At 43.7% G+C, this 110,000-nt stretch overlaps 2 protein-coding genes across 6 annotated transcripts in view; both read left to right on the forward strand.

Moving 5' to 3' along the window:
* FBXL6 (F-box and leucine rich repeat protein 6) overlaps positions 1–11,499 on the forward strand; it is a 122,837-nt gene extending 111,338 nt beyond the window's left edge. For 4 of the 5 annotated variants that reach the window (XM_068126337.2, XM_068126336.2, XM_078785978.1 and 1 more), the window contains 2 exons: positions 4,788–5,028; positions 11,220–11,499. In XM_068126337.2, coding sequence (XP_067982438.2) covers positions 4,788–5,028; positions 11,220–11,352 — 374 coding nt within the window. In that variant the 3' untranslated portion in view covers positions 11,353–11,499. The remainder of the gene's footprint in view (positions 1–4,787; positions 5,029–11,219) is intronic. The other variant, XM_078785977.1, reaches the window with a different exon arrangement.
* Positions 11,500–17,626: 6,127 nt separating this feature from the next.
* LOC137433887 (leucine-rich repeat-containing protein 14B-like) lies at positions 17,627–86,853 on the forward strand. The gene is made up of 5 exons (XM_068126339.2): positions 17,627–18,448; positions 60,535–60,687; positions 61,079–61,347; positions 78,378–78,667; positions 83,872–86,853. Exons 1-5 carry the CDS (start codon positions 17,990–17,992, stop codon positions 84,252–84,254), a joined length of 1,554 nt encoding a protein of 517 aa, XP_067982440.2. The 5' UTR covers positions 17,627–17,989; the 3' UTR covers positions 84,255–86,853.
* The last annotated feature ends 23,147 nt before the right edge of the window (positions 86,854–110,000 follow it).

Here is a 110,000-nt window from a genome sequence, read left to right on the forward strand (position 1 = left end):
CGGTAGAAGACAGAAAAACCACCAACCTGCCTGCGGTGAGTGAGTGAAAGGCCCTCGGTGTTGACTACATCGCAGGAGATTCCAATGATTCTGAAAGCTTTGGCCTCAACAGCGTGAAGCCGAGCAAGGTGTGAGGCAGGAGCACCAGCCCAGAGGGGGGAACAGTATTCCATTGAGCTGCGGATGAAAGCCTTGTATGTGGTGAGGAGCTCAGGTGTGCCAAGGAAGGACTTCGCACGACGGAGGATGCCCAGTCGGCGACTGGCTTTGGAGGCCAGCTTGGAAATGTGGTTTTCCCAAGAAAGATCATGGCAGATAGTGAGACCCAAAAGCTTGAGCGACAGAACTTCTTGGAGAGGATTGTTGAGAAAGTAGATGGGAGGGTTGTCCAGTCGGTCCTTTCGGAGAGACATTGTAAGAGTGTGAGATTTGTCAGGATTGAAAGACATGTTCCACTTGTTTGACCAGTCTGTGATTTTGTCCAGGTCTGCAGAGAGTGAGGAGGCTGCAGACTGCCGATCTGAGGGATGAGGAATGGAGCGACAGAGAGTAGAGTCGTCAGCAAAGAGATAGAGAGGATTTTCAAGAGAGTCAGAGAGATCATTGATGAAGACCAGAAAAAGCACAGGGCCCAGAACACTACCTTGGGGAACTCCAGCCTGAACAGGAAGAGGAGATGAGAGAAACCCATTCAGGGCCACATGTTGACTACGACCAGAGAGGAAGTCCGCCAGCCATGCGTGGAGATTTCCATGGATACCAAAGGAGGAGAGTTTGGTGAGCAGAGCAGGGTGCCAGACCGTATTGAAGGCACGTGAAATGTCAAGGGAGACAGCTCTAATTTCCTGTTTGGTGTTGAGGACCTCCATCCATTGTTGAGAAAGCAGAAGCAGCATGTCCAGAGTAGAGTGACCAGGTCTGAAACCAAATTGATGATCAGAGATCAAGCCATTGGAGAAGAGGAAAGATTTAATATCTGAAGCAATGATGGATTCCATGACTTTGCTGATAATTGGGAGAAGGCTGATTGGTCTGTAGTTGCTGGGATCTGTTTTTGCACCTTTTTTGTGCAAAGCGGTGATGTTGGCTGATTTCCAAGCAGATGGCAGATGACCTTGAGCAAAAGAGAAGGTGAAGAGAACGGAAAGAGGGAGTGAAAGAGTAGAAGAACATGATTTTAGGACCCGTGGGCTGATGCCGTCATGACCAGTTGCAGAATCAGAGTCGAGGGTTGACAGAAACTTTTCCAACTTGTCAGGAGGAAAGGACACAGAGTCCAGGAGCAGCTGGGTACGGTGGGTACAGAGAGGGATGGGTTTGGGACACAAGATTTAGAGGCAAACACAGAGTTGAGGCATTCAGCTTTTTCACGTGCGGAGTCAGCCGTTAAGCCGTTTGAGGTGAGGGAGGGGATGGAGGGGGAACAAACACCAGAAACAGATTTGACCAGACGCCACCAGGATTTGGAAGAGGGAGACAGATAAGAGAGTTCGGTCTTGAGAATGGTGAGATATTGTTTCCTGGCTCTCCTGAGGGTGGACACACACTTGTTTCGGGCTTTGTGAAAGGAAATGAGATTTCCTTCCGTTGGATTTGCTTTCCAGGAGACGAAAGCAAGTTGTTTCAGGGCAACAGCCTCACCACAAGATTCCGTGTACCATGGACGGGAGGAAGGGTATGACAACTGAAGACGAGATGGGATAAATCTGTGCATGAGAGAGAGCAATTTACTTTGAAAGAATTCCCAGGATGAGTTGATGTCAGAGGCGGTAGAGATGGGAGACCAGTCCAGATGACTGATGGCTGCTTGAAGACCGTGCCAGTTGGCCTGAGTGAAATGCCAGACTCGTCGATGCTGAGGAGGCTCTCTGAGAATGGTCAGAGAGATGTCCACTTTGACAAGCACATGATCAGATGAGCCGATTGGAGCAGAAGAAGAGCAGCAGACATTTTCAGGGAAGTTTGTCATAACCAAATCCAGAAGAGAAGATGCTCCGTTGACTGAGATCCGGGTCGGGAAATTGACAGATTGTGTCAGTCCCAGTGAGTCGCAGAAGTCCTTTGCTGAAGAGCCATGGCTGGTGAGAGAGGTACCCACACCCAGCCAACTGGCATGGTGACAATTGAAATCACCACATATGAGGAAGAGAGAGTTGGGATGGGTAGATAGAAGTTGGTCCATATTATCAGACAGTGAGATGTAGATGGAGTCATCGCTGTTTGGTGGACGGTACAACACACATATGAACAAAAGGTGGGAGCGAAGGGGAAGCCGTAGCCAAAGGTATTCCTGGGGGTGAGGTGGAGAGAGGGCAGTGGAGGGCGAGTGAGGAAGAGAGTTTTTTATAAAGATAGCAACCCCACCTCCAGGACGAGGCTCAGGTCTATCATACCGGAGGAGGGAGTAACCTGGGAGAGATACCAAGGCATCAGAGACATCATGAAGGAGGAAAGTTTCTGTTAAGCTGATCACATCTGGTTTGTCAGAAGCAACCTGTATGGAGAGGTCAGTCAAGTTTGAGTGAAGGCCCCGGATGTTTGAGGTCCATACCGTTAATGAAGAGGAAGGGGGAGCATCGGGTCCAGAACAGGGGGGGGAGGGGTAGGGTAAGATGTGGAAGAGGAGGAAGAGGTAGGGAGAGCTGTTGAAGGTGTGTCAGAGATTTCAGAGATTTCAGAATAGCTTGGAGAAAGGGAAGAATGGGGCGGACAAAAGGTTTGATGGAGATTGGGTGAGGCACAGTGAGGTGTTATTTGAGGAGGGGGAAGAGCGAGGCAGAAGGTTTGGGGAGATGAAGGTGAAAGTTGGAAGGGGGAAGAAGCAGGGAGGATGCTTTGAGGAGGAGGGGTGAGAGGGGAGTCTAGGAGGGGAGGAGCGAGGGAGAGTCTCGGAGGGGAGGGGTGTGGGGGGAGTTTAGGAGGGAGGGGAGGGAAGGGGCAAGGGGGGAGATTTGAAAGGGATGGGTGATGGGGAGGATTTGGAGGGGAGGGGTGAGATTGGATTTTGAAAAGTGTACGATTCATGGGAAACGAACATTTTTTGCAAAATGAGTTTGAGACCTTCGAGTCAAAAATACGTTTGAGGACACTGGAGGAGGGATGGAGTTCTGGATAGTTTAGGGAATGTAGAAAGGAGGAACTGTAAGAGATGGTATTATATATATTTTTTGGAATGAATAGATTTGGTGAGCAAGACGAAAGCATCCTTTTGTAGGAAAAGAAGAAAAGGGTGTTATAATATATGAGAGAAAATAGTTGTTCAGGGGAGAGATTATACATTTCTAACCGCGTGATCGTGAACGAAGAACGAACGAACAAAAAGAACAACAAATAAACGAATAAGACCTGGGAAGGAAATATTTTTTTGGGGTTTTTTTTTTTTTTTTGTGAGTACAGATATTAAACAAGGAGGTACGGGGTGAACGACTGGGACGAAACAGAGAACGAAAATAATTTCAGCGCATTCGACGAATCGCTGAGAGAAAAACAAAACCACAAGGTCGGAGACGGTACGGTAGCCTAAGCCTACGAGTACTAGGCCTCAGAATACTCGATACGCATTCACCGACGATTGTGTATACATGTACGAAAAATTAGCACCGAAAATTTTCCAAAAGATACGCTATAGGTACACACACCGAAAGATAGATACAGTCTCGACAAAAACACGATTGTGAAAGATCACTTCGCTTCGAGAGCGTGAGCGCATGGAGCAGCTTCGAAAAGACGTGACCTCGCCGTGATCTCGCGAGATCTCAAGGATATGGTTATGTCGCTATGTATGTATGTTTATATGTGACGAAAACGTCTTCTTCTTCTTCAAATAACATTACCACCCTTTGAATTAACCCTCTTAATTACGTAAAGACTGCTGAGACCCCTCAGACCTTTGATGACCCTTTAATTCCCCCAAGACCCTTAAGACCCCAAAGGCCCCAAAGACCCAAAACACCCCGAAGACCCAAAACACCCCGAAGACCCAAAACACCCGAAGACCCAAAACACCCCGAAGACCCAAAACACCCCGAAGACCCAAAACACCCCGAAGACCAAAAAGACCCCGAAGACCAAAAAGACCCCGAGACCCAAAAGACCCCGAAGACCAAAAATACCCCGAAGACCCAAAAGACACCGAAGACCCTTAAAGACCAAGAAGAACCAAAAGAACCTTAAGAACCAAAAGCCCCTGAAGACCCAAAAGACACCAAAGACCCTTAAGACCCAAAAGCCTCTGAAGACCCTGAAGACCCAAAACACCTCAAAGACTCAAAATACCCTTAAAGGCCCAGAGGATCCAAAAGACCCAAATGGCCCTGAAGACCCAAAACACCATGAAACCCAAAAGACACCGAAATGGTCAAAGATGCCTACCTCTCTGAAACAACGTTAATTAGGTCGTTAATTAGGTCTTACGTGTGGTGAGGCGCGCTCAGCGCGCCGAGTCACGCTAGTTTAATTAATGTTTTGTGCTGACAAAAATGCCAAAAGAACCAAACTCCAGAACTTAACTTAACGTTATTTACCTTAGTCACGTTTTTCAAGAATGCAATGATGAAGTTGAGTAAGAACCAAGTATATAATGCGGATTTGATATTTTCCTTGGTGGACCGCAAGATGCCGATGCCAGGTGAACGCTTCAAGTTAAAACTACACAAATTGGCTGTCCAAGATTACCATTTTTTTGCTGCTCGGATCATAATTGATTGTTTGAGTGTGAAATGTTTCTATGTTACTTTTCACTTTAATTGTTGATCATTACATGGAATTTGGTGCATTTGTTTTGGCAGAGTTGGTGGAGTTGTACTTGGGAGTTTGTGGGCCATTCAAACTGCCATTTAGAACTAGAATTTGCTGGGCAAGAGATTCTATTTCTGTGCTACAGCGGTGGGGTGGCAGTCTACTTTCCCTTGATCTCACAGGCCAAGCTGTGACTGACACTGAGGTGGTGGAAATTATCCATCGAGGAAGAGGAAGCAATCTCCGGCACTTAGCATTGGGTGGCACACAGATTACAGAGCACATCCTAGGGTATGGCTTTGTCACACATTTTCATTGCTTTCAGATGTTTTGATTTTGTTTCACTTGCATGAAAGATTGCAGTGAATATACAGGTTGTGGTATTAATATCTGACACATCTACTTCTGTAATAAAACAAGAGTGAGCAAAGTAAATCGTGTTTTTAGTTCACTAAAGTGAAGTGCATGGATAGGCGATTGAGCAACGTCATGGCGGTATACACAACCCAGCTCTGTCTAAAAAATCACATCTTTTAAATGCTGTCCATTACAATTGATGTAACTATTGATATAACATGTATCAACTCCTATGTCTTGATGAAGACTTCCATGTTTAACATCAACTCCTATGTCTTGGTGAAGACTCCCATGTTTAACATCAACTCCTACGTCTTGGTGAAGACTCCTACATGTAACATCATCAACTCCTATGTCTTGGTGAAGACTAGACACATGACATTGGCCTAACCAAATACCGAAACCCCTGTCAGATTCCACCAAAACCCTCGGAGAAGATGTGGCTTGAACTCGATTACCTGCTCGATTCCTGCATCAAACCAGTGCATTGTTCATTGCTGCTTTCAATGTGTCCTTATCAATAGCAGTGATGGCTTCAATTGTCTTTTGTGTCTTCACTGTACGATGTCTCAAATTATTAGATGGATGAACACGACCATCTTCATAAAAAATTTCCGACGGTGAAGAGAATGGTGTTAGGAGACGTGGCATTTCTGCTTGGAAATTCCCTCCTGAAAGCTCGCTGAGTCGATCATATGTTCAGGGCATTTTACCTATAACGCACAAAAATAAACAATGAATTTTACAGATACCTGTATTTCTTTAATATTTACATGTTTAAAATGTGTCACATATAAATGATACACCCTGTACAAAGGGAATTTTACTGGCCATAATATTGCATGTGTGGAATATTACATGTCAACTGTATTACATGTGATATTGCAGAGGAAAGCACGATTCATTTATTGACCACTTAATACCTGATTTGCCCGAGTGTGGCACTAGTAGTTGTACTATATATAAAGAGGGCTGCTCCAGCATAAGAGTGGACCGTTACAGAGCAACGAGGAGACATTTGGGTTTTGGGATTTGGGTTTCTTCGACTGCATAACATGGTATGAACTGTGCATCAATGTTCTGAATGTTTTTGGAAAGGATGAATGAGTGTGCATGATCAACAACGGCCTGGGCACGATCCGTGTCTGCTGCCTTCAATGACCCGCACGTCTTGTCTGTGCTATTAAAAGTGTCCATACCATTTGTACACATTTCTCCATCACATACAGTTCGTACCATATATTGCACATTTCCTAAAAATGTCTGACGTCTTCACGAAGCAGAAACCAAAGGCTCATTTCACAGAAAGTGGTCCTGACTCGTGAAAATGTAAAACTTGGATATAACTGACGCATGCTTTTTTGTAAGGTGTAAGTTTGTATTTCTGTAAACCATACTGAACTTTGTGCTTCAGCTTCAGGATGTGAAAATACCAGGGTCAAGCTGAGCATGTGTTTTCATGCAGAAAGTATATTAAATTGGTATCTATTTCTATAAAACCGAAAAACACGGTCCTTCCGTGAAGCCGGCCGTGAAGTCATCCTAGAAGCCATGTGATTATATGTCTGTTAATTATGTACTGTTTGAACGTCAGTTGCATCCTGTCTATTAATTATTTACGTCTATTAATTACGACTGTTTGAACGTCAGTTGCATCCTGTATATTAATTGCGTACATCTTAATTACATACTGTGAAAAATACCTTTCGACCCTTTAGTCTGCTGAGACCCCTTAGACCTTTGGAGGTCCTTTAAGTCCCCCAATACCCTTAAGACCAGAAACACCCTGAAGACACAAAAGACCCTTAACGACCTAAAATACACTGAAGACCCACAACACTCTGAAGTACCTTAAAGACCCTGACAACCCAAAAGACAAAGACCCATAAGACTCATGAAGACCCAAAAGACCTAAAAGACTGTGAAAACCCCGAAGACCCAAAATACCCTAACAATCCAAAACATGCCAAAAGACTCAAAATGTCCTTAAAGCCCGGACACTTCCAAAAGACTTGAAAGACTTAAAAGATTCAAAAGACCCCTAACATCCTGAAGACTCTTAAGACCCCAAAGACTTGTAAGACCCTTTAGACCCATTAGATCAGCTTACACCCTTGACCATTAGAGCTTTAGACCACTTGGACCTTTTTTGATGACAAATAAATTACAAATAAATAATATCACCAATATATTACAAATAAATTTGTACAAAAGAAATGTTTGTATTATGATTGGTGTAAATCATGACAACACAGAAACTCAACCTTAGTCAGGTCGTTATCCTCAGTTAAAACAAGCCCGTGCCTGTGCAGTGACGTGTGGTGAGGCGAACGTAGTGAGCCAATCCATGCTAGTACAAATATAAGGCAAATTAAAAAAGAGATTTTCTTTCATTACATTTAATTTTTCTTGCGCTCAGACCACAACACAAGGTATGTTTCCTCTTTTTCGTGAAGCAAATATACCTGAAATTTAGCATGCAAGAAATAATTTTCATGCGACTAAAGAGTAATTGTATCAGCATAACTTACGTGACATTAAAATGCAATAGTTTTCTTCTTAAAATACCCACAATATCAATCTTGTTAAGTTACATTTATAAAGCTAGCTTTTAGTGTTCAATAACAACAGACAAAAATAACTCAATTTCTTCTTCATATCTCGAGAATGGCAACTTGAAATCTGTAACTTGCATGACGTCACGTAAGTTACGATATATGTGTTAACTGTTACGGAGGTCATCATAACTGCAGGAAAAGCATAGAATGTATGTATATTGTCTTTTATGGACACTCGGACCTTTACTTGGTATCAGATCTGGACAATATCAAGAAAGGTGAATTGCAATCTCCCTGACTGACACAAAGGGCTTCTGGAGGACGTATCTTGCGCATGATACTGCCAGATTTATAGAAAATTCTGTCAGGTATGACGGGCCATTTCCAGGTTGTGGGTGTTGCTGGTAACACGATATTGACTTCTGCATCCTTTCTGCTCATACTGACGTCTTCGTCTGGGTAGCATTTGTCGTTGTACTGCACCACCCAGTCACCTACATGTACTTCATTGTGATTTTCTAGTGTTCCAGCGTTGGTCCTAGTTGCATTATATGTGACAATATTTGGGGGATCATGAATACCCAAAGCTGTTGCCCACATTTTCACAAGCCCTGCCTCTGCTTTGGCTACATTAATTTTCTTTACACACAGCACATCTTTTGTTTCTGACCAGGCATCCTTTTCTTGTATAGCTGCTAATATCTCCTCTTCTTTAAGCAGACAACTTTCGACCTGAAGCAAGAGATGTGATACAGCCTGGGCAAACTCTTCAGCAGATTGAACAACCGCAGCATTAGTCCCTTTACTCTTAACCTTTTTGCTTATTCAAGGCTTGGCTGCACCCCCAATCCCATCAACAACTCCTTTGCCATGTGAGGTGACGATGTATTTCCAGGTGACAGATACTCCTAGTTTGCTTGCGAGAAATCCAACAAATTTGCCTGGGATGAACTTGTTTTTGAATACACTTGAAGGACCATCAGAATTGATCACTAACTCTTCTTCATCAGATGAAAAGTTTTTGTTTTTTTTCTTCAAGTTTATTCACAAAAGCAAAAACACTGTTTTTACCCTTGTCATTGGTTTCGTTTATGATGAGGTATGACTTGCACTGTCCATCAGTGCCATAGATAGCTGCTGTTAAGAGATTGACACTCTCCCTGGACCACAGTGCTGATTGGATTTCATCCTGATATTCACAGCTATACGCCATTGCAAAATCCACTCGGAGTACGTAGAATTTACAGTCACTCTTGTCATTTTGAAAGGAGTTTGACATGATCCTCTTGACTCAGACAGGTTCACGATAGTCTTCAAAGTCATTCAAGATGTTTTCCTTTAGTTCACCCTTTATCCTATTCCCTCCAATACACTTCTTCTGCTCAATGACATCATCAAAGTTCAACTTTTTCCTTTCTGGCATTCTTGTCACTTCCCTTTCCAGCTTGTTGACTGCAGATCATCTGAGTTGCGCAGCGTGGTTCGCCAAAATACATTTACAGATAACCCTATGGCCTGGACTTTGAGACGCGAGTTCTCGTGATTCTGGCACACTTGCACTGGTCCAATGACTGATCTTTAAGTAGTCGCACATTTACTGGATGAAGGGAGGTGAACTTTGTATATCCAACATTTATGTGTGGATTTTCCATCTTGAAGAGAGGATACAGCTCTCTAGGGTACATTGTAAGATAGTACTTTCCTCTTTTCTCCTTTTGCTCATCATTCCACACTGTCATTTCATCTTTCATCCCTGGAGCTGTGTATACTACATCTAGTCCGAATTAAAAGTCTGTTACCTTAAGTAGAACATGTTCAGGTAGCCCTGTCTGCCTGTCAAAGCTGCTGTGTTTGGCATGCATTTTATCAGCAAGTTCCAGGCCATTTTTGCAAGCGGTCTGACAGCTTCCCCATACGTTTGGGGGCTCGTGAATCCTTTCTTAGCAGCATGTCAGATTATCGATTTAAAAATAAAAAAGAACAATTTATGTCCAACTCTCTTAATAATATTAATCAAAAATAATAAATGTAATTGATGAAAAGCAACGATATGATATTGGTCATACAATAAACTTAAGTCCTTTGGGTACCTGTTTCATGTAAACTTTGTTTAATTTTCTTAAACACTTAACAGAGTTTTTGAAGTTTTGAAATTCTGTAATTCACAGAGTAATCTACGTGACACAGAAATAACCAGCCATAATTTCAAAATGAATATATGGACGGTGTTGAATTATCATACCAAATTAAAGGGAACAAGTTCATGTTTGTATAACATGAAGCCAAAAACACTGTGCAATCTCGTCCTTTGGAGTAGGGAGTGACATTTACCCTATAAAATGTCCCTGAATTGTAACTTACGTGACATGAAATGGGCCCAAATGATTCGTCGGTGCTTTGTAACGGTGCACTATTATGCTGGGGCCGCCATATTTATAGCAGGATTTCTATTGCCACAGTCAGGCAAATCAGTCACTAAGTGGTCCTGAGATATCGCAAGTAATACATTTGTATTACACACAAGCACTATTGGTGACAATAAAATTCACTTTATTTATTAACTTTCGCTCATATAAAAGGCTTGGTCATGTGTTGAGGAAGGATGAAAGTGACTGGTTGAGAAGAGTGATGGAAATGAATGTAGAAGGAAGTAGAGGACGGGGAAGACCGAGAAAGACTTGGCTAAAGATGGTGGAAGAAGAAATGCGGGCAAGGGGGTTAACAAGGAGAGATGTAGAAAATATGGCGAAATGGAGAAGATTGTCATGGGGACCGCAAGGCTAACCCCCGCTCTTGCAGGGAAAATGGCCTTAAAATGCATGTTGTTGTGTGTTGTTGTTGCTCATAGAAAAGGCTTGTTTAAAATGTGGACCCTTTAAGTTTGGGTTATTATTTTTGGTGAAGTTGTCAGGAAGATTGGAAGCAAATATTCAGAATTGTTGGGGTTTTTGAAATCATTTCCATCCCACCATGTGAAATGTGAATTGTAAGTGAATAAATGTAGGAATACCTGCAGAATTCTACTGAGTCGACATACGTTATAAAGCCGCTGCTATGCATCAAGATAACTGACAACCAACTCATTGATGAGGCACATGAAGTGCTTGGATGGATATTAGTTGATTGTGAAATGTTTCTTTTCACCTTAATTGTTGACCATTACATGAAATTGTTTTACGAATGCAATGTTTAGCTCATCATATTTGCTTGGAAATTTAAATAATGCAATTGATGCGATGTTACAAATTCGTCCCTTATTCAGTGTACTAAATTGCAAAAAGGCTTCTTTTCAAGTGAATGATTCATTAGTTCCTTCATTGCAAATTATGTCGTGCGATACTTTCAATTACTTTTGGTATGAATCGGAAGAGTGAAAACTAAATTTGGGCAAATGATTTTCAATGAATTTTGCAGGTAACTAGATGTGGCATTTTTTAAATTACAGATGAAATGAAGGTTATTATCATAATGCACCTGTTATTAAACATGAAACTTTCTCACAAATGGAAATGGTCACTGATTTTGATACTTGTTAATTTCCCTTTTTAACCTTTCTTTTCTCTGCAGCTCCATCCTTAAAAGCTGCTCCCAGCTCCACTATCTGAACCTCACTGGCTGCCGTTGCCTACCTCGGGACATGAAGCGAGTGTATGACGGTCCAGAACCATTACAAGATCTTTTGACCCGCCTCGGGAAGTAACATTTGAAAGCTGATTCCGTCAGTTCAAGCTAAAATTTTAGCAAAATATCAATTTCTGTATTTTTCAGATTTAGCCCCAAAGTTTCATAATCGTGAATGTTCAATGCAAGTTTGTTTTTTTTTGTAACAATATACTGCTACAGTTCTGAAAAACCTGAGTAATTTCTTTATTCAATGTTCCGGATAACCCTCCCTTATGTCCAGTGGGTTGCAAAGGGATTATACATTCGGAGGGATTAGCGAGAAGTTTCCCCATCTTCTTTAAATTATATCTCTTTTACTCTTTGTCTTGGCGGGAGAACCACGAGGACAATAAGTGCAAATGTGCAGAGTAGAACAAAGCACATTGTTCATAATTTGCATATGCATGCCAGAACCTCATTCAAATATGTGTGCCATAATCCCACTGTCACCACCTCAAACACGCTACCTCAACCTTTCCCACCACCGGAGAACAAACCACCTTCACGATACAATACCAAAAGACGACCGCCATGCCATGATGAGGACGCCATGGCGCTCATGCTCACTGCACAACGACCAACAAGTCTTGCTACCTGCTAGCACAAACGTTCACTAAACCTCCCATGGTTTCCAATCATCAGTGACGAAATTCTGGTCGGTTGTCTACCACGCTATTCAGGCCTATTCTCCACTACTATTGATAGCTGTGATGGAGGTGCTGGCTCAGAATGTAAAGGAGGGTTTACCGTGGGAGTTGTTGTATGCAGATGATCTGGTGTTGATTGCAGAAAGTATGGATGGACTGAAGGAGAAGATGAACAAGTGGAAGGAATGTATGGAGACAAAAGGTCTGAAGGTGAATATCGGAAAAACGAAGGTGATGGCAAGTGGTAAAGCATGTGTTGAGGTGGAAAGAACTGGGAAGTGGCCGTGTGCTGTTTGCAGGGAGGGTGTCAGAGTGAATTCCATTCAATGTACAATGTGCGCCGAGTGGGTTCATCCAAAATGTAGTGGTTTGAGAGGGTCATTAACCAGTGTGGCAGCTACATTCAAGTGTAGGGTGTGCACAGAGGGAGCTGCAGATGGAGGAAATGTTGAGTTGTATCTTGCAGATGGTGTGAAGCTGGAAGGTGTGAAAACATTTTGTTACCTTGGAGACATGCTGAATGGAGAAGGTGGATCAGACTCGGCAACGGATGCTCGAGTGAGATGTGCATGGAAGAAGTTTCGGGAACTGAGTGGCGTGCTGACGAGGAGGGGAGTGTCATTGAAGCTGAAGGGAAAGGTGTATGCTGCATGTGTGAGAAGTGTTATGATTTATGGGAGTGAGACATGGGTAATGAGCATAGAGCAGCAATGAAGGCTGGAAAGGGTGGAAATGCGAATGGTTCGGTGGATGTGTGGAGTATCGTTGAGAGAGAGGAAGACAAATGATGAATTGCGAAAGATGATGGGAATAGAGCCTGTGATTGATGCTGTGAAGAGAAACAGGTTGAGATGGTTTGGTCACGTGTTGAGGAAGGATGAAAGTGACTGGTTGAAAAGAGTGATGGGAATGAATGTAGAAGGAAGTAGAGGACGGGGTAGACTGAGAAAGACTTGGCTAAAGATGGTCGAAGAAGAAATGCAGGCAAGGGGGTTAACAAGGGGAGATGCAGAAAATAGGGCAAAAATGGAGAACATTGTCATGGGGACCGCAAGGCTAACCCCCGCTCTTGCAGGGAAAATGGCCTTCAAATGCCTGTTGTTTGTTGTTGTCTACCAGGCTATCCGGATCACGATCGGGTGTTCGTGCCACAAACACGGAGCAATAAAAGTCTGCCCAATGTTAGCCAGTGCGTATTCAACAGTACCACTCAACTGTTCATGATTAAGTAACCGAGTATGCATCGAGGGCACGATTCCCGGTCAGGTTGGCCACATCACCCTCAGTAAACGGTGTTAGAAGGAGGAGGACCCTGAGACTGGATGGATAGCTGTCGCTTCGATGCATTTGTGGTTGACTAGCAACCTGCCGGACCGCAGAGTTATCTGTGACCAGTGGCCTCAGGACTGGTAGTTGGGGGAAGCCTGAGAAGTCCTCTCATGTTAAACCCTGATACCATAGCAATAACTTCAAAGTTTGCAGAACAGTGGCGCATTGTGGTGCGTGTGGCAACAAAAAAAACTTTGAACTAAAAATGTGCAGACATTTGTAGATGGGTAGCTTGCATGTTTGTTACACACAAAAAAAAAAAAAAAACACCTTTAGAGGCCATTTTTCCCCGCAAAGCAGGGGTTGGCCTTTTTCGGGAACCGTGGTTGTTGTTGTTTTTCGGTCCCCTATTTGAAGCAATGTTTTACGGCCGGATGCCCTTCCTGACGCCAACCCTTTTTGCCGCCTTTAACGACAAACAGGGAATTACCAGTGAACTGGTACTCAATTAGCCGACCTCGGAGGGATGACAGGCTGAGTCAACCCCCCTGGCGTTAATTCAGCGATCGACCGGGATTCGAACCCAGGATCTTAGGATCCTAAGCCGGCACCCTAGCCGCTAGCCCAACACCAGGGATTCTTGTTACACACACATGCACACAATTCCTCCGATGAACCGAAGGAGGGTGGAGGAAGGGCAGTGGAAGGGGACAAGTCTAATGAAGCCGGGAGGCCGAGAAAGGGGGTGGGCAAGGGCCGGGGGAAGGGAGAAGTCTTCGACAAATAAAACTGTGTGTTGGAAATACAAGAAGATAAAACAAATTATGTGACACAGACACCTTATACTCGGTCTGTGCGTTGGCGCCGAGCTGTTGGAATGTTTGCTGCAAAGAATGAAGCCTGCACCTCCTCTAGTGAGAAGAAAGACCAACTCACAATGGGGCAGGGACCTGTGCCAAGCTAATAGGCTGTGGAGGTGCTACCTGTCTCAAAAATAAAGCTCAACAAGAGGAAACTATAAAACGAATGTTGCAGCACAGAGAATAAGGATGCCATTTACTTCTGTAAAGTCTATTTAAGGCATGAACAGTGGGGGATGGCCAATAGGGGAGCTAGCTAGATTTATGGACCAAATGAAGTAGACCAGATTGAACACAAAAGCAGAGCCCACCCCATCCATCAAATTTGAATGAGTTGTGTCAACAGCACATAAATTCCTAAATAAAAAGAAAAGAAAAAAGATCAACATGAAGGCCAGAACACAAGCAGAAAAATATATGAGGAGGATGTGCTGTTGACACAACTCATAAATGTGCTGTTGACACAACTCATACAGAGGGGTGGTGAAAAAGGCCACAATGGATGGCAGCAATGGATCGCAGGGAGGGGCTGCGTGACAAAGCAAGGGTTTGGAATGCAGAGCACCAATGGGGACACAGCGGCGAAGGTGAGGTGAGACAGAGAGGGAGGAGACAGAACCACCAGAATGGGGAGAGGGAACAGACCCGACTTTCAGTCTGGCACCCCACTCTGCTCACCAAACTCTCCTATGGTATCCATGGAAACCTCCACACATGGCTTGCCGACTTCCTCTCTGGTCGTAGACAACGTCTGGCCCTGAATGGAATTCTCTCATCTCCCCTTCCTGTTCAGGCTGGAGTTCCTCAAGGCAGTGTTCTGGGCCCTGTGCTTTTTCTGGTCTACATTAATGATCTCTCTGACTCTCTGCAAAATCCTCTATATTTTTGCTGATGACTTCACCCTCTACCGTTTTGAAATACAAACTGCAACATATCAACTTTTTGGAAGAGTTGATCAAGAAGTTCTCCAACTCATTTGTTGTGCAGAGACACACCCCTTTTCTCACGTTTACAAGTCTTTTGGCTTCTTTAAAAGTTTTTTTTAGTCATTTCATTCTACTATTTTTATCTGGCAGGCATGAAATGTGTCCAGGCTTATTAGTCCCCTACCGGTGTACACCGGAGGGGACTATAGGTTTGCACTCCGTCCCTCCGTCTGTCAGTCTGTCCGTCCGTCACGCAAAGAACAGTTTTCCGGACTTTGTTTTCTCTAAACTCTTAATGCTAATGATTTCAAACTTGGTACATGGTTTCCTCATGATAAGTTACAGATCAAGTTCGAACTTCATGACGTTTCGATCATTTTTGACAAAGTTATGGCACTTTGAACTTTGGTAATTTCCCCAACAGTTTTCCGGATGACAGACTGCCAGTAGGGGACATGTATTGCGGCGCAACACTCAGAATGCTTGTTGTATTCAAGGATTTATGCGCATGCGCACCGAGCAATCTGGGGTGGATTGTGTCATTTTGAAAATGCTGTATTGCCAAAATATTTGGTATAATCAAACGAAATGGTATAGATTCTCGACTCAACTATAACTGTCAGATTGGTGCTTCATGGGCAGTCCTAAATTGGTGCTTCCCTCGGAGGACACGTTAAACTGGGCAACCCATCTGCTAGTATTAGTTGGTGGATATTAAAGATCTGTGTCTTTGGTGGAGAGTAAGCGAGTTATCACCGACCCCCTGAAAAAAAATTACAAATCCCAACACAAATTCGCTCAAGTCGGACATCAGATCTTGCCAGTCGGTTTGTAAAAGACCAGCCAAAAACTGTCTCTGGCCGACCCCACAAGAAGGTGGGAATACTTTAGAACATTAAAGGATGTTGGCGGCATTAAAAAAGCCCTGGTGTTGCCCTGGTGCATGTTGCCTTTATTAAAGCCCTGGTGTTGGGCTAGCGGCTAGGGTGCCGGCTTAGGATCCTAGGATCCTGGGTTCGAATCCCGGTCAATCGCTGAATTAACGCCAGGGGGGTTGACTCAGCCTGTCATCCTTCCGAGGTCGGCAAATTGAGTACCAGTTCACTGGTAATTCCCTGCTTGTCGTTAAAGGCGGCAAAAAGGGTTGGCGTCAGGAAGGGCATCCGGCCGTAAAACATTGCTTCAAAAAGGGGACCGAAAAACAACAACAACCACAGTTCCCGAAAAAGGCCAACCCCTGCTTGCGGGGAAAAATGGCCTCTAAAGGTGGTTTTTTAAAAAAATTTTATTAAAGGAGTCGTGTGCCACAGCAATAAGCACAGTACTCTGATTTGAGTAACAACAAGCTCACTCTTTTAAATAGTTTTTTTTAATGTTATCAGCATGATATTGGTGGGAGAGCATCGAGGGCCAAAAAGTTTAACTGGTGAATACTTTTTTTGGGAGGGAGGGAGGGGGGGTGGAGGTAGGATGGACAATACGTCTTACTAGTGATGACTTTTATGGGGGGACGAGGGTGAAAGGAGGGTAAAAAAAGTCTCACCAGTGAAGACTTTTGGGGGTGGAGGGAGGAAGAAGGGTCAAAAGTCTTACTGGTGAAGATTTTTGGGGGTGGAGGGAGGAAAAAGGGTCGAAAAGTCTTGCTGGTGAAGACTTTTGAAGGGAGGAGCTAGAGGGTCAACACGTCTTTCTGGTGAAGCCTTTTGAGGGTGGAGGGAGGTGCCAGAGGGTCAACACGTCTTATTGGTGAAGACTTTTGGGGGATGAAAGGTGTCAGAGGGTCAACACGTCTTACTGATGAAGACTTTTGAGGGTGAAGGGAGGAGCCAGAGGGTCAATACGTCTTACTGATGAAGACTTTTGAGGTTGGAGGGAGGTGCCAGAGGGTCCAACCATCTTACTGGTGAAGACTTTTGAGGGTGGAGGGAGGAGCCAGAGGGTCAACACGTCTTACTGATGAAGACTTTTGAGGGTGGAAGGAGGAAGCACAAAAAGTCTTGCTGTGAAGACTTTTTTTTCAAGGGGGGGGGGGGGGGGTTAGGGTGAGGAGGGGAGGGAGTAGGGAGAAAAGTGTTTTTGGTGAGTACTTTTTTTGGGGAGAGGGTGAAGGAGGGAAGTCTATCTCTAACAAAATGTTGCGGTTTAATATGACATAGGTATATACAGCACACACGTGGGTGGGTTACCTGAGTGAATAAGCAGAAGTGAAGCAACATGGCTAACGTTTATTGATTGTATATATTTAATACCTTTTATTGTATAGCAGGTGAGTTGCCACAATTACTTTCTGGAACTTCTATGTTTACAAATGCCTCGTACTGTTTTGTTGAGCATGAAGTGATGGCAACATCGTCCATACAAGTCCTTACTTTTCATGGTTCGCGGTTCACAAAATGTATTCAGTCATTTTTTAATCCAAAGTGGTTATGTCGATACTTTTTTCCGATGTCAAAATACCTTCATCACACCTGCAAAGGAAAGTATTGTTTACTTAGTATGACAGAATGATTGATAAGGGAGAATTCAAATTCATGAAAAACATTCCAGGAAATACCAGCCAACTCTGTGTCCTTGTGTTGTTTTATCAGTAACGAAAGGGGGACGTGAACAACATGGAAGCTCGAAATGGTCGCACATCCCTCTGGCATTCCTCCACCTCCATTCCAAAAATAGCCAAATGCTTGAGCTCGCCCACCAAAGGCTCATGACTTGTTTCGTCAAGCATACAGTGAAGTTACGACCTGCATTCAATGCTAAAATATCTTCTGTATAACCGGACACAAGAGTAGAGAAGGTAGTTATTCTCGATCACGTGATATTTGTTTCAAACCTCAGTGGGTTATTTTTGGTTGGTTCTGCCTTCATCAATCTTGTCTGCTTGAACCTGAAGCAAGTTTTCATGGTAGGTTTTCATATGGCCGATTGACTTTGTGACCTTTTTCTGAAGTATTTGGTTATAAGGGAAAAACAACATGGAGTCATTGGAGTTTTGGAGTGCCCATGCGCTGGTGCACTGGCCCAGAGCAACCGCAGCGCTTCAAGTTGTTCTTCCTGATGTTTATCCACTCTTGTTTAAAATGTCTTTCTTGGAGGAAAAGGTGGACTGGCTGTATGAAGTAACACGCACCTGGCCATTGCCTGTACTGAGTTTGACCAACCTGCTGGCAGGATCTAGCCCGTGTGCGTCCTGCTTGTACGCCTTCTTTGCTGGTCTTAGAGACCATGTTGGCCGCTCCGGCACCAGCACCGACGACGGTGCTAAGAGCACCACATCAGCACTCTGGGGTTCTTGTCCCCTCCACACTGTTGATCTCATGGGCGTACAAGATGGTCAAAAAGCAACATGTCTGTGTGGCAAGACCCTTGGCCGCTGGGGTCGCACACAGGCTTTGGCACAAGCGTGCGTCGAAGCGACAATGATCCAGCAAAGGGTAAGATTTGATTGTATAGCAATGCAATGTATGTGTTTATTATGTGAGTGTTGCAGGAATATGATGAATTCATTTTTGGCATATTTTATTGTCAATAACTAACCATGCATTGGCATATAAAGCTTGTACCTTTTGGCTCCATTGTCCATAGGTCGCCCAATTTAATAGCTCTTTCCAATTCCATTTCCTTTAGCTTACACCTATGTCATTGACACTAGAACCAACCCTTCACTTTTTGACAAGGTCTCAATGAAATGCAAATAGACTTTTAAATTCAAGAAACTTCAATTAAACAGCAAAGATAGGGCGACATTGAGTGTTACTAATAGTATAACCGAACAGATGGTCTTGGTGTGTGACGGAATGATTCCACGTCATCAGATCAGCTGTTACTCATAAGGCAGCGCCAACAACAACATAGTATCGGTTTCAATATATGAAGTCTGTGTACATGATATTGAGAATATGAGTATGTATATACAGTCACGTGAAAAAGTAAGTACACCCCCGTGTAAAGTTTTGACTTTTTCAACATATTTCAACATACAGCTATTTGATCTTCATTTCAACAATATTGATAGATAAAGGTGATATAATATAACAAATATCATGAAACATTTACATTTTGTAGTCCATTGTATAATTTAAATAAACATAAATGCAAATTTCGCATGTGGAAAAAGTAAGTACACCCTTGGCTCTAATAGGTGGTATTGCCCCCTTTGGCAGAAACAACCTCAAGTCGGCGTTTCTTATAACTGTCTACCAGTCTCTGAGACCTTGCCTCATTGAGACCTTGCCTGGCATTGGCTTAGCGATTAGGGTGCCGGCTTGGGATCCTGGGTTCGAATCCCGGTCGATCGCTGAATTAACGCCAGGGGGGTTGACTCAGCCTGTCATCCTTCCGAGGTCGGCAAATTGAGTACCAGCTTGCTGGGATGAATGATCACGGTGTGTACCCCGATTCAGAATAGGCACTGTATCCCTGCGCATCGTAGGAGCATGACCAAGGGTTGGCGTCAGGAAGGGCATCCAGCCATAAAAACATTGCCTCAAACAGGGAACCATGATTGTCATGTGGCCCGCAAGGCCCCGCTCTAGCGGGGAAAAATTAAAACGATCATTCATATCATTCATTCATTCAGTCTCTGACATTGATTGTGAGAAATTTTTGCCCACTCCTCCATGCAGAATTCTTTCAGCTGTGCGATGTTTGAGGGGTTTCTTGCATGCACAGCTCGTTTCAAACCCCCCCACAACATCTTGATGGGAATTAGATCCGGGCTTTGACTTGGCCATTCCAGAACCCTCCATTTCTTTCTTTTCAGCCATTCCTTGGTGGATTTACTGGTATGTTTAGTGTCATTGTCATGTTGCAAAGTCCACCCTCGGTTGAGCTTCAACTCTCCGACAGATGGCCTCACATTAACTTCAAGCACCCTCTGGTACAATGAAGAATTCATAGTGGATTCTATGATGGTGAGCTGCCCAGGCCCTGATGCAGCAAAGCTTCCCCAAACCATAATATTTCCACCACCATGCTTTACAGTTGGTATCAGGTTCTTGTGGGCAAATGCTGTCTTTGGTTTTCACCAAACATGTCTTCTGGTTCTGTGGCCAAATAGCTCGACCTTTAACTCATCTGTCCAGAGCACATTGTTCCAGAAGTGCTGGTCTTTGCCTCGGTGTTCATTGGCAAACTTTAGTCTTGCCCTGAGATGTTCTTTCTGGACAGCAAAGGTTTCCTCCTGGCACACCTCCCATGTAGATCAAATTTGTGCAGCCTCTTTCTAATGGTAGACTTGTGCACTTTGACATCAACAGTGGCAAGAGCTACCTGTAGGTCCCGTGATGACATTCTGGGGTTCTTAGAGACTTCTTTCAGCGTCTTGCGGTCTGCTCTCGGGCTGAACTTGCTGTGGCGGCCTGGCCTGAACAAGTTGGCAGTTGTTTGGAATCTTCTCCACTTGTAGATGATCGTCCGGACAGTCGAATGATTGGTTTCAAATTGTTTGGAGATCTTTTTAAATCCCTTCCCAGACTCGGAGGCATCTATAACCTTCTTTCTGAAGGCCTCAGAGAGCTCTTTTGATCTAGGCATGGTGGCGCGACACACTTCAACAACAAAGAGCAAACCAAACTAAATGTCTAAGGTTTAAATAAGACAGGTTCCTCCAAGATCCTCTCTAACGATGTTCTAATCATTTGCACCTGAGCTGGTGCACCTGATTCTAATTTTAGGTATTTGAAGTAGTGATAAATGTCGGGGTGTACATACTTTTTCCACATGCGAAATTTGCATTTATGTTTATTTAAATTATACAATGGACTACAAAATGTAAATGTTTCATGATATTTGTTATATTATATCACCTTTATCTATCAATATTGTTGAAATGAAGATCAAATAGCTGTATGTTGAAATATGTTGAAAAAGTCAAAACTTTACATGGGGTGTACTTACTCTTTCACGTGACTGTATATATATATATTGTTACGGACACGACTTAGATGTTGCTTGACCGAGCGGAATGACCGCCGTGTTCGCACAAGTTACCCGATTACACTCGAACGTTGGCCGAATCGCGCTATGCTAAATCAATGAAGGAAAGGACACAACGGCTGGGTTTAAATGACACGACACCAGGGGTACAGTTCTCAAGACCTCCGGAGGAGGATATATTATGGGTTATGCAGAACGTTTAGATTACACGGCACAAGAGGTACAGCACAGTAAGGTGGGCACTTAGACACGGTCTTATCTTAGCCCCGACAGACCACAGACAAACGGGACAAGACTGACTCACACAGGGATTGATGGCAAGGAAGGGCAGGTAGTCGATGGCTCAAGGTGCACCTTGGCTCAGGGGCAGAATCGACTCGGTCCGGTCCAGAGATGCGGGAGGTATCTCTCAGCGCTAGGAGGTGGCGTCCTTTCTTCTTCGTAGCTGAGGCGCATCTGACGTCACCTCCGTCTTCCTGCGCATGTCCAGCGGGGAGTGACACGCCCTCGGCTCGTTAGCTCCGCCCCAGATGGAATCGGTCCGCCGCCTCCATTGGGTGCGGGGGGGTTACCGGGCTCCGCCCTTGACGAGGAGCTGACAGCGAGCCCCTGAGTGGTAACCCCGTCGGAGCACATGGTCAATGGCGGCTAACCAAGCCGGAGTGAGGACGCGCACTCCCCGCGCCGCTGTTGTTGTTGTTGGTGTTGTTGTTTCATGAGGAAGAGATGCGGGGAGGTATTGGGAGGTCCTAAACTTACTACTGGTGCCATACAATCACATTCTGGTGCAACGAAGAGTCAGAATTAATGGAAACGAGTCCTTAACTGACATAGACTAAGAATAACTAGCAAGATGTCCTATAGTTGTCTACGTGAGATGCGGTGAACCTGGGCACGACATTTAATGAGGGAAAAAGGGGAAGGTCGGGGCTACAGAGTGTTGTTTACAGACAATGGGACTAGGGAATGGGGGATTGGGGATAGTTGGGGAGTATTGGGGAAATAGGGGAATATTTACAAGCGGATATGGATGGAGGCCAAATCCCATATCCGCAACATTGCACCCGTCTCTACCTCGGGGCGGCCCGACCCGATAAATTTTACCTACGTTAGTGTGGCACTCAGATGTAGTTCCCTCTACTATTAACTCAACCCTGAGTGCGACAGTTTTACAGATATTCACAAATGAGTAAATATGTCCCCCTGCGACGTTGCACCCTTCTCCTCACAGAAACACACCCACAGGATAACCGAATCGCGGAAAGAATTCTCAAACTAAACATACAGCCGGTAGGGAGCATTATTTACACAAGACTACACTGATATTTACACTACGATCCAGGACCTGTTTTTGGAGGAACACATGCAGATGTTATGCATAGAGAGAGCACGCATGCCAGCATCGATACACCAACCCACGAGTGCTCTGTGGCCTTACGGCCTTTAATAATGTGCAGAGCACCCCGTTCAAGCACCAAAAGCACCACCCTTATTCATGCAGTCAGCACCATCCGGTGCACCAATAAAGTGTTCAATAATCACCGGTGGTGTCGCAGCCGGCCGATGTTCTGCCGCTGGTCTTGCCTTCCTGTGGTGTACTTGGCCTTCTGGCTTCTTTAAAAATAAAGAAAGGCGCCAACCGCGTCCATTTCTAAATTGTGGCCGTCAGGGGCCAACTATTAGTGGTTCACCTGTATGGCATAGGTGCCACGTTGACCCATAGGTCCATCAACGGGTGGTGCTTGCCCGCAAAAGAACTGCGGTCCATGGTGGGCGGCCACAAACATTGCGGTCCATATGGTGTATCGATCCAGGCAGCAAGCAGCGAAAGTACAGGCCCACAACTGCGGAGCCAGCACCTCTCTCTCCTCTCTCTCTGCCCCAAAGCCAGATCCTCGGAGGTGGGAGACAAAAGAAGAAGACAAGTGAGTAAGGTGGTAAGGGCGCAAAAGTGCATGCAATATAAGGTAATGCACACTGGGGGCACATGGGAACCAGGTGAGACAGGTACGTTCCTACCGTACACCCCCCCCCCCCCCACCAGGTAACCTACATTGCCCCTCCCTTACCCCTTACTGTATCCACAAAACACAACACTACCCATAAACATCTACTTTACAAATCAACAACGTCCCTACTGTCTTCCCCGTTCCTCCCATAAACCAAATTCATCTTCTCTCCCTCCTAACCAATCAAATTTGCTATTTCCAACTCTCATCAAAATTTGCCATCACCAATTCATCATCAGTCCCTCCTAAGGAGGGAGAGATGGAATCACCCCAATGTCTCATCCACGTCGTGATGCGTCTCACAAATCCAAACAGCAATTCTTACTTCCTGCAACACAAAACAAAGAAAACACAGGTGTGGAGTCATCATCATTACCTCAGGTAAGTGGCTGCGTATGGTGCGACAGGTTCATCAATCCTAACTATTTCCTAAATGACTTTAACAACTTTACATTACCCGGGGTCTTTCCCTGCCAATCCATTGGCCAACTTGCACTATGGGTTCTAAAAACCAATTCCCATTGCCCAAACTGTGGTGCCTCTCAATTTGGGGTCTCACTCCCCCGATTCATCTCTCGGTGCCCTCGCACAATTTCTGGGCTGCGACGTGTAGCTCTCCTAGCCGGTCTACCCACCTGCACACCTCCACCACTGCAGTTGCCTCCGAGCTTACCTGCTCCTCACCCTAACCTAACTACCTGGGGAAGGCCCTCTGGCGCTCTCCCCACTCGGTGCCCTCTCTGGCACTGGGCTACCCGGGTCCGTCCTCCGGATCCTCGGGCCCCACTGACACTAACGGCTCCCAGAGCCCACCTGCGGCCCCACCTGGCCGACATCCTCACAGTGGTGGAGTGCCCAACTAACTACACACACTAACAGGCTACACGCCCAGCCATTTCCACAACACTAATGCACCCATCCACAATACCATTCTGCAACCGCACCACAAATGCCAATATCCAACCACAATTTACCTATACCCTCTACCTAACACTTACACTACCCGCCCCGGGTACTCGTGAAAGGGGTCCACTCTTCCCCCATCCACACCTTCGCACCATGCACACCACTCCGTACCACTTACTCCAACTCTCTCCACACCACTCATTCGCTGCTCCATATATTCCACACACCTGTACTTGCACACCTGTGCTCTCACACCTGGTGCCACCTGCACCCTTCTCTCCCCAAGCGCATTCGCGCTGATCCACAACACTCACTACTCATACACTGCCCCACACACCTGTCCAGCTCTCACACAGCATCATCTCATCTAACTACTCCCCTCTGAAACTTGCGCTTCCCAGTCGTCCCTTTAAACTATTGCGCTCCCTCGTCATTATAATCCACACTAATCTACCTGCGTCCCCACTACAGGTATCATTGTCACTAACTAACCTTAACGTCACCTAATGTCATCTTCTAGGGCCCTATCAATATCCTAACCCACCCGGGCTAGTTTTCACTGCCATACACCCCATAATCTATAGCGCATTTGCCCCCTCCTTTGTGAGGGATGACAGAGTTGCCATCCCACCACATCGGGCATCTCCCACTACCAATTTTGCACATCAAATTTCAACAAATCAAAAAATTTGCCAATCACTACCCATCATCTGCCAATCTTTACTGCCAATCCTTTGCCAATCATCAAATTTTGTTTTTTTCTAATTTTGGGTCCAAAACACTAACCTCATCACACAGTCTACTCACTAATGCCTCTCGGTGCGCCAATTCCTGTCCAAAGCCCGGCTTCGTAAAGCCGAGCAATGAATGCGGGTTGTTCCGTGCCAGCGGCTGGATGCGTCCGGCATTCGGTGCAGGGACGGGGGCTTACCCGGGCCGAGATTCCACGCACCACCTCGGCGTGGAGCCATCCAATGTCCCGATCTCGACCTGCCGGCACGTCTCAATAGAAAGTGGTCGCCATGACGACCCTTCCTATCGGGCTGCCCGCTCCGCCTAGTGGAGCCCGGACGCGGCCGTTCCACGCGAGGCCCAGCGTGGATCGCGCACGGCGGTCCTTTCGAACCCGCCGTGGCTCGGATCCCCGCTGGTTCTCGCGGCACGCGAAGCCCAGCACGCACCGAGGGCCCGCTTCAGCTAAAAGTCGACCTAACCTCTAACCCGGTTATCGTCGATGCCTCACCTGGATGCTTACAAGCATACGCTACCCCTTTCGTGCTCATACATCCAGCCGTTTCCATGCTCCTCGTCGTACCTTCTCTTCCACACCCAGGTACACTCATTCCACTCACAGCCTTGGTCACACACCTGACCACCGAACACTTTGGCACACATTTGTCGCTCGCACACCTCACCAACACACCTCTTCGCACCCCCTCCTCGGTCACCTCCTCTGTGACAATCACAGGTGTGCTCTCACTCGCACACCCAACCACGTGCCTCACTACCAATTCCAGCGTGCATTCCCACTCACGCTCTACCATTCCAGGTGTGCATCCTTCCATTCCAGGTGTACATCCTCGCTTACCTGTCACAACCAACTCACGCTCCTTGTCACTCTCACTACTCTCACCTCCATTCTTGACAGCGCACTCTTTCCTCATGCACCTGTCCGTTACACACCTTTCTCGCGCATCCTCTCGCGCACACTCTCCCGTCACACCCTCTGTAACACTCACCACAGGCGTGCATTCTTCCTTGCCTTTGACAGCGCACTCTTTCCCCATGCACCTGTCCGTCACACACCTTTCTCGCGCGCTCTCTTGCGCACACTCTCCCGTCACACCCTCTGTAACACTTACCACACCGCGCTTCCATGTGCTCCCTCGTACACGCGCTACGACCGACTCACTCTCGCCAGCACCTTCACTCCTTGGCACGCACTTTTTCCTCACACAGCCCAGAGTCGGACTTTCTCGCACACCTCCTTTTTCGCACACCAGACCTGTCGCACACTTCACCAACGGCCTCTCACGAACACCCGGGTCTATCTCGACCCCCAAGCTCATTAAATCACCTGGCGCATCATACGCACGACCATATTGGTCACCACTTACACCGGGTCCTCTTTCTCTTCGCTTCTCCTCCATCACCTGCGAATCCCTCATCCGGTTAATGAGCACATCATCACGATCCGAACACAGACTTTGGACCAATTCTTTTATCTCCTCTTTTATCTCTTTCTTATCCCCTCTCCGTCGCTTCTTAATTTCGCTCACCCCTTCTTCCACTTCTTCTAATTTCTGCTTCACCTCTTTTATTTCCCGGTACGTCTCCTCAAGCTCGTCCTCCAAGGCTAGCTTGACCGTTTCCATGTGCGTCCTCACCTGCCGGTCCTTCGTCTCCATTACCTCGGTCACCTCGTCCAACCTCGTTGTCAGTCCCTCACGTACCATCTGACATTCCCTCTTCGTCGCTACCAAGTCATTTTTTAGGTCATTTTGTGTCGCTTTTAACCCTCCTATTACCGCTGTGTTCTTCTTTACCTGGTCCGTTAGTTCTTTTTGTCCCTCCGTCAGCTGTTCCACCTCCTGCGTCAGGTCCTCTATGCCCCCTTGTAACTTTACAGTCCCCTTTCTCACCTCCTTCTCCATGTGCTCCTTACAGTGCCTCACCTCCTCGCGCACTCCTCGGACCTCCTCACTCACTCCTCTTCTGATCTCTTCTCCCATCACTTGCATCTCCTGCCCAGATGCCACCCTCATCTGCTCCATTTCCTCCCTGTGAGCATCCAGTTTAGTTTCTACCCCCATTCTGACCCCCTCTATCTGCTGCCCCATTTGTTTAACTTCCCTTTCCGCTTGGTCCCTCATGTCCCTCAATTTGCCTTCCATCCTGTTTTCTAACCCCTCTAACCCATTTTTCACTCCCTCTATCTGATTCTCCTGGGCAGCCATTCTATTTTCCACCCCCATTAACCCATGTTTCACCCCTTCTATCCCATTGTCTAACCCCTCTAATTTCTTGTCTAATCCCTCACCGGTACCCCTCGCTTTGTCCCTCATTACCCCCATTTGGCCTTCCAATCGCTCACCCTGAGCATCCATCCGGTTCCCCATTACCCCCATTTCGTCCCTCATTGCCCCCATACTGTTTTTCATTTCTTCATTATTCTTGTCCATAAGGGCCTTCATTTGCATAAGAAAAAGGTTCAAATCCACCGGTGGCGCTACTACGGTCACGGGCGCGGTCGCCGTGGCTATGTGCGAGGCGCCATTTTGCGCGCCCGCAACCTCGTGCGCGACGACGCCATTTTGCGACCCTGCTACCCTCACTGCTTTGCTCTCCTCATGTCCCTCAATTTGGTCCTGGATCGACCCTGCCTCACTCTCCTCTACCGGAACCCAGCCGTCTTGGTCTGCCATAGCGCGACTTTCAAAATTCGGGTTTTTATTTTTTTTTGTAAAACACAATTAAATTTCGCCGTTATAATTTCGAGCGCGTGAAACGCGCTCCGGGACCGATCCCACTCCTGACACCAATTGTTACGGACACGACTTAGATGTTGCTTGACCGAGCGGAATGGCCGCCGTGTTCGCACAAGTTACCCGATTACACTCGAACGTTGGCCGAATCGCGCTATGCTAAATCAATGAAGGAAAGGACACAACGGCTGGGTTTAAATGACACGACACCAGGGGTACAGTTCTCAAGACCTCCGGAGGAGGATATATTATGGGTTATGCAGAACGTTTAGATTACACGGCACAAGAGGTACAGCACAGTAAGGTGGGCACTTAGACACGGTCTTATCTTAGCCCCGACAGACCACAGACAAACGGGACAAGACTGACTCACACAGGGATTGATGGCAAGGAAGGGCAGGTAGTCGATGGCTCAAGGTGCACCTTGGCTCAGGGGCAGAATCGACTCGGTCCGGTCCTGAGATGCGGGAGGTATCTCTCAGCGCTAGGAGGTGGCGTCCTTTCTTCTTCGTAGCTGAGGCGCATCTGACGTCACCTCCGTCTTCCTGCGCATGTCCAGCGGGGAGTGACACGCCCTCGGCTCGTTAGCTCCGCCCCAGATGGAATCGGTCCGCCGCCTCCATTGGGTGCGGGGGGGTTACCGGGCTCCGCCCTTGACGAGGAGCTGACAGCGAGCCCCTGAGTGGTAACCCCATCGGAGCACATGGTCAATGGCGGCTAACCAAGCCGGAGTGAGGACGCGCACTCCCCGCGCCGCTGTTGTTGTTGTTGGTGTTGTTGTTTCATGAGGAAGAGATGCGGGGAGGTATTGGGAGGTCCTAAACTTACTACTGGTGCCATACAATCACATTCTGGTGCAACGAAGAGTCAGAATTAATGGAAACGAGTCCTTAACTGACATAGACTAAGAATAACTAGCAAGATGTCCTATAGTTGTCTACGTGAGATGCGGTGAACCTGGGCACGACATTTAATGGGGGAAAAAGGGGAAGGTCGGGGCTACAGAGTGTTGTTTACAGACAATGGGAATGGGGGATTGGGGATAGTTGGGGAGTATTGGGGAAATAGGGGAATATTTACAAGCGGATATGGATGGAGGCCAAATCCCATATCCGCAACAATATATATATATATATATATATATATATATATATATATACAACCCGTGGGGCGTATATATGTATATATATATATACGTATATATATGTATATATATATATATGTATATATGTATATATATATATATGTATATATATATATGTATATATATATATATGTATATGTATATATGTATATATATATATATGTATATGTATATATATATATATATATGTATATATATATATATGTATATATATATATATGTATATATATATATATGTATATATATATGTATATATATATATATATATATGTATATATATATATATATATGTATATATATATGTATATATATATATATATATATATGTATATATATATATATATGTATATATATATATGTATATATATATATATATATGTATATATATATATATATATATGTATATATATATATATGTATATATATATATGTGTATATATATATATACAGTATATGTATGTATGTATATATATACATATATATATATATATATACATATATATATATATATATATATATATATATATATATATTGCGGATCTCAACGTCGGCCCTTTTTCCCCTTACCAAGGGGGTATTAGTCCCCTTGTCTGCAACTGACCGACGTGAGTCCTGAAGCTGCCCAGCTCCCTCCAGAGAGGCAGGTGAGCAACCTCATTCGAGACCGCGGACAAGATGTTAATTTGCCGAGCGGATTAGCAGCCGCGGCTCGAACCATTAACAAGAACTAGACCCGATTCTTAGTCGTTGGCCAAATCGTGCCACAGGTATTCAATGTGGAAAAGACAAGGACGAACGGACGAGGAAGAAGAAGAAGAAGAAGACAAAAGTAGGAAATAACAGGATTTATTACTACTAATTATGTACAAGTCAAAAGAAACCAAGGAGGAGGAAAGAAACGAAAATAAAGACAGAAGGAGCAGAAGACACAGTGCAATTATTAACTTATACAAACTTACTTATACCCTGGGACAAGACGAAGGACAGACGACAATCAGACTTACACGGGGAATGAAGCAGGAATGAATGGCAGGAGGTGGATGGCTGGACGGATGCAAAGGTGGGACCACAGGGCGGGAAGGATGTGGGTCCGGTTGGTGCGATCGCGCGGCTCGAGGTGAGCAGCCGCCAACCCTCCTCAATCGTATCCGCAGGGCGGCGTTGCTTCGTAGCCACGGCCGAAACCGCTGTCAAAGCTCAAAGCTGCGGTGGTCAAAACTGCGGTGGTTTCAAAGCTGAGGTGGTCTCAAAGCTGCGGTGGTCTCAAAGCTGCGGTGGTCTCAAAGCTGCGGTGGTCTCAAAGCTGCGGTGGTCTCAAAGCTCATGTGTGTTTCATCTGCCGCATCTCACTGAAAAGGCTTGCGTGGGCGCTTTTATAACGCGCTTTCAGATCAATGCACGCCACGCCCATGATGGTCTCTCATCAGCCCTGGTTGGCTGGTGGGGGCTCGCTGGCTCCACCTTTTGATGACGATGGGCGGGCAACGCCCTTGATATAGCTCCTCCCCCTTCTTCTCCGAGGCTTGACCACGCCGTAATGGCGGCAAATGCAGTTGGCAATAAATGCAGTTCGAAAGGGAGGCTTTGGGGGAATTTGAAAAAAAAGGGGATCTATCTTATTCGATTCGATGCAATGCAGAGTCAACTAATGGGAAACAGAGCCTTATACTAACATCGAATAAGAAATAACTATTTAGAAGGGTATATGATTTTCTACGTGCATGTATATGGACTAGCTACGGTGCACTCATTTCAATTAACAGCCAATTAAAAGGGGAAATGTACACAGGAATTTTAATACTAAATTTACAAAGTGAAGGTTCTAAAAACCGTAACACAGCACACTCATTCCTCACGGTACGCCTCGGGCCGACAAAACTTTAACTTAGTGTGACACGTAGGTGTAGTTCCCTCTACAATTAACCTGACCCTGAGTGCGCCAGTTTTAAAACACAAATAAGTATGTCCCTCTGCTGCATTGCACCCTACCTAACAGATTCACGCCCACAGGTAACCGAATTACGGAATGGTTTTCAAACTAAACATGAACGGTGGGGAGCATTATTTACAAGTGACGCTAATTGTATTTACACTGCAACCCAGGCCCTGCGATTTCCTTTGGGGGAAACAAAAAGAAAATCCTGTGGGAGGGGAGGAGACAGCATGCATTGCATCGATGCACCAGCACCAATAAAGAGCACCAAAGCACCATAAAGCACCAGAGTGCACAGTCACCATAGTTCCATTAAAAAAAAAAAACTGATGGTTTTGCTCTTTGGCTCCCTCTGCTGGCCGTTGTTCTTCCTGATGTCAACTTCATCTTCTTACTGGCGGCCTATTTGGTGGATATAAAAAACACAGAACATGTCCATTTTTATTTATGGCCCACAGGGGCCGACTATGGGTGGTTCACCTGTGGGCTTGGTGCCACCTCACCGGGTCCGCAAGCAAGATCTTGGGCCATCGTGGCCGGTCCCAGCAGAGGGGCCATGCCCCAACCCGTGGGGTCCCTGAGTGGTGCTCAGCCACAGACATGTGGTCCATAAGTGGTGCGTGGATGCAGGCAGCTGGTTGCGAGGATTCGGGCACACCAACGCGGCCCCTGGCACGCTCCCCTCAGTGCCCAGAGAGCACGATCCATGGGTCGGGGAAGGAAGACAGAGAAGACAGGTGAGTGAGGGGTAAGGTCACAAGGGTACACATCAACGAAGGCAATGCAGAGTGAGGTGCGTCTGGAGACTGAGCGGAGAAAAGCTTGTCCTTACCGTACGTCACCCCCCCCCCCCCCCCCCTGTTACCTACTCTACCCTTGCCCTTACCCCATATTTACAAAAATTTACAATTCGTCTCTACCGTCACGTCTTCCCTATATTTCCCCTATACCAAATTCATCACAATCCCATTGTCTAAATTTGCCATCACCAATTCATCATCAATCCTCACAAGGAGGGAGAGATGGAACATCAGCACAATGTCACACCCACGTCATGATGCGTCTCACATTCCAAACATTTGCACAAAAATAATAAAAACAAGTACACATACATTCAAAGTACACCGCCCCATGCCAAATAATTAAATATGCTGCAGCGCGGCATTGCCGGGGCGCCTGCGGCGCCCGGCAATACCGCAGTGCAGCTCATTGAGGCTGCATTGGGAGGGATAGGTGTACACTAATTGATTGATTAATTGTATAATTAAAATCAATAAAAGATTATCACAAAATATTTTCATAATCAATTGGCTAATCGCATAACTAAACCACTAGTGCTTCATCCGAAGATGTATCTTTTAGAAATGTAATTAAATAAGTCATTTATAAAAAATTAAATAATTAATTGATTACTCAATAAATAATTAATCGATTAATCAATAAATAATTAATAGATGAAATGATTAATCAATAAATCAAAAATATCCTTGATAGCCACATCGCTTGGTCACTCATGTCCAAATATTAGCTTCCCAGCTCAAAAGGTGCCTGAGATATTGGCCAAATGAGAAAGAAAATAAATAAATGATTAATAATGAAAATAAATAAATAATAATCATTAAAAAATTAAATTATTAATCAATTTGGTCAGAGAACACATAAACTACCACTATTTCATCAGAATCTGTAACTTTAAATTTAAATTTTTTTTTGGCATTAATCAAATAATTACATAATTAATCGATTAATTTATTAATTAATAAATCAAAAATATCCTTTGCAGCCAAATCACCTGGTCATTGGCATGTCCAAATGTCAGCTTCCTAACTCAAAAGGTGCCTGAGTTAATGGTCAGAAGAGAAAGGAAATTTGATTAATTAAATAAGTACTGAATTAATCGCTAATAATTAAATAACTCCTCAATTTATTGATTAATCAAAAAACAAAAAATACCGTTTTTGACAAAAGACTTGCTCACTATTGTGCCGAAATTTCAGCTTCCTAGCTCAAAGGATGGCTGAGATATCGTCCGGACAACCAAGGAAACAAGAAAACAAACAAACAAGTACACATACATTCAAAGTACACCGCCCCATGCCAAATAATTAAATATGCTGCAGCGCGGCATTGCCGGGGCGCCTCCGGCGCCCGGCAATACCGCAGTGCAGCTCATTGAGGCTGCATTGGGAGGGAGAGGTGTACACTAATTGATTGATTAATTGTATAATTAAAATCAATAAAAGATTATCACAAAATATTTTCATAATCAATTGGCTAATCGCATAACTAAACCAGTAGTGCTTCATCCGAAGATGTATCTTTTAGAAATTTAATTAAATAAGTCATTTATAAAAAATTAAATAATTAATTGATTACTCAATAAATAATTAATCGATTAATCAATAAATACTTAATAGATGAAATGATTAATCAATAAATCAAAAATATCCTTGATAGCCACATCACTTGGTCACTCATGTCCAAATATTAGCTTCCCAGCTCAAAAGGTGCCTGAGATATTGGCCAAATGAGAAAGAAAATAAATAAATGATTAATAATGAAAATAAATAAATAATAATCATAAAAAAATTAAATTATTAATCAATTTGGTCAGAGAACACATAAACTACCACTATTTCATCAGAATCTGTAACTTAAAAAAAAAAACTTTTTTTGTCATTAATCGAATAATTAAATAATTAATCGATTAATTGATTAATTAATAAATCAAAAATATCCTTTGCAGCCAAATCACCTGGTCATTGGCATGTCCAAATATCAGCTTCCTAACTCAAAAGGTGCCTGAGTTAATAATGGTCAGAAGATAAATGAAATTTAATTAATTAAATAAGTACTTAATTAAACGCTAATAATTAAATAACTCCTCAATTAATTGATTATTCAAAAAACAAAAAATACCGTATTTGACAAAGGACTTGCTCACTACTGTGCCGAAATTTCAGCTTCCTAGCTCAAAGGATGGCTGAGATATCGCCCGGACAACCAAGAAAGAAAACAAACAAGTACACATACATTCAAAGTACACCGCCCCATGCCAAATAATTAAATATGCTGCAGCGCGGCATTGCCGGGGCGCCTCCGGCGCCCGGCAATACCGCAGTGCAGCTCATTGAGGCTGCATTGGGAGGGAGAGGTGTACACTAATTGATTGATTAATTGTATAATTAAAATCAATAAAAGATTATCACAAAATATTTTCATAATCAATTGGCTAATCGCATAACTAAACCACTGGTGCTTCATCCGAAGATGTATCTTTTAGAAATTTAATTAAATAAGTCATTTATAAAAAATTCATTGATTACTCAATAAATAATTAATCGATTAATCAATAAATAATTAATAGATGAAATGATTAATCAATAAATCAAAAATATCCTTGATAGCCACATCACTTGGTCACTCATGTCCAAATATTAGCTTCCCAGCTCAAAAGGTGCCTGAGATATTGGCCAAATGAGAAAGAAAATAAATAAATGATTAATAATGAATATAAATAAATAATAATCATAAAAAAATTAAATTATTAATCAATTTGGTCAGAGAACACATAAACTACCACTATTTCATCAGAATCTGTAACTTTAAAAAAAAAAAATTTTTTTGTCATTAATCGAATAATTAAATAATTAATCGATTAATTGATTAATTAATAAATCAAAAATATCATTTGCAGCCAAATCACCTGGTCATTGGCATGTCCAAATATCAGCTTCCTAACTCAAAAGGTGCCTGAGTTAATGGTCAGAAGAGAAAGGAAATTTAATTAATTAAATAAGAACTTAATTAATCGCTAATAATTAAATAACTCCTTAATTTATTGATTAATCAAAAAAAAAAAATACCGTTTTTGACAAAGGACTTTCTCACTATTGTGCCAAAATTTCAGCTTCCTAGCTCAAAGGATGGCTGAGATATCGCCCGGACAACCAAGAAAGAAAACAAACAAACAAACAAACAAGAAAACAAACAAGTACACATACATTCAAAGTACACCGCCCCATGCCAAATAATTAAATATGCTGCAGCGCGGCATTGCCGGGGCGCCTCCGGCGCCCGGCAATACCGCAGTGCAGCTCATTGAGGCTGCATTGGGAGGGAGAGGTGTACACTAATTGATTGATTAATTGTATAATTAAAATCAATAAAAGATTATCACAAAATATTTTCATAATCAATTGGCTAATCGCATAACTAAACCAGTAGTGCTTCATCCGAAGATGTATCTTTTAGAAATTTAATTAAATAAGTCATTTATAAAAAATTAAATAATTAATTGATTACTCAATAAATAATTAATCGATTAATCAATAAATACTTAATAGATGAAATGATTAATCAATAAATCAAAAATATCCTTGATAGCCACATCACTTGGTCACTCATGTCCAAATATTAGCTTCCCAGCTCAAAAGGTGCCTGAGATATTGGCCAAATGAGAAAGAAAATAAATAAATGATTAATAATGAAAATAAATAAATAATAATCATAAAAAAATTAAATTATTAATCAATTTGGTCAGAGAACACATAAACTACCACTATTTCATCAGAATCTGTAACTTAAAAAAAAAAAATTTTTTTGTCATTAATCGAATAATTAAATAATTAATCGATTAATTGATTAATTAATAAATCAAAAAATATCCTTTGCAGCCAAATCACCTGGTCATTGGCATGTCCAAATATCAGCTTCCTAACTCAAAAGGTGCCTGAGTTAATAATGGTCAGAAGATAAATGAAATTTAATTAATTAAATAAGTACTTAATTAAACGCTAATAATTAAATAACTCCTCAATTAATTGATTATTCAAAAAACAAAAAATACCGTATTTGACAAAGGACTTGCTCACTACTGTGCCGAAATTTCAGCTTCCTAGCTCAAAGGATGGCTGAGATATCGTCCGGACAACCAAGAAAGAAAACAAACAAACAAGAAAACAAGAAAACAAACAAGAAACCAGAGTGAAAACTGAGTACTCTCTTTCAGCGTGCGTCACTGCCGAGCCCCCTTTGGTGCCCGGCAATGACGATTTGCAATGCCTGGAGATGGCATAGGAAAGGAGCGGTGTACAACAAGAAACCAGAGTGAAAACTGAGTACTCTCTTTCAGCGCGCGTCACTGCCGAGCCCCCTTTGGTGCCCGGCAATGACGATTTGCAATGCCTGGAGATGGCATAGGAAAGGAGCGGTGTACAACAAGTACACATACATTCAAAGTACACCGCCCCATGCCAAATAATTAAATATGCTGCAGCGCGGCATTGCCGGGGCGCCTCCGGCGCCCGGCAATACCGCAGTGCAGCTCATTGAGGCTGCATTGGGAGGGAGAGGTGTACACTAATTGATTGATTAATTGTATAATTAAAATCAATAAAAGATTATCACAAAATATTTTCATAATCAATTGGCTAATCGCATAACTAAACCAGTAGTGCTTCATCCGAAGATGTATCTTTTAGAAATTTAATTAAATAAGTCATTTATAAAAAATTAAATAATTAATTGATTACTCAATAAATAATTAATCGATTAATCAATAAATACTTAATAGATGAAATGATTAATCAATAAATCAAAAATATCCTTGATAGCCACATCACTTGGTCACTCATGTCCAAATATTAGCTTCCCAGCTCAAAAGGTGCCTGAGATATTGGCCAAATGAGAAAGAAAATAAATAAATGATTAATAATGAAAATAAATAAATAATAATCATAAAAAAATTAAATTATTAATCAATTTGGTCAGAGAACACATAAACTACCACTATTTCATCAGAATCTGTAACTTTAAAAAAAAAAAATTTTTGGTCATTAATCGAATAATTAAATAATTAATCGATTAATTGATTAATTAATAAATCAAAAATATCCTTTACAGCCAAATCACCTGGTCATTGGCATGTCCAAATATCAGCTTCCTAACTCAAAAGGTGCCTGAGTTAATAATGGTCAGAAGAGAAATGAAATTTAATTAATTAAATAAGTACTTAATTAAACGCTAATAATTAAATAACTCCTCAATTAATTGATTATTCAAAAAACAAAAAATACCGTATTTGACAAAGGACTTGCTCACTACTGTGCCGAAATTTCAGCTTCCTAGCTCAAAGGATGGCTGAGATATCGTCCGGACAACCAAGAAAGAAAACAAACAAGACAAGTACACATACATTCAAAGTACACCGCCCCATGCCAAATAATTAAATATGCTGCAGCGCGGCATTGCCGGGGCGCCTCCGGCGCCCGGCAATACCGCAGTGCAGCTCATTGAGGCTGCATTGGGAGGGAGAGGTGTACACTAATTGATTGATTAATTGTATAATTAAAATCAATAAAAGATTATCACAAAATATTTTCATAATCAATTGGCTAATCGCATAACTAAACCAGTAGTGCTTCATCCGAAGATGTATCTTTTAGAAATTTAATTAAATAAGTCATTTATAAAAAATTAAATAATTAATTGATTACTCAATAAATAATTAATCGATTAATCAATAAATACTTAATAGATGAAATGATTAATCAATAAATCAAAAATATCCTTGATAGCCACATCACTTGGTCACTCATGTCCAAATATTAGCTTCCCAGCTCAAAAGGTGCCTGAGATATTGGCCAAATGAGAAAGAAAATAAATAAATGATTAATAATGAAAATAAATAAATAATAATCATAAAAAAATTAAATTATTAATCAATTTGGTCAGAGAACACATAAACTACCACTATTTCATCAGAATCTGTAACTTAAAAAAAAAAAAATTTTTTGTCATTAATCGAATAATTAAATAATTAATCGATTAATTGATTAATTAATAAATCAAAAAATATCCTTTGCAGCCAAATCACCTGGTCATTGGCATGTCCAAATATCAGCTTCCTAACTCAAAAGGTGCCTGAGTTAATAATGGTCAGAAGATAAATGAAATTTAATTAATTAAATAAGTACTTAATTAAACGCTAATAATTAAATAACTCCTCAATTAATTGATTATTCAAAAAACAAAAAATACCGTATTTGACAAAGGACTTGCTCACTACTGTGCCGAAATTTCAGCTTCCTAGCTCAAAGGATGGCTGAGATATCGTCCGGACAACCAAGAAAACAAACAAACAAGAAAACAAGAAAACAAACAAGAAACCAGAGTGAAAACTGAGTACTCTCTTTCAGCGTGCGTCACTGCCGAGCCCCCTTTGGTGCCCGGCAATGACGATTTGCAATGCCTGGAGATGGCATAGGAAAGGAGCGGTGTACAACAAACAAGAAAACAAGTACACATACATTCAAAGTACACCGCCCCATGCCAAATAATTAAATATGCTGCAGCGCGGCATTGCCGGGGCGCCTCCGGCGCCCGGCAATACCGCAGTGCAGCTCATTGAGGCTGCATTGGGAGGGAGAGGTGTACACTAATTGATTGATTAATTGTATAATTAAAATCAATAAAAGACAAGTACACATACATTCAAAGTACACCGCCCCATGCCAAATAATTAAATATGCTGCAGCGCGGCATTGCCGGGGCGCCTCCGGCGCCCGGCAATACCGCAGTGCAGCTCATTGAGGCTGCATTGGGAGGGAGAGGTGTACACTAATTGATTGATTAATTGTATAATTAAAATCAATAAAAGATTATCACAAAATATTTTCATAATCAATTGGCTAATCGCATAACTAAACCAGTAGTGCTTCATCCGAAGATGTATCTTTTAGAAATTTAATTAAATAAGTCATTTATAAAAAATTAAATAATTAATTGATTACTCAATAAATAATTAATCGATTAATCAATAAATACTTAATAGATGAAATGATTAATCAATAAATCAAAAATATCCTTGATAGCCACATCACTTGGTCACTCATGTCCAAATATTAGCTTCCCAGCTCAAAAGGTGCCTGAGATATTGGCCAAATGAGAAAGAAAATAAATAAATGATTAATAATGAAAATAAATAAATAATAATCATAAAAAAATTAAATTATTAATCAATTTGGTCAGAGAACACATAAACTACCACTATTTCATCAGAATCTGTAACTTAAAAAAAAAAATTTTTTTTGTCATTAATCGAATAATTAAATAATTAATCGATTAATTGATTAATTAATAAATCAAAAATATCCTTTGCAGCCAAATCACCTGGTCATTGGCATGTCCAAATATCAGCTTCCTAACTCAAAAGGTGCCTGAGTTAATAATGGTCAGAAGATAAATGAAATTTAATTAATTAAATAAGTACTTAATTAAACGCTAATAATTAAATAACTCCTCAATTAATTGATTATTCAAAAAACAAAAAATACCGTATTTGACAAAGGACTTGCTCACGACTGTGCCGAAATTTCAGCTTCCTAGCTCAAAGGATGGCTGAGATATCGTCCGGACAACCAAGAAAACAAACAAGAAACCAGAGTGAAAACTGAGTACTCTCTTTCAGCGTGCGTCACTGCCGAGCCCCCTTCGGTGCCCGGCAATGACGATTTGCAATGCCTGGAGGTGGCATAGGAAAGGAGCGGTGTACAATTATCACAAAATATTTTCATAATCAATTGGCTAATCGCATAACTAAACCAGTAGTGCTTCATCCGAAGATGTATCTTTTAGAAATTTAATTAAATAAGTCATTTATAAAAAATTAAATAATTAATTGATTACTCAATAAATAATTAATCGATTAATCAATAAATACTTAATAGATGAAATGATTAATCAATAAATCAAAAATATCCTTGATAGCCACATCACTTGGTCACTCATGTCCAAATATTAGCTTCCCAGCTCAAAAGGTGCCTGAGATATTGGCCAAATGAGAAAGAAAATAAATAAATGATTAATAATGAAAATAAATAAATAATAATCATAAAAAAATTAAATTATTAATCAATTTGGTCAGAGAACACATAAACTACCACTATTTCATCAGAATCTGTAACTTAAAAAAAAAAAATTTTTTTGTCATTAATCGAATAATTAAATAATTAATCGATTAATTGATTAATTAATAAATCAAAAATATCCTTTGCAGCCAAATCACCTGGTCATTGGCATGTCCAAATATCAGCTTCCTAACTGAAAAGGTGCCTGAGTTAATAATGGTCAGAAGAGAAATGAAATTTAATTAATTAAATAAGTACTTAATTAAACGCTAATAATTAAATAACTCCTCAATTAATTGATTATTCAAAAAACAAAAAATACCGTATTTGACAAAGGACTTGCTCACTACTGTGCCGAAATTTCAGCTTCCTAGCTCAAAGGATGGCTGAGATATCGCCCGGACAACCAAGAAAACAAACAACCAGAGTGAAAACTGAGTACTCTCTTTCAGCGTGCGTCACTGCAGAGCCCCCTTTGGTGCCCGGCAATGACGATTTGCAATGCCTGGAGATGGCATAGGAAAGGAGCAGTGTACAACAAGTACACATACATTCAAAGTACACCGCCCCATGCCAAATAATTAAATATGCTGCAGCGCGGCATTGCCGGGGCGCCTCCGGCGCCCGGCAATACCGCAGTGCAGCTCATTGAGGCTGCATTGGGAGGGAGAGGTGTACACTAATTGATTGATTAATTGTATAATTAAAATCAATAAAAGATTATCACAAAATATTTTCATAATCAATTGGCTAATCGCATAACTAAACCACTAGTGCTTCATCTGAACATGTATCTTTTAGAAATTTAATTAAATAAGTCATTTATAAAAAATTAAATAATTAATTGATTACTCAATAAATAATTAATCGATTAATCAATAAATACTTAATAGATGAAATGATTAATCAATAAATCAAAAATATCCTTGATAGCCACATCACTTGGTCACTCATGTCCAAATATTAGCTTCCCAGCTCAAAAGGTGCCTGAGATATTGGCCAAATGAGAAAGAAAATAAATAAATGATTAATAATGAAAATAAATAAATAATAATCATAAAAAAATTAAATTATTAATCAATTTGGTCAGAGAACACATAAACTACCACTATTTCATCAGAATCTGTAACTTAAAAAAAAAAATTTTTTTTGTCATTAATCGAATAATTAAATAATTAATCGATTAATTGATTAATTAATAAATCAAAAATATCCTTTGCAGCCAAATCACCTGGTCATTGGCATGTCCAAATATCAGCTTCCTAACTGAAAAGGTGCCTGAGTTAATAATGGTCAGAAGAGAAATGAAATTTAATTAATTAAATAAGTACTTAATTAAACGCTAATAATTAAATAACTCCTCAATTAATTGATTATTCAAAAAACAAAAAATACCGTATTTGACAAAGGACTTGCTCACTACTGTGCCGAAATTTCAGCTTCCTAGCTCAAAGGATGGCTGAGATATCGCCCGGACAACCAAGAAAACAAACAACCAGAGTGAAAACTGAGTACTCTCTTTCAGCGTGCGTCACTGCAGAGCCCCCTTTGGTGCCCGGCAATGACGATTTGCAATGCCTGGAGATGGCATAGGAAAGGAGCGGTGTACAACAAGAAAACAAACAAGAAACCAGAGTGAAAACTGAGTACTCTCTTTCAGCGTGCGTCACTGCCGAGCCCCCTTCGGTGCCCGGCAATGACGATTTGCAATGCCTGGAGGTGGCATAGGAAAGGAGCGGTGTACAACAAACAACCAGAGTGAAAACTGAGTACTCTCTTTCAGCGTGCGTCACTGCCGAGCCCCCTTTGGTGCCCGGCAATGACGATTTGCAATGCCTGGAGATGGCATAGGAAAGGAGCGGTGTACAACAAGAAACCAGAGTGAAAACTGAGTACTCTCTTTCAGCGTGCGTCACTGCCGAGCCCCCTTCGGTGCCCGGCAATGACGATTTGCAATGCCTGGAGGTGGCATAGGAAAGGAGCGGTGTACAACAAACAACCAGAGTGAAAACTGAGTACTCTCTTTCAGCGTGCGTCACTGCCGAGCCCCCTTTGGTGCCCGGCAATGACGATTTGCAATGCCTGGAGATGGCATAGGAAAGGAGCGGTGTACAACAAGAAACCAGAGTGAAAACTGAGTACTCTCTTTCAGCGTGCGTCACTGCCGAGCCCCCTTCGGTGCCCAGCAATGACGATTTGCAATGCCTGGAGGTGGCATAGGAAAGGAGCGGTGTACAACATGGCATGGTGTGGAGTTGCGTCACCTCAGGTGAGTGGATGTAGATGGTGCGAGGAGATTCTTAATCCTAACTATCCTCTAAATGACTTTAACACACTTTACACTACCCGAGGTCTTTCCCTGCCAATCCATTGGCCATCTTACTCTCTGTGGTTTTAAGAACCAAATTCCCATTGACCAAACTGTGGTGCTTCCTCAATTTGGGGTCTCACTCCCCCGATTCAACTCCCTGTGCCTTTGCACAATTTCAGGACTGGGTCGTGTGGCTCTCACAGCAGGTCTACCCACCTGCACACCTCCACCACTGCAGTTGCCTCCGAGCTTACCTGTTCCTTACCCTAACCTATCTAACTGGGGAAGGCCCTCTGGCGCTCTCCCCACTCGGTGCCCTCTCTGGCACTGGGCTACCCGGGTCCGTCCTCTGGATCCTCGGGCCCCATCCACAACGCTACCGGCTCCCAGAGCCCACCTGCGGCCTCACCTGGCCGACATCCTAACAGTGGCGGAGTGCCCATTTAACTACACATACTAACAGGCCACACGCCCAGCCATTTCCACGACACTAATGCACCCATCCAAACACCATTCTTCCACACGCACCACAGATGCCGATATACAACCACAATTTACCTACTCCCTCTACCTAACTCTTAAACTACCCTCCCCGGGTATTCGTGATAGGGGTCCACTTTTCCCCCATTCACACCTTCGCACCATCCACTCCACTCCACAGTTTCCACCATACTCACTCCATACCACCCATTCCATACTCCATATATTCCATACTCCATGTATTCCACATAACCATTCTCCATACACCTGTATTTGCACACCTGTGCCATCACACCTGGTGCTTCCTGCACCCTCCTTCCTCCAGGACCATTCGGTCAACACAACACACAAACACCATTACTCACTCATACACTGCTCCATACACCTGTTCACTTGCACACCTGTGCAATCACACCTGGTGCCACCTGCACCCTCCTTCCTCCCAGGTTTCTTCAATCATTCCATACAATGCACAACCACAATTGTTCCTCATGCACTGCTCCATACACTTCCATGCTCAATACAACTCACAATCACCTCACTCACTTTTCACAATACACTTCCGATTCTCAAACACACGGCATCATCTGATCTACCTGGTTTCCTTCTAACTTGGTGCTCCCCGTCTTCCCTTTAAACTAAGCACATACCACGTCGTTATCATCCATTCTAACCTCTCTATGTCCCCGACTACCTGTCCAATGTCGCTACTTACCTCTACCGTTACCTATGGTCATCTCTAGGTCCCTATACATTATCCTAACCCTCCCTCGGCGAGCTTACACTGCCATAAACCCCATAGCTAGCGCTCATGTGCCCCCTTGTGTGTGAGGGATGGCAGCCACCACATCGGGCATCTCCCATTATCAATTTTGCCATCAAATTCCAACCAATCAAAATTTGCCAATCACTGCCAATCCTTCTACCAATCATTTGCCAATCATCAAATTTTGCCAATCACTTTTGCCAATCCTATTCACTATTCCAAAATTTCGAATCCAAAACACTATCATCATCACAGTCCACTATATCTGAGCCTCGGTGCGTCGTTACCTCATTAAAACTCGGCTTCGCAAAGCCGAGCAATGAATGCGGGTGGTTTGTTGCCGGCGGTTGGGTCCGTCCGGCATTCGGTGCAGGGAAGGAGGCTTACTCGGGCCGAGATTCAACGCACCATCTCGGCACGGAACCGTCCGATGTCCCAATCTCAGCCGGCCAGAGCGCTGCAACCACAAGGTGTCGCCGTGTCGACCCTTCCTCCCTGTCCTCGAAACGGGCCGCCCGCTTCGCTTAGCGGAGCACGGACGCGACTGTTCAGAGCGAAGCCCGGCGTGGATCGCGCACGGCAGTTCTTTCGAAACCGCCGTGGTTACGATCCCCGCTGGTTCCCGCTGCACACAAAGCCCGGCACGAACCGGGGGCTCGCTTCGGCTAAAAGTCGACCTAACCGCTGCTCCGTTTAACATCGATGCTTCACTTGCATGCTCACACCACGCGTTCCGTTCCTTATTCACACATCCAGGTGTCTCCATACACTCCGTCATTGCACCTTCTCCGACACAACACCCAGGTACACTCATTCCGCTCACCGACTTCGCTACACACCTGATCACCGCACACCTTGGCACACACTCGTTGTTCGAACACCTCACCAACACACCTCTTCGCGACCACTCCTCGGTCACATCCTCTGTGACAACCACGGGTGTGCTCTCCTCCGCACACCCAATCACGTGCTTCACTACCAACTCAAGTGTGCAGTCCCACACGTGCTCGACCATTCCAGGTGTGCATCCTTCCATTCCAGGTGTGCATCCTCTCTCATCTGCTACAACCAACTCGTGCTCCGTGTCGCTTTCGTCACTCTCACCACCACACTCGGTCGCGCATTCACCCTTACTCTCGACAGCGCACTCTGTTATCATGCACCCGTCTGTTACACACCTTTCTCGTGCATCCTCTTGTGCACACTCTCCCGTTACATCCTCTGTAACACTCCCCATCACGCGCTTCAAGGTGCCCCCCCGCACCCGCGCCACGACCAACTCACTCTCGACAGCACACTCACTCCTCGGCGCGCACTTTTTCCTCACACACCCTATAGTCGGACATCCTCGCACTCCTCCTCTTTCCATACACTCTGGACCAGTCATACACCTCACCATTGGTCCCTCACGAACACCCGGGTCTAAACCAACACCCAAGCTGACTGAATCTCCCCTCACACCATATACATTTCCGAGTATATCGCCACTCACCTCGGCACCTCATCTTCGCTCCTCCTCCACCACCTGCAAACTCTTTATTTGGTTAGTAAGCACATAATCACGATTTGAGCACAGACCTTGCACCAATTCCATCACCTCCTCCTTTATCTCCCTCTTAGTTTCCCTCTGTCTCTTCTTAATTTCACTAACCCCCTCTTCCACATCCTCTAATTTTTGCTTCACCTCTTTTATTTCCCGGTTCGCTCCCTCAATTTCTTCCTCTAAGGCCACCTTGGTCGTCTCTATGTGCGTCCTTACTTCCCGTTCTTTTGTCTCCATTGCCTCTGTTACCTCGTCCAACCTCTTTGTCAACCCCTCATGTACCATCTGACATTCCCTCTTTGTCGCTATGAGTTCCTTTTTTATCTCCTTCTGTGTCGCCTTCAACCCCCCGATTACCGCGGTGTTCTTCCCCACTTGCTCCCCTAACTCCTTTTGTCCCACTGTCAGCTGCTCTACTCCCCTCGTCAGATATTCTATGCCCCCCTGTAACCTAGCCGTACTATTTCTCACCTCTTTCTCCATACGCTCCTCACCTCGCTTTACCTCCTCGCGTACCCCCGCGACTTCCTCGCCCACACCTTGTCTGATCTCCTCACCCACACCTCGTCTGATCTCCTCACCCATTTCTCCCATATCTTTGGTAGATGCTGCCCTCATCTGTTCCAAATCATTCCTCTGGGCATCCAATTTAGTTTCCAACCCGATTTTCACCTCCTCTATCTGATCTCCCATCTGTTTAACTTCCCGGGCGGATTGCTCCCCTATTTCCTTCAATTTGCCTTCCATGGTGTTTTCTAACACCCCTAACCCATTCTTCACCCCTTCCATCTGGTTCTCCTGAGCAGGCATTCTGTTTTCCAACCCCGTTAACCCCTCCTTAATTTCCCCGATTTGGTTACCCACGTCCTCCAGTTGGCCCCCCAATTTACCTTCTAGCCCTTCCAACCTGTTGTCTAACCCCTCAAATTTATTGACTAAACCCTCAAATTTATTGTCTAAACCCTCAAATTTGGCTTCTAGCCCCCCGATTTGATTTCCCATATTACTTAACCCGTCTCTCAATTGCTCACTGGTACCCCTCGCTTCGTCCCTCATTGCTCCCATTTGGCCTCCCAATTTCTCATGATCAGCCCTCAATCCCACAAGTTGGTTTCCCAATTGCTCACAATCAGCCCTCAATCCCACAAGTTGGTTTCCCAATTGCTCACTATCAGCCCTCAATCCCACAAGTTGGTTTCCCAATTGCTCACTATTCCTTTCCATCATTTGTTCCATTTCTCTGCTGGATTTTTCAGCCATTTTTGCCATATACCCATCATCTGCGCCATGAAGAGGTCCAATTTCACCAGTGCCGCGGGCTCGGCTGCTGCAGCACCGCCATTTTGTGCCTCTGCAACCACGTGCGCGAGGGCGCCATCTTGTGCACCTGATACCCCTGCAACCACATCCTCATTGCTCTCCTCTTCCACTATTCCCACTTCTTCCCTGGGGTCCTGGGTCGATTCTACCCCCCTTCTAACTCGCCCACCGGCATCCGATCGCCTTGATCATCCATGGCACGATTTTTAATTTGGAATACAAAATAAAATTTTGACCACTCATAATTTGAGTGCGCTAAGCGCACTTCAGGTCCGAATCTCGCTCCTGACACCAATTGTTGCGGATCTCAACGTCAGCCCTTTTTCCCCTTACCAAGGGGGGATTAGTCCCCTTGTCTGCAACTGACCGACGTGAATCCTGAAGCTGCCCAGCTTCCTCCAGAGAGGCAGGTGAGCAACCTCGTTCGAGACCGCGGACAAGATGTTAATTTGCCGAGCGGATTAGCAGCCGCGGCTCGAACCATTAACAAGAACTAGACCCGATTCTTAGTCATTGGCCAAATCGTGCCACAGGTATTCAATGTGGAAAAGACAAGGACGAACGGACGAGGAAGAAGAAGAAGAAGACAAAAGTAGGAAATAACAGGATTTATTACTACTAATTATGTACAAGTCAAAAGAAACCAAGGAGGAGGAAAGAAACGAAAATAAAGACAGAAGGAGCAGAAGACACAGTGCAATTATTAACTTATACAAACTTACTTATACCCTGGGACAAGACGAAGGACAGACGACAATCGGACTTACACGGGGAATGAAGCAGGAATGAATGGCAGGAGGTGGATGGCTGGACGGATGCGAAGGTGGGACCACAGGGCGGGAAGGATGCGGGTCCGGTTGGTGCGATCGCGCAGCTCGAGGTGAGCAGCCGCCGACCCTCCTCAATCGTATCCGCACGGCGGCGTTGCTTCGTAGCCGCGGCCGAAACCGCTGTCAAAGCGCAAAGCTGCGGTGGTCAAAACTGCGGTGGTCTCAAAGCTGCGGTGCTCTCAAAGCTGCGGTGGTCTCAAAGCCGCGGTGGTCTCAAAGCTGCGGTGGTCTCAAAGCTCATGTGTGTTTCATCTGCCGCATCTCACTGAAAAGGCTTGCGCGGGTGCTTTTATAACGCGCTTTCAGATCAATGCGTGCCACGCCCATGATGGTCTCTCATCAGCCCTGGTTGGCTGGTGGGGGCTCGCTGGCTCCACCTCTTGATGACGATGGGCGGGCAACGCCCTTGATATAGCTCCTCCCCCTTCTTCTCCGAGGCTTGACCACGCCGTAATGGCAGCAAATGCAGTTGGCAATAAACGGTTGGAAAGGGAGGCTTTGGGGGAATTTGAAAAAAAAGGGGATCTATCTTATTTGATTCGATGCAATGCAGAGTCAACTAATGGGAAACAGAGCCTTATACTAACATAGAATAAGAAATAACTATTTAGAAGGGTATATGATTTTCTACGTGTATGTATATGGACTAGCTACGGTGCACTCATTTCAATTAACAGCCAATTAAAAGGGGAAATGTACACAGGAATTTTAATACTAAATTTACAAAGTGACGGTTCTAAAAACCATAACAATATATATATATATATATATTGTGTGTATATATATATATACGTATATATACACTCAACCCTCGGCTATCGTGCCTAATTGGTGCCGCCATCGGTGCGCGTTAGCCGAAATCGTGATAGCCGAACTGAAGAACGTATGGTAATAATTCTAATTGGTGCCAGGACCCCCAAGTTGACCACATATTTAACCTATTTTTGCCACTTTTTTACCAAGTGTTTCTACCATATAAAGAAACATTAACATATGAAGAAACATTAAAACAAGAATCACAATATGTAAATAAAAATAAAATGGTTTTAAAAAAGTACTTTTTTACCATTTTATTTACCTTTTTGGGGACGATGAGGGGCTTAGATGGTTGGGTACGTTCCGAGGCTTGGGTGGAGTCTTATTGACCACCCCTACGTGCCTTTAACTCGTCCAGGATTGCGTCAGCTGTAGCACCAGAGAAGCGCTCAACGTCAGAGGGCTCGTCAAAGACAGAGGGCTGTGCCTCGTTGCGACGCCGTAAGCAGGGTCGGCGTCATGGGGGGGGGGGGGGGGCATTCGCGGGCCATGCCCACCCGAATGTGTTATTGTGCCCCCCCACCCCCCACACCCACCCGCAGGCCAGGTCTTTGGCGCCAAACTTGCACGTTGGCTATTGTGTGTGTGTGTGTGTGTGTGTGTGTGTGTGTGTGTGTGTGTGTGTGTGTGTGTGTGTGTGTGTGTGACTTTGCAGCATGTTTTTAAATTGTAACTGGGTTGGTGTGTTGGTTGTTGATGGCAAACTCTTATTATCAAGCATTTACATCAAAGATTGAGGTCTCGAACGGCAGTTTGTGCCCCCCACCCCCGCGGTTACCCTAATGTCCCCCGATTAGACTTGTCCTGACGCCGAGTCTGGCCATAAGAATTCGGTGATCTGGCGTTGGCGGAGGGAGTTGACATGGGCATGATACTGCTCCTCGTAACCTGCCAGTGCCGTATTAATAAAGGAGCACCTTGCTTCACTGTTGATTGTTAAATCTTATCTACGTTTCTACGATAATCACGGTTTTGGTAAATCCCTCGCACTGTTGACTCATTTATCCCAAATTTCTTTCCAACACTTCGCTTTGTTTCACCATTGTCTATCAACTGCACAATTTCGAATTTCTGAGCGTAAGTTAAGTTCTTCCTCTTCTTTATTTCCCTTTCCCCATGCTCGGTGATGACGTAGCACCCTTTCCACCATTTCTGGTGCGCTATAGCGTGTATTTGGGGCGCGATAGGCATGTGTTGTGCAGTTTTTGAGGTAGCCGCGCTAGCAGAGAAACGCGATAGCTGAGTTGTGTATAAAGGTCAAAGGGCGTCCCTTAGTTAGGTCATATACAATCACGTTAGCCAATCATAGATTTCCTCCTTGTTGGTAGTTATTTCCTTATTCTGTGTATTAGGTTAAGGCTTTGTCTTCCATTAATTAATACTCCATTGCACCGAATTCAAATAGAGTAGATTCCCTTTCATTCCCATTCCTAAAGCCTTTATTACCAATTGCATTTGCCTCCATTGAGCACGCGGTCGGCTCGGAGAAGAAAGGCGTGTCTCCACCTCGTCATAGAGGGGAGGAGTGAGCCGGCCCTTGCCGACCAACCCAGAACGAGGGGTTTGGCTTTGAGAGGGCGTGGGGAGAACCATCGAGTAGGTTCACGAAGGTTGAAGGGCGTGGCCTATATAACCCGCACCACGACGCCCCCACCGAGAGACGCGAAAGAGATGAGTCCAGATGAGAAAGAGACGTGGAAGAAGATGAGTCCAGATGAGCTACGGAGAGAGTCCTGAGAGCAAGAGTTGATAGAGAGTCCTGAGAGCAAGAGTTGAGAGAGAGTCCTGAGAGAGAGTCCTGAGAGCAAGAGTTGAGAGAGAGTCCTGAGAGCAAGCAGGAGCAGTACCACGCACCTTTGACTCCACCAGGCAGCTTTGACTCCACCAGGCAGCGTTGGCTCCACCAGGCAGCTTTGACTCCACCAGGCAGCATTGGCTCCACCAGGCAGCTCCGACCCGTTACCCCGCGGGAACCAGGATCGGTGGCATCGGTGGCCGTCGAGGTCCAGCCCGACGTCCCGTGCGGGGTCAAGCTCCAGCCAGCTCCATGCCTTCCTCTCTCTCCAGCCATCCACCTCCTGCCATTCCTGTCATCATCCCCCGTGTAAGTGTACTTGTAGTCTGTCTTTTGTCTCGTCATGGGGTATAAGTTAAGCCTGTTTAGTTAAGCTAGAGTTTCACTATGTCCTTCTGGTCCGTCCCTCTTTCTGCATTATTTTATTATTCTTCCTCCTCCTTGGTTGCTTTCAATTGTGTAGATAGTAAATAAATCATATTTGTATTTCTTACCCTTTGCCTTTCTTTCCTCTACATCCGTCGTTGTTGTCATTTCCCTCATTGGACACCTGTGGCACGATTTTGGCCAACGTTTCAGGATCGGGTTAGTCTTGGTAACAGTTCGTGCTGCGGTTGCTAAACACCGCTCGGCAATCAAGTAACATCTGTCCGCGGTACGAACGGGGCTGTGCACCAGCCTTTCCGGAGGTCGCAGTGCAGCTTCAGGGACCGCGTCGGTCAATCACAAACGAGGGGACTAATCCCCCCTCAAAGGGGAACCATAGGCCGACGTTGGGTTCCGCAACAATATATATATATATATATATATATATATATATATATATATATATATATATATATATATATGTATATATATATGTATATATATATATATATATATATATATATATATATATATTGTTGCGAATATGGAATTTGGCCTCCATATCCGCTTGTAAATATTCCCCTATTTTCTCCAATACTCCCCAACTTTCCCCAATCCCCCATTCCCTAGTCCCATTGCATGTAAATAACAATCCGTAGAGCCGACCTTCCCCTTATTCCCCCATTAAATGTCGTGCCCAGGTCCACCGCACCACACGTAGACAACTTTCGGACATTTTCCTAGTTATTCTTATTCTATGTCAGTTAAGGCCTCGTCTCCATTAATTATGACTCTTCGTTGCACCAGAATGTGATTATATGGCATCAGTAGTGAGTTTAGGACCTTTCCCATACCTCCTCCCATCTTCTTCCCCAAACAACAACAATAACAACAACTACAACAACAATTACAACTACAACTACGACTACAACAACAGAGGGGCGGGGAGTGTGCGTCCTCACACCGGCTCGGTTACCCGCCATGACCATACGCTCCACGGCGTTACCCCGAAGGGGCTGGCTGTCAGCTCCTCGTCAGGGGCGGAGCCAGTAACCCCCCCACGCACCCAATGAGAAGCAACGTGCCGATTCCATCTGGGGCGGAGCTAACGAGCCGAGGGCGTGTCACTCCCCGCCGGATATACGCGGCCCCGCGCCGGATGTGACGGGAGATGCGCACCCAGCTTGGAGAGAGAAGTCGCCACCCCTCGAGCGCTGCAATACCTCCACCGCATCTCTTAAACTGGACCGTACGTGATCCTGCCCTGAGCCCAGGCGCACCTGGAGCGATCGCTACCCGCTTTCCTTGTCATCAAACCCCGTGTGAGTGAGCCTTGTCCCGTTTATCTGTCGTCCGTTGGGGTTAATATAAGTGTGTTTAAGTGCCCACCTTCCTATGTTTCCTTCTTGTCCCTGTAATCTAAACCTTCCGCATTATTGTAATAACAACCTTTGAGAACCGTATCCCTGGTGTCGTGTCGTATTAATTCCAGCCGTGTGTCTTCTTTTTCCTTCATTGGTCTAGCATAGCGCGATTAGTCAACGTTCGGGCACAATCGGGTAACTTGTGCAGACGTGGTCATACCATAAAACCGCTCGGTAAATAACATCCAAGCCACGTCTGTAACAATATGTATAAAGTTGTATTTTCTGTCTGTCTGCCCATCAATAGAATCGAACCTACCGGTAGTAACCCCCTTATATTGCATTCCGTTGGAATCCTCTTGGCAAATGGAGATGCCAGAACACATTTTCAAACCTCCAGAGTGCCCAGTCTGTGCATGTGCAAGTGTTTACGCCTGTTTTATATGTACAGTTCCTTCAGAAAGTATTCACACCCCTTGGCATTTTTCACATTTGTTGTGTTACAGCCCGAATTTAAAATGGATTAAGCTGAGATTTGTTTGACACTGATCTGCACAAAATACCTCATAATGTCAAAGTGGAATTTTCTTTTTATAAATTTTTGCAAATTAATTAAAAATGAAAATCTGAAATGTTTTGAGTCACTCGGTATTCAAACCCTTTGCTATGGTGCTCCAAATTGAGCTCAGGTGGATCCAATTTCTTTGATCATCGTTAAGATGTCTCTACAACTTGATTGGATTTCACCTGTGATCAATTCAATTGATTGGACATTATTTAGAAAGAAACACAACTTTCTATATAACGTTCCCACAGTTGACAATGCATGTCAGAGCAGAAACTCTACCATGAAGTCCGGGGAACTGTCTGAAGAAGAACGAGATAGAATTGTAAGGAGGTATAGATCTGGGGAAGGGTATAAAACAATTTCTAGAGTGTCGAAAGTTCCCAAGAGCACAGTGAGCTCCATCATTTGGAAATGGAAAGAATATGGAACTACCCAGACTCTTCCTAGAGCTGGCTGTCCGACCAAACTGAGCAACCGGGCAAGAAGGATCTTGGTCAGGGAGGTGAAGAAGATTATTCCAGGTGTTTGTGCATACCAGTTGATATTTTTCCCTTTATACATTTATTTTGTCTTTTTTTTTGCAGACGTTGATGCTGTATTTTTTGCTGGTTCGGTTTCATGTGTGACATCTGCTCGCACGTTTTTTGTAAATTATTTGCGAGGTGGGTGTTATGGGGTACCTTTTCTAGTGTACTGCCTTCGTGTTTGCATACAAATTGGATTCGGTAGTCTGTCAAACTTTTCACCTACTCAGCCAAGCCTACTGTTGTCACTCTGTGCACTTGGTTGAGCCCCATCAGGCATCTACCTCATTCTCATCTGCATTGGTTTTTGTAAAACATTTTGTGGATGGTGAGGAGTTTCCTTGTTTTGATACAAAGTTTGTTGATTTCTGATTGTGGCCTGTTTATCATTCCGCAGCTGCAATGCAATACTGATTTTGCAAGTTGGTTTATGCTTTGATTTTGTTCCTTGGAGAAAGGTATGTTTTCAGGATCAGCCTGTTCGGCGCAGGTATTCTTTAATTGTTTTGCGCATTTGTTTGTGACAAATTTGGTGGCCCTCTTCTACTCCCAGGTATTTGTATGATGCTTCATGGCTGAGATCCTGTATTTTTATATCGAGATCGATTTTTATGTTGCCCGTTTTTATTGGTCGACCTTGCACAAATGTGCTCTTCACATACTTATCTAGGCCAAATTCCATTTGGATGTTGTCAAAGAACTGTTTCACTAATTTGAACTGTTCTGCCAATATTTCATCGCTCGGTGCGAAGAACTTCAAATCATCCACGTGCGGTAGATGTGTCACCTTTCTTCTTTATTTTGATCTTTTCTTGGATGTTAGGGTGTATGCGTGCCCTTGCTTATTTATTGGATCCAAGGTAAGGCAAAACAAGAGTGGGTGGGAGGAGAAGGCTGTCACAATGGAATATCGCGCGTCGTATCTTCACTCCTGCTAATTCGGCCTAACCTTCCAAGTGCAGCAGTAACCAATTTAAACCCAATGAAACCACAACGTAATGTTAAATCACATTAGTTTTGAAGTAGGAATGGTGCAATATTACACCAGACGTCTTCCAATACTTGATATAAAGCAAATATTAGGTGAATTGACGTTTTATTTCCCAACTACCCCATTACCCATGTCTTGAACGTTAAATGATTGCAACTGATTTCAAAATAATTTCTTTTTCATATAAATTTTCAGGTATACAATCGCGGCCAATAATATTGGCACCCTTGCATTTTTTTTCAAATAACTCACAATTTTCTCTAAAAATATGTTGAAATTGACAAAAGTATTTGGTCTCCAAAATTCCTTCTTTCACTGTTAATATTACAGAACCTTTGTTTTTGATTCAGAACTTAATATATCCTTTTAAATCAGAAAATAAAAAGAAATGGCATTGACAAAATTATTGACACCCGAGACTTAATATTTGGTAGCACAGCCTTTGGACAAATTAACTGCAGGAAAGCGCTTCCTATAGCCATGAATGAGCTTCCTCCACCTCTCTCCTGGCAGTTTGACCCACTCTTCTTGTGCAAACTGCTCCAGTTCTCCCAGATTTGAAGGATGGCTTCTCCCAATTGCTGTTTTCAGATCTCCCCACAGGTGTTCAATTAGATTTAGATCTGGACTCATTGCTGGCCACTTCAGATCAGTCCACAATTTTGTCTTGAACCATTCCTGGGTGCTTTTTGAAGTGTGTTTGGGGTCATTGTCCTGCTGGAAGACCCATGACCTTCGACGGAGACCCAGCTTTCTGACACTGGGTTGAACATTGCGCTCAAAAATGTCTTGGTAATCTTCTGATTTCATGATGCCATGCACACATTCAAGGCACCCAGTGCCAGAGGCAGCACAGCAACCCCAAAACATCACTGAAACTCCCCCATGTTTGACTATGTGGAAGGTGTTCTTTTCTTTGAAAGCTTCATTTTGTTTTCTGTAAACATAGAGATGATGTGCTTTATCAAAAAGCTCTAATTTGGTCTCATCTGTTTACAGGACATTCTCCCAGAAGGATTTTGGCTTGTTCAGGTGTGTTTTGGAAAACTCCATTCCGGCTTTCTTCTGTCCCTCTCTCAGTAGTGGGGTCCTCCTGGGTCTTCTACCATAGAACCCCCTTTCATTGAGTTGGTGACAGATGGTGTGAGTTGAAACTGTTGTACCTTGTGTCTGAAAGTCAGCTTGAATCTGTTTGGCAGTTGATCGAGGTGCTTTCTCCACCATTCAAACAATCCTTCGCTGCAATCTTCAATCAAGTTTTCTCTTCCGGCCACGTCCACGGAGGTTGGCTACAGTGCCATGGGCCTTAAACTTCCTGATAACATTGCGCACGGTGGACATGGGAACATCAAGGTCTCTGAAGATGGACTTGTAGCCTTGAGATTGTCCATGCTTGGCTACAATCTTGTGTCTGACCTCCTCAGACAATTTTCTGGTTTTCTCCATGCTCATTGACACACACAGTGACACAAAACAGCAGAGCGACTCCTTTTCTCTATTCAAACTGGTTGAATGAGTGATTTTTATATTGCAGGCACCTGCAACTCACCACAGGTGAGTTCAATTCCAAAGTAAAGGAGAATCACCTGCTTGAAATCTATTTCTTTCTAACAACTTCTAAAAGGTGCCAATAATATTGTCCGGGCCATTTTTGGATTTTTGTGTGGAATAAGCTAAGATTTAGTCATTTTTTTCAGCTTTTTTTGTTTGTTTTTTTTCCACTGCAAACCAAAGAAATACATATGTGGATACCAAAATATTTTTTTATTTCAACAATTTTCTGGAAAAAAATGGTGCATTATTTGAAAAAAGTGCAAGGTTGCCAATATTTTTGGCCACGACTGTATATGTCATTACATTTTGACGAATGCATTCATCTTTGCTGTAAATAAATAAGGTTTCAGAAGTTATATCTCTGTATTGTCTGATGCACGATTATTTCTCTGAAAATATAGGTGGTAATCCCACTAAATTGACTTTTTGGGCCGCTTGCCTCATAACACTGAATTCACTGTGAAACCTCACACATAACCAACACTTTACAGTTTTTCTCCATTGTGAATGAAACAGGTAAAAAACACCAAAAATAAAAATTTAAAAACCGAAACAATAGTCTCCTTTGCACCATCAGTGTTTTTATGATTTGCACCATCAGTGTTTTTATGTTTTGCACCATCGGTGTTTTTATGTTTTGCACCATCGGTGTTTTTGTTTTGCACCATCAGTGTTTTTATGTTTTGCACCATCAGTGTTTTTATGTTTTGCACCATCGGTGTTTTTATGTTTTGCACCATCGGTGTTTTTGTTTTGCACCATCGGTGTTTTTGTTTTGCACCATCAGTGTTTTTATGTTTTGCACCATCAGTGTTTTTATGTTTTGCACCATCGGTGTTTTTATGTTTTGCACCATTGGTGTTTTTATGTTTTGCACCATCGGTGTTTTTGTTTTGCACCATCGGTGTTTTTATGTTATGTACCATCAGTGTTTTTATGTTTTGCACCATCGGTGTTTTTATGTTTTGCACCATCGGTGTTTTTATGTTTTGCACCATCGGTGTTTTTATGTTTTGCACCATCGGTGTTTTTATGTTTTGCACCATCGGTGTTTTTATGTTTTGCACCATCGGTGTTTTTATGTTTTGCACCTTCGGGGTTTTTATGTTTTGCACCATCGGTGTTTTTATGCCTCCACCCCCGAAGGTGGCCAGAGGCATTATGTTTTTGGCTTGTCCGTCCGCCCGTCTGTACGCAAGTCCATCCGTACAGGTTAAACCTCGTTTTTCTCAGCAACCACATGTCCGATTGAGACAAATCTTTCAGGGTCGGAGTGACACCCATGCAGAATGTTTTTGTGATAATTGCGATGTCATAGGTCCCGTGGTATGGCAGCCATCTTGGATTAAACGCAAATAATTAAAAATAAAATATTTTGGGAACCGCTGAATGGGAAAATTAAAAACTTGGCACATTGTCATGTACTCCCAATGGGGAATAAAAGCATGATAATGATGACATCAATAAGGAAGTGGTATACTAGCCATAAATGTTTTAATCGAATGCCTTTTCCTAAAAATCTGAAATTGCATGCATATGATCTATAACCCATTTGTATTGAAATATTAAATTTATGACATCATAGGTCGGTCACATGGTTTGGCAGCCATATTGGATTCAACGTAAAACCTTTAAAAAACACCTTCTCCCAAACCACCAAATTTATTGACTCGAAAGATTCCCTGTGTCATTGACTAGGCATGGCAATTAAAAGTTGATCACAATGACGTCATTGGTCACATTGTGTGGCAGCCATATTGGATTTAAGGAAAATATTAAATAATTAATATCTCTGAAACCGCTTATCCTATCGATGCGAAATTTTACAAATGACACCTAACACAATTGTTGCATATAGTTTGAAAATGATGACGTCATAGGTAACATGATTTGGCAGCCATCTTGGATATAAAAACAAACCCTAAACGGTCAACGTGAAACTTCACAAACGTGATCCCCTACCCATACATATGCACTGCGTATATTTTCCATGTCATATATCACATGGTTTGGTAGCCATATTAGCTTGAAAGCCGATATATATAAAAAAATCTCTTCTCCAAAACAGCTTCACCAATCGATGTGAAACCTGTCCTGTCTGGTAAAAATGGGATACTTGGGAACAGCTGAAAGGATTTGAATCAAACTTGTTTATTTTTAGGACAGTGAACGAGGGCATCTTCCCATTGTCACAGGCAGAGACAATGCGGAAGCATATTGGCAACACAGTCGCATTGCTCTAGTTGTTCTTGTTTTTACAAAGACTGCAAAACGAAACAATGTTTTCACTAAACAATGAACTCAAACCTCTACATTTAGCACAACATTCATGTGAGAGTTGTTTTCTCATTGAATCCAAATGTTTGCAACTGAAAGCAATCAATTCTAATTTCATTCATTTATACGTCACACGTGCAAATATCAACTCGTACAAGCCAACCAAGCCAATATCTTTATCTGAATTGAGTTAAATAGGTTCACCACTACACTACACATTGTTTCAAACGTCTGCAATCATAGGGATATTTATTTTACAATTTAATTTTAATAATTGCTCAAATTGTGAGCCACCGACATGAATACACATTTATCAATTCTTGTTACTTGGCAAAAAATATTTTTTGACAAGTATGTTGATCACTCAAGCCTAAGTCACACATAGGCGGATTTGTCGGCGACTACTGGCGACTGAAAAAATCGCCACCACCCGCCGACAATCGTAATGAAACCGTAATGGACGGTCGCCTGTAGTCGTGGTTATCCTCCCCAGGTCGGCTGCAGTCGGCAAGAGCCGCAAAGGGGCCAAATATTTTTTTTAATGTTTAAAAACGGCGCGCTCAGTCGTCCTCGAAAAAAATCCGCCATGCTGTCGTGATGGAACCGCCATGCTGTCGTCGGTATCCGTAATAAGAGCGTAAAGCGGCCGCAACCCAGTCGCTCATAGTCTTCCGCAATCGCCCCAGCATCGCCCCACCAGCTAGCACGGCAGAGATGCGAATGCCATACGGCCTTCCTGCGGCATCTTCCCGACTACGGGCCGACACTGTTGCGGCTGCATATCGACTACAGAAGAACTGCCACGTCTCCCCTGCGGCTATGGGAGACTGACGACGACAGCAGTAGGACTAGTGGCGGCCGAGTTACGGCCATTGGCGACAGAGATACGACTGCCTGACGACTGCATTACGACATACCACGATTCCATGGCAAGACAGGATGGTGTGAGGGTCTCCGTGGAGTGAGGTCCTGTGGTGCCGACAAGGATATGGCTTTATTGTTTGGACTTGGGACTTTTGGGAACTTTATTTTTGGGACTTTGGTCCTTTGGAAACTGTATTTATGGGACTTGGGACCAGTGGAAATAATTTGTTGGACTTTATTTCCATTCTCTCTCCCTGCAGAAAAGTTTGATTATTACATTACAATGATACATCTTTATTAACTTTCTTATTGTACATCAAACATCTTTATGCTTCATGTCATACATCATTGAAGTGAATAAAGTGAAATGTAAAATAGAGAAATAAAGATTTTAAAAGTTGTGTGAATCGTCTCCAATCGCCGGCGGTCTTATTGCAGTCTTGCGGACGTCGGAGTAAACCGCCACCCGGCCCCAATGCAGTCGCCGCGATCCGCCATCGGTCGTAATCTAGCCGCCAGACTGTCGCCACGCTGCCGCCGTGCATCCGCAATGCAGTCGTCGTCGATCTTCGACAGTCGCCATCCCACTCGGGGCGTCGTCGCAATGCAGTCGCAATGTGGCCGCCTGCAGTCGCCATACTGCCGCCTGACCATATTTGACCACCCAAAATCGCCAGTAGTCGCCGAAAAATCTTGATCGCCGGCAGTCGCCAGTAGTCGCCAAAATATCCGCCTATGTGTGACCTAGGCTTCAGGTTTGTGTGTGTTGTGCGTTTGTCTGTCTCCGCTCACTTAAACTTGCCTACAGGTCACAATTTTAAACCAATCTTCACGAAACTTTACCAAATGGTAGGGTTGGTAGTCCGACAGAATCCTATTTTTTTGAGGTCCAAAGGTCAACATAGGCCAAAGGTCAACCACTTTTTCAAATTTCTAAAATCCTCAATTTTCATCCGATTGACTTGAAATTTGAATAGGATTTTCATATCAGCAAATTGAATTCAACCATCAATTATATTTGAGGTCAACATAGGCCAAAAGGTCAACATAGGCCAAATTTCTAAAATTGTCAATTTTCATCTGGTTAACTTAAACTTTGAAGACGATTTGCATATCAGGTCACATAATTCAGCCACCAATTATTTGTGAGGTCAAAAGGATGCTCTACCGAGTCCCATTCTACTTTGTTCTCTTTTTCCAAGTGTCGCTCTATGAGTGATTTTTCATTTTTTTGTTTATTTGAACATTTCTTAACGTTGCCACATCGATTTTAGCACATTCGTTTCTGATTTCATTATTTGGATGTTCAATAATATGTGGTCTCGTTCATCATCATCTCAAAAAAAAAAAAACAAGAAGATAAAAACATCTCCTATGATTCTGGACTTTTGAAACGCCTTGCATTTTATTGTTTCACTGCACATTTGCAAGATTAGGTTGTTTTGTTTCTAGAAGGTAACACAACAACTTTTTGTACAATATAGAATAAAACATGGAACACGTCACCCAATGCAGGTACAATGAATATTTAGCCCGTCCCTTGCACAGCCGCAGACGGGGTTTTGTAAATACTTCTGTGTGTCTGTGTGTGTGTGTGTGTGTGTGTGTGTGTGTGTGTGTGTGTGTGTGTGTGTGTGTGTGTGTGTGTGTGTGTGTGTGTGTGTCTGTGTGCGTGTGCGTGTGCGTCTGTCCGTGCCGAAACATTTTTACCAAAGCTTTATCTATCTATAATTCCAGTAATCTCTGTACGTTTGTACGTTTGTACGTCTGTACGTCTGTACGTTTGTCTGTGACCGCTGTTTCTCGACAACTACCGGTCCGATATACTTGAAACTTGCCAGGTATATTGCTGGGGACCCGAGGATGTGCCTTTTCAAGGTTTGAAATTAATCGGACAAGTACTTACCGAGCTATGGCGATTTAGCCGTTCGCCGTTCGCTTTGCCGTTGCGAATGGACCAAACCATTCATGTAAATAGAGGGGGGGGGGGGGGGGGTTCTGTGGTCGTTCGCTTTGGCTTTGCGAATGGACCAAACCATTCATGTAAATAGAGGGGGGGGTTCTGTGGTCGTTCGCTTTGGCTTTGCGAATGGACCAAACCATTCATGTAAATAGAGGGGGGGGTTCTGTGGTCGTTGCGAATGGACCAAACCATTCACATCGAATCATCGAATCACATCGAATGGACCAAACCGTTCGCTTTGGACCAAACCATTGCATGTAAATAGAGGGGGGGGTTCTGTGGTCGTTGCGAATGGACCAAACCATTCATGTAAATAGAGGGGGGGATATAATTTTAGATATAGATATAGTACGGGCATGCCCTAGTTATGATAATACGGAGAAGACAAATTAGTAATTTTGCCAAGGGGTCAAAGGTCAGCGTCACATAAAATCATCAGTTTTCATGCAATTGACCTAAAATTTCAATTTACCATTTGAGTTTTGTCAAATTTTCAACAAAGTTTTATTATGAAAATATGAAAAAGATAAATTAATAATTTGGTCAAAAGGGCGAAGGTCAGCATCACATAAAATCACCAATTTTCATCCGATTGACCTGAAATTTAAAAAATTGCATGTCGGGTCACTGAATTGGTTCACTAATCAAAAGCTAGAAACTGATTATTTTTTAGATTTAAATCTCAAAGGACAAGGCTGCGTAAAAGAAATTTTTACTTTGTATTTTTTTTTTACTATTTTTGTTACTTTGAGCATAAGGAGGAAGAGGATGACGTCTGAATATAAACGGACACGGACGGGCTTTGCATTTTCCGATGCTTTCTAGTTCCTTTTAATTTGTTTTTGTAACCATTGTCTCACCACAGACCTCAAGTCCTGGCTCGATACAGGTCATCATAAATGCATTTGTTACAAAGCAAAACTGTAACAATGTTCTGACTGCTTTGCGTGCGGGTCCAAACGCTCCCATCACGATATCCTGTACAGAACTACGTGTGGACAACCTTGAGTTGGAACAGGTCAGGATTTTTTTTTTTTTTTTTTTGCTGAGATGGAAAGTTAAAAACAACGAAGACAATAGTCTAATGTACACACAAAAGTACAAGCTCGATTCTAACTACTGACGTCACCATTTGGTACTTATTGATTGGCCACAAGATGACCAACCATGAAAGTTAAATTGCTTCTGGAGCCTGTTTTGTGTCGCTGTTGTTGGCGTGTTGCCTCTTTTTCATCTCTGCTTCAGTAGAACCAGTTCCAAAAATGTACTCTTACTTAACCTTTGCATCTGTCAACGCTTAACTGACACTAGTGGGCATCAGACTTTAAACTTTGCTGTCATGTACATTGCCTCAATTCAATTTCTGGATTCAGATGTAGAAATACATTTTCTTCCTCTTTTTATAACAGGTGCTCGAGCTTGTACAGCTTATAGGACCACTAGAACGTCTAGACATGGTCCACAACGTCCGTCTCGGCTTCAATGGACTCCCGGCCCTATTGCCCCACTGTCATTTACACACCCTACGGGCTCTCAGCTTGCCTCCCCGAGCAGTGGATGTGCTGAAAATGGGTCCAGACCTTGAGAAGACGTCCCTTGCGTTGGCTGCACTAAGCAGTCTTGCAGAGCTGAATATGCCTTATTCACGACTCACCGGACATGTGCAACAACTGTTCGGGTGAGGCATAAAATGTGAACTCATGAACATGACCTTTGTTTACACATCTTGCAATATGCTTTAGTTTTTCAAACAACAATATGTCACAAATTTCTAACTCTTGTGCAATTACATGAGTCAATTAGATTAACTAGAAGGGCACTCGGTAGAGAACATGCCTCCTGCCAGGCTGAACAGTTTACGTTTTGTAACCCACTGATAGGCCGGAACTGGATTCAGACTTGAACCAGAATCTAATCGGCTTGTTCTTGTCATCGAACCAACTCATCTACCAAGTTTATTCATAACTCGTTCATAACTTTTTTAAACATCATGTTATATATCGCTTTTCGCCTGATTTCTCAATGGTGAAGAATCACTTAAAAATTAAATAATTCTCGTCTCCAAATCCATATTCAGATCTTCACCAAAATCGAATCGATTAGTCCTTGTCAGACACCCAACCAGGTCCACCAAGTTTCGTCCAAATCCGTCCACAACGTTTTTTAGATATCCTGCTGTGTATCGGTTTAATAGTCCAGTCAAAATGTGAATGAACCCGCCACTAATTGCAAGAGAAACGAAGTAATACTTTTCTGAGACCTTGATGTCTACTAAATATCTGCCCAAAATTATACTTAAATATATTGAGTGGAACATGGTTTTTCAGGTCCTTTCCGATTTGGGAACTTTTCGGACTACCGCAATGTTTGGAAATTAATTATATGACAATATCACTCTTAATAATACACCAAATCAACTCTAAATTATTTATTTAACCATGTTTGAATACACTACCACAACTATTTGTACCCAATGTCCTTCTGTCCGTTCACAATATTTAACACGTCACTTCGTCTCTTCCATGGTCACTATCATCAGCATCCTCGAAAACGTCCACTGATTCGTCTGCATTTGCACAAATACCTCTGCACTCCCCACATGCAAATGTGCAAGGCAGCCCAAGTTTCCGACAACCACAACGTTTATCACTGCAACCACCCTTGCAAGAACACCTAACCAGCTTTAGGAGATAGTCTGGTGCTGCAGCGAGGTCAGAATGCATAGGGATCATCCTGGTGTCCATGATCCTCCATCCCCAGTCAAGCGGGTTGAGTTTGTGTCCTTTCCACTCCTGAACCTGTTGGAATACCCGTAGGCTGTGATATTTGGAAGCTGAGCTCGTGGGCGGAAGTACCCGTGGGTGCAACGATGTTTTGTTTGTTGTCACCTTAGCATGAAATTTTGCTACCCTCAATTCGTTCAAATTGTCTGATGGTTTGCCTCCGTACACACAAACCATTGCTCTGTCTCCTGCAGCAATGACCTCATCCTGTGTTGACTCTTTATTGCCGAAAAGTAGGGCTTCTTGCTGGAACATTTCATTGTCCTTGAACAGTTTGAGTCCAGTGCCTTTGCCGATCCCAAAGACCCTTGATGTCGTGTCGCATCCCAGGTACGCATGGATGAAGAGAATGTTTTCACAGACAGTATCACCCAGAGCCTCTCTGACTTTGCCAATGTCCAAGTATTGTCTTGGATTCAATGAACCCTTTTTCGGCTCCGACATTAAGTAGAGAGTGTGCGCAGTATTCTTGCGAAAATAGTAGCACAGTAGTATCAACAAGTCAGTGTCTTCGCCAACAAGAACAGTGTTGGATTTTGAAGAGCTGCAAACTGCAGTTGTTGCTATGAGTAGGTCCGCATCCCCACTCACATGAAGCACTTCACAATGAGATTCTTCCAGTTTCTTACCAAGAATGTCTATGAATTGTTGCTTGTTCTCCTTGTTCTGAAGAAACTCTTCCTTCTTGACAGAAAGCGTCATGATTTGAGAAAAAGATACCTTCACTGATGGTCGCTCACCCCTTTTCTGATGGGCACAGTCTTTCGTTGAGGGACCTTCACGATAGCCATCAAACACGACGATAGCATGCCCGTAATGCCTACTAACATATTTCAGGTAGCGGTCAAGAATATCCTTGTACTGTTCACCTAACTGCCACGGTATGTGCTGCAATAGGGCACCGCCATCGAGTACGTATTGTATATCGGACGGTTGTGCAGTATCGGCAGGTGCCAAGGATTTGATTGCTGAGGCTAACGCTGGCTTATTGGTGGACAGCAAGGCATATTTGGTCTCGAACAAAGATGGAGGATATGTGCATAACTCACAAAGGAGTGCTTTGGATAAGTCTCCTACTTCAGTGCCAGCGATCACAAGTCTCAGGAAGAGTAACTGAGGGTCGATATTGATGTCTCCGTCTGGTGTCGTCATTGCAGACTCTGAGTCCATAGTTATGGCTTGACCCTTCTTCTTGAAGCTGTATTCAAGCACACGTTTACCACTCATCTGGCCCAAGAGCCTTTCTCCCACAGTTTTCGCCTCATCAACATTTACCGTTGTCTGGGCAACTATACCAGTGAAAATGTTGTGAAGAGTATCGTCGTCTTGAAAGGGATCCCTCTCATGAAGAAACTCAAGCATTTCCTGGGTATCAGCTACATCATTCTTCTGTCTAGACTTTGATAGATCCTTGTGCTGTTCACTTGTCACATACATCACATCAGTGAGGTGTTGGAGGGCGTTGTTCACCTCTGCAAAGAAAGGACTAGCCATGACCCAGACTGAGCGTTGTGTCTCTGTCATCCCTCGTCCCCTGGTCAGACCACCTGATGTCTTCAGACTTCTCATAAGTACTTGTTCGATGACTAAATCTGTAGACAGACCAGCCCAGTATCTGTCGCTCCATCGGACAACTTGGAATCCTTGGAGAAATTTCTGATGTACTTCTGGATGGTCCTTTGGTAACTCGGTCATCAGTTGCAGATATATGTGCAGGCACTTTGTGTAGTGTCTGTGTCCGGAAGCTGCAAGATATGGAAGCATGGCGCGCAGGATATGCAAGTGAAGCATCCAATCCCCTGTTCTTTCAGATTTCAGAAAAAAACGGATAATGTTCACCATTTCCATGTATTGTAACCACAGTCTCGCTGTCCGTTGATGCCTTATTGTATCAATCACCTGATTGATTTTGTCTCCAATGACCTCCATCACCTTCGATGACTCGATGTCTGACACTGCTTGGTCACCCGACAGCAGACCGTCAAACAAGTCGCCTGCATCATTGAGCTCTGCTGGAACTGTACGCTCGCTGTCTCCATCACTTGGGAGGTTCATCTGAAATACCTTCGAAGCAAGTTTTGCATTGAGTGCTGCATCAACGAGTAGATGTCCACGTATAGCTCTAGACACGGCTTTGCCACTCATCATGTGGGTTGTAGTGTTGCTGGCATATGCAACTTCCAGAAGCTCTTTGAATCCAGTACCAGACATCAGGTGGCCAATACACCCAAGAAAACTCATGAGTGTATGGAATCCTCCTAGTCTTAGAACAATCGAGTGAAGTTTGCTGTCCGCTGGCTCGCTCTTGACTATGGTGAGAGCTTTCCACCAAAGTGGCTGATCAAATGTCAGTATCGGGGTTACACCATATCTCTGCGCATGTTCACAAACGAAATGCAGTGTGGAGTTGATGCAGTCCAAGTCACTTGGACTGAGATCAATCATGGGCAGAAACATTATTGATGCCTCACCCGGATGTTCTCCCTTGTGTACCATCTGCATCATTCCTGTCCAAGAGGGCCGAGGTGATCGAACAGTAAGCGAAACCTTCCAGAGGAGGTCAACATTTGAGCTGATTTGTCTCAAGTCGGTACAGGCTGGAAGCTTCTTGTAGAGAAAGGACTGCATTCCTCCACATGCTGATGTGAAAGGTCGTATATTGATTCGCCCCACTTGCGCGATGTCCTCTGCCGAGACAGCTCTACGGGCAATCTGAAGTGTCCGGACTGTTTTCGGGGTCACACTCGCAATAATGCCCATACCATGGAATGTGTTTCTCCCATTTAATGTGCAGATGTCATGGTCAACATTGTCCGCCACATATTGGATGAAATGTCCAAGGGTAAAACCAGGGATGTCTGTTCCACCCGTGACTGCTGCGCTGCGCTGCACTCATACGTTTGCACCTCCGTGTATGAACAACTATACCCATGTGCAAAGAGCGTGTCTATGAGAAATCGAGAACCAAAATGGAAGTGCATTTGGATTCCAAGACCCACCAACAGTGGAGCTTGAAGGATCCTAGGCCTCGCGGCTTGCATGATCGCCTGTCCCAGTGAACAGATTTTAAAGTCTTTTCCTTTCCCCACAAACAGCATTTCGAGCAAGAGCTTTAGTGACTCAGGTAGGAACTTGGTTGCAGCATTGACAGTGGACATATCAAGAGTAGTCGGGTAAATGTCCTTATTTTGAGATACCTCTTTTATGTCACTTCTAATGAGATCAGCAGCTGTCTTGATCAGGCGCAACTTTTCTGTTTCAGGGTCCCTTTCCTTTTGCTGACGATAGAAGTCATGAAGAATCGACGATGCCACACCCCTAAATGTCACAACATTTGATTTTCCATTAATGTCTGCAATTATGATCTTATCACCAAAGTGATTGAAAAGGTTATCCTTCATGTATGAAAAACCATATGCATCACAGCCAGTGTCTACTAGGAAGTCCTCCATTTTCCCAATTAAATCACTAATTGTGGTTAGATCCTCATCATTTTCCTCAAGGTACTTTTCCACCTTCAGGAACCCTTCATGTCTGATCTGGTCCTTGGGTCGACCAAGCTTCTGCTTTTTTGATGAAGACGCCTCTTCCGATTGGAATTTGAGTGGTATCTGTTTCTTTGTATGAAAGTTAACACTGCACACCTTATGGTATACCGCATCTGCTGCGTGTAGATCGCCAACAAATGCCATTCTGCTCCTCACAGTACCCGACCAGTTGTCAGATCGATTTTCACAGTCAGCAGACACATGATTTTGGAAGTCGAATGTCTTAACCTGGATCAACATATGGTCCTTTTTCCTCCCCTGGTACTTGTCAGGATTACCACAGAAAAGACACTGAGTTCTGTAGTCAAACGCTGAATCCATTGAACGAAGGCACCTCCCTTTGTCTGCCTCAGACGAAACACGTTTTCGCTTCAGAGAAAGTTCAATGTCTCTCACATTGCAGAACACCCTACGACAATCTGTATGAACTGCCTGTCCTGGATAGACTTGGACTTCTTCACCACGCTCACGTCCAGCTTCTTCGATCCTCGTACAACCTTTATCCGTCAGTGTACTGGTTGGATCACTGGAGAGGGGTTTCTTACAGAAGACACAGTCGATATCACCCATGTTGCTGAAAAGAGAGGGAACTTAGGATTACATTTTATTCCCTGTGTTGTCCTACTATAAATGTATAGGTTCATAAAAATACAAAATTTGAACATGTTTATTATAAAATTAAATGTTTAAAAACTGCTTTTAAAAATAGAAATAAAACCTTAAACAATCATAAATTAAATATAATACGACTTACATTCACAATGACCACAGCGTTTAACTGTCCTCAGCACACTGATCAAATCTCTCACTGCAAGCGTCACCACCTCTCGTTCACGGCTCTCGTTCAATCTGAAAATAAAGTATTGTTACAGACACGACTTTGATGTTAAAGTGGGCCGAGCGGAATGGCCGTCGTGTCCGCACAAATTACCCGACTATACTCGACGTTGACGAAGTCGCGCGATGCTGGCTCAATAAGAAAAAGAAGACACCCGGCTGGATTACAATAACACAATACGACACCAAGGGTTCAGTTCTCAAGACCTCCGGAGGAGATTATATTCGTACGGAAAGGTCAGATTACAGGGGCTAGAGTTATAATCACAGAAAGACAGGCACTTAGACACACTCTTATATTAACCCCGGACAGACGACAGACAAACGGGACAAGGCTGACTCACACGGGGGTTGATGAAAAGGACAGCGGGTATCGATGGCTCAAGGTGCACTCTTGGCTCAAAGCAGGGTCCAGTACGGTACGGTCCGGTCCGGTCCAAAGATGCGGGGAGGTCGCAGCGCTCGGATGGCGTCTTGTCTGCTCAAGCTGGGGGCGCATCTGACTCAGCGCTCGCAGGTGGCTTTCCTTCTCCAAGCTGGGTGCGCATCTGACTCAGCGCTCGCAGGTGGCTTTCCTTCTCCAAGCTGGGTGCGCATCTGACTCAGCGCTCGCAGGTGGCTTTCCTTCTCCAAGCTGGGTGCGCATCTCCCGTCACATCCGGCGCGGGGCCGCGTATATCCGGCGGGGAGTGACACGCCCTCGGCTCGTTAGCTCCGCCTCGTGGAATCGGCACGTTGCTTCTCATTGGGTGCGTGCGGGGGGGTTTACCAGGCTCCGCCCTTGACGAGGAGCTGACAAGGAGCCCCTTCGTGGTAACCCCGTGGAGCGCATGGTCTATGGCGCTAATCGAGCCGGTGTGAGGACGCATCCTCCCCCGCTCCGCCGCCATCTCCTCTGTTGTTGTTGTAATTGTTGGGGAAGAAGATGGAAGGAGGTATGGGAAAGGTCCTAAACTCACTACTGATGCCATATAATCACATTCTGGTGCAACGAAGAGTCATAATTAATGGAGACGAGGCCTTAACTGACATAGAATAAGAATAACTAGGAAGATGTCCGAAAGTTGTCTACGTGTGGTGCGGTGGACCTGGGCACGACATTTAATGGGGGAATAAGGGGAAGGTCGGCTCTACTGATTGTTATTTACATGCAATGGGACTAGGGAATGGGGGATTGGGGAAAGTTGGGGAGTATTGGAGAAAATAGGGGAATATTTACAAGCGGATATGGAGGCCAAATTCCATATTCGCAACATTGCACCCTTCTCTACCCTCGGGGCGTCCCGACCCGATAAATTTTTACCTACTTTAGTGTGGCACGCAATGTAGTTCCCTCTACTATTAACTCTACCCTGAGTGCGACAGTTTTACAGATATTCACAAATGAGTAAATATGTCCCCCTGCGACGTTGCACCCTTCTCCTCACAGAAACACACCCACAGGATAACCGAATCCGGAAAGAATTCTCAAACTAAACATACAGCCGGTAGGGAGCATTATTTACAAGACTACGCTGCTATTTACACTACGATCCAGGACCTGTTTTTGGAGGAACACATGCAGATGTTATGCATAGAGAGAGCGCGCTTGCCAACATCGATACACCAACCCACGAGTGCTCTGTGGCCGACGGCCTTTAATAACGTGCAGAGCACCCTTTCCCAGCATCAAAAGCACCACCCCACCACACAGTCAGCACCATCCGGTGCAGTCACCATTGTTCATTGGTATAAAAATAAATTCGACAACCCCTAACCCTGCAGGTGTCTCTTGCTCTTCTTGTGGTGCACTTGGTGGTAACTAAAAGTGGTTCACCTGTATGGCATAGGTGCCACGTTGACCCATAGGTCCATCCCCGGGTGGTGCTTGGCCGCAAACGAACTGCGGTCCATTGTGGGTGGCCACAAACATTGCGGTCCATATGGTGTATCGATCCCGGCAGCAAACAGCGAAAGTGCAGGCCCACAACTGCGCAGCCAGCACCTCTCTCTCCTCTCTCTCTACCCCAAAGCCAGATCCTCGGAGGTGGGAGACAAAAGAAGAAACAAGTGAGTAAGGTGGTAAGGGCGCAAAAGTGCACGCAATGTAAGGTGATGCACACTGGGGGCACATGGGAACCAGGTGAGACAGGTACGTTCCTATCGTACGCCCCCCCCCCACCAGGTAACCTACATGGCCCCTCCCTTACCCCTTACTGTATCCACACAACACAACACTACCCATAAACATCTACTTTACAAATCAACAAACATCCCTACTGTCTTCCCCGTTCCTCCCATATACCAAATTCGTCTTCTCTCCCTCCTAACCAATCAAATTTGCCATTTTCAACTCTCATCAAAATTTGCCATTTTCAACTCAACATCAAAATTTGCCATTACCAATTCAACATCAGTCCCTCCTAGGGAGGGAGAGATGGAATCACCCCAATGTCTCATCCACGTCGTGATGCGTCTCACAAATCCACACAGCAATCTCATTTCCTGCAACAAACAAAGAAAACACAGGTGTGGAGTCATCATCATCACCACAGGTAAGTGGCTGCGTATGGTGCGACAGGTTCATCAATCCTAACTATTTCCTAAATGACTTTAACAACTTTACACTACCCGGGGTCTTTCTCCGGCCAAACCATTGGCCCTCTTACACTATGGGTTCTAAAAAACCAATTCCCATTGGCCAAACTGTGGTGCTTTTCAATTTGGGGTCTCACTCCCCCGATTCATCTCCCGGTGCCCTCGCACAATTTCTGGGCTGCGGCGTGTACCTCTCCCAGTGGGTCTACCCACCTGCACACCTCCACCACTGCAGTTGCCTCCGAGCTTACCTGCTCCTTTCCCTAACCTAACTACCTGGGGAAGGCCCTCTGGCACTCTCCCCACTCGGTGCCCTCTCTGGCACTGGGCTACCCGGGTCCGTCCTCCGGATACTCGGGCCCCATCCACAACTCTACCGGCTCCCAGAGCCCACCTGCGGCCTCACCTGGCCGACATCCTCACAGTGGTGGAGTGCTCAACCAACTACACACACTAACAGGCTACACGCCCAGCCATTTCCACAACACTAATGCACCCATTCACAACACCATTCTGCAACCGCACCACAAATGCCAATATCCAACCACAATTTACCTGCACCCTCTACCTAACACTTACACTACCCGCCCCGGGTACTCGTGAAAGGGGTCCACTCTTCCCCCATCCACACCTTCGCACCATGCACACCACTCCGTACCACTCACTCCAACTCTCTCCACACACCTGTACCTGCACACCTGTGCTCTCACACCTGGTGCCACCTGCACCCTTCTCTCCCCAAGCGCATTCGCGCTGATCCACACACTCACTACTCATACACTGCTCCACACACCTGTCCAGTTGCACACCTGTGCAATCACACTTGTTCAATTCTCACAAACACGGCATCATCTCAGCTAACTACTCCCTTCTGAAACTTGCGCTTCCCAGTCGTCCCTTTAAACTATTGCGCTCCCACGTCATTATCATCCATACTAATCTACCTGCGTCCCCACTACAGGTATCAGTCACTAACTAATCTTAACGTTACCTAATGTCATCTTCTCTAGATCCCTATCAATATAACCTAACCCACCCGGGCTAGTTTTCACTGCCATACACCCCATAAACTATAGCTCCTTTGCCCCCACCATGGGAAGGGTGGCAGGGATGCCATCCCACCACATCGGGGGTCTCTCACTACCAATTTTGCACATCAAATTTCAACAAATTAAAAATTTGCCAATCACTGCCCATCATCTGCCAATCACTACTGCCAATCCCTTGCCAATCATCAAATTTTGTTTTTCTCTAATTTTGGGGCCAAAACACTAACCTCATCACCCAGTCTACTCACTACTGCCTCTCGGTGCGCCAATTCCTGTCCAAAGCCCGGCTTCGTAAAGCCAAGCAATGGATGCTGGTTGTTTTGTGCCTGCGGCTGAATGCGTCCGGCACTCGGTGCAGGGACGGGGGCTTACCCGGGCCGAGATCCCACGCACCATCTCGGCGTGGAGCCATCCAATGTCCCGATCTCGACCTGCCGGACTGCCTCAACAAAAAGTGGTCGCCATGACGACTCTTTCTATCGGGCTGCCTGCTCCGCTTATTGGAGCACGGACGCGGCCGTTCAAAGCGAGGCCCAGCGTGGGTCGCGCACGGCGGTCCTTTCGAACCCGCCGTGGCTCGGATCCCCGCTGGTTCTCGCGGCACGCGAAACCCGGCACGCACCGAGGGCCCGCTTCGGCTAAAAGTCGACCTAACCTTTAACCTGTGTAACGTCGATGCTTCACCTGGACGCTTACACCCCGCAGCCCGTTCCTTGCTCACACATCCAGCCGTTTCCATGCTCCTCGTACCGTTCCTTACACACCCAGGCACACCCATTCCACTCACAGCCTTGGTCACACACCTGACCACCGAACACTTTGGCACACATTCGTTGGTAGCACACCTCACCAAAACACCTCTTCGCGCCCCCTCCTCTGTCACCTCCTCTGTGACAATCACAGGTGTGCCCTCATTCACACACCCAACCACGTGCCTCACCACCAACTCCAGCGTGCATTCCCACTCACGCTCTACCATTCCAGGTGTGCATCCTTCCATCCCAGGTGTACATCCTCTCTCACCTGTCACAACTAACTCACGCTCCATGTCACTCTCACTACTCTCACCTCCATTCTTGACAGCGCACTCACCCTTACTCTTGACAGCGCACTCCTTCCTCGTGCACCTGTCCGTCACACACCTTTCTCGCGCACACTCTCCCGTTACACCCTCTGTAACACTCACCACAGGTGGACACTCTTCCTTACTTCTGACAGCGCACTCTTTCCTCATGCACCTGTCCGTCACACACCTTTCTCGCGCACACTCTCCCGTTACACCCTCTGTAACACTCACCACAGGTGGACACTCTTCCTTACTTCTGACAGCGCACTCTTTCCTCATGCACCTGTCCGTCACACACCTTTCTCGCGCACACTCCTGCGCACACTCTCCCGTCACACCCTCTGTAACACTCACCACACCACGCTTCCATGTGCTCCCTCGCACACGCGCTACGACCGACTCACTCTCGCCAGCACACTCACTCCTTGGCACGCACTTTTTCCTCACACACCCCAGAGTCGGACTTTCTTGCACACCTCCATTTTCGCACACCAGACCTGTCGCACACTTCACCAACGGCCTTTCACGAACACCCGGATCCAAACCAATCCCCAAGCTTCTTAAATCCCCTGGCGCATCATACGCACGACCATATTGGTCACCACTTACACCGGGTCCTCTTCCTCTTCGCTTCTCCTCCATCACCTGCGAATCCCTCATCCGGTTAATGAGCACATCATCACGATCCAAACACAGACTTTGGACCAATTCTTTTATCTCCTCTTTTATCTCTTTCTTATCCCCTCTCCGTCGCTTCTTAATTTCGCTCACCCCTTCTTCCACTTCTTCTAATTTGTGCCTCACCTCTTTTATTCCCCGGTACGTCTCCTCAAGCTCGTCCTCCAAGGCTACCTTGACCGTTTCCATGTGCGTCCTCACCTGCCGGTCCTTCGTCTCCATTACCTCTATCACCTCGTCCAACCTCGTTGTCAGTCCCTCACGTACCATCTGACATTCCCTCTTCGTCGCTACCAAGTCATCTTTTAGTTCTTTCTGTGTCGCCTTTAAACCTCCTAATACCGCAGTGTTCCTTTGAACCTGCTCCACTAACTCCGTCTGTCCCACCGTCAGCTGCTCCACCTCCTGCGTCAGGTCCTCTATGCCCCCTTGCAATTTTACAGTCCCCTTTCTCACCTCTTTCTCCATGCGCTCCTTACAGTGCCTCACCTCCTCGCGCACTCCTCCGACCTCCTCACTCACTCCTCTTCTGATCTCCTCTCCCATCACTTGCATCTCCTGCCCAGATGCCACCCTCATCTGCTCCATTTCCTCCCTGTGAGCATCCAGTTTGGTTTCTACCCCCATTCTGACCCCCTCTATCTGCTGCTCCATTTGTTTAACTTCCCTTTCCGCTTGGTCCCTCATGTCCCTCAATTTGCCTTCCATACTGTTTTCTAACCCCTCTAACCCATTTTTCACTCCCTCTATCTGATTCTCCTGGGCAGCCATTCTATTTTCTACCCCCGTTAACCCATGTTTCACCTCTTTTATCCCGTTGTCTAACCCCTCAAAATTATTGTCTAACTTCTCACTGGTACCCCTCGCTTCGTCCCTCATTACCCCCATTTGCTCACTCAATCGCTCAATTTGGCTCCCCATACTCATCTGTACAGCTGCCTGTAGCTGCGCAATGAGGGCCTGTATGTCAATCGGCTGCATGTTAAAGCCCGTTGATACAGCGGGCTCGGCTACCGCGCGCTCTTGCGAGGCGCCATTTTGCGTGCCTGCTACCCTCGCTGTTTCGCTCTCCTCATGTCCCTCATGTCCCTCAATTTGGTCCTGGACCGACCCTGCCTCACTCTCCCCTACCGGACCCCAGCCGTGTTGATCCGCCATAGCGCGACTTGCCAAATTCGAGTTTCGTAAAACAAATACAAATTTCGCCGTTATAATTTCGCGCGGGAAACGCGCTCCGAATCGATTCTACTTGTTACCAATTTGGGCCTAATAAATTTAGTCCCGGGTTCGAATCTCACTCCTCGACACCAATTGTTACAGACACGACTTTGATGTTAAAGTGGGCCGAGCGGAATGGCCGTCGTGTCCGCACAAATTACCCGACTATACTCGACGTTGACGAAGTCGCGCGATGCTGGCTCAATAAGAAAAAGAAGACACCCGGCTGGATTACAATAACACAATACGACACCAAGGGTTCAGTTCTCAAGACCTCCGGAGGAGATTATATTCGTACGGAAAGGTCAGATTACAGGGGCTAGAGTTATAATCACAGAAAGACAGGCACTTAGACACACTCTTATATTAACCCCGGACAGACGACAGACAAACGGGACAAGGCTGACTCACACGGGGGTTGATGAAAAGGACAGCGGGTATCGATGGCTCAAGGTGCACTCTTGGCTCAAAGCAGGGTCCAGTACGGTACGGTCCGGTCCGGTCCAAAGATGCAGGGAGGTCGCAGCGCTCGGATGGCGTCTTGTCTGCTCAAGCTGGGGGCGCATCTGACTCAGCGCTCGCAGGTGGCTTTCCTTCTCCAAGCTGGGTGCGCATCTGACTCAGCGCTCGCAGGTGGCTTTCCTTCTCCAAGCTGGGTGCGCATCTGACTCAGCGCTCGCAGGTGGCTTTCCTTCTCCAAGCTGGGTGCGCATCTCCCGTCACATCCGGCGCGGGGCCGCGTATATCCGGCGGGGAGTGACACGCCCTCGGCTCGTTAGCTCCGCCTCGTGGAATCGGCACGTTGCTTCTCATTGGGTGCGTGCGGGGGGGTTTACCAGGCTCCGCCCTTGACGAGGAGCTGACAAGGAGCCCCTTCGTGGTAACCCCGTGGAGCGCATGGTCTATGGCGCTAATCGAGCCGGTGTGAGGACGCATCCTCCCCCGCTCCGCCGCCATCTCCTCTGTTGTTGTTGTAATTGTTGGGGAAGAAGATGGAAGGAGGTATGGGAAAGGTCCTAAACTCACTACTGATGCCATATAATCACATTCTGGTGCAACGAAGAGTCATAATTAATGGAGACGAGGCCTTAACTGACATAGAATAAGAATAACTAGGAAGATGTCCGAAAGTTGTCTACGTGTGGTGCGGTGGACCTGGGCACGACATTTAATGGGGGAATAAGGGGAAGGTCGGCTCTACTGATTGTTATTTACATGCAATGGGACTAGGGAATGGGGGATTGGGGAAAGTTGGGGAGTATTGGAGAAAATAGGGGAATATTTACAAGCGGATATGGAGGCCAAATTCCATATTCGCAACAGTATGATCCACTCATTATAATTGAGTATAATTTTATGTATTTGTTCAGAGGATCGACAGGTTTCAGAAAAATATCATTTTTTTTCTCTTGCAATTAGTGGTGGGTTAGGGGTAAATTTCGCTAGAATGACTGGACTAGCCCTATCTCTCAATGGTGAAGAATCACTTAAAAATTAAATAATTTTCGTATCCGAATCCATATTCAGATCTTCACCAAAATCGATTAGTCCTTTTTTTTTTTTTTTTTTTTTTTTTTTTTTTGTATACAAGATCGAGGCTCGTGAAAGAGCGAACATTAATCACACAGAAAGACAAACCGACACATAAAACATATAACATAGGGAGCGGTAGACAAGATGGGGAGAGAGGGGGAAGGACACAAACACAACATTTGAGAGCAGGGACCGAGAGACATGGAGACATCGAGAGATCTGAGAGAGGGCGAGGGCTTTCGGGGGGGGGGGGGGGGCGTGGGAAGGGGGCAGTGGGAGAGGTATAAAACATATGGACACTGCCAGGACTTCCAGGAAAGAAGTTGGAATTTCAAACAAGGTGGATCTGGGGTGAATTAGCGGGGGTAGAAAAGATCAAGGTTTTGGATGGGGGAAGATAAGAGATGGTGGTGAACAGCTGTTTTAAAGACCTGGAGGGAGGAGTGGGATTGAAGGGAGTGAGGGAGTTTGTTCCAGAGGCGGGAGAAAAGAGGAATGAAAGAGTGAAGGTGAGCGGAGAGCCGAGATTTCGGCAGTTTAACCATCAGAGGGTTGCTGGCAGATCTTGTGCGACCTGTAGGAATATTTGGGGGACAGAGCACAGAGAGAGCTGGGGGTGCAAGGCCGGAGAGGAGTCGGTAGAAGACAGAAAGACCACCTACCTGCCTGCGGTGAGTGAGTGAAAGGCCCTCAGAGATAGCTTCATCGCGGGAGATTCCAATAATTCTGAAAGCTTTGGTTTCAACAGCGTGAAGCCGAGCTAGGTGTGAGGCAGGAGCACCGGCCCATAGGGGAGAACAGTATTCCATTGAGCTGCGGATGAAAGCCTTGTATGTGGTGAGGAGCTCAGGTGTGCCGAGGAAGGACTTCGCACGACGGAGGATGCCCAGTCGGCGACTGGCTTTGGAGGCCAGCTTGGAAATGTGGTTTTCCCAAGAAAGATCATGGCAGATAGTGAGACCCAAAATCTTGAGTGACAGAACTTCTTGGAGAGGATTGTTGAGAAAGTAGATGGGAGGGTTGTCCAGTCGAGCTTTTCGGAGAGACATAGTAAGAGTGTGAGATTTGTCAGGATTGAAAGACATGTTCCACTTGTTTGACCAGTCTGTGATTTTGTCCAGGTCTTCAGAGAGTGAGGAGGCAGCAGACTGCCGATCTGAGGGAAGAGGAATGGAGCGGCAGAGAGTGGAGTCATCAGCAAAGAGATAGAGAGGATTTTCGAGAGAGTCAGAGAGATCATTGATGAAGACCAGAAAAAGCACGGGGCCCAGAACACTGCCTTGGGGAACTCCAGCCTGAACAGGAAGAGGAGATGAGAGAAACCCATTCAGGGCCACACGTTGACGACGACTAGAGAGGAAGTCCGCCAGCCATGCGTGGAGATTTCCATGGATACCAAAGGAGGAGAGTTTGGTGAGCAGAGCGGGGTGCCAGACCGTGTCGAAGGCACGTGATATGTCGAGGGAGACAGCTCTAATTTCCTGTTTGGCATTGAGGACCTCCATCCATTGTTGAGACAGCAGAAGCAGCATGTCCAGAGTAGAGTGACCTGGTCTGAAACCAAATTGATGATCAGAGATCAAGCCATTGGAGAAGAGGAAAGATTTCATATCAGAAGCAATGATGGATTCCATGACTTTGCTGATAATTGGGAGAAGGCTGATTGGTCTGTAGTTGCTAGGATCTGTTTTTGCACCTTTTTTGTGCAAAGCGGTGATGTTGGCTGATTTCCAAGCAGATGGCAGTTGTCACATACCCAACCTCTCCCAATTACCTAATTCCAATTACCCAATGTCACATACCCAATTGAAGTGGAAGGTCAATGGCGGTCTGAAAAAAAACGTATTTTTTTGCCGTCACTCAATTTTGCCAATGTGGGATCTCAAAGACCGCTTGGCCATCCAATATGTCATCCACGGTGTTGTTGCAGAAGAAAATATCTTTGCTTTCTGGACAATAACTACCATAATATTGTACTTTCATTGAAATTGTGCACCTGGTTAGTGTCCTTGACCTACACCTTTTTTCAGATTGTGACCGAATGAACAAAAAACACCTTTTTTATTATAACTTGAGTAATTTTCCTCCAATTTTCATGATAAGTTTTGTGGACATATTTTCTTAATTTATGCTCTAAAATCTTTAAATGTTGAAGGTCAAGGTCATGTGGGGGGGCCAAACAAAATATGGCATCATTGGATTGTAAGTTGCGGGCGACCAAGGGTAAGTTGCGAGCAATCGCCAAGCGTAAACCGGGGGAGGCAATCCTTGGCAATCACTTTGTGATCGCAGATATTTCAGTGTACACCGGAGGGGACTATAGGTTTGCACGCCGTCCTCCGTCAGTCCGTCAGTCTGTCCGTTCGTCAGTCCGTCACGCAAAGAACAGCTTTCCGGACTTTTTTTTCTAAACGCTTAATGCTAATGATTTCAAACTTGGTACATGGTTTCCTCATGATAAGTTACAGATCAAGTTCGAACTTCACGACGTTTCGATCATTAACAAAGTTATGGCACTTTGAACTTTGGTAATTCTGATAATTCTGATGATCCTTATCTCAGTGCCATTTTAAGTTATAATTTTCTTTAAAAACCATTTTCTCTGCAATAATAGGACCGATTGAGATCAAATTTTCACCGTAGGGGGGACTCGGTCTGTAGAATATTTTAATGGTAATTATGACGTCACAGGTCACGTGGTTCGGCCGCCATATTGTTTTTCGTGAAAACACGAAAACCCCTTTTTTCTGCAACGGCTGAACAGATCGAGGCCAAACTTTGCAGGCAGAATCGCATACCCATGACGAACAAAAAAGTCACCGAGCATGACGTCATGCATCACATGGTTTCAGAGTTATGACGTTTCTAAGCATGAACCCTTAAAACCGAGCCCCTCCCTCATTTTTTTTATCCAATCGAGGGGAAACTTCACAGATCTGTTCAGCATGTCAGTCTACTAAAATGTCCTTTTGGAATTTGCGATAGGGCACGTGGTTTGGCAGATATCGTTAACGAAACGAAAAAAATAAAAATAAAATAAGGATATCTCTTGAATCGCGAGTACCTCAGACCATGAGTTGGTAATTATATAATTCACACAGTGCAATGCGTGCAGGCCGCTCCACGGAGCGACCTTGCAGGCTTATCAACGAGGCGAGGCGTGACACACGTATCTCAGCATACCTCAGATCAAGTTTGAAAACCAGCATCAACCGTGCATAAATTTGCATATTCGATCATTTTTGACAAAGTTATGGCACTTTGAACTTTGGTAGGGGACATGTATTGCAGCGCAATACTCAGAATGCTTGTTGCTGTTCCTTTGTTTCCAGTGAAACCGACAAATGAATGGTTTGTCCTTAACCTGTGAAAATAGTCATATTAATATGAATAATCTGTACATCTGATCCTACCACCAGTGGAATGGTTTGCTCCTTGTCGACGTTGGACTTCAGTGGATGTGGCCTGAGTTCTGCAGATCTGAGGTGGTTGGCCCAAGCTCCGATAGTCACTGGCCTCCAAAAGCTGGACTTTAGCAGCCATCCCCTTGGACAATTGTCCCCCACGGCTGTATATCGGATGATTCGACGGACGGGTCCTCTGCTGGAGAGCCTCAGGCTTGAAGATTGTGATTTGGGTGATGGAGAGATGACCCTTCTACTTGCTTCACTGAGGGGACATACGCAGCTCAAGCACTTCAGTTTAACTGGTATTCATGGTGTACATACAAATATATTCAGAACATAATCCAAGGGCGTTATCCATACCATACCATATTTTTTCACCTCTTATTTCACAACATAACTTGTTTTTATATTCATTTGGCCAAGTACTAGAAAATTATTATTTGTTTTTTGTTGTTCAGCACAATGTATTTCTCCTGACGTTATTCCACATTGCTGCACCTACCTCGGTCCGTTACCCTTAATACGTTTAATGAATTTAAATCGGCAAAGGCGAATACAGGGAATCCCTGCTATCCGTCGTTTCGCATTCAAGTCCACAAGTTAGTGAGAAACATTACCATTGTACATCCAACAATAATTCCCTGCACTAACGTACAATGGGACAGAAGATAATTTCCCAGGTGTTACACCCCACAATGCTTTGCATACCAGCTTCCCAGCGTTCCACCCACAATGCACTGCGTCCTCTCTTTCCCTCCCCCTCTCTCTCTCTCTCTACCTCTCTCTCTTCCCCCCCCTCTCTCTCTCTCTCTCTCTCTGTCTTCCCCCCCCCCTCCTCTCTCTCTCTCTCTTCCCCCCCTCTCTCTCTCTCTCTCTCTCTTTCCCCACCTCTCTCTCTCTTTCCCCACCTCTCTCTCTCTCTCTCTCTCTCTCTCTCTCTTTCTCTTTCCCCCTCTCTCTTTCCCTCCATCTCTCTCCCTCTTCCTCTCTCTCTCTCCCCCCCCCCTCTCTCACTCTCTGCCCCCTCTCTCTCTCTCTCCCTCTCTCTCTCTCCCTCTCTCTCTCTCCCTCTCTCTCTCTCTTTCCCCCTCTCTCTCTCACTCCCTCTCTCTCCCACCCTCTCTCTCTCTCTCCCCCCTCTCTCTCCCACCCTCTCTCTCTCTCTCTCCCCCCTCTCTCTCTCTCCCTCTCTCCCTCTCTCTCCTCCTCTCCCTCCCTCCCTCTGTACGACTGTTCCAGCTATTTTAGAGAATGGCGACGAGGGCCATGCATACAGCACGACGTGACGCGTGGCATGCAAGACAAACCATAAACTGTTCAGCCTGGCAGACGTATGCTCTCTACCAGTGTCCTTCTTGTTACCTCCGCCACCAAAGGTGGATGGAGGTTATGTTTTCACCCTTGTTTGTTTGTTTGTGAACAAAATATCTCAAAAGGTTGTGGACGGATTCGGACGAAATTTGGCAGAGATGTAGCGTATGTCACAAGGACGAAATGATTAGATTTTGGTGAAGATCTGGATTCGGATCCGGCTAGTAGAATTTTTATAAGTGATTCTTCCCGATTGGGAGAAAGGGCCAAAAACGATACATAGCAGGATATCTCAAAAAGTTATGGATGGATTTGGACGAAACTTGGACAGGTTGTGTGTGTGACAAGGAAGAATCGATTCAATTTCGGTGAAGATCCGGATTCGGATCCGTTTTTTCGATTTTCGATTGCTATGGGCTTGTTGAGTTGTGTTGTAGAAGACGTAAACTAAGTGTTGGAACGTATCTCCCCCCCCCCCCCCCCCAATTACACCAATTTTTATGGGCAAAAAAATCCCCGCCCAATGTTGTTTTGGTGCAAATGCAGTTTTTCTGGAACGTATCTTGGACACGTAAAGTGAGGACCCCTTGTACCATTATCCAGTACTAATGAATCTTTAACAATATAGGATTTTGAAAACAGGCTACATTTCAGGGGTATCAGTAGCCTAATGGATAGTCGATGGCGCACCATCGACTTCGCTCTACTTTATATTTAAGAAGATTCACTTTCCATCCTTATTTTATTGCTTAATACTGTGTGATGCTTGCATTATTATTATTACTAATAATTATTAATACTTGCAAAATCGAAGATTTTTCAAGTATATTGGTTGGTTTTGTGCGTTATTCTGTCTATCTGTCTGTCTGTTTGTACATGTCAAACGCCCACAGGTCACAATTCTAAACCGATCGTCATGAAACTTTACGAAGTTGTAGAGGTAGTCACGACTGAGAAGCCTATTGATTTTGAGGTTAAAGGTCAACGGTCATCTTGAGGTCAAATTTCTAACATCGTCATTTTTCATCCGATGGATTGAAAATTAAACAGCAATTGCACAGTGCCCCGCAGAATTGGGAAACTATTTTTAAAATCAAAATGTCAAAGGTCAACTCAAGGTCAAACTCGTAAAATCATCAATTTTCATCTGAAAAATCAATTTTTATCCTATTGACCCGAGCTTTGATTAAGATTGTCAATTTTAATCTAGTACAATGGACAATTTGTTGTATCCATGGCATCTTTTTTCAGGGGAGGGAGGTGGGTGGATTTTGCAAATATCGTGCTCTGCATGACGTCTTTCTTGTTATTATTACCCTCGCAGGATATATAGTCAGGGCCCTTAGGGATATTTTGGTTCAAATTCTTCCAAAAGCATCAAATTTGGCGCAGATGTTGCCCATGCCATACTCTTTCAATTTTTGACGGGCGCCAAGGGCGGTATGATCCGGGGACCATACTGGTCCATCCCACCATGTCACCTGACCTATGACGTCATAATTAGGATATGCATCCAATCACATGGCGTACTATAAGTGGTCAAAGTTCAAAATGGATCGATCGAAAAATGAAGGCAGGGATCCATTTTTAAGGTTTTCATAAAATCCAATATGGCCGCCAGGTCACATGACCTATGACGTCATATTTATGACGTGTATACAATCATGTATACATGAACCCGGATCATGATCGCACAAAAATTAAACACAAGGATATGGCATACAGTTCATAAAACATCAAAATCCGTACCTTTGTAATTAGACTGATGAACTGCATATGCCCGAAAATTAGGAAATGGACATGTAAATATTTCCTCTAATTGTCAAAAATAAGGTCAGAGTTCATTACCCAACCCAGAAACATAAAATGGTGAACCTCGCGTAAATCTTGACAAAAAACTCAAAAACCGACATGTTTGACTCAAAAATGACCTTTAAGATGACCTTGAGGGTTGACCTTGACCTCGAATCATCAAAATAACATCATAATTGGATTCCTCGACCTCGAAAACCCCTGAAAAGTGGTATCATACATGATTCCAACCCTTTTGGTTATTTAACTGATTTTCCTCTAAACCGGGTGGCGGCCATTTAGTATTTCGCCAATATGTGGCCCCCGGGGGCCCGGGGGGGGGGGCGCCCGTCTTGGCGCCCGTCAAAAATCGAAAGAGTATGGCATGGGCAACATCTGGGCCAAATTTGGTGCTTTTGGAAGAATTTGAACCAAACGGCCCCAAAATATCCCTAAGGGCCCTGACTAGGAGGAGAGGGTATTGCATTTGAGTCCGTTTGTCTCTTTGTTTGTCTGGTTGGCCGCGCAGAATAAATATGATTTTCTCGGCAACCGTTGGTCCGATTGACAGGAAGTTTCCACCATAGGTGCAACTCCATAATTTCTTAATGATAATTATGACGTCATAGGTCACGTAGTTCGGCCGCCATCTTGGAAAAATCAAAAAACCTTGCACCTCTATATCTCTGAAAGAGCCGCATAGAAAAAATTGAGAAATTGCTCATTGTAAAGAACTCTCCATGGGGAATAAAATATGCTAATGATTATGTCATAGGTGCCTCCATTATGACGTCATAATTCGACAAGTACAAAACTTCATCCGATCAAGATGAAATTTCTTGAGCATAATCTAGGAATAAATTAGTTTAGGAAAAAAATAATGATGTCATCGGTCACGTGGTTCGGCCGCCATATTTGTTTTTCACACAAAAGCCTTAAAAACCACTGAAAACACATCATGGTGAGGGTCTGCAATCTCTGATTGCTCTTTGTTGTTATCTATATAATAATAGCGTAAGGACTCGACTTTGTTATCCCTTTTACGCCGCACTCAGTGACCCGATGCCCACGGCACTCATGGATTTACGATCTACGAACCGCGCTCTTTGTTTATCATGTACAGCCATACTCGAAAAATCTGAATTAGCCGACGTTGGGGCCCAAAAGCATTCGATTAACTGCCGATACGATGCCATCTTACGACGCCATCGTATTGGCGTCTGCTGGGCGAAGGCGAAGCGAGCCTTCCGCTGATTTGACAGTCGAGTGGTGTGAACATGGGTGGTGTGAACCAAATGGTCTTTTTATTCCCTTGAACATTTTAAATTAGGATATATAAGGAAACGTCTTTATCGTCATTTTAATAAAGTTAAATGGAGTGACGTTGCGATACTCGGGGTGCGTTGCATAAATCCTCGTAACTCAGAGAGGTGTAGCAGGTGGCGAGACGTAAGGAAGCTTAAAGATAACGAGCTGAAACAGACGAACGATATGACAATCCCTTTCTACACCGAACGGCAATAAAAGTATGAGAGCGGGAAGGCATGGCCTGAGCACTTCGAGCAGAGAGGACTGATTGGACTTAACTTAAAGAGAAAAAATTGGAGCTTAACGGAAGAAGCAAATCCCATGAGCGCTTCCCTATGCCATCCATAATGGTACACTCTATCCATACACCACATCCTCCCTTCCGTGGATGTTCCACGGGTTTCGGCTAGTCTATATAATAATAGCGTAAGGACTCGACTTTGTTATCCCTTTTACGCCGCACCCAGTGACCTGATGCCCACGGCACTAATGGATTTACGATCTACGAACCGCGCTCTTTGTTTATCACGTACAGCCATACTCGAAAAATCTGAATTAGTCGACTTTGGGGCCCAAAAGCATCCGATTAACTGCCGATACGACGCCATCTTATTGGCATCTGCTGGGCGAAGGCGAAGCAAGCCGTCCTCTGATTGGACAGGCGAAGGCGAAAGCAAGCCGTCCACTGAGTGGACTATCCAGAGCATGCATTTGTGCCGGTGTCGGCGATCGTTGTTCATATACGCACTCTTCATTCTCATCTTTCTTCCTAACTCTTACTCGGACAAGCAAATCCCCTATGCCATCCATAATGGTACACTCTATCCATACATCACATCCTCCCTTCCGTGGATGTTCCAGGGGTTTCGGCTAGTTATTATTATTCAGGCAGGTAATAATCCTGCTATGTGTACTTTTTCATCTGTTCCTGAGCAGGCAATGCAGTGTTACTCAGAAAATGAATGTCCTTGTGCTATATTACTTGGTTTGTAAAGTTTTTGTAACAAAGTTTGAAAATGATAACGCTACATAAAGACCTGCGTAAGGAGGTAAACTGTTCACGTTTGTGAATTTGTTAACTTCTGTTTATATGCAGGAAACATATTTTCATCGAATGGCCTCAAGTGTTTGGTGTCCTGGATGGCATCCCACCTGCCTGCTCTGCAACGTTTGGAATACCATATTCCTCCAGATTGTTTCCCATCTCAGGTGGAAAATCCTCTAAATCCCAACAGTACAAGCCCTCAGCAGGCCACGACCGGACAGCCAGATGGAGTGCGCGTCGCGTTGTTACACTCTCAGTTGAACAACATTGTAGCTCAGGCTGGGCGATCAGATCTGCACCTGGAGGCTGGTCTGCAGGGTGGTGGAGAGATTGACTTTGACATGAAGGAAACTTGGGGAGAGCTCAGGTCGGCACTACTGCAAAGTTTAAGCGACTCTATAAAGAGTTATTTGGATAGTTTAACCGACTACTAATATAATGCAGTGTTTTTGTGTACAAAATCTAGTATTGTAGAAGAGTGAGGTTGGTGCTGTTGTTTCGTATGCAGCCTATGGCTGCTGGTTGCATCATTTTCTGGAAGTGCGGCTGTGCCGCTGATGCAGTATCCCTGGTACTCATTTTCCCGACCTCTGAAGGATGACAGGCTGAATGAACCCACCTGGTGTTATTTCGACCGCACGACAGGGACTCAAACTCGAGATCCTAGGATCCCAAGCCGGCACCCTAACCGCTAAGCCAACACCAGGCTTAATGGGATCCCCTTAACATCGTAAAGTCACCGCCAAGCATGGAAAAGTGAGGTGATATATTTTATTGCAAAATCGAAGATTTTTGAAGTATGTTGTTTGGTCTTGTGCATTATTCTGTCTGTTTGTCTCGTCACAACCGATCATCATGAAACTTTACCAAGTTGTAGAGGTAGTCACAATTGAACTGAGAAGCCTATTGATTTTGAGGTCAAAGGTCATGTTGAGGTCAGATTTCTAAAATCGTCATTTTTCATCCGATGGACTTGGAAATTAAACAGCAATTGCATAGTGTCTCAGTGAATTGGGAAACCGACTACTTTTGAAGTCAAAAGGTCAACCCAAGGTCAAACTTCTACAATCGTCAATTTTCATCTTTAAAATCTTCAATTTTCATCCTATTAACTTGGGAATTAAACAGCAATTGCATAGTGCATCACTGAATTGGGAAGCAACTATTTTTTTGAGGTAATTAGGTCAAAGGTCAACTCAAGGTCAAACTTCTAAAATCATCAATTTTCATCTGAAAAATTATCAATTTTCATCTGTTTGACTTGAAATTAAACAGCAATTTCATACTGCCTCACGGAATTGGGAAACAAACTATATTTTGAGGTCATTAGGTCAAAGGTCAAATCAAGGTCAAACTTCTACAATCATCAATTTTCATCTTAAGCATCTTCAATTTTCATCCTATTCACTTGGAAATTAAACAGCAATTGCATAGTGCATCACTGAATTGGGAAACAACTATATTTTGAGGTCATTAGGTCAAAGGTCAAATCAAGGTCAAACTTCTACAATCATCAATTTTCATCTTAAGCATCTTCAATTTTCATCCTATTCACTTGGAAATTAAACAGCAATTGCATAGTGCATCACTGAATTGGGAAACCAACTATATTTTGAGGTCATTAGGTCAAAGGTCAAATCAAGGTCAAACTTCTACAATCATCAATTTCCATCTTAACCATCTTCAATTTTCATCCTATTCACTTGGAAATTAAACAGCAATTGCATAGTGCATCACTGAATTGGGAAACCAACTATATTTTGAGGTCATTAGGTCAAAGGTCAACTCAAGGTCAAACTTCTAAAATCATCAATTTCATCTGAAAAAGAATCAATTTTAACCCGATTGACCTGAGCTATGATTAAGATTGTCAATTTTAATCTTAATGCAATGGACAATTTGATGTATCCAAGGCAACTTTTTATCGGGGCAGGGAGGGGAGTGGATTTGGCAATTATCGTGCTCTGCATGACGTCTTTCATGTTTATTCATTTGTATACAGCCTGTGGTTGTTGGTTGCATCCTTTTCTGGGGGCACAGCTGTGCTGAAATGCTTCCTTACCCACTTACCCGCTGGCTGGTACTCATTTTGCCAACCTCAGAAGGCCGAGTTGACCCACTTGGTATTAATTCAACAGCACGACAGGGACTTGAACTCAAGACCCTGGGATTTTAAGCCAGCCACCTTAACCGTTAAGCCAACACCAGGCTCAGTGGATGATACATGGTAAAAGGTAATAAACTGACAGTGGAGAAGTGGGACGGAGATGATGGAACAGGAGCAAGTGGGGATAGGGAAGGAAACAATGTAACCTGCAAGTAAATGGGGACAGGTAGGGGAGGGTTATCAGGTGTAGGGAGGGGGTGGCCTGAGGTGGTGGTGGACTGCCAACTTAAAGCCCTGGAGGGGAAGGATATAATTGAACAGATGAAGAAGGAACTTCCACCAACAGCAGATGGAGAGGAAGAGTGGATCTGAAGAAGGACATTGATTGCTCTATTGCTGAGCTCTCCTGACAGCCCCAAAAGTAATAATAGATATTTTGATTACTGGTCTCGTTTCAGAAAACTGGTGATTAACATCTCACTGTAATCATACAAATGCTGGAGTGGAAACACAATGAAAAATGAAGGCAACACAATGTGTTTCCAACTCATAGCTTTGCATGAGGAGATCCAGAATGAAGAAGAAAATGGCAACGATCCATTGTCATATAATTTGGACATTTCCATGATGTGGACATGTAAGTTGGAAAGAGTCATTTGCTGAAACATCAGTCATGGACAGGTCGCCATTCTCATGCTTGAGGGTAGTCAAGAAAAAATAAACTTGATTGATCACATTGATGATTGATTGATTGATGCATCGTCCTCCAGGTGAAACACCAGGTGACTATTCATGTTCATAGTTGGGTCGAGATTCAAACCCAGGCTAGACATATCGGAGGCGAGTGAGCACGTGCTTTCCTCCAGGGCCAGCCCTTGTATTTATCGTTTAAATTTTATAAATTCCATCAGGACTTGTCATATATATACACAAAGAATTAAGTTAAGCACCCCCCCCGTTTTTTTACAACCTCGCACATTACAAGTTTGTTGTCGTCAAAACAGTGTAATATACCCATGATATTGCTATATTTTCTGGAGAAGTGATATTATGGTCACATAAAAACATAACAATCATGCCGTTTTCAATATTTTATTCTGAATAATTTAAGGTGAAATTTTTTGGGAATTTTAGGCATATTTTCACCTCAATTTAAGTATGGAGCTATAGGTCCATCACGGACAGTGTGGATGACGTTTATGTTTTCTAACGTACAGTCATTGTTCTGAGAAGACCTCTAGCGATCTTTGCATCAATAACGTGTGTAGGACCCACGTGATCGGATCACTGACTCAACCCTACGTCTCATAGACCCTGTACGCCGTCGTATGCGTTGCTGTGGCAGGTTGTTCCATTCCCGATGTAATGCACGTTCCAATTCATCCAGATTGGCTATTGGAGGGACCATCTTCGCAATTTGTCGTCCCAACATGTCCCAAACGTGCTCGAGGGGGTTCAGGTCAGGACTGTACGCAGGCCAGGGGATGGTTGTCACAGCACCTTGCTCCATCCGATCACGTGGGTCCTACACACGTTATTGATGCAAAGATCGCTAGAGGTCTTCTCAGAACAATGACTGTACGTTAGAAAACATAAACGTCATCCACACTGTCCGTGATGGACCTATAGCTCCATACTTAAATTGAGGTGAAAATATGCCTAAAATTCCCAAAAAATTTCACCTTAAATTATTCAGAATAAAATATTGAAAACGGCATGATTGTTATGTTTTTATGTGACCATAATATCACTTCTCCAAAAAATATAGCAATATCATGGGTATATTACACTGTTTTGACGACAACAAACTTGTAATGTGCGAGGTTGTAAAAAAACGGGGGGGTGCTTAACTTAATTCTTTGTGTATATATACATTCCCTTAAGGATCCTTACCTTCTTGTTCTCTTCCTCCTGTGCTCTTCTGAAATAGCAAATCTGGTTAAAGCAAACATTTCCCCCTGTTCTTCATGTAGTGATTGCATGTGCAGGATGTCGATGACTAAAGTTCACAATGCAATATCAACATGGAATATAATGGCTGTTTGATTGACCTGAATTTTGTTTGTCACTTCATTCTCTCTTGTACCTGCACAACCTATTACATCCATCAACTCCCTTTAAACCATCCACCCTTCCCTCCTCCATTTTCCTTTCATCGTCATGATTGCAACTTCCAGTTTGAGTCTTGTAATGCTGTGAACATGAGCAAGCAAGTCATTCTAAGGAAATCACAAGTTGTCATTAGTCTGCTTGTTACCCTCGCCAGAGGAGAGGGTATTGCATTTGAGTCCGTTTGTCTGTCTGTCCGCACAGAATAAATATGATTTTCTCTGTAACCATTGGTCCGATTGACAGGAAATTTTCAACATAGGTGCAACTCCACCTGTATAATTTTATAATGATAATTATGACGTCATAGGTCACGTGGTTCGGCCGCCACCTTGGAAAACCCGAAAAACTTTGCACCTCTATATCTCCGAAAGCGCTGAATAGAAAAAAATTGAGACATGACTCATTGTAAAGAACTCTCTATGGGGAATAAAATATGTTAATGATGATGTCATAGGGACCTCCATTATGACGTCATAATTCGACAAGTATAAAACTTCATCCGATCAAGATGAAATTTCTTGTCATGTAGGCATAAATTGGTGGAGAAAAAAAAATAATTATGACGTCATCGGTCACGTGGTTCGGCCGCCATCTTGGAAAAACCGAAAAACTTTGCACCTCTATATCTCTGAAAGAGCTGAATAGAAAAAATTGAGAAATGGCTCATTGTAAAGAACTCTCTATGGGGAATAAAATATGTTAATGATGATGTCATAGGGACCTCCATTATGACGTCATAATTCGACAAGTATAAAACTTCATCCGAACAAAATTTAATTTCTTGAGCATAATCTAGGAATAAATTAGTGTAGGAAAAAAAATGATGACGTCATCAGTCACGTGGTTCGGCCGCCATATTTGTTTTAACACAAAAGCCTTAAAAAACCACTGAAAATACATCCTGGCGAGGGTTTGCAATCTCTGATTGCTCTTTTTCTTGTTGTACATTGCAAAAGAAAGAAGCCTCATGTAGTCTAATCGTATCGCTCCCGGTCCGTTTCCCTAGGTTACAATTCTAAGACCAAGTGATGACATTTCAAATCTGAGATGTGAAGTCTTGAGTTTAATCCTTTAAATATTTAACAAAACTTTTGTGAAGCAGAGAAACTATTTTGAGGAAGGTATTTATGGAGCATGCAGTCGACAGGAAGATAATAATTTAGGAGGAAAAGCGAAGCAAGAGGGTTTGGGAATGATTGGGGGATGAAGAGAATATTTCAGGAAATCTGTCATTTTGCCAAGTTCTGGAGGGGGCAATTAAAAATCAACTATGAAGTGTGGATGAATATTCACATCACTAAATAGTTCCCACAATGGTGGATTATTTGTAGACAATGTTGTTTCATGCTGATGTAATACAACAATGATACACTGTGTTGAATGAGTTATGAGATTTTGCAGATTTGGGAATTTTTTTTTTATCACTTATCTAAATGTTACCTTCACCACAGAAGGTGGATGCAGGTTATGTTTTCACCCCTGTCTGTCTGGTGTTGTTACTTGTGGTGAAATCGATGATTCACAAGTACATTACGTGCTGTATCAGAGAGTACGCTGGTACTCTCTATGTAGGGATGGCGCGGAAAAAAATGTCGCTCCCATCTGCTACATGCAAAACTAAAGTTGGATTATCTTCTCTAAAAACTCGCTTAGGCTACATATGAGAGCCTACCTGGTCTGTTCAGCTGATTGTCGAGGTAGGGATCACATTTCAGTTCTCCAGACCATGGAAAAAGCAAAATAAAGCAAAAAAAACAGATCGCTCAAACCCGGGAATTAATCTTCTTGTTCATAATAATAATAATAATAATAATAGCCGGCGAAGCCGATGTTGTCAATAAGCGAGTACGTATTATGTTGAAAACCTGATTATGCCTTGGCTCGAGAATCCGAAGCGCAGTGGAGGCAGCCATCTTGCGGATGCGGAAGTATGCATAACAAATTTAAAACGTTCATTAGGAGTTTCTTTCACCCGTCATCGTTTGATTCACAATCTTATGCACCTCCGATGTATTAATAAAATAATTTAAGACCAACATCGGCCCGCACGGGCCTGGTTATCTTCAACAAAATGCGTCACCAAACAACGGACCCAATGAGAGTCGAGCATTTGCAAAAATATTTCTAAAATGAAAGCGCTCAATGGTGGGCGCCATCGACCGGATGCAGAAGTTTGCATAAAACAATTGCGAAAAAGTTCAATAGGAGTTTGTTTCACCCGTCGTTCTTTGATTCACAATCTAATGAAACCTCTAATTAGTAATTAAAATACGTTAAGACCAACCTCGTTATCTTCAACGAAAATCGTCATCAAACACCAGAACCAATGAGATTCGAGCATTTGAAAAAATATTATTACGCGTTTCGGAGGGTGAAAACGGCGTCAAATATTCTAAAATTGACGAAGAATTATTTTTTAGAAATCTCGCGGCCGTATGGGATAGTTTTTCACGGCCAGAAATATGGTATAAACGGTTTACATATTTAGTTTAGAAATACGGATAGTTTTTCACGGCCGGAAATATCCGAAGTTGAGACGGAATTCACCGAATTAATCACTGCAAGCTAACGTCTTCTGGTGGAGGAAGCTGCCGTGCCCGGAGAGTCAGAGAACCAGCCCTGGCGCCTGACAGCGACTGAAGTTAGAAGACTACACACACACTGTGAAAACGTATGTTAAACCCAGTTAAAATTTCTTAAAATAGGCCTTAAGCTAGCACATCGTATAGTTACTTCTTTAAGCTTCTTGTGACATTTATTGCATGCAGGTATTGCCATTGGGGAGGACTGTCTGCTCTTCTCTTTTACCAAGTCTGACCAGGTACGGTACCTACTACACCTACCTACTACCAACTACCTAACCTACTGATGCCATAGTGATGGGTAAAATAGTGGCAAGAGGTTTTGGCTTCGCCGGCTCATTGCGGCTTTGCAGTGGGTACTAGTAATAATAATATCCGGCGAAGCCGGTATTGTCAATGAACGCGTACATATTATGTTGAAAAGCCAGATTTTGCTGGATCCCTTGGCTTGAGATTTTCGAAGCTTTGACGCACCAAATCGCTCAATGGAGTCCGCCATCTTGCGGATGTGGAAGTATGCATAAACAATTGAAAAAAGTTCAATAGGAGTTTGTTTCACCCGTCTTTGTTTGATTCACCATCTTATGCTCGTCTAATTTGTAATTAAAATACTTTAAGACCAACCTCATTATCTTCAACGAAAATCGTCACCAAACACCAATGGATTCGAGCATTTGAAAAAATATTTCAAAAACCAAACCACTCAATGGAGGCCGCCATCTTCCGGATGCGGAAATATGTATGAAAAATTTGCGAAAAGGTTCAATAGGAGTTTGTTTCACCCGTCTTTGTTTGATTCACAATCTTATGCACCTCTAATTTGTAATTAAAATACTTTAAGACCAACCTCGTTATCTTCAACGAAAATCGTCACCAAACACCGGAAACCAATGAGATTCGAGCATCTGAAAAAATATTTCAAAAAAGCTTATTACGCGTTTCGGAGGCTGAAAACGGCGTCAAATATTCTAAAATTGACGAAGAATTATTTTTTAGAAATCTCGCGGCCGTAGGGGATAGTTTTTCACGTCCGGAAATATCCGAAGTTGAGACGGAATTCACCGAATTAATCAAGAACTAAATTTTATCAATTTTAATCTCATCCAGAATGCAAATGGTGTCATTTTAGGTCTGAATTTGCGAAATTTTGTGAGCTGACCAATCAGCAATCAGCTTAGGTCAGCCAATCGGCGCCATCGACACGGTTTGATTAACGACAGTCACACATTGCCGTTGAAACGGCGCTATCGTCTGATCTGTCGGCACTGATCTTACTGCAAGCTAACTTCTTCAGGTGGGGGAAGCCGCAGTGCCCAGAGAGAACCAGTCCTGACAGCGACTGAAGTTAGAAGACGACACACATACTGTGAAAACGTATGTTAAGCCCAGTTAAAATTTCTTAAAATAGGCCCTAAGCTAGCACATCGTATAGTTACTTCCTTAAGCTTGTTGTGACATTTATTGTATGTAGGTATTGGGGAGGACTCTCTGCTCTTCTCTTTTATCAAGTCTTACCAGGTAACGGTACCTACGACTACTACCAACTACCTAACCCACCGATGCCATAGTGATGGGTAAAATAGTGGCAAGAGGCTTTGGCTTCGCCGGCTCATTGCGGCTTTGCGGTAGGGTCATATTATTCTTCTTCAGACGGCATATTTCCGAGCTGCCTCTATCAATGGCAACGATTCTGCTACAGAGTCTTACTTCCTGCAACATCCTTTGGTATTAGAATTCTCGTAGCTTGAAAGGATTCCTCAAAATGTACGGAAAACAACATTCCTATGTTATGTGGGGCCTGGGGTTGAACGGGACTGGGGTAGGCGTGGCTATGACTGTCAATCAGATTGATGGGGGCGGAGCCGGTAGACACATTTGCCTCCGTGTCGGCGTTATGCGTGATAATGTTATGTGGGATCAAATAATCTCATCAGAAACATCATGTCTCGGGAAATGCCTTGTTTTTCATTGTTACATTTATGAAAATAATATAATAGTGAGGAACCGGTGCCATACACCGCATACGGGACACGTGATCACGAACCCTCCAGTCACGGGTCAAGGTAAAGCAAACCACGTGATCAATAACCACCTCAAGTCACGGTTTCTCGGCGGCAGATTCGCTACGGTGGAGTATCACTGATGCCGTCGAAAATAACATCTGCTATAAATGGAGGTGTGTGTGTGTGTGTGTGTGTGTGTGTGTGTGTGTGTGTGTGTGTGTGTGTGTGTGTGTGTGTGTGTGTGTGTGTGTGTGTGTGTGTGTGTGTGTGTGTGTGTCATACTTTTTGACGTCAATTAATTAAGTACTATTCAAATGTACCTTTTAACTCTTTAGGCTGCTGAGACCCTTAGACTTTGAAAGACCCTTTAACACTTGAGACCCAAAAGACCCCTGAGGACGCAAAACACCGAGATGACCCAAAAGTCCTTGATGACCCAAAAGACCCAGATGACCCAAAAGTCCTTACTGACCAAAAAATACCCAAGGACCCAAAAGACCCAAGAGTCCCCAAGGGCCCAAAATATCCAGATGACCCAAAGGTCCTGAATGCCCCAAAGGTCCCAGAGGACCCAAAAGACCCCTCGAGTCCGGCAGGCAGGTATGCTACAAGGCTGTGAAAAGCAATGAAGATTTGGTACAACGGACCAACGGGCCCCCTCATGATTCAAATATACAACATACTTCCTCATCTGTGAAGCATGATGGACGTAGTGTCATGTTTTGAGCTTGCATGGCTGCCTCTGGGACTGGCTCACACATATTTATTGATGATGTAACTAATGATGGCAGCAGCAGAATGAATTTGGAAGTGTAGAGAAACATTTTGCTTGCCAAAGTGCATGAAAATGTCTCCAAACTCATTGGTCAGAAAAACACATTGTCAACGCAACCAAGGAGTTCAATAGGGGGGAAAGCAAAAGGTTTTAGACTGGCCAAGTCAATCTCCTGATTGAAATCCAATGGAGCATGCATTCCACTTGCTGAAGAGGAGACGAAAGTCAGAAACCCCCCAAAACAAACAACTGAAAATGGCTGCAGTAAAGACTGGGCAAAGAATCTCAAAGGAAGATACCAAGAGTTTGGTGATGTTGATGGGTAACAGGCTCGATGCAGTTATTACAAGCAAAGGATATGCAACCAAATACTAACTATTATACGACTTTAATTTACTACAAGTCTATCTGTTCCAATACTTATGCTTACCTAAAATGGGGGGAATGAACATAAAAAGTGCTATTGTTCTTCAATGGTAAAACATATATGTATAGAAACAGCAAAAAATAAAAGCTGGCCTTGTTTACTCTTGACTCATATTCATCTTTGATCTCAAATCCACATTTTATAGTATATAACAACAACAACAAATTTGACTTCACTCTTCCAATACTTATGGAGGCCACTGTATCTTTCTCAAGGATGCTGTTGAGTAAGGATCGAAGCATATGTCTTATAGCATCAGCTCACTGTGTAAGGGAAGCTTTCATGAGGTATTTAGTAAGACCGTTGGAGTGGTACTTGGCCTCAAGAGCAATTAAGTCCTGGTGCAATACTCTTGTCAGATGTCATCATCACATACAGCACAAGCTGCATTTCTAATTTTCTCCTGAACTGAAGATGTACAGATGTTGATTAGAACTTTCTCACCCCCTTTATTGATGCAATCACAGAAGATACATTTGTTTCTGTCAAATGTGGTAGTTGCATTCCTTAACCGACATATGTGCTTTGGTACATACAGCATATCAATAGAGTTCATAGCTTCTCCCACATTATTCTGTCTATGTCTATCCTCCCACAACCCCGATCCACCATCATCCCCACTCACCGACAACCAGCATTCCTCCCTCTCTCACTCCCAGAGAAAGCAGGCATGGTTAAAAGATGCCAATGCCTCCGCAGTGACTTGTGGTGAGGCACTCGCAGCATGCCAATCCCCGCTGTTGTAATTAATTGATGTACTCTTTTTCCAATGGTACTGAAATGGAAAACCAAATACTGCATTGGAGTCATCAGAAGGAACCAGAAGAAGTAAAGAGCAGAGATGGAGTCATCAGGAGGATTAATCATCATCAGGAGGATACATAATTCATTGGGGTACTCACTTTCCAATGGTACATAATTAATAGACGAAGTCACGTTCCAATGGTACTTACATAATTAATAGACACACTCATGTTCTAATGAAGAGCCTGGTGTTGGCTTAACGGTTAGGGTGCGGCCTGGGATCCTAGGATCCTGGGCTCGAATCCCAGTCGATTGCTGAATTAACGCCAGGGGGGTTGACTCAGCCTGTCATCCTCCCAAGGTCGGCAAATTGAGTACCAGCTCACTGGTAATTCCCTGTGTGTTGCAAGAGGCGATTAACAGAGCTGGCGATAGAAAGGGCATCCAGCTGTAAAACATTGCTTCAAAAAGGGGACAACGGTGCCCGAAAAAAGCCAACCCCGGCACTGCATGGAAAAATGGCCTTGAAATGTGTTTTTTTTTTTTCTCGTGTTCCAATGGTACGTAATTAACAGACTCACTCACGTTCTAATGGTACGCAATTAATGGACAAACTCATGATCTAATGGTACATAATTAATTGACATATTCACCTTCCAATGGTATGCAAATAATCTATATATATATATATATATGTATATATATATATATATATATATATATATATATATATATATCTATATATATATATATATATATCTGTGCAGTGTCTGTCTTGTGTTGTCCTGTGTTGTCACTGAACTACTCCCTGAAACTTTTGTTTCCGTGGTTGTGAAGTGTTTTTAATAACGTGGTGGTGGTTTTGAATCAAGTGGTGGTGAGGTGTTTTAAATCATGTGGTGGTGAGGTGTTTTTAAATCACGTGGTGGTGAGGTGTTTTGAATTACTTGGTGGTGAGGTGTTTTTAATGATGTGGTGGTGAGGTGCTTTTAATTACGTGGTGGTGAGGTGTTTTGAATTACTTGTTGGTGAGGTGTTTTGAATTACGTGGTGGTGAGGTGTAATTATCCCAAATTTCCAGTCTGCACCTACCCCTCCCTTATGTATGTGCTGAGGCGTTCTTTTTTGAATTACTTTTTTTTTTTCAACCTAAATCTTCGACCTAAATTGCTTATAAAAATGTAATATCACAAACACCACAAATAAATTTGTGCAAAATAATTGTTTGTATTATGATTGGTGTAAATCATGACAACACAACAACTCAGGTACAGTCATTATCCCCAGCTAAAATAAGCCCGTTCCTCAGTAATGACGCGTGGTGAGGAGAGCCTAGCCAAGCTGGAATTTTGAAATGATGGAATACGAAACTTTTAAAATGATGTAATCTGCAACTTTCGAAATTATGTAATATGCAACTTTGTAAATGATGTAATATGTAACTTTCAAAATTATGTAATATGCAACTTTCAAAATTATGTAATATGTAACTTTCCAAATGATGTAATACGCAACTTTTATAATTATCTAATCTGCAACTTTTATAATTATGTAATACGTAACTTTCAAAATTATGCAAAATGCAACTTTCGAAATGATGTAATAATTATGTAACTTTCAAAATTATGTAATATGCAACTTTCGAAATTATGTAATACGCAACTTTCGAAATTATGTAATACGCAACTTTTAAAATTATGTAATCCGCAACTTTTAAAATGATCAAATCCACAACTTTTGAAATTATTTAATCTGCAACTTTTGAAATTATGTAACACGCAACTTTCAAAATGATGTAATACACAACTTTGAAATTATGTAATACGCAATTTTGAAATTATGTAATACGCAACTTTAAAAATTATCTAATCTGCAACTTTTGAAATTATGTAATATGTATCTTTCAAAATTATGTAATATGCAACTTTCGAAATTATGTAATCCGCAACTTTTGAAATTATGTAATACGCAACTTTTGAAATTATGTCATACGCAACTTTTTGAAATTATGTAATATGCAACTTTTGAAATTATGTAATCCGCAACTTTTGAAATTACGTAATACGCAACTTTTGAAATTATGTAATCCGCAACTTTCGAAATTATTTAATTTGCAACTTTCGAAATTATTTAATTTGCAACTTTCGAAATTATGTAATACGCAACTTTCGAAATTATGTTACACGCAACTTTTGAAATGATGTAATGTGCAACTTTTGACATGATGTAATATGCAACTTTCAAAATGATTTAATACGCCCTAGAATACTCCGTGCACATGCTCAAAAACCAATAGAAACAGCACCATAAAGTATACCATGTGTGCGAGGTCAGGATTGTTACCTGCAATGGCTCAAAAAGCTTCTAAAATAAGCTGGAAATACCTGAGAGAAAGGGCTGTGCATCTGCACAACGAAACACTCGAATAACCTTCTCTACTCCCGAAACTTTTTGAAACATAACCTAACATTTCTCGACTATGGTATCCATGGAAACCTCCATGCATGGCTTGTGGACTTCCTCGCCGGTCGCAGTCAACGTGTGGCCCTGAATGGAATTCTCTCGTATCCCCTTCCTGTTCACGCTGGAGTTCCTCAAGGCAGTGTTCTGGGCCCTGTGCTTTTTCTGGTCTTCATTAATGATCTCTCCGACTCTCTGGAAAATCCTCTCTATCTCTTTGCTGATGACTCCACTGTCTGCCACTCCATATCCCAACCACCAGATCGGTAGGCCGTAGCCACTTCACTCTCTGCAGACCTGGACAAAATCACAAACTGGTCAAACAAGTGGAACATGTCTTTCAATCCTGACAAATCTCACACTCTCACTTTGTCTCTCTGAAAAGACTGTCTGGACAACCCTCCCATCTACTTTCTGAACAATCCTCTTGAAGAAGTTCTGTCACTCAAGCTTTTGGGTCTCACTATCTGCTATGATCTTTCCTGGGAAAACCACATTTCCAAGCTGGCCTCCGAAGCGAGTCTGGGCATCATCCGTCATGCGAAGTCCTTTCTGGGCTCTTCTGAGCTTCCACAGCTCTTACACGAGTCTCGATTCTGTATACAAAAAAATATATAATAACGGGCAGTCGCGCCTACTGCAACTCTTGACCATTTGTGCAAGGCTCGAGTAGACGGATGTGTGCTACGCAAACCCCAGACGGATCGCTACCAGTGAATAGACTTTGAACGTTGTGGGAATGCCTCCTGTGAACATGGCAGGCTTGGTGACTTATTTGATGGACGTCTGCAATAATTGGAAAGACGATGCTGTGCTTCATTACCAACTCTTTGGCCAGTCTTTGCGACATGAAAATATACAAAACTTGTGTCAGCTATATTTACGTGGGAGCTAGATGTGTCAGGTAAATTTTCCTGAGGAAGGCACTGTATCTGGTTTCGGGTGCTTCTGAACACCAATGGGCAGAGCCTCCGCTGGGTATGTGGGTGGCCCCTGCAAACCTTATGTGGGGGGCCCTTTCCATTGGTGGGCTATTAATATGGTGACAGATCTTCAGGTGAAGAATCGATTCATACCTCGGTTCCAGAGGAGTTAACGAAGTATTAGAAATGACCAGCACTGTCTGTCTGTCTCTGCATGTATCTGTCTTTCCACACCATTGTGGGTAATGCATTGTCATATCTCGGCTATGCCTGTACTGATTGTAACCAAACTCGATAGGACAGTAGTGTGGGTCAAACAGAGTGTTATATGTGGCCAACAATGAACCAAGTCAAATGTCAATCGCTGTTCAATATTGCAAGGATAGCTTATGTGAGCCAAATGCCGAGTATGTTAAGAATGAAGATAACGCTGACTGACGTCATAAAGGTACTTCCGCAAGATGGAGGAAATGACGTAAAATCAGTGAATGATTCAAAGTAAATTTCATTTGATTTACTTTTAGGTCGTTGGAAAGCTTTTTAACAAGTAATAAAAACTTTTTTTTTAAACAAACGAAAAAGGATGTAGGGATGTTACTGGAAAAAGTCTGGAAACAAGAAGAAAAACTGCAATCAGTAATGCCCCCGGGACCAAGACGCCACATTCTGATTGGACAAGTGTGCAACAGCGTCCTTGACAACGGCAGCCCGGACCCAATTATGCAAAGTTTGAACTGAATTGATCCGAAAACTGAAGGAGGAGGTGCATTTTAGAGGTTTTTCATGAAATCCAATATGGCCGCAATGCTACGTGACCTATGACGTCATCCAGACGATATACATCAAGTCAAGTGGTATACTATAAGTGGTCCAAGTTTCAACTCAATCGATCTAAAAATTAAGGCGGAGATGCATTTTAAAGGTTTTCATGAAGTCCAATATATCCGCCTGGTCACGTGACCTATGACATCATCAATGCTGATCAATTCTGTTTTCTTTTTCATTGCCAGACCATGTCACCGATCAAAAAAAAATTTTGATATCAAGTTCTTATTGATGAATAGATGCCACAAAAAATGTTTTGTGTTAATCTGATAGAATTTACTTTACCTCAACATAGCTGCCAAATGGCTTCATCAATGATGTCATCTCATTCAACTTTTTTGCACCATGGGTAGTCAATCATGACATGACAAGAATCAAATCTATAGCATTTGTGGTTTCGGAGAAGAAGATCTTTAAATTTTCGCTTAAATCCAAGCTGGTTGCCATGGTGATTGCAAAATCAAAATTCTGAAAAAAAATGGCATCGATTCCCATTGGCCCCAACATTCCTGGAAAGTTTCAACTTGATCGTTGATCGGAGCAACAGTGCCGACGCTGCAGCTTCCACAAAATTTGGTGGAAATAATAATAATAAGTCCAATAACAAAAGGAGACCAAATCTTTTATAGACTCGGTCCCCTAATGATTGTTTATACTTGGAAAAAAAAAATCAATGTCTGTTTAAACATAAAGATACAGGTTTCTATTTTTAAAGTCCGTCTATCTTTCTGAATTGGATGAAGAATATGTCTAAAGTATGGTAACAGGAACCATTCAAGATTTTAGAATAAAGCGTGACGGACACGGAAAGAGCACAAAATCAACAGCAACAACAACACCAAGAACAACAGCAGCAGCAGCAGCAGCAGCTCTGCCACGAAGGGTCCGGTTTTCAGGTGTTTCACTGTATTTTTCATCCTCTTTGAGATTTACAGATAGGTATGCCATGTGGTTGTGAAGTGCAACATGATGGCTTTGATTAAACCCGTCAGTGAAGTGATTGGCAGCCGGTAGATATGCATGGCTAGTGTTATTGGAAACGTCTATGTTGCATAACTGGACTTTCAAGATGCTTTAGCTGATGTGGGACGCCCCTCTTTGTAGGTGGCCCCCAGTGGCTGCTGGCTCCGCGGGCGCCTAACGGAGGCTCTGCCAGTGGGAAGGATATATCTGGGGCTTGTGATTGGACAAGTGGTTGTGAATTATTTTCTTGGAATGAGGCCGAGCAAAGCAAATTTGAGGCCTGATACGTGAAACACCTGCAGCCCATGCTGGCCACATTTTCCATCCGATCATCACGTAACTTTGTTACAATAGAATATTCTTAACGGATCGGTGCTCCTATATTGAAAAATTTCATGTCAATCGTTCAAGCGTTTGCGGAGAAAATTTTATTAAAGCAAATAAAGGTGAAAAAGTGAGGACAGCAGAATTAAAAGGTGAGGGCCTTGACTGATGTTTCACAACATGGTTGTGGACACCTATTACTAGTTAATAGACATGCATGCATTCTGTGTGGACAGACGGACAAACAAACGGACACAAACACAATACCTTCTCCTCTGGCAAAGGTAATAATGGTCTCCATGTGCAAGATGAATGCAAAGGGAACAAACAGAGAGAGGGCCTTCCCGTTGTAAACTATGCTTTATTGAAGTTATCAATCTGGTTGATACTCTTGCAAGAAAACAAACGCTTATCTATCTGTGGGGGGCTGGATGTAGGGGGCCCTCCATCTCTGTGGGGGGGGGGGGGGAGCTCTCTCTGGGCTCTGTCCCCCAAATATTCCTTCAGGTCGCACAAGATCTGCCTGCAACCCTCTTATGGTTAAACTGCCAAAATCGAGACTTTCTGCTCACCTTCACTCCTTCATTCCTCTTTTCTCCCGCCTCTGGAACAAACTCCCCCACTCCCTTCAATCCCACTCCTCCCTCCAGGTCTTTAAAATAGCTGTTCACCACCATCTCTTATCTTCCCCCATACAAAACCTTGATATTTTCTACCCCCGTTAATTCACCCCAGATCCACTTTTTTGAAATATCAATTTGTTTCCTGGAAGTCCTTGCAGTGTCCATGTGTTTTATACCTCTCCCACCTCCCACCCAGTTGCCATGCCTCCTCCCCCCAAGTCCTCTCCCTCCCATAGATCTCCCGATGTCCCTGTTCTCTCCTGTTGTACTTGTTTCCTTCCCTCTCTCTCCCCATCTTGTCTCTCACTCCCTTTATTATATGTTTTTTTGTGATTAATGTCAGCACTTACACGAGCCTCGATCTTGTGTACAAAAATAAATAAATCACATTATCAATATGCTTGAATGCCTGGAGGTACGCACACTCACCTCGAAGTTGTCTAGTTTGGGTTTGAAACCCGGTCCAGCTATAAACTGTCATCTGGTGTTTCACAGGCGAGGACGCGAGGTGATTCATCAATGTGCGTGTCCCTCTGACGTGTCCCTTGCATCAGCGGCACAGCCATGTCCTCAGCCAGCCAATGATGCTACCCGAAGCCTTGTGCTACATATGAACCAAACACAGGCAAGGCGATGACTAGATCATAGATAGACACAAAATGCAACTAAAAAGGTAAATCAAGAAATCTAAACCAAGTCATCCTCAAATTATATTTTCAGTGGATAACCAGAAAAAAATTGTTCAGAAGATTATAAGATGATTCATTGTGTTTGTCAGCTCAGATAAATGGGATGTTCGTCATTCGTCACCGTGCGTAATGAGCTGTCATGGTTTGAGCTCAGGTGCAGAGAGTCAAGAGTCTGTGCACATAATAATAAATAGATTATACACACTTACAACCTGGAAATCTTGACAATCACAGAGATCAGCCTCGATCGTTTGGCATGAAGCAGTGAATTCTCAACTCTGCTATGTATCCGGTGTATTGATTTCAGTCCTAACCCTAACCCAAAGCAAAGCACGTGCTGCAGACAATGCTCACATTCAACGAGGTTATCGTACCACGATTGTCTTGTCAATATGTCATCGTTTAAAGTCTCAAAATATAAAATGACTTCAACATTCCCATTGGTGTGTTTAGCAAAACTATGGAGTCAATTCAGCATTCTAAGCTGAGATTCTTTATGACCATTAATCAAGTTCAATCATATTGCATCTTCGGGGACAGTTGAGCTAAAATGCAATTTTGCGGTGCAAATCGTTGGCAGGATATTCAATTTATTACTCCAGGCAAAGCAAACACATTTTCCATCACTATTTGCCAATTGCATTATCATGGTCTTTAGGCCATGGGCTACTACAGCTGCTGGTGTATCCCCCACAAACCTCTGACACTGTAATTTTCTGATGCCCCAGAGTATCCTGAACATGATATCAAATGTTAACTTTACACAAGTTAAGACAAACATGTGATTTTGGATCAATATTCTTGAGGTAGCCACAAAACGTGACCGTGGTCAATTCGCGTCTCACTCAATTTCCATGTAATTTGGTAATTTGTGCGGTCATTATAGTAGTAATACATCAGCCTGGTGTTGGGCTAGCGGCTAGGGTGCCGGCTTAGGATGAAACCAAGGATCCTGGGTTCGAATCCCGGTCGATCGCTGAATTAACGCCAGGGGGGTTGACTCAGCCTGTCTCATCCTTCCGAGGTCGGCTAATTGAGGACCAGTTCACTGGTAATTCCCTGTGTGTTGTAAAAAGGCGACAAACAGGGTCGGCAGTAGGAAGGGCATCCGGCCGTAAAACATTGCTTCAAAAAGGGGACCAAAAAACAACAACAACCACAGTGCCCGAAAAAGGCACAACCCCCACTTTGTGGGAAAAATGGCCTCTAAACGGTGGTTTTTTTTAATTATAGTAGTAATACATGCAAATGAGGTACCAAATGAAAGCTTAGCTTCTGCTGGTTCTTCTGAACTCAACATTATCACGTTAAATAAATATTTCATGTGAGCTATTGAACTACATATGCCGGCACCCCACGTACATATCCGGTGCGTCACAAAAATGAGCAAATTTCTACATTTAATTTTGTTTTAAGTGCATATGTGAGACTTTATTCATTCAAGTCACATATTAAAACAAGAGAAAAAAAAGGAATCAGAGATTGCAAACCCTCACCAGGATGTCTTTTCAGTGGTTTTAAAGGCTTTTGTGTTAAAGCAAATATGGCGGCCGAACCACGTGACCGATGACGTAATCATTTTTTTTTCTCCACCAATTTATGCCTACATGACGCTCAAGAAATTTCATCTTGATCGGATGAAGTTTTGTACTTGTCGAATTATGACGTCATAATGGAGGCACCTATGACATCATCATTAACATATTTTATTCCCCATTGGAGAGTTCTTTACAATGAGCCGTCTCAATTCTTTCTATTCAGCACTTTTGGAGATATGGAGGTGCAAAAGTTTTAGATTTTTCCAGGATGGCGGCCGAACCACGTGAGCTATGACGTCATAATTATCATTTAAAAAATTATACAGGTGGTATTGCACCTATGATGAAAATTTCCTGTCAATTGGACCAACGGTTACAGAGAAAATCATATTTATTCTGTGTGGACAAACAGACAAACAAACAAACAGACAAACAAACAGACAAACAAACGGACTCCAATGCAATACCCTCTCCTCAGGCGAGGATAATAAACTGTCCATATACCTAACATTTGATGCCACAACGATGATTTTATGACATAAATTGACAGATTTATGTCAGGTTTAAAAATGGCACTCGTTAATCGAAGAAGGCAAAGACGCAGTGTACATTCATGAGATTCACGACATCAACAACGCATGTCCCAATTCTATATGTTATGCTTCTGTTATGTAACAGATGGTCTCAACGAATACTGTATTCAATACAATGAACGGTCACAGAGTACATTCACTGGTGACAATTGTCAATCTTGATCAGTCAGTGCTGTCTGCGCCAAACTAATATGGGATATCTGGCAGTTCTGCATCCGACTCATTTGAGTCCACATACTCAGAATCTAGTGGTTGGTTGATGATACCGATGAGCAGTTGTGGCGGAACATTTCCTACGTACCCTAGTGGTTAGAGCTTTCCATCCCTCAACTCCCATCCATAGCCAACCATTACATCTGGAATATCTGGTTTAGCGATATGGGCCCTCTTCCAGCTTTCAATCCGATAGTTCACCCACCTTATGTGCTGCTCTAGACTTCCTCTACATGGTGGTAATGTTCCCAGGTCCACATTCTTTGAAAGGTTGAGTTGGCCCTCCTTGGCACGTAGCTCCTTTATGTGGACGTGTTGCAGTTCATTGACCTTATTCACTCAAGTGTGACCATAGATGGCACAAGTGAACACCTAGTTCATCAATTAGGTATTCTGCCACATCCCACATTTCTTCCAACTTTTTTTTTTTTTTTTAAATAATTTACATGGGATTGATTCTCCATAACCTAGTGAAGGTGCTGGTTGTGTCACATCCAGTGTACATGTGGAGACACATGAGTGTCTCCACACTTTTAAATTACAGGCACTTTCTGACGGTTCTGTGATTTTTCCCAGTGTACCGGCTTCGATGTCCGTCGGCAGGCCAAATTTCATCTTTCTGCGACACCCGGAGGGTACTGAACATTAATATCAGTCAGCGAGTGAGTGAGTCAATGGTTAGAATGAGCTTTATAATTATATTGAATGATACCAAGTTAGCATGAACAACTGAAATTACCATAATGTATATCCCAGCAGTGATATTTGTTGACAGCACTTACTCCACTTTAGGTGGTGACATGTGATATTTCATCAGGACCTCAGTTGCAGTAAACAAGTTAACTACATTATTACCCACATTTAATGAGTCATATGGCAGAAGGGCTTGTGGCAAAACTCTCAGAATGGCTCAGGGAATAATACTAGCGTGGATCGGCTCACTACGCTTGCCTCACCACACGTCTCCACAGTCACAGGCTTGTTTTAACTGAGGATAATGACTGTAAGTGAGTTGCTGTTGTCATGATTTACACCGATCATAATACAAACATTTATTTTGTACAAATTTATTGCACACCACTCCCTCCCAATTGCGTCTCCATGTGCTGCACTCTCGCATCATCAGGCGCCCCAGCAATGTCGTGCGCGGGAGGATATGTTATTTATTTATTTATTTGGCATGGGGGCAGTGCACTTTGAATATACAGTAGCTGTACTTGTTTGTAATATTGGTGATACAAGTTCTGGAATTCAAATTCCAGATAAGCCATAAATGCAAGGTGTTGAGTGGCTACAGGAACAGAAGATTCACCATGACAGGATACAGCAACAGCAGCAACAGCAGCAACAGCAGCAACAGAAACGATACAGTTTTGAGGAGCTGCCACAACTACTGAAGCCTCACCGTGAATGACAGGTTGCAGCCACAACAACTGAAAAATCACGTTGTCGAAGGGCTGCAATAGGACCGGAAGCCTCATTGTGATGACAGGTTGCACCTACAAAACAAAAAGAGCACAGTGTTGAAGGATCACACCATATCCAGGACCTTCAACAGGTGAGCACTTCCTTTATTTAGTACTTTCAGGCAGTTCGGGGTGAACACACTGGATGCAAACACAGCCAACCCAAAGCTAAAGACGTTAAGTTAAGTTAAGTTGTAAGACATTTTGGGGCTTCATCTTTTTACACAAATTGCTGATAATGCTTCCCTCCATGAAGAAGAACATCTTTAATTGGGAGGCAATTGTAATTATAATTTCAGTGGGAAAAGTAATTTAATTCCCATGTCAAAAAGTCATCCCCATGCAGAAAAAAATACCAAGAACGTTAACTTCCTTCGATTGGATTAAATCATCTAATTCTCCTTTTAATAGATTCACTGTTCCATCGGTGCATTTCCTTCTGCTTCCTTTCCTGAACCACTTATCCAACTAATGGAGATGTCAATATTTTTAATCTTTCATATTGTTGCGGATCTCAACGCCGGCCTTCTCCCCTTACCAAGGGGGGATTAGTCCCCTTGTCTTTGACTGACTAGGCGCGACCCGAGGCCTATGACGTCCTTTCCGGACAGCGCTAAATAGGGTTGTAGGACCAGATTCGCTATTACCTAAGTACTAGCGCTGCCCTAAAACGAGGAGATAAGCCTCACCCGAATCACGGGTGTTGGTGGATACGCCGAGCGGTAGCGAACCCGTGATCCGAGCCGTTATCAATAACTAGACCCCGATCCAAGCGGTTCTTATTCGTGCCACGCTTACCCAATGATGGAAATCACAGAAGCAGTCGAATTGGAAGAAAGGAAGAACAGAATTTATTCACACTATGTACAATGATGAGAAGAAGAAGACACGGTGCAGCCTTAATAACAGTCTTAAATTACTCCCCAGACAAACGGGCCCGTCTCACACACAGACACTCACACGGGGATTGCAGATGAACAGGTTGATGGTCACCAGCGCATCCAGGGATGGTCTCCATGCAGCTCTCTCTCTCCAGTCCCCAGCTCGTACCGCGAAGATGGATTCCAATAGCAGGGAGGAGTTCGTATGGTGCCGTTGGGACGCACTGGGCTACTTGCGGGGCAAACGGCAGGGGAGGGCTCTGGCGGATAATCACTCGCAGGCTATTACCGCGTGGCTGGAATATTCGCTATCGGCTGGCTTGGCTGTAGCCGCGTACATAATAAACGAATACCGTTCCAAGCCTCGAAATGCCAATACAATCAAAGGGCTCTCTCTCTCTCGTGCAAAGGTTCTCTGGCCAGTCCTCTCGATACAGTCCTCACAAGGGCAGTCCTTTCGCCACTGTCGTGTGCATGCGAGTCCTCTGCTTCAGTCCTCCCTCTCGTGCAAGTTCTCGTAAGTCCTCTCTCTCATGCAAGTCTTTCGCTTCAGTCCTGACCGAGTCCTGTTCAAGGACTTTTTGCGCTGGCTTTTATAGGTACGCCCCGCGAACCTTCTAGCACTTGCTAGACGCCCTTACCACGCCCTATCACGCCATGCCTTCAGAACCCTGGTTGGCTGGTGGCCCTTACCATCATCGCCTCTGACGTGCTGTCTTGCGCCGCCACACCTCGACCCCGCGCTCCTCCCTCTTCTCAGGCCTACCTCGTGTTACTTGACTAGTTCGAGCGAACAAAGGGCAGCGAATGCTGCTGGCAGCCAAAGCGTAACAACCTGCTGTGGGTAGCCCAAAGCGTAACAAAATGAGGAATCAGCCCATTGGGGCGTGGGATCAATTATGCCCATAGATGGATTTGGAGGGTGGATGCAAAATGAAAGGACCTAAACTCATGGCTTTACACAACGCAGATATTACTAGGGGAAATGGCCTATTCTTACACATACTATGACATAACTAATACTCTAAGTGGGCCTACGTGTTGCTCGTGGACTAACGATGGGGGGGCAAACCTTTAGCCTTTAATGATGTCATATGTACAAATCTCAAAACCGTAGCAATATTTTATTGTTTTTCCAAATGCTTCTTATAAGAAGCGCTCAAGTGGTTAGAGCATCCGCTCTGAGTCTGCGAGGTTGGTGGTTCGAATCCCCGGTTGTCATACAATAGACTTTAAAATGGTACTTGCTGCTTACTTGCTTCAAGCTCAGCATTTAGAAAGGATAAGTGCATGAACAAACTAGAGTTCATAGAACACCACAGTGTTCAGGTGTTTAATTGAATTGAAAAAAAATTCTGATTTTAAAGGGCGTAGAAAAAAATCCATAAGAGTCACACATTGAGGAGCTGACAGAAGAGGAAGTAGATGAGCTTATTAAGTCCAGTGAGAGTGATGAGAACAGCTAAGAGGAGGTGGTTGTAAAGCCTCAGCTGAATTTGAAAACGGCGTCTGGGATTCTGTACCTTGCAAAGGTAATTTTTAAGTTTTGAGGTGGACTCCTTTATGGAGAGGAACATTAAATTCAAGCAAGAGGTGGAGGATGTGATCAATCCCTATATGTAAGTCTATAAAGAGCTTCAGAAAAAACAAAACAAGTGCCCACCACTAGTTATTTTGATCCAATCTCAGGCAGCAACAACTTCGCTCTAGTTTCAGACATCACCACCCAAAGTTCTCCTCACTCCTCTACAGCCTCTGTGGGGTCTTCCCTGCATGATCCTCAAGAGGAGGCCTCATCCCTCTAATCTCCTGACTTCACCCCCTTGCACTTTCTACCCCCACCCCCCCCGACCAACACCATCATCTAACTCATCATCTCAACATCATCATCATCATCAAAGGTAATTTCAGTAATACAGGATTTAATATTTTGATTACCTCCGCCAATTAATCCGAATCTGGATACGAGAATTTTAAAAGTGATTTGTCACTATTGAGTTAGATGGCCAACAACAATGTATAGCACAATATCTCAAAACGTTATGGACGGATTTGGACGAAACTTGGTGGACAGGTTGGGTGTGTGACAAGGACTAATCGATTCGATTTTGGTGAAGATCTGAATATGGATTCGGATACGATAATTATTTAATTTCTAAGTGATTCTTCACCATTGAGAGATCGGGGAAAGTGATATATAACGTGATATTTAAAAAACGTTATGGACGAGTTATGAATAAACTTGGTGGATGTGTTGGGTAGGTGACAAGAACAAGCCGTTTAGATTTTGGTTCAGGTCCGAATCCAGATCCGGCCCATCAGTGGCATACGAAACATAAACTGTTCAACAGGTGGAGGTGTGCTCTCTACCGAGTGCTGTTCAAGTTAATATTGGTGTGTTGCCTTTAAGGCATATAGTTAGCTTTCTAAATGTCATATGTAAATAATTTAAATAATTTCTAGTGGAAAATGAGAAGTGAATAGCTTACTTAGATGCTTAACAAAGTCTTTTGTAGGATTGTATTAGTTTCACTCATGTGATGCAACGATGCCACTTCCTGTTTGGCTCTTCCTGATTCCTCTGAGGCAAGATATAGATATGTGCTGCATGCTCCCAGTGCAACCCATTTGCATCCATTGTCAATCATCGTAAAGCAATGCTGTAAGTTGGTTTATTTGACATTGGACATGTTTTACGATTTATAAGATGTTTTAAGAACAGTTTATTTGCAATTGTGTACGGGCTCACAGCACTGCCATTGCCCTTGGAGGCCGGTTCCTATAGTGCAATATTCTTATTTACATCTATGTACAATGGAAGAACGACACTGAATGTATTTTTTGTATTGTTTTATTTACAGTTTTTACCACAACATCTTGATGGAGACGAGTGACAGTAAATGGTGAAACTTACTACGACTTTGTCTTCATTAGATACGGTTTAGCCTGGTGTTTAGTCGGTTCCAACACTGCACGAGAACATTATAATTGGTATTGTAGTTCAGCAATGATCAGTGAACAAGCATTAAGTTTTAAAAAAACGTTTCTTGGGAATATCCAAGTTACACTCTAGGCAATGCTTCCTTTTCCCAAGATCACTTTAATTTGATCCCAATAAAAATTTCAGGAGCATGAAGGCACCGCACCAAACTGAAGATTATATCGTCTCAAACTCAAACTGAACAGGTGTAAGACACCTGCAATCATAGAGCACACGTACGTTATTGTGTTTTCCACAACACATGTCAGGATAAATCACAACTTTATATACGATATATAAACGGACATCAAAAGAAACATATTACAATCGCTCTTAAATAATGTCACAAAGCTGTCGTGGAGCATTTACGGCCGGAGCTGCATGGAGTTTTTGATGATTATGTGACCTCCAAAGCCCAAGTAGAGGACCAAGGGAACTGAATACCTTCATACCTACTAAAGTGTCTGATGAGCCTCAATGTCGGATTTCTCGAGAAGACGTATCGACTTTAAAAATGGTCTGTGCTAAGTTTCTTTAAGGGAATTATTATTATTATTATTATTATTATTATTATTATTATTATTATTATTATTACTAGCCGAAACCCGTGGAACATCCACGGAAGGGAGGATGTGGTGTATGGATAGAGTGTACCATTATGGATGGCATAGGGGATTTGCTTGTCCGAGTAAGAGTTAGGAAGAAAGATGAGAATGAAGAGTGTGTATATGAACAACGATCGCCGACACCGGCACAAATGCATGCTCTGGATTGTCCACTCAGTGGACGACTTGCTTTCGCCTTCGCCTGTCCAATCAGCGGACGGCTTGCTTCGCCTTCGCCCAGCAGACGCCAATACGATGGTGTCGTAAGGTGGCGTCGTATCGGCAGTTACTCGGATGCTTTTGGGCCCCAACGTCCGCCAATTCAGATTTTTCGAGTATGGCTGTAC

The sequence above is a fragment of the Myxine glutinosa genome, chromosome 10 (genome assembly GCF_964187855.1).
Source record: "Myxine glutinosa chromosome 10, kmMyxGlut1.1, whole genome shotgun sequence".
In the NCBI taxonomy this organism is placed as follows: domain Eukaryota; kingdom Metazoa; phylum Chordata; class Myxini; order Myxiniformes; family Myxinidae; genus Myxine; species Myxine glutinosa.

Excerpts from the sequence above, each read along its gene's own strand:
- LOC137433887 (XM_068126339.2), top strand. The coding sequence starts at position 17,990 with ATGGAGTCATTGGAGTTTTGGAGTGCCCATGCGCTGGTGCACTGGCCC. Across the intron at positions 60,688-61,078 it reads ACAACCTTGAGTTGGAACAG|GTGCTCGAGCTTGTACAGCT; the intron begins GTCAGGATTTTT and ends TTTTTATAACAG. Across the intron at positions 61,348-78,377 it reads CATGTGCAACAACTGTTCGG|TGGAATGGTTTGCTCCTTGT; the intron begins GTGAGGCATAAA and ends TCCTACCACCAG.